General features: G+C 42.7%; 1 protein-coding gene across 1 annotated transcript; it reads right to left on the bottom strand.

Moving 5' to 3' along the window:
* Positions 1–47,601: 47,601 nt before the first annotated feature.
* Positions 47,602–112,770, bottom strand: FAM107B (family with sequence similarity 107 member B). Its single transcript, XM_009900275.2, has 4 exons — positions 112,650–112,770; positions 54,375–54,558; positions 50,227–50,380; positions 47,602–47,925 (listed from the first exon to the last, which is right to left on the bottom strand). Exons 2-4 carry the CDS (start codon positions 54,500–54,502, stop codon positions 47,809–47,811), a joined length of 399 nt encoding a protein of 132 aa, XP_009898577.1. The 5' UTR covers positions 54,503–54,558; positions 112,650–112,770; the 3' UTR covers positions 47,602–47,808.
* Between the last annotated feature and the right edge of the window lie 31,409 nt (positions 112,771–144,179).

The raw sequence follows: 144,179 nt of genomic DNA, 5'->3' as shown, positions 1-144,179 counted from the left end.
GGCTGGATGGAAGCAGTGAAACCAGCCAAGTGCCTTGGTGAGCATGTGGTGTTGCTACTCTGCTTCATTCCATCTCTCCAGGAATTGCTATCAGTTTGAAGGGAGACACTTTTGAAAACCACTGAGCAGAAAAGTCCCAACTCTGCATATATTTCCAGACTTCTTTGGTAGGTAATTCAGATGCAAAAAAATTCTTCTTCCAATCTTTCAGTCTACTAGCTTGTCATTTCTTGCTGGTTTCACACAATCTTTAAAGAATCAGCATATAAACAGCCAAACCAAATGGTTGTAACAGTGTTTGGCATTTCTCATGCTGATGCATACAGCAATGGAGATAGCATTATGAAAGCCAGCAGTAATAAAAGACAGTCACTGCTCCTTGCAGTCTACCTACTGTCACAAGGCAGGAACCATGATCCCTTTGAAATCTGCTTTTACAGCCCTGAGGAGTCTCAGGTCTGTGGTGGTTCTCCACAGACATGAGCTTGTCCCATACTCTGTCCTGCCCTTAGGTGATCACACACTTGTTGGAGATGGAAACTATGAGCTGTTAGATTTGCCTGTTTTGGAGCAGGGAACCTGCTTCACAGTTCAGCCCATGGCTTCATGAAATGCTGCAGACAGGGGAGTTGGACTGGAGTCATCATGTGCCAATAATTCTCATTTACAGCCTTTGTGGCATGTTTTAATCTTTTCTAAACAGCTCTCTATGGCTCCAAAGGGACGCATCTGAATGGCCCTAATAGGTTGTCATCATTTCACTAATGGAGGTTTAGTGCCTGAGTTAAGGACAGAGACCTAATTCTACTTCTCTTTGCTGCCCTGCAGAAAGAAGTCCTGCTTCACCTCTCCCCCTGCCTGTGTCCCTCTGCCAGTAGGTATGATTAATGTGAACATTAGGAAGGACTTCAGATGAATATCCCAACCTGCTTCCACAATTTAACTCAACAGAGGACGTTGGACATCTAAGCATTTTGTAGAGATGAGTGGGAGGAGAATTAAAATCTTTTAATGACCAGATCCATGCAGTATTTCTATTATTCACTTCAGTACTACTCCAGATGCATGTAGTAGTACATGCAATACCAGAGGGCACAAAGAGAGGAAAAAGGCCTGTGTTTAAAATACACTGAGTAGTTGGTACATGTAGAGGCTCCCAAGAGAGTGGACAAAGTTCTTGAGCATATCTCCCATAAATATTTTCTCCCTGTTCCCTGCAGGTCACAAATAGCTGGAAATCTTTCACCACCATCATATCTAGATACTGTTGCGCCTGTGTCTATGGTCTGAGAGCCTTCCATTGGAAGAGACACCAATATTTTCTGTCATTAGGAAACAAATATTTTCAGTCTGCAGCTGCCAAAACCTGCACCAGGAGAGACCATTTGCTGTAGGATGCCCTAGGGCTGTGTGGCTAACACTGCACCACTGAAGACCTTCATTTGTCTAGGACCACTTTGCTGCTACCTCTCAAACTCCTGCAGAAAAGGCATAGAATGTTTTAGAAAGGTGTTGGGAGATTGGGGCTCAGTTCTTCTTCCCAGTGGTGAGGATGTGGAAGAGACAGTCTGTTCTCAGGGCTGTACAATGAAAGGTGGACAAAAGTTACTGAACAAAAGATGAAACAAAGATACAAAGGGTCACTAGAACACAATTCTTCATGATAAGAATGGTTAAGCATTGGATGAGATGCCCAAATAGGCTCCATCCCTGGACAGAATTTGGTTGAACAAAAAGTCCCAAACAATATGACTGAATTCAGAAGTTGCACCTGCTTTGTACAAGAGAATGGACTATGGACTTCCTGAGATCCCTTCAGTGTATTGTTCAATGACCTTATGGGTCACTGGCCAACCAGTGTTAACACATTCAGAATTATCAAACATCTTGATATTAGCCTAGTCTTTTAAAATCACCATGCATTTCAGACAGATAAAGCTCATCATAAATCCAAACCTCACAATAAAGAAAACCAAAATCCTGATAAGGACTCACTTTCATTCCCTTAGGGAGTGATGCAAATCCCCCAGTGCAAACTTTTTTTATGCATGATAGTTCACACCAAGATGTGAATACACAGCAGCACTTAAACAAGGAATAACATTGTGCTTCTCATTGCTGACTCACATTGAAAGCAAGTCACAGTGATAATGAAGTAATTAGAGGTCGTATTGGGTTAGGTACAACTAAGGCCAGACTAGGCCTCAAACCTATCTTTTGATTACTACTTAATTTAGAGGATGTGACTTATCATTCAAGCAAAAGCTGGAACTACATTGCATTTCTAGTCCATAAAAGAGAGAAAAAGTGGAGATACTACAAACATTAGTAAGCAAAAAGGCTGAGGGTGTTAGTCACTGTTTAAATGGCAGCACACTGCTCAGCATGGACTAATTGACCTAGTTTTTCAGCATTATGTGACAAACTAAATTAGCCTAGAATGCGTGCCCTGACCTCACACCTTCTAGAAGGGAAGTCAAACACACATCCTGGCCTGAATTCACCAGACACTCTTGCAAGAGTACAAAACATATTAACATTAAAGAATGATAGTGCATATGTTAACCCAACAGTGGGCATCAGCTGTGGGATGTGGATCTAGAGCATCAGACATAATTATCAAGTCCAGCCTATGACACTGAACATTCCACCAGTAATTTAATCTCAAGTTTCCCAGCTACATCTTTTGCAGCAAAAAAATGTGGGAGGTTTCTACCCTGTGGAACAGGCTTGGACAAGCTGCAGTTATCATGCATCCACCATGTGAGCTTAAATTGGTTTTACCCCCTAGTTTCATGATCCTATAATTTTAGTTGGATGATGTCATGGTTTTCAGCTCTACATGCTGTGAAGTATTGTGGTTGGTTGCTAAGAAAGCACTTCCATTTTCTTTAATACCCCATACACATAACACATGTTTCAGTAAAGAATGCAATTTCACCTTAAAAATCTATGTGTTTCATTATATGCTCCATATGATCTATATATTCTATCATGAAATGTTGCCCTCTATTTGCTACTTTATGTTACATTTCTCATGAGGTTACCCTGACTTTCATGTGGCTTTTACAGTAGATTATTTTCTTTTTTTATGTTCACATAACCTTTTGAGATATACATGGGGTATTTTGTTACAGGTACAAAGAGTTAGGTTCACATATTGCAGCTTTTATTAGTGCTCACAAAGAGGTCTCATTACCCTGTAAGAAACAATAATACCTGCTCTAAGGCAAGACTTTATCTTTTCGATGGCCATATATGTTCCTATTGTCTGTAAGGCAATTTTTTTTCTTTTGGTACTAAACCAGGATATGTGTAGAGAAAAAAAACCCAGAGTGTTCTTTATTGACTTCACACAGCCTTTCTCAAATCATTGCAAGGAGTGTAAACCACTGCAAAGGCAGACTTTATATTGATAGTGGGAGCAGCGTTTCAGACAGACAGAAACCCTGAGACTTTGCTGCTAAAAAACAAAAAATACATTTAAAAAAAATAAATCAATTCTGGTCCATTGGAGTCAAGAGTGTGAGAGAAGTAGCTGACCTATTTTCTTTGTACAACTTTTCTAAGAAGGTCAATTAAGTGGCTCATGGACACCCTTTGAAATTGTAGCCCTTTGCTTCCCATCATGTGGACTCAGTTTTAGACTGTTAAAACAGGAGCAATGAAATGCTGAACCACTATCACCAAGTCTCCAACACAGGCTGGGATGTGATGGGAAAGAAGGGGCACAATTTCCTTGCCTTTGCATACAGGAGAGACCAAACTCAATTGCTGCAGCAGGCTGCTCTGTGTATCAAGTAATACCATACACTGGCTAATACACAAAATGCGTTATGACGGTGAGCAGCCCTTTTTTACCAGTTTACATTTAGCCCGTATTTGGGACTAAACTGTAGCGGTTGCTCTTATCACCTGATGACTCCTCCCTAGCAGATAAGCTGAATCAGGAAAAGGGCAAAAGATCCACAGGTAGAAATGAAAGTAGATTTAGTGCAATAGCCAAATTAATGTCAATGAGAGCCCATGATATGTAAAGCTATACTCTGCCCAACAAAAGTGTACCCATCACAATACCCAGAGAGGCAGTTCTTAAGAGCAGGGAGAAAGAAAAGGATGAGGAGGAGCCACAGCAAGAACTCCAAGCAGAAAGCTCTAGGAAAAAGCTCCACTCTACCTCATCAAACTTCAGCCTTTACAATGCATGGTCTGGGATACGCCTCTGAGCCAAATCCAGGCACCTGTCCTGGCTGACTCAGAACTGCTGATGGCCTGCAGCCCATGGCTGGCCTGTGATTCTGTCCCAGCAAAAACTGCACAGTAGCTCATACATGATCTTTGTCTGGCATGAGATTTTTGTGGGGCAAAACCATTCTGTCCAGAGTGGGACTGCAATGCAGGAAGACAGCAAGATGTTTGAACCCATGTTGCATAGACATTGTATACGTTATTTCTGTCCTGGTAGTTTTTAGAGCTCCTCTTCTTAGCTGAGACCCTTACCATGTTCTTTACTCACTTTGTAGTCACTGGACAGAGAGACATGTCTGCAGGGAAATCCAGATCTAAGGAAAGATTAATTTTTCTCCTGGAACTGTCTCAAGAGGCAGCAGAACCTCAAGGGCATTAAGTAAATGTCATTAATCAAGCAAGATGATTCTGAGCCACTTTCCTCAAAGTCAAACATGGAGCACAGGGCAGAAATAATGACTCAGAAAAGGAGCTTTCACTCTGTGCCTTGACAGTAAATGGTGGAATTCATTGCATCTTAGGTGCCACTGAGGTTATTCTTCTAAAGCAGGTGCCCATGTACAGTTGATGAAGGGAAACCAGGACCTCTAGAATCTTATAGAAGAAAATCCTGTTTGGCTTTTTGACCTCTGCTTCCCCTCTGCTTTAATATTCTTAACCCATGCAGGTTTTTACTTAGATGAACAGGATCAAACTGTGTGATGAACAGTCTGAACTCTGTTGTGCAGTGTCTAATGACTGAAGACAGATTTGTGAGGAAGACAAAGGATGTTTAATTCTAAGCTGTCCAATGCATTTATCATGCAACTTCCAGCAAGTCCTTTTGTTCCTTCTGTGCCTCAATTCCCTGCTAGTACAGTAGGAATGATTGGTGGTGAATGGAGTGAAATCCAGCTGATGACTGATCACTAGTTGTGTTCCCCAGGGCTCAGTATTGGGGCCTGATCTCTTTGATATCTTTATCAATGGTCTGGACTAGGGAATTGAGTGCACCCTCAGTAAGTTTGCAGATGACACTAACTTGAGTGGGAATGTTGATCTGCTTGAGGGTAGGCAGGCCCTGCAAAGGGATCTGGACAGCCTGGATCAATGGGCCAGGCTCAATTATATGAAATTTAATGAAGCCAAGTGCCAGGTCTTACACTTGAGCCACAACAATTACATGCACTGTTACAGGTTGGGAGCAGAGCGGCTGAAAAGTTGTCTGGCAGAAAGGGACTTGGAGGTGTTGGTCTATGGCCAGGTGAATGTGACCCATCAGTGTGTTCAGATGGACAAGAAGGCCAACAGCATCCTGGCCTGTATCAGAAACAGTGTGGCCAGCAGGACCAGGGAAGTGATTGTGCCCCTGCACTTGGCACTAGTGAAGTCACACCTTGAATACTGTCTTCAGTTTTGGGCCCCTTACTAAAAGAAAGATACTGAGTTTCTTGAATGTGTCCAGAGAAGAGCAACAAAGCTGGTGAAGGTTCTGGAGATCAGGTCTTATGAGGAGCAGATAAGGCAACTGGAGTTGTTTAGTCTGGAGAAGAGGAGGCTGAGGGGAGACCTCATTGTTCTCTACAGCTACCTGAAAGAGAAGGTTGTAGTGTGGTGGGGGTTGATGTCTTCTCTCTAGTATCAGGTGCCAGAACAAGATGAAATGGTCTTAAATTGTGCAGGGGAGCTTTAGATTGGATAGCAGAGAAAATGTCTTTACAGAAAGAGTGGTCAAACATTGGAATAGGTTGCCCAGGGAGGTGAGGGAGTCACTGTCCCCGGAGGTATTCAAGAAATGTGTGGACACGGCACTTCAAGACATGGTTTAATGGCCATAGTGGTGTTAGGTTGATGGTTGGACTTAATCTTAGAAGTCTTTTCCAACCAAAACAATTCTATGATCCTACGATATTTCTCAAACTCAGAGAAATGTTTAAAGATAGAAGTACTATTTGTGGGCTATTCAAACATCCTACAGAGAAGCTCCACAAAGGTTACACGGAAAGATGCCAGTTTTCAGTGCAGGAAAATCGTTCATTTTATTTTTAGCTCAGGCATAAATACACTGAATTTCTACACTGAATGAAGAAAATGTGTGGGGGAAAAATGCCAAACTGTTACACTGCACACTGAGAGCATATTTTTTTATAGATGGTAAGACTGCCAATGTGAAAAGGAGCAGAGTCAGGATTAAAGTTATCCTCATTTTGTCATTTATTAACCCATGAAATCAGTCTTAAGCTTATATGCCCTGATAAGGGGAAAAGTTTCACCAGAAATATTAGTAAGAAACAGAGTTTATTCTCTCTTTATTTGCTACAACTCCTCCTATTGGTGGAACTCAGTTAAGCAAATACAGGAAGGAAATGAGGAATAGGAAGGGGCAAAGACAAGGGAAAAGGAAGGGATTTTGGCGTTGAGATACTAACTTTCAATCACAAAATTAAAATGCTTAATTGTATTTAAACACTGCCCTTGGCACAAGCAGAGCCTGGTGCTCCTGATTTTCCCTGCCTTTCAGCTGGTGTACCCCTGGCACAGCCAAGGAAACATGACCATTCCCATAAGATATTTTATGCTCATTTCATAGGAGTCATGTACTAGAGAATATGGAGAGACAGAAGCAAAGCTCTTAGGATTAAGAATGAGATTCACCTCTTAAGGATGATGCTTCCTCTAAAGAAGAGTTCAGCACTGAAAAATATTCATAAGCAAAATACTGCAAGTGGTTTAAAGTTTATACTGCTGAAAATGCCCTTTGCATGAAATTCCTACAATGTATTTACAAAACCTCTGCTCCGGCTAGATAATAACAGATTACAAATTACAGATGAATGCAGCTGTATTTCATTATTAATTGTAACATGTTCCCAAGCTGTTAAGTCTCATGGTCTGCTGATCATGCCTGACCCACAAATGGAAGCATGCAGCACAATAAAATTTCACACACTCTTGGTGTCCTTTCCAATTAGTGAATGAGTCATGCCCTACATCTGCAGAGTGGAACTGACTTCCTTTTTCTAACAGCATCTATAGATCAGCATGCAGATATCGATTCAGACTGTGTTACACTCCATAATTTTGGAAGGATCAGCAGACTGGGAGCTAAGTTTTACACCAGAGCTGCAGACATCTCCAGGATGCTGTATATGGAGCTGGTTCCTTCAAAATCTAGTTTGGGATATGATTTTAATATTAAGTACATTTGGGAGAATCATAGAATACCAGGTTGGAAGGAACCACAAGGAATACCTGGCCCAAACTTTCTGGGGAAAAGCACTGTCTGGACAAGATGGTCAGCATCCTGCCCAGTTGAGTCTTCAGTGTCCAATGTTGAGGACTCCACCACTTCTCTTGGGAGATTATCCTTATTGTGAGAAATTTTCCTCTTGTGTCTAATGGAATCTCCCCAGCAGCAGCTTCTACCCATTATCCCTTGTCTTTCCCACGTGATTCCTTCTTTGTAATCACCCTTGAAATACTGGTAGGTTTGGGTGACCCTGTGCATTGACTAATTTTGTGCTTGTCTGTGTGACAATACAGTGTCCTTTTACTCTATGCCTTGACAGTAAATGGTGGAAGAGGATGCAGGGAGGCTATTTCTAAGAATACTGTCCAAACATCACCACATGGTGCACACAATTAGTTGTGATGTACAAATCTCCACTCCAGCTGAAGGGCTCTCTTCTGGCAGTGTGGCTTCTCTGCCACTGAAAGGACTCCTTGCCAAATAGTTCCACTGTTCAGGGAAAATAATAGGCCAGTTTAAATGAGGTCATTAAGTCACTTGGCCAAATTCCTACCCCAGGCATTTATCCTATGTGTTCTCCTTCAATCCCATAGAGTAACTGTTAATTGAAAGCTGTATTTTGCCTGAGAGTAATGTGAATTGTCACACCCCTCCAAGCTCTCTGAATCACCAGGGAACTTGTAAAGTCTCAAATGCCAGTGGAAGCCAAAGTAATCCTTTTCCCATACACTGAGGTATTGCCTAAATGCCCACAGCATAGACTTATCTCCTTGAACCACACAATGCAAAAGCAGTTAGGAACCTCCCATTAAGCTACTCCAGCAAAAGCCTGACTGCCTTCTAGCAAAGCCTTCCGGATGGGTTTCCCTGATACCTGGTCAGTTGACTGTTCTTCCCTCCTCTACAGCTGGCTGAATTGGTTCTTTCAGCCCACCAGGTGGATTAGAAGAGAGCAGTAAGGGCACAGCAGAAAGGGAAAATACCCCCAGGTAATGGATTTGCTCCAACATCATCTGCTGTACTGGACAACAGAAGCTAAATTTTCCAAGTTTGCACAAGAAAAGAACAATTCTTCAGAGTGACACCAGCAGAATACAAACACCAGCACTCCACTGGGAAACCCAGTGTTGCTGTTGGCCATTCCCTTGATATCTGAGCTCTGTGAGGGCACACAAACCTTTTTCTGAGCAGAGGTGTAGGACCACACTGCAGCTTTGTACTCTGTCCAGGTGGCTGACTTGTCCATTGCAAAATCTTCATGCACATTCAAAAAGCAAAGCAATTTTGCTCTGAAGATACTTGACTGTATTATCTCTATGTCACATTTCATAGTTTCCCATGACACAGGCTGAAATGCTTTACCAAGACACACAAGCAGTATGGCTAACTGTTCTCAGTCTCACACAACTACAATTTCCCTGACAGCAGCACAGGGGAAACAGCTGAACACCAAAGCCAGAGCTAGTTACACTGTAGTAGATCCAGGACTGCAGTGGTTTAGGTCTTCCAAATTAAAAGGACAGTTATCAAAAAATGTACCTGGAAATATCTCTTGACGCTTCCACCAGATAGAAAATAAAACAACCAACACCCCCTCCACTAACACCTCGCTCATAAACTGGGGACACTAGTTTCACAAAAGGAGCTCTGGAGGATAGATAATTCCCCACTAACAAGTACCAGTATTAAGAATTTCAAAAAGGGTGAGAAAATGCACAGAATTTAATATAAACTTGGAAGATCCTTTCACATAAATGCATTAATATTATGAAGTGGAATTCACTCCTCAAGGCCACAGGACAGAAGCACTAGTCCCAGACATCATCTAATAATTGTTAACCGCTAATGAAGACAGGTCCACTAATAAGTTAATTATTTCCCCCTCAGAATTTTTTCTCCAGCATCAAAGGCATGTAAAGATAGCTCAGGTGCCTCTCTCAGCCCTCTATGACCTACTCTCAATTCTGGGTGAAGGGGTGGTTTTGTGTAGGATAGGCTAGTGTAGAGTCACAGCTGAAGCTGCAATTAAATCAGACTCCAACTAAAGGCTAAAGGTGATCAAAATTAATTCCCCTTTTGTAAAGAGGTTGACACCAGTTCCTTATTTTCCTAATGAAATAACACTGCTATATCCCATCAGCAGCTATGAGGCATAATAAGCAGTTATCCTGGCAGCCAGAACCATCTGTGTGTGAGAAATAGGCATCATACCTAGCCCCTGAGAAACAGAGAGAGGCAAAAGCACAGGACAATTTAGATTGAAGGGACCTTGAAAGGTCTCTGGGTCCCCTGCACAAAGGTTCAATAGCTTCCTAATTAGAGCACACTGCCCAGGGCTGTGGCCAGTTCAGTTTTGAAAGTCTGTGAGACTTCCACCCAGCACGTGACAGTTGTCTCTCTGAGAAAAGTCTGGTTTTATCTTGTACGTACACCCCTCCAAGTATCAAAAAGCTGATGTTATACTCTTGTTTCTCTCTTCTAAGTTAACCAAGCTCACTTCCCTTTGCCCCTCCATATCATACGTTCTCTCCAGGTTACTGCAGAATGCTTAGTTTGGTACAGAAATCCAAGGTTTCTAGATCCACCCAAGACATCACAATTCAGAACAACTGTGTGCTCGAGAGGTACCTTAAGAGTGTTCAACACTTTCCAAATGTATTAGCTATATATGTCTCTATTTTAACATTTTTCAGTCAAGCAATTTAGACACCTGTCTTTACAGATGGTCAGGCAGTAAAAAATGTAAAAATATTCCTGGTACATCTGTTCAAATATTTGCAAAATAGTGTCTCCTTATAACTTAAAGCATATGCAGCCTATTGCTAATATTCTTAATTTATAATAGTTTCCAAAGGCATCACACAGCCAGCAGATGATGCTTTCTGAGTGCAGCACTTCCCTGCAGATGGAGATCAAGTTATCTCAAAGTGCTCAGCCCAAGGAGTTTGTAAACTAGGCTATAGAAATTGCAGAAGGGCATAGAGAGAGACAGAGAAGAGGGAAACAGAGTACCTTGTTCACAGAAATTGTCAACTGGAGAGCCAGAAATGAGACTCAAGTCTTCAAACTCTCTGATCACTCCTTTCTATGGCTCTTCTTTTCCTTTTGTCCACCTTCCAGGGTTTATTTGGACATCTGTTGAATGACACAGAAGACCTCTGTAGTTAGATTTTGCTTTTGCAAGAATTATGAAACATAAGGTGACCATTTCTGTCTTAAATCATTAAACTCTTTATATTCCATCTCTCCATCATAAATGCTTCTGCTGTGAATTCCTTCCTAGTACTGTGCTTGTGCAAGGGCTGATGCTGAACACCACAATGCTACCCTAAATTTGTGTATCTGGCAGTGGGTAGGGAAAGCATGTTCTTGGATTAGTTTTATACAAATAAAAGCAATATTGCTGACCTTCAAAATGAAACTATCCATGAGCCTGCTTTTGAGAATTCAGCAGGAAAGTATTGGCACCAAAAGCCTTCAAATAGGTATTTGGAGCTGCTTGTAGGAACACAGGACAACAGGGACTCCTTGACTCTCTAGCTGAGGACAGACATTGTTGTGATGGGCAATGGTGTCATATAGTCTGGTTCAAATGTTTGAATTTTGTCTTCCTTTGTCAGCTCTGTATTTGGCAACCAGCTTAGGTGGAGGAAAGAAGACTGCCAAAGTCAGAGCCTCAGGCAGGCTCACTGGATATGAATAACAGGACTCTGCAGCTTTCTTCTGTCCCTGCCTACATGATAAATCAGTTAGTTATCTCTTGACATATTCAAGGAGTCTGCTATTTATAGCACAGTAGTCCCCATATCCCATCTTCACATAATCTCTTCATCCTTGGAGAAAGTCTGACATGCTTTTCCACACAGAGGAGGGCTTCAAATGCAGATGGCTGCCTGGATGTACATCATTTGCTGGTGTTTCAGAAAGTTAATGATTTCTTGCATCTCCTGACATTCACTCTCCTTACATGAGTCCCACCCACTGCACTCACTGGACATCCTCTGAGGTCCTTGGTGGCTGTCCTGTCCCCACATATGCAGAGCTCAGTGGTAAATATAAAAGCAGATTTAAACAGTGGCAGCTCGTACAAGAAAGTGGCAGGCTGGAAGAGACCTGCTCGGAGTGTGGTGTATTTTAATAACTCTTTTTCCTACCCATGGTGCCTGCAATTGAAACACAACTAGTTTAATGGGAAGGAAATCCACGGGCAGAGTGAGTAGGGACAAAGAAACAAATCTATTTAATATATAAAATAAAGCTTTTTATATTGTGATGCCAAATGGATTATCCAGGAGAATATGCTGAAAGGAAACAAGCATCTCCCTGTTCAATATTTATATATCCCTAGATAACAGCCTTCATGGAGATGGATTTGTCAGAGTTACAGTGCTGAGCATCCTTTTATGGTTAGTTTCTCAATTTTATGCCTAACAATAAATGGCAGCGATGCTTTCTATTAGAAATCCTCAACAGCTGGATTTGGCATTAAGTTAAAAATCTGCTTCCAAAAATGGCAACAATTTATGAAGCTTTGACAAAAATACATAAATGCAGTAAGAAAATATTGATTCTTCTGACTTGGCTTCACAAATTTGACACGTGCACTTATGGCCCCATAGAAATGAATAACAGCAACAGTAATAATGATTCATTTCCTTCTTAGCTTTCAGACTTCACATCTGAAACTCTGCACAGCTTCTTCTTACCTCCACTACTGTTCAGATTCCCTCACGTTAATCTTTCTTTTAATACTATTTGTTATATTGTGGCATCTCCAGAGGTTGCAGGACTTTAAGGCTTCATTATAAAAAAATGGGACATATTGGTTCTCTGTTGCCAGCACATACAGTTTCCATACCAAAGAGTTTATGACTTCCTTATAGGTGAGACAGAAGCAATCAAACATATACAGCATGTGAACATTTCCCATTGTCTGTTGTAATGTGCCATAATCCTTTGTTTCTGTTTTATTCATCTTGTCATACCTCCCTTGGATAGGATGTCTTCTCATCATTGGTGTACACAATTTGCATTGGCTTAATTCAGACCTTAACTTAAAGTACAGTTCTTTGTGAAGCTCCTCATTGTCAACTCACCCAAGAATGGCTTCATGCAGACAGAGGAATCATGGTTAGGATCTTAAATTTGGATAGGATCTCAAATAGGACCTTAAATGCTCAGCATCAACCTAGGAACAGCTCATGAAGGTTGGTGTTGGTCTTGGCATCCTAACTTTACCTGGAAAAGAATTTGCTTGTGCCATAAATAAAATGTGAGATAATATGGAACAGAAGTGCTGATAAGAACCATTGTTCCTCATTCTACAGTTAACTTTGAATAAGTAAGTTACAGTCTGGGGTATATGCATTAATTTTTCAGTCAAATTTAAGACAGTTTGCCCTGAGTGGTAACTTGAGCTGATTAAAGAAAGAAGGAAAAGTTTCCATAGTTCTCCAGATCAAAGAGAAAAGCTCAGAGAAATGAGATAATGCATTGAAGCAAAACCCAGGAGATATAGTAAACAACGCCTGCCATTCTTTCTTATTTATTTATAGTTGAAAATCATCTTAATTCTTGGACTTTTTGGAATTTTTTGAAAGGGCATAGATCTGACAGCATGGAGGTTCAGATTCTTGGTCTGGGAATCAAAAACAACTTAAAAAAAACCCCTAATATTTGCCAAGACTTTTCTGGAGTTGGAGACTGCACAAAAAGAATGAATGACTGGATGTTCTTGATCAGTGCTGAAACCAGGGAAGTCCACAGACATCCCCAGAAGAATTAATTAAAAAGAATCCAATGAGCTTTTTCCAACCACAACTGAAGAGTTTAGAACAAAGTCTTGTCTTTTTAGCCAGAAATTATAGACTCTTAAAACTTGCATTTTATTAAAAAGACTTCAAAAGACTGGAAAACTGACATCAAAGAATAAGCAAATGAAATGCCTAAGAGGAGAGATGATTCTTAGCTTTTAAAAACTGTGCTGAAATCCAACATACTTAATGTAAATATTGCCACCAGGCTCAGGATTTCTGCCTTTTTTTTTTTTCTTCTTCTTTTATTTTTTGCTCTGTGTATCATTAACTGTCTTTCATACACCTGAGGACAGAATTGATCCAAAAAATGCTTTGGTAGACTTCTTATGTTGCTACTTTTTTAATAAAGGTTGAAAAATGTTTAGAATATGATTCAAAGATTGCTGAGTCACTCTCCAAAACCATGGAGCAGAAGTACTTCTTTAATTACTTAAGATAGCAAAAATAATGGGCATCTTATTGAGGACAAGCAAGACAAAATAGCTTCCAGATTTCTTTCTATGCATGGAGAGAAGCAAATCACAGGGGGGAAACCCCAATTACTTTGTTTGTGAGTTACCTTTAACTACAGCTGAATGTTACCACTGAGCTGTGACAACTGCCTCATGTCTTGTCCACTGTGCTGATTGTTACTGTTTTGTTACTGCTCTGCTGTTAAGAGAGACATTAGGAGACAGCAAGAGCTCAGCAGTAACAGCTTTGCAGCGAAATAGCTGGGTGCCTTTGGACTTCAATCCTAAATCATTCTCGTATGCTTCAGAGCAAGTCTATTGATTTCATACATTGCCAGGGGATCATTTGTAAGATGCTTTGAGCTCCACCAACTGAAACTACTGAAACTACTTCTGGAGTGCATAGTATGATTGGATTGCCTTTTGGGGGCAGATGACTACAAGACTCTATGTTTCAAACTATGATTTTAGAAAGGGAAAGAGATAAAGTGAAGAATCTGACAGCTATGTTAATCGTACAACTTGCACAACAGGTTTGGGAATATTTTCTTTAATACGTCAGGTCTTTGTGGATATTTCTGATGGATCAGGCTACTCGTTGGAGGGGCTCTACAAGAGTTCAACTCATATTTCTTCTGTCAACATAGTTTGCAGAAACTTCTTAGCATGTCTGACATATTATGAATACATGGTTGTGGAATCAGGACTGAAACAAACACGTCTGACACTTGACATACAAACTGAAGGCATTTTACTCTCAGAGGAATCCTAGTGTCCTTTCTAGAAATATCAGTCATGAGAAAAGAGAACACCATACATTTCTTAGCAGGTCTTTTCCATAGTGAAAATAGTACTTAAACACATATTTCATTTCCTCTCAATTCCACTATCTCATGTAATACTCCTTTTGATTAGAAAAAAAATGTGTTATTTTATTGTAGTGATGAGGTTTGCAGTGTTGCAAATATGAAAACAATAAAATCATCTGATTCCATTAAATTCTGTTTCCGTGCCACTGCTTTCTACAGAACTGGCCTCTTGGAAGACTGTGAAATTTCCTTCTACCCATTTTTTCTAGGTTTTAAAGCAAATTTGCTATCTGCTTTTCATGGAAATAAAAGGACCTTGTCTTACAACTGAGTCGACTGAAGATTTCCTACTGAAAAAATAATACTTTATCTATACCCCCTCACAGATTGGGGAAGCTGGGGATGCAGTGATGGAGGCTGGAGTTAAAGGTGATTGTCTGGGGAAGAAATAATGGATATCTTGGCTTCATAATGCAGCAGTATCTTCATAATGCCAAGGCATTTTAAAAATAGTCTTCCTTACCACAAGATCTGTTTTGGATCTTGTTGTTTAGTGATTACAGATTTTTATGCAGTTTACAGAAATGCCTATGGTTTACTAAGGGAAAATTGTCCTCAGTATCTCAGGCTCAGTTTGAGCAAAATTTCCTTGTGGTGCAGTCCTTGCTTTCTAGAGAAGGCTGTGGACTAAGCAAGTGTTTTGGACATGAGCTGGCTGGAAGAGGCTGCCTCTGATTCAGTTAGAGGGCTGATAATTTAGCAGCTCAGCTTAAACTGAAGGCTCAGGCTTCCACTTACAGTGGGCTTACCAAGTTCAGGGAGTTAATAATCACTAGCTTATATGTACCTGTGTCAACACCTCATTCCCCTGCCTGCATATCTGGGCTGGAGTCATTCCTTTACATGGTAAAAGCTTGGAGTTGATAATCACAGGTTTTAATGGGATGATCATCACAGCAACTATCTTAATGAGCTCCTGCAGCAGTGAAAGCTAAGATAATATTCTCTAATGTGATCTACTGAAATGGATGTAAGACATTTGAAGAGCCCTGGTAGTTTGGACCAAAGTTCAGCTAATGTGGTCTTTTTACAACAGCTAGTACTGTATATTAGGAGATAGGAAATTGTGTGATTCTTGTCTTTGGCACCTCCACAGAGCTTGTAACTACCAGTGGCACAGGCACTGCCAAATCTCACACTGCTGCTAGGTCATCATGTTTAAGAGTACAGCACAGATGGATTTGTCATGAATTTGTCCAACTTCTTTTCAAACACATTTTAACTTTTGATTCCCTGGTAACTTGTTTCTGCCATGTATTTGCTGATGTTTTGAGAATGCACATTACCATTGCTTATTTTAAATGTACTGCTCACACATTTTGAAGCCAACCCCTGAGCACTGTGCAATAAAAGCATAAGGATGGATAGACAGGTGAAGACCAAATAAGAGTCCAACCCACTCCTATCTTTAACAGTGACCAAGAGTTTCCCATGGAAGAGAGCACAAGGGTAAGACACTGAGAGAGTTATAAACCATCCCTGAATACTTTTCCTAGACACAAAAATCTGTGGCTTAGGGGCTTCCTAACTCAGATTCAGTGTCTTTGTACTTAAAAGTCTTTAATGGATTTTTCTTTCATGAACTTGCCTAATTTCTCTTTGAACCCTTGTACATTTTCATGATCATCATGTAGTGAGGAGTAACTTAACTAATTTACGTCTATGTTGTGTGGAAAAAAATAGCTTAGTCCCTGTAGTACACCCTTGCTGCTGTGAACTCTTACTGCATGGCTATTCACATGCCCTTTAGCTTGCCTTTCAGAAGCCTAGCACTTGCAGGTCTCTTTCATTGCAATCTCAACATTGAAAGAGAAAGCAACTGGACCTTAGGTACCTTGTGCTTTCCACCAAAACACTACAGCTTTGTTCAGTGCACCTCTTTTCCAGCTTAGACTGCTCAGTACTCTGTACCCTAAATACATCCTCTCTGAGACCCCTGAAGAGCTTTGGCACATCTGTGATGCATGATTTCTCTCTACAAAATTCTTGCCTATTCTCCTATGTTTATTCACATTTCCAACAATTATTTTATACTAGGGTTTCAGCTGATTTTCTGGTGTGGCAGTCAAATACACTCATCAGATGCATAAGTAAACAGGTATTGCACAGGTATAGCAAATAATTATTTCAGTCCAAGTAATAGTTCCCTGGACTCCCCAGAGTCCTTTCTAATGCAGAACTGATTTTTAGCAGGATTTCTCTGCTTGTGCAATTGATTGCAGTAATAGGCTACACAACACTGCAGATAGTTTAACAATTTCCTATCAGAGTTCCTCTAAACTGAAAACCTCCTTTGGCTCACTTCCATCCATATACCCTTCAGAAGGACTGTAAACCAAGAATTTGAAGAATAGGGTCTTTTTTCCCAACTGCTAAGTGTATAGTCCTCTCTCATCCTAGGCAGCTGCTGATAAGCATGGAAGAGTGTGCTTAGCAAAGACTTCTATCCCATTATCAGAAGCAATTCAGGCATTTAGGTCCTAACTAATATCCATTTTCACTTAAATCATTATCTTCACTGGCAAGTAATTCAGTGTGGTGGGATATCAGGAGATGGAAGCTGCCAGTGACGAAACCCCTGCAATTCTACTATGGGCAGTTTGGGGGGATTCAGTTTAGTCCTATGCTTGCACTGAAAGTCCCCGTCATACAAGGGTCTTCAGAGTATCTAGAGGGAAATCATTGGTATCACTGAAACCATATATCCCTATGAGGAGATGGAGAGTGTTAGCAGTGGTAGCAGAGCTTGTATGCTCTTCAGAAGAAATTCAACCCAGGCACACCAAACCAAATTTGAAAATCAGATTGGCAGAGTACTGATGGGAGATTCACCTCAAAATCTCACCAAGGCTCTTGAGAAAACAGCTAATGTGGCTACAGCTTTAGACCATACTCATTTTGAAGAAAAGTCTGTATTTTACCAAAGAAAGGCTTTGGTAAAGACCCCTTGCTGGGGTCTCTGCATGCTACTTTTGTACACACTACCATCTTGAAAATGTCAGTCTGTCCTTTGGGAGCAATGTACAAATCTAGTATTGCTTCTGTTTATGCCAGCTAAAATAGGAATAGTTCCATTTCCAGGGCCTAGAAAGGGTTATGCATCCCCACTTGTGTAGTTTACAAGATTTCTAAGAGGCTTGTAGAAACATTCCCACAACTCCCACCCTTATTAAACATGTTATTGCACAACAGTCCAGAGCACTGTGGGTCCACACGGTTCCTGTATTCACCCATGTCCTCCCTGCCTGAAAGTTGGTCCTGGTGTGTGGCCTCTCTTTTGTTGGTTGAAAGGTCAATGGTTGCCGCCTTGCGAGATGGCTTTGGAAAGGAAGCTGGAGAGAGAACAGGGCAAAGTCCTGTCTCTTTGAGCAGCAACACCACCCAGCCAACAGCACTAGGAGGAATCAAAACCTTCAGCTCCCTTCTCAGTTTTGTTCTTTGCCACCATCTGTGTTTCTGAAGCCAGCTGCAGGCATCTTGGGTGGCCCTGGGCTTCCTGCACTGTGGAGGGAGAGGTAGGCTGCCCATGGGGCAGGCTGAGTCCTCCAGAGTGGTAGATGTTAGGAGTTTCTTATGCCTCTCTGTTAACCAGGCAGGAGGCTTGAGGCAGCAGACTAGCTATCAGGCTCTGGAAACACAAACACAAATCTGAGCAGAGCTGGGCTGATTTGGGATCTTTCAACCCTTCAGATGGAGATGTCGGAGTTGTCCTAGGGAGACATGAGATATAGCTCTGCAGAGCTGTATTTGGTCCCTGTAATCACAGGATTAAACCCTATATGCTGTCCTTGCACTCAGCCACAGCTGCAACAAGCAAGGCAGGATACTATGAGCTACCGACCCAGCCTTTCTCATTGCTCTTCATGAAAATGATGGTAGATCACACATTGAAAGCATTGTATCAGTACACATGCCAAGGATGAGACTGAGTTACATTTACCCTACCATCTCCTAATATTAAAGGCCTAATTTCTTCCAAGTAATGTTTCAAAGCTATATTTCATACACTGTGTGCAGGAGCTAGGTATTTATGAACCCTTCCCTGTGTATCTGTGGCCAGCAGGAGTAGGGAAGTGATCGTGCCCTGTACTTGGCACTGGTGAGGCCACACCTTAAATACTGTGTTCAGTTTTGGGGCCCTCACTACAAGAAGGACATTGAGGTGCTAGAGAGTGTCCAAATAAGGGCAACAAAGCTGTTGGAGGGTCTGGAGAACAGGTCTTACGAGGAGTGGCTGAGAGAACTGGGATTGTTTAGTTTGAAGAAGAGCATGCTGAGGGGAGACCTCCTTGCTCTCTACAGCTTCCTGAAAGACGGCTGTAGGGTGAGTCTCTTCTCCCTAGTATCAAGTGATAGAACAAGAGTAAATGACCTGACATTGTGCCAGGAGAGGTTTAGATTGGATAATAGGAAAAAGATTTTACTGAAAGGGTGTTCAGGTATTGGAATAGATTGCTGAGGGATGTGGTGGAGTCACCATCCCTGGAAGTGTTAAAAAAAAGTGTAGATGAGGCACCTCAAGACATGTTTTAATGCCTATGGTGGTACTAGTTCAACGATTGGACTCAATGATCTTAGAGGTCTTTTCCAACTGAAACAATTCTATGATTCTATGATCTCCACCTAAAGAAAATACAATCTCTGTGTGCATTGGTTGCTCTGACCACTGTCCACAATCACAAGGCTTCAATACACTGAACCCTCCTCTCCTTTTGGAGAAATCTCCTAATCAATGGATGACTCCTGAATAGCACAAAAGGACAAAGCAGCTCTGCTGCCTCCTTCAGACCTGCCACCATGCCAGCATCCTCTTAAGAGTAAGATGTTCACAGATGACAAATAGGAGAGGGAAAAAGGAAGCACAATGGGGGAGGAGGCGTAGGGGGAAAAAGAAAGCAACAGTGCTCATTAGAAGCAAAGGGAAATGATGCCTTTCATACCTGCTTCACTCCCTTTTGCTCCTTCCATTCTTCAGACAAATGAGATACCCATGGCACACACTGCGTGCTAGCATGCTTCCTCAATTATTAATGGGAGATGCTTTGTTTTATTTAATGCCATGGTTTTGATTAGTTTATTCTCCTGGGGTAGGCTTTTTCCCTCTCCCCTACCTCATCTCTTTGTTTCCTCCTCCTTTCTCTGGTCTACCTTTAATCCATTTTTTTCCTTGCACTAATGATGCACCTACTGTTGCTGCTTCTGCCATCAAGTGCTTTGCTGATACAGGCCCTGGTGAGTCAAGCAGGCACCATGTTTCTCCAAAAGGCTGTATATAGCCAGAGCCCCTTCTTGGAAGAGGGTGAGGCTTGATACAAAATAATGAGAACTGACAGGTCTGATGATCCAAAGCTGAGAAACATATGCCTGGCCTGCCTCTTTCATCTCTGTAATTGGGTTTTTCCACTCCCGTCAATTAGGACTTTTCCCCCTCTTCCTTCTGCCTCAGCATGTCTCCTTTCACAGAACACAGTGTGAGTGTCTGAATGGTTGATCACAAGGGTGGCCCTGGGGTAACCAGCACCAAGGTGATGTGCAGAGGTTAAGTTTGCATGGAATCATGAAGCCAGCTGGAAAATCCTGCAGATACTTTGACATGAGAGGGAGGACTGCCTCTGCCAGAAAGAGATGACATCTCTGGTCACATGCAAGTAGAGGTCTTATTTTCTCTTTTTGTCTCCAGAACAGCCTGGATGCTACATGATGACATGTTTAAAGACAAGAATTTTCCTACTTCCACTTACCATAGAATCATATCATGTTTTGAGTTTGAATGGACACTCAAACATCATCTAGCACAACTGCCCAGCAGTAAGCGGGGATATCTTCAACCAGATCAGGTTGTTCAGAGCCCCATAAATCCTAACTTGGAATGTTTCCAGGCATGGGGTGTCTACCATCTCTCTGGGCAATCTGTGTCAGTGGTTTACCACCCTCGTTGCAAGGAAAAAAAAAAAAAAAAAAAAAAGTCTTTATATCTGCTCTAAATCTAGCCCCTTTTAGCTTAAAACCATCACCCTTTGCCATGTCACAATAGGCACCGCTAAAAAGATTGCTTCCATCTTTCTTATAGGCCCCCTTTAAGTATTTAAAGGCACCATTAAGGTCTCCTCAGAGCCTTCTCTTCTACAGGATGAGCAGAATCACAGATACACAGAATATTAGGGATTGGAAGGGACCTCCTGAGATCATCAAGTACAACCCCCCCAATGCAGGATCAGCTAGAGCAGGCCATACAGGAACAACTTAAACTTCCAGTCATGAAGTTTATTCCCAGAAATGTCCTCTTAGCTACAGCAAGTCCCTTACCCCTGCATCAGTGGCCAAGAGAGACTTAAAATAGGTAGCATCTCTTTTGGGAGAGCACTGTTTGCACAGAATGACTTCCTACCTCCCATAGACTTGACCTTGGCATGAGGGCCATGAGGCTGCTAGCAGCAGGTAAATCAGCCTGCCAGAGCTGAGGAAGCCTATGGGAATTTAGCTTGTGTGTAGGAACTATCCAGCCAGTAGCCCATAAAGACAAGCCAGGCAGAAAGTACATTTCTTGCCATTGTTTTTATTTCTCAAGCCTTTTTAAAAATCACTGATTTCTTTCCATGAATGTGTCTTCTAGTGGGAGAATGTCAACAGTTCAAGAACTGTTGGGAAAAGTGAGGGCTATGGTGTAAATTCTGAGCAGGACAAAAGCTCACTGCTTTATCTCTCACTGCAGTTAATTTCAAGGCCAAATTCGGGTCTGGGACTTCAGCTGCCAGGATGGAGGTGGTGACTCTGTGCTGGTTGCAGCAGTCACCACTCCAGTCACCAGCTCAGTTAGTAGTCTGCACACACTGTTACAACTCTGCTTGTACCTTTTGATCTAGTGCTCAGAAGTCTGATGAAAATGTCTGATAGTTTATGATTTGGGATGAATGTGAGCAGCCAGAGAGTGGCTGCTCAGGGATCTTTCTTTACCGTGCATCTGGTAGCTGAGTGTTTGCACTTGTGGATCCAGGTGGGTCCAAACCCTTCACAACTGTCCAAATGAAAGGATACTAATTTTTCAGAGATCTGGGCTATATTACAATTTTTGTGATATTGTAGCTAAAACTCTCCACTTTCTAACCAAATGCATTTGAGTCACAAATTAGACTTAGAAGATTGCTTTGTATGTTACAAGGGTGGGTGGTTGTGCGTGTCTGTGTCTGCAGCAAAGGAGGCAGCACACATGCTCCTTACACTTTATCAATTTTTCATCTGAATAGATGCTGAAATGACTAAATGCTGAAATGACTAGATACTGTTGTATGTCATACAATGCTCATCTTTGCACAAGTAAATAGGTTTATCTGAGTAGCTGTCAGCATCAGATGCCTGGGGGTAGTTATAGATCAGCCTGGATGATTAAAAAAATGTGTCCAAATTCAGGGAAGAAAAATTATTTCACAAGCTTCAACACCAATTAAATGTGTGTTTCATTTTCATATAATATATTGCAGGTGTCTGTAAAAAGAGTGAAGTGCATATTGCTGACTGTCTCCTTGTCTGCATAATAATTTAATTGATGAATAGGGGAGGTTGGGATAACTGCCCACCTTACTGTGGGCCACAAATGCAGGTTCATTTAGTGCACTTAGGAGAAAGGTTGAGGTGCTTACAAGAGATGTTTATCTCATTTACATGGAGATACGCACAGAGTAATGCTTCTGAGTTTGGGCACTCCCTCTGGAATATTCTTGGAAGTCAACTGTGCATCCAAAGGTGATTTTTCACTGCTCTCCAGGAGATCACAGACAGTTTGTGTGCATATTTTGACTCTTTCTGAACAGTAGATTTCAAGTTGTATTTTCCTACTGAGGCCTTGGGCAACTAAGTCTAGCTGAGAGGCATCCCTGCCCATGGCAGAGGGGTTGGAGTAGATGATCTCTAATGTCCCCTCCAACCTAAGCCATTCTATATGTGATTTCCCCCCAGCCTGATCTAATCCTCACCAGAAGCAGTAAACATGGGTTGCTCTCCAGAGCTTTGCTCTGAGCACACATGCAGACACATGCTGGTTTTCCAACTATTTATGGGTACCAATGATGAGGAAGCACCATTTGGAGAACATGAAAAAGGGACTTCCCAGAACTAAGCACTGGAGTAATTACTGTTTCTGAAGACTGAACTCCAAGGAGTCTGTGACTGAGAATAAAGACATGCTGAGATGTCTGTTTACCCAGGGCAGAGAAATTAAGAGATCCACAGAGTCTGTACAGACCAAATTCCACTTGAATGAGGTGACTGAAATTACCCCAGACTCTCTTGAACCTTGAGGAATTATTCTAATATTTTAAGGAAAAGTGCCCTACTTGCAGCTGACTGCTTCCTCTCCAAATCTCATGAGAGCAGGTGAAAATGAGAGAGAAAAACTGAATACTACAGCCGAGACCTTCTGCTGATACACAACAGTATAGCTAAGCTAGAATCTTGTGACCGTTTGGGGCACTCAACCCACCACAAATCTTTAAAGCAATGTCAAGGTAAAGCAGTTGTTTTTGCCAGATACTCTGCCCAAAGACCAGAAATGCAAAGAGCCACGAAACCAGGTTTTAACCTGAACCTCTACATCTGTCAGAAGATAGTGGCTTGAATAATAAGCTGTAGCTGGTGTCATGCTGCCAACCCAACATGATAATCTATATTTATTTTTTTTAACTGGCAACAAAATGGATTATATCAGTTGAAAATCTAACCCTGAATTTTTGTTGAGAAGAAATGAGGGCATATTATTAGCTGGAATTTTGCGTATTTGGCCTTTAGAGCATTGGCACTTTTTAAAATGCATGAAATAATTTTATAATGCTTTACATTTGCTGCCCCTCCCAAGTGTTCTCATTTATTTGCTCTTTTTCCATCATCTCAATTATCATAGAAAGTGGATATATGCCAGCAAAGACAGACACAGTTTATGACATCTCTAAATGCCCAAGAGGTGGGTAAGTCCCTGGGGAGCCAGGAGCCTTGAGTTCAATGCAAATTTCAAGCAAAGCACAAAAAGGACCAGCACCTGGCTCTTTCACACTCGAGAGAATGATCTAATTGCTTGCTGTTAGTCCTCTGTATGAGTCAAAAATCTGGCTGTGCCCAGTGCCTTTTCCTCCTACCAAATCTAAACTCAGGAACTAATCATTGGAAATGGGAATTAGAAGCCTCAGTTGTGCTGTGGATATGGCCATAAGCAATAAGTCAAGGGAGGAAATCTTACCCTGTTCCTCATCTTGTCTATCTCTTGCATACCTGAAGCACAATGATAGAATACATAGAATAAACCAGGTTGGAAGAGACCTTCAAGATCATCGCATCCAACCCATCAACCAATCAAACACCACCCAAACAACTAACCCACGGCACCAAGCACCCCATCAAGTCTTCTCCTGAAAACTTCCAGTGATGGCGACTCCACCACCTCCCCAGGCAGCCCATTCCAATGTGCAATCACTCTTTCTGTATAGAACTTTTTCCGAACATCTAGCCTGAACCTTCCCTGGCGCAGCCTGAGACTGTGTCCTCTTGTTCTGGTACTGGCTGCCTGGGAGAAGAGACCAACATCCGTCTGTCTACAACCTCCCTTCAGATAGTTGTAGAGAGTAATAAGGTCACCCCTGAGTCTCCTCTTCTCCAGCACATTTGGGCACAAAAGCCTCAGGATTTTCTGTCCCAGTTTTTAGGCACATTGAATTCAGCTTTGGTGATTAGAACCATTATCCAGAAGGGGCATTACTGGTTCTCCAGAGACTGCCAGTGTCAGAGTTCAATTCATAGAATGGTTTGGGTCACACCCCCAAACTGTGCTTTCCAATGTCATGATGTCTTTCTAACAAGTGCTCCCAAATGACTAGATCATATTACCTTCATTTCTTGCCATTCTCAAGTTGCTTCTTCTATCTCACTTGTCCAAGTGCTGACCCTAAACAAATTCTGAGCCCTAGGAACCAATTTCAATGAGACAGGAGATATCGAAATCACAGAGCATGGAGCTTTTGTAGAAACAAAGGACTCTTACATGTTCTTTACTCTTTACCAACACTTGCTGAAGAAGATTCACTGTGCAATAGCCACAAAAACAGTTGAGAAGTTAATTTCTCACCATTCCTCTGGTTTTATTTTCTTTCCAGCTTGCCTGAAATCCTCCGATCAGCTTCACTATGTCTTGACAGCTCCAACATCTTGGGCCCACTAAGAAATTACTGATACCTTCCTCATTGCAAACCCTGCCACTCAATTTGAACCACCCAAGTCTCTGCTGACTGCTGTTGAGTTCTGTCTGTGATGGATGGTGAACCTGTGCTTGGAACAGGCAGGAAGGATGATCACTGAGAAAAGCTAAGTGCTGAGAATTGCCTGGGACAGAAGGATGCAGCACATACTCCTGGCCAGGCTTTGATCTCTCAGCCCCCTTTCTCAGCAGCTGTGGTGGCCGTTGCAGTCCTTTGACGTGCGGTTTCTTTTTCCATCCAGAATAAACATGGGGAGGTCATGCTGTGCTAGTGGCAAGAAGTTAAATGAAACACTAGCATTTCATAACTGAGAAATGTGCAGCAGTCAAGGAATGGCTTTGAAGTTCAGCTAGTCAGTATGTCCCTCTGGGTGTTTTGGGTTGTTTTCTTATGCTCATTTTTTGCTTTTTAAATGCATGTATTTTAAATAGTTGTGTAAATAAACAGGGACCTAGGAAAAGATCTAGTGCTCTCAGCAGAAGGAGGACACAGACCTGATGGAGCAGGTCAAGAGGAGGGCCATGAGAATGATCAGGGGGCTGGAATGCTTCTGCTACAAGGCCAGGCTAAGGGAGCTGGGGTTGTTCAGCCTAGAGAAGAGAAGGCTCCAGGGAGACCTAATAGCAGCCTTCCAGTACCTGAAGGGGGCCTACAAGAAGGGTGTTTGCAAAGACCTGGACAGGACAGGACAAGGGGCAATGGTTTGAAATTAGAAAAGAGTAGATTGAGGTTGGCTGTTAGGAACAAGAGGGTATTGGAATAATGGAACAGGTTGCCCAGGGAGGTGGTTGAGACCCCGTCCTTAGAGATACTCAAGGTCAGGCTCGACAGAGCTCTGGACAACCTGATCTAATGGAGAATAGCTCTGTTTACTGCAGGGGGGTTGGACTAGATCACCTTTGGAGTTTTCTTCCAACCCAAACCATTCTACGATCTGCCACAGCACAGAAGAAAAGACATTTCTATGCACCAAAGAAATAAACCATGAGAGGATGTGGTACAGCCCCCTCTCAGTAGCAGTCATTCATAATACCAAGCTGGACATTCATACCTTTCTGTGGGGCACTTCACTGCACTTTGGTGTACTCTACTATTTGCAGCTCCTAACAGAAAATTTTCTTGTGCTCTACAGTCCCAAGGAATAAACATGAAGAAAGGAAAGTTCTACTCGCTACCAATCCAAAAGTCAGGGGGAAGCCACGCAAAACCCTTCCAAATCTTTCCAACAAGCTGTAGGGTGACATGTAAAGTGCTCCTCCAGGATCTGAAGCCCCAGTAATTAATAGATATTCTGCAATAATTTGGGATAAAGTAAAAGAAGTAGGGGGGGAAAGCAGTAGGTGGTAACAGATTCTTGCTCTGTTCCAGGAGATTGTGTTTGTTTCCTACCTGGGTTAAACATTAAAGCAGAATATATTCTCCTCAAATGTGAACAACATTTCACTGTCTTTCCATATCAGATTTTTTGGCATTTAATGAAATCAAATAAAGGAAGAAAAGAAAGTGTTAAAAAAACAAACCCAAAACAGAAGAAGCAGCTCATTAGGTAACAAAGGGTAATTCAACACTGCTGCTGCAGTACTGGAGCTTGATGCATTCTGTGAGAATTTAAGATCACCTTTGCTACACAGAAAAGGAAATTACTCCAGGAAATATTACACTTCATGCTTCTGCAGCTGGATTAAGTGTTTTATTACTTACCACTGAGGACATTTCTGTTTGACACAAATATATTTGTTAGAGTATTTTATTAAATTACAGCAAACATCTGAGTTCAGAGTGGGGCTATTGAGAAGCTAAACATAAGAAGAATTGACATTATGATGTCTCAGCAGCAGTAAAGCTATAATCAATTTTGACAGATCTTATTCATGTGCTTTATGCTCAATGAGAAGTTGTTCAGATACCACCACAGTGAAGCAGAAAGAGAAGATATATCAGGAGCTCCCTAGGAATGCAGCACTATGGAGAAAGTTGTTCCAGAGATGCTTTTCACTCTTTTTCACCAGCAGCATCACAAAAATGAGGGCTGCAGGTAAATAACTGGTAAAATACAATTTTATTTAGAAAGATTTGACATATTTGTTAATAGTCTTGACTCCTGACCTTATATGACTGCATGGACACCCTATCTATCATTTTGAATAAGTTTCTAGCCTCTACAGCTGTTGACAAATCGTAGGTAAAATGATCCCATTGAGTGTTTTACAAGCTATTTTTTATGGCTTGTTTTATGAGTTTTGTAATTCTCATTCAATTTTTTTGAATGCTTGGGACAAATAACTTTAGGTCCTTGATTTTGCTGCTTCTAGCAAAAGAACTAAGACAAGCTAGCTAGCTGCTGGTGCTTGCTGTACCTCAAAAGAGCCTGCAGCAGCCTAGAAGGAGCAAATCCCAGGTAAGGGCAGCTGAAGAGTGGAGCAGGTTCTTTTCTTCTTCCATGGACATGAGTTGGAGAGATACTAAAAAATCATTGACATCTCCCTATCAACAATGAGGGATCTTCAGTGGGATCCTCTGCTCAGATTTTAGTAATTTTTAATCCCAGGCTGGAAGGAAATCATATTCAGCCACAATAAGACTGGTCTTATGTAATGATGTGGGGTGCAATATGACCCCATTTATTGTCAACTCTCATGCGAGAACTACCATGCAGGGGACATTTTTCACATCTGCAGTCTGTAGAAAGCATTTTCCAAGGGTTAAAGGCTTGATTCTCACCACAGGACAATGTATTTCCCAGAGGAACATGCTCAGGCTCATCCCTTATTCCTTTCACTCTGCTTTACAGTGCTGGGAATCATGAGAGCACAGGTAGATCTCAAGACATTTTTAAAATACCATAGGAATTATACAGCTGAGATTATTTCCTCCCTCCTGCATGCAAATTGTTCCTTAAAGGGTCTTCTTGGAAAACTATTCCTTACTTTTCTTTTTTTTCTTCCCCCAAGGGTATATGCTCTTTAATTTGTCAGGGATCAAAATGCTTTTGATGATGAATGCAGAGCCATTTAAACCTAGAGTACTTTCAGGCAGCAGCTATTTCTCCTCTTCCCTTTGCTTTTTCTCATTTTTCTTACCCACTCATAAGACCTTCACTGAGCCCAAAACTCAGAAAAGAAATCCTTAAAGGGTTGTTCAGTATCTCTGCAAAATTCACTTAGGCACCAACTAATTACCTGCAAGTTCTTGTTGCGAACAAGGTTTTTCTTTGTAGACAACTTGGACCTTTATTTTCTCTGTTCAAAGCTTGTATGTAGTCAAGAGTATTTCTTGCAGTGAGCTTCATTCCAACTAGGCTCAGTGGTGCAGGGTTATTAGGAAGAAATTATTTACTGTCAAGGTGGTGGAACACTGGAACAAGTTGCCCAAAATTGTGGATGCCCCCTCCCTGGAAATGTTCAGGGCCAGACTGCACATGGCTTTGAGCAACATGGTCTAGTGGAAGTGTCCCTGCCCATGCCACGTGGGTTGGAATTAGGTGACGTTCAAGGTCCCTTCCAACACAAACCATTCCATGATTCTGTGATTATCCGCTGATGTCTGCTACATATCTGTTAAAGTGTCTTGACAATAAGCATGCCCTTTAAGTCCCATCCTGAAAAGAGTAGCAGGTGCCAGATGTATTGAACCTGGTACTACACATTTGCTTCTAATGAAAAATCCTCCTAAAGCATCCCAAACCCTTGTGTGGTCAACAGAAAGAGAATGGAAGATCTGGAAGATTTCTAGGGATCAAACCTAAGTGAAGACCCATACTTGATTCCATATCTTTGAAGAGTGATCTCTTCCAAGGTTGTCCTTCTAGATGGTGACATTAGATGCATGCTCCCATTCCAGTGATTTCAAGACAAAGTAAAGGCCCAGACCCAGATCACTCACAAATTGCATTTTGGCTGTGCACATCAGGACTGAGATTTAAATAATGCATCAAGAGCATTTCAAATTCTCTGATTGTTTCTGAATTCAGACAGACTGCCAGCTCTCTGGGTTGGGTTTTCTGCCCTTTGCCAAGCATGCCGGCTGTGCTAGCAGGGAAGGAGCTGCTCCATTGACTGACTCCACAGGGAGGCCTTCCTCCAGACTTTGTTTTTTTGCTTCACAAACATAAAACTATTACGGTTCAGGCAGGAGTTTTAATTCCTGGAAGCCTCTCTCAAAATAAAGCTGACTGATGATGTACTGCACTGTTTTTTCCTGGGTTTAGCCACCTCAAGTCAATGCCACTGGAAATGATAGCACCATGTAGATGAGTTCAAGGGTCTAATGCAACAAAGGACCTCCGTGTTCAGCTCTTTCTCTCCTTTACAGGAGCAATGTCTTATTCTTTTTTAGTTTCCTCACTGGAGAGAGTTTTATTTAAAATTCGGTTTATACTTTTTTTTCCCCTTCTCTAGTGCCTTTGGGCCTTGAGAAAGCTGGAAGCTCAAGAATTCAAACTTCAAGGAGGCTGTTTAAAAATCTTTAGTCTGCTACGGCATTTTGTAAACCCCAGATGCAGGCTGGTGCCTTTGATTTTTGATACCTGCCATTCTTTTTCTATTTCCACACAATTGGGTGAAAAATTCCCCATCCAGCAGCTGCCTTGTGAATCAGAAAATGTCAACGTTTCTGTCTGCTACAGTGCACCTCCACAAAGAAAAGGAAAGAGGGTCTGTGCCGGGAGGTCATAATGTTGCCAACCCCTCCTTTTCAGGTGGAGGATGCACCTATATCATGGTTTTATATAAACACTGTAGGTTAGTCTCAGCAGAGAATAAAGAGCTTGAATTTATGGCTTGCCTGACTGTGCTTGGTCTCTGGAGCTCATCTGAGTATTCATCATGTTCCACGCTGTCAGCCCTCCACACAGCTGAAGGTGTCACCAGTCAGAGGAGAAACACTTGGTCATGTTATAAATTTAACATACATAAAGTATCTGTTTTGTTATAATAATGACAGAAGAGATTTTTTGTATATTAAATCTCTGGAACTCCTTGTAAAGAGTTTTTGACATCCTGCTCAGGTTGTAGCTCAAGTCCTTACATGATATTCCTGTCATAAGAGACCAAAGCTTAAACTGGTTGAAAAGCCAAAATCAGTGTAACACCCTACTGCAACTCTGTTGGTGCACAGCATGACGGACTGGCATCTTCCTCCTCTTCACCCCATCCAAGCAGCATACATGTCAGTTCTTACTTGCTGAGCCCAAGCCCAGTGTTACCCACATGTCTCAAGCAGCACAGCTCATCAGCTAGGGGACAAGATTTCATCCTTGATGGGCACAGAGAACCTATGAAGCTGCAAGACCACAAAGACCTTGGGCTGACTGCAGACACAGAAGATGACATTTCCCTCTAACTCCACAGATATCCACCTGAGTGCTTGTCCATGATCTACTGACATCTGCCTTAAGCACCTGTCCAATGTCAACAGACCAGCATCCACTACCTGCAGATACTTTTGAGATGCTTTCTCCTTTGAAGATAGTGCCACCTTCTGCTGCTGTTGCTCCCCAGACCATGCCCCAGAGAAAGCCCCAGGGCATCCCAATGCCTCTTCTAGCGAGCCCAGCACACAATTCCACCACAGCAGTGTTGCTGCAGAAGGACAGCACTCCAAGGACGGTAGCAGTGCTGAGCACTATTGATGCTTCCCACAGGTGCAGCCCAACAGCACAGAGGTCTCCACCAGGAATATTTTATTATCCTTAGCTGCCATATAACATCAAGCTATCCCCAGCCCTAGCACCTGCGAGTGTGCCCCACTGACACTTAAAATGGTATTAGTATCACAGTATCACAAAGGTTGGAAGAGACCTTGAGGATCATCAAGTCCAACCTGTCACCACAGACCTCATGACTAGACCGTGGCACCAAGTGCCATGTCCAATCTCCCCTTGAACACCTCCAGGGACGGTGACTCCACCACCTCCCTGGGCAGCCCATTCCAATGACAAACGACTTGCTTGGTGAAGAACTTCCTCCTCACCTCAAGTCTAAACCTCCCCTGGCACAGCTTGAGACTGTGTCCCCTTGTTCTGGTGCTGGTTGCCTGGAAGAAGAGACCAACCTCTTCCTGGCTACATCCACCTTTCAGGTAGTTGTAGAGGGCAATGAGGTCACCCCTGAGCCTCCTCTTCTCCAGGCTAAACAATCCCAGCTCCCTCAGCCTCTCCTCATAGGGCTTGTGCTCAAGGCCTCTCCCCAGCCTTGTTGCCCTTCTCTGGACACATTCAAGTGTCTTGATGTCCTTCTTGAACTGAGGGGCCCAGAACTGGACACAATACTCAAGGTGGATACCAATGTTTAGGCAACTCAAATCAGCCAATGCCCTTACCTATACAAGTCCAGAACAGGAATCCTGAAAAGCAAGAAAGGTACCAAACTGAAGGGTGAAGCACTGGAGCAGGCTGCTCTAAGAGGTTTTGAAATTTCCATTACTGGAGATACTAAACACTCAGCTGGAAGATGCGAGAGACCTCCCCTAAACTGATCCTGCTTTTAAGTCTCATCAGAAACACTCAGAAATCCCTGCCAACCTGAATAGTGCTCTGAGATGTGATAAGTCAAGATGAGGCCTACAGGAAACACCATGAGATTGGGGTTGCTGATGGTAGACCTTATTCTGGCCCCTCCAAAAGACAGAGGGGGAATGATACACGTTTCCCAGTGTCATATTATGGATTGATTATGCAGAGAGAAACCACAGCTTAAGAACAAGAGTACTTGGTTTTCTCTAGCTAGGTACAAAAATAACTCACATCACTTGAATTTTCTCTTGCTTTTCAGCTTTACAGATTTTTCTCAGAAAGCTTCTGAAATTTAGAAATATTCCCAGGCAACCTTCCAAAACTCAGAAAGTAGAGAATATTGAACACTGTTTTCCTTCCTCATCAACTTTAGTCATCAGGGAATATATTTTAAAAGGGCACTCAGAATCAGACAAATCACATTACAAAGCAAGGGGATTTCCACCCCTAAACCCCCATGACCAGCTTTAAATCATACCTGAAGGCAGCTCATTTTACTGTCCGGGAAAAGAAGAAGGCAAAAGGAAATTGCTTGAGTGCAGGCACAAGTCTCAAGCTTTCTTAGCTTAGTCACCATTCCTGAAGGTGTTCAAGAAATGTGTGGACATGGCACCTCAGGACATGGTTTAGTGGCTGTGGTGATCTTAGGTTGAAGGTTGGACTCGATGATCTTAGAGCTCTTGTCCAACTGAAACTATTCTGTGATTCTGTGCACATGACTACAAAGGACCCCAGGAGCTACTGGGACCTATGTCACAGAATCACAGAATGGTAGGGATTGGAAGGGACCCCTGGAGGTACTCTAGTCCAACCCCCCTGACAAAGCAGGTTTGCCTAGGGCAGGCTGCATGGGAATGCATCCTGCAGGACCTCTGTGTAACCTGGTTGTTGGTACCCACACCCTGTAGCACCCAGTCCACAGACCATCAGAGGTTTTCTGGTGTTTGAACACAGGGTAAAAGAACAGATGTTAACTCAGCAGTCCATGCCTCTATTAAAAAAATAATAAAATCCATCAGCCAAACTGGCATCTATCTTATTAGTGCTGCAGACAAGATAGTACTTAACTGGCATTCTGAACTTGCCTTCTCACACTGCATTTTTGTTTCAATTGCACCTCACTGATTTTTGCCTTCTTAATCATTACAAATGGCAATGAGAAACCCAGATGAAAAGTATATTAACCTTCAGCTTTCGTGCACATTCATATTTTTTTCATCCTGGATACATGATATACCCAACATATTGACACCAGAACACTCGTTACCAGAAGATTAAGACTGAAACACAAAAGCATTCAGTCTATTGACTTCCCATTGAACTCAGTGGGCTGTTCAGAGTCTCAATAGAAGCAAAGAGCTGCAATGGTTGGCTGAATCAGAGCCTTGAGGAGGAGGCCAGGACCACACAGTGAGTTAGAAAGAGTGCCAAGAATAAACCCCAGGAGCTTCTTGGCTCTTTGTTCCCCACTCGGCAGATGGGATCAGGCTTCCTCTCTCCACCAACTTCATGTAAGAGCAATAAAAGATGACACTAGGAGGCTATAAACATGATTTGGGGACCTGTCCATCTTTGCAGTGAGTGATGCTCCCAGTAACCAACAGAGAAATTATTTGAGGGGAGGGATATAACCAAATCTGAACACAGTTACTGGAGGAAAATAAAACAGAGATCACAAAGAATTAGGTTGAAAACTAAGATCTCAATTAATAGAATCCATAGATTGCAATATTATTTGGTACAGAAATATGTGATTAAAACAATATCACAAAATCATAGAATGGCTTAGGCCTGAAGGGAGATCATCTTCTCCAACCTCCCCACCATGGGCAGGGATGCCTCACAACTGGACTAGAGGCCTTGAGCAGCTGAGTCTAGTTGAGAGGTGTCCCTGCCCATGGCAGGAAGGTTGGAGTAGATGATCTCCAATGTCCCTTCCAACCTAGGCCATTCTATGACAGATACACACATAGATTCTTAGAATGGTTTAGGTTGGACGAGACCTTAAAGGCCAACCTCCCTGCCATGGCCAAGGACACTTTCCATTAGTCCAGGTTCCTCAAGGCCTCATCCAACCTAGCCTTGAACACCCCCAGGGAGAAGGCATACACAAGCTCCCTGGGCCACCTGTTCCAGAGACTCACTACCCTCGTACTGAATAACTTCTTCCGAAGATCCAGTCTAAACCTAGTTTCCCTCAGCCTCAAACTATTCCCCCTTGCTCTATTGCTAAATACTCTTATGAAAAGTCCCTCTCTAGCCTTCCTCTAGGATCCCTTCAGATACTGGAAGGCAGCTGAGAGGTACCCCCCAGAGTCTTCTCGAGGCTGAACAACCCCAGCTTCTTCAGCCTGCTTTCACATCATAGGTGTTCCAGCCCTTGGATCATCTTTGTGGCCCTCCTCTGGACTCACTCCAACAGCTCTCTGTCCTTCTTATGATGGGGACACCGGAACTGGAGGCAATATTTTAGGTGGGGTCTTGCAAGAGCAGAGTAAAGGAGCAGAATCACCTCTCTTACCATGCTGGTCACACTCCTCTTGATGCAGCCTAGGATATGATTTGCCTTCTGGTCTGCATGAGGCCACTGCCAGCTCCTGTTGAGCTTCTCATCAGTGAACACCCCCTAATCTCTTTCTTCAGAGCTACTCTCAAGCCCCTCTGCACCCAGCCTTCCAGCCTGTATTTGTACCTGGGGCTGACCCGACGCAGTTGAATAGACTTTGGAGAATGTGACATTGGTAGATTTGCAGGACCATGTCTCCTCAATCATCCTTATGAAATGGAAATGGTGACATACATAAAAAGGAACACTTAATTTTTAACAGAAGAAACTGTTAAAGTTGCTGCCCATGACACAAAGCCACTCATTAAAGCAGTTTTTTTTAGCACAAAGGAAGAGAACTAACTATGCTTAGGAGATGATCCAAAGAATGACCTCTGCTTTGTTTCTCTTAATGAATGTTTCCCTGGCACACACACAAACCTCATTCTGCATGAGCTGTGCTCGTACTGCTGTGGACTCAAGCCACATTTAAACACAATGGGGAGTGCTGCAGATACATGTGCAGGGAACACCATCTGCAAACATCTCCAGCCCCACTCCTAGCAACTTCTGAAAAACACTGATGTTCACAGTGCTTGCAATGCAAATCTTTCTGAACTTCAATCACAGGTGAAACAGTTCTTATTTGAACTCAGTGCTCTTTCCCTGCACTAACCCCTGCCTCAAAAGAGGTGAAACAAGGGAACATGAATGTCTTCTAGTCCTGTCCTTACTACCTTTGTGATAATCATACCATTTTCAAGACAATGAGTGATTTTTGGAAGTTCCTTGACTGAATACTGGCCTTTACAAAGACAGCTGCTTTGAAGGAGTTGCATGTACAAAATGCCTTTACTGAATAGCATCACTTAACTATGCAGGCATTTTCCTTAGATGCTTTCCCCTTATTTGGAAGCTTAGACATTCCAAGTATCTTCAATTTTAAATTACAGAATTCTAGGAGTTGGAAGGGACCTCCAGCAATAATCAAGTCCAAGCCCCCTGCCAAAGCCAGATCACCTAGGGCAGGCCCCACAGGAACTCATCCAGGTGGGTTTTGAATGTCTCCAGAGGAGGAGACTACACAGCCTCTCTGGGCAGCCTGTTCCAGGGCTCCATCACCCTCACTGTAAAGAATTGTCTCCTCATATTGAGGTGGAGCCTCCTGTGTCATAGCTTGTAGCCACTGCTCCTTGTCCTATCACTGGGCACCATGGAAAAGAACCTGGAACCTTCATCTTGACACCCACCCCTCAGATATTTACAGACATTAATAAGATCCTCTCTCAGCCTTCTCTTCTCAAAAGTAAACAGCCCCTGGTCTCTCAGTCTTTCTTCATGGAAGAGATATTCAAGTCCCTTCATCATCCTTGTAACTCTCTGTTGGACTTTCTCCAGCAGATCCCTGTCTCTCTTGAATTGAGGAGCCCAAAACTGGACATAATATTCCAGGTGTGGTTTCACCAGGGCAGAGCAGAGGGGGAGGAGAACCTCCCTAGACCTGCTGGACACACTTTTCTTAATGCACCCCAGGATACCACTGGCCCTCTTGGTCACAAGGGCATATTGGATAACTTGCTGTCCACCAGGACTCCATGGTCTTTCTCCATGGAGCTGCTTTCCAACAGGACAACCTCTAGTTTGTACTGGTGCCTGCTGTTATTCCTTCCCAGATGCAGGGCTGCACTTGTCCTTATTGAACCTCATGAGGTTCACCTTCACCCAGATCTCCAGGCTGTCCAGATCTTGTCCAGGTTTCTGCACAGCCTCCCAGTGAAACACTTCTTAGGTCTGAAACTTGCAGTGAGAGGATCAAAAAGGCACAGGAGCTATTGGGGCTTAACCTCCTTCTCACTTTCTTAATAGTAGTAACCATACAGATCATGATGAGTTAAGAACTAGAACAACTTCATGCAGCCTGCTGCTATCAGAAGGGTCCTTGGTTTGTGATTTGAGGGATTACATTCATTTGGGCATTTGCTGGCTCAAGGAATGTTCTGTCCAATTCTTTATTAAAAACAAAACAACCCAAAACCCACTCCAAATTTGAAGGTATGATAATATCCAAATTGCAAACCACTGAACTGCAGTGTCTTCAGAATCATTATGGGAATTGGTGCACAGGACCAAGTGGGTCAAAATACTTCATCTATATGACCAGGTGACTCTCAGATGCTTTGTTGTGAGATCAGATGGGCAGTCCTTAAACTAGAGAGGAATGAAGAGCTATGGCTATGGGAAAGCAAGGATGCTTTCCAGAAATGTGACTTTTTTCTCCAAACACCCTTGAAATGGCAGGTGGAAAGTTAGGATCCATTGAACATACTTGTTTGAATGGTTTCAAAAAAAGAATGATGCTTTCTCCCAAGAAAATGGGTCATGCAGGACCACTGATGTCAAGGCAATCTTATTGGGATTTCTTTTACTTCACTGGGTAAGTCAACCTGGGTCATAGGATATTTTCTGTGTAGCAGACCATGTCACTCCCTGGCTGGCTGCTCTTGCCCCAGTCTCCAGGAGGGCAGGATCCCAATACTGGGGAGGGCAGGTCAGCATAACTGGAGCTAGAGATTTGACTGAGAAGAAGTAGGTTGGTTGATTGACCAAAGTATTGACAAGAACATCTGGGCTGCCTCTACTGTGCAAGTATAGCCTGGACCTGCCACAGCTCCTAGCTGAGCCTGCTTAGGGGCATCGAGCACATCTCTAAGCCTGCAGCAAAATGCAGGTCTTCACTTAAGGAATTAAACCTCAGCCTGGCAAAAGAATACAAAGCACTTACCAGCTTCATGAAAGATCCCCTCGGTTCTTCTTTGGAGGATGGAAAACTCAGCACAAAGGGGCACCATCCCCCATGGTCACAGGAGGAATATATGCTTCCTACTGATATGAGAGTGGCAGTAGCCACCTAGAATTTGTCTCAAGCCTTTTCTCAATAATCAAAACCAGGCTGTGTGTGAAAAGCCCATCTACACTGTGAGACAAAAGTATTTTGCACCCAAAAGTCATTTTAGAAAAAGGAAAGATCAGTAGCTTTGGACTGAGAGAGCTCTTGAAGCCAGCAATCCAAAATGAATACAAAGAGCTGTTCTTTAACCCAAAACTACGTATATAAAGAAGTAAATTTATATTGTAGCTGAGACCACAAACCCACCAAAAATATCCATAGCTGACATGGAATTCAGCTGCAGGCAAGACTGCAAAACCATCTCACTGCTATGAGGAACAGAAATTGCCCCGAGTATTCTGGCTTGCTTTTTAATTTGCTGGTTTTGAAGTGATTTCACTTCAGTTAGTGAGGATCAGATACAAATGTCAAGGGGCTGGAAAGTTTGAATATTCACACAAGAATACTTTTGGGGAACAAGCTCCCAGCAGGTCTCTTTGGATGCATGTAGGCACCTCGTTTGTCATACAGACACGGACAGCACTGGAAGAGAGCAGCTCCTGAGGCTTGCCAACATTGCCACCAGAGGAAATTTAATGATTTTAATGTTTGGTTTGTGGCACCCTCAAGTTTCCTCTGACCTGGAGCCTGGCATGGAAAATGCTCCAAGTAAAATGTCAGCTGGAGCACTTCCATGTCCAGATGAGATTGCAGAACACATGCTGTGGTGTCCTGTCAGTCTGGTATTAGCCCAGGAGGCTGTCCTAGATCTTCTTCAGCATGGTGGTCAGAAGGCTTTGTGATGAGCCCCGGGAACAGCAGCCTGCTCAAGGCAAGAGCAGCAGAGCTGGAGCTCAGCACAGATGAGGATCTTTGTGCCACTTTCCCTGATGGAGACAAACTGGCCGTTTCCCACCTGCATCTTCCAGCCTACCGCTGTCAACCCCCTAAAAAGCATGGGGAAAGGACTTTTAAGTAGAGGTCACAACCTAGGGCAGAAAAGCCACCATAACTACCTAGTTACTGCTGGGCTTAGCAAGGTCCAGAGAAGCTCAAGGGTGGCAGAGCTGGCTTTAGCACTCTAGCAGCAAGAGGCACTGCCTGCAGCACCCTCTATCTACCTTGCAGTGACAGAGAGGCTTTACCCAGCACGGGCAGACGTTCCATGAAGGTCAGACCACAGGACAGAAGCAGCCAGGAGCCTTGCCTTACAATTATTTTTTTCCCCTGCACTTTTTTTTTTTTTTTTTTTTTTGCCTTTCAGCTTTCAGACTAGACCCAGATACAGCCACGGACACATCTTTTTCACCATATTTCAAGCAATCCTCCTATTTTCATGTATTCAGAACTTTATCTGCATGGGTTTTACAAGCTAAACAGTAAACATGGCCCATATGATGTGTGCAGACCCACCTAGCGGGCTGCAAAGTATGCATGGAGGGGGACAAAGACACACGGGGGGGGTGCAGAGGGCCAGCAGCCCCTCAAAGGGAGAAATCTCCCCCTTGTTGGCAGATGGTGAAGGATCAAGGAGGAAGAAAGTGTGTTCACACATAGGGAGGTGATTTGGATGCAGGCAGGGAGGTGTGGCAGGGTCTGGCCGATTTGGCCAGGCTGTTGCTCGTTGTTATAGCAACAGGAGGAGTCTGCTGTCAGCCTAGAGAATGGAGCTGAAGATGGGGAAGTGGCACACTTTCAGAAAGCAAAGGAGGGAGTTCGAATGGTTGAAGAGAGGCAGAAACTGAAGGTTGGGAGACCAGCATGGAAACTGCAGAAGGATGAATGGGATGTGTGGGAATGGAGGATTCTCCCCACCTGCGTTCAGATGGTGTCACATTGAACCCTTCCTAGGGACAGAGTGAGGGTCTGACCCGGGTCTTTGTTTTGCTGGGAACGGATGTCAGGCCGTGAAGAGCATAACAATGCTCTCCACAGTGGCAGCAGAACAAACACTGTTTCTTGTGGGGTAGCCAGTGGGAAGGAGGCAGAGGGGCAGCTGCACAGAGATGTTGTGTTTGTTGCTGGAATTGCAGTGGTAACTAAATCATCTTCAAGGATCCCAGACTGGTTGGAGCTGTGGCTTGGGATAAAGGAGCAGCCACCAGAGAAGGCTGTCCCAGACACAACCCTGGCAAATTTGGGCTTATTACACCTCCAAAATCTCCACAGTGATCTGGCAATGTAAAACTTCCCTGGAGACTGTAACAGAAACAAAGACATCACAAAATGGTTTGTGAATTAAGCTCCTAAGATCTTGAAACACACTCAAGGCTTTCTAGCATGATGTCTCACTGCAACGGAACCGTTAATGACATTTGCATAACAACAATCACTAAATAATCTTTCATTTCCCCAATAAAGCACCAGCTGACAAGGCAGCAAGTCTCAAGAGCTCAGCACTAGTGTGTTTTTGGAGGAAAACGTTGGAGAGAGAAGGAGGGCAACCCTCTGCAGGGGCATCCTGCAGGGTAAAAATCATCCAAAGTGCTTGGTAGAGGATGGATCTGATGATCTCAAGGGTCTTTTCCAACTTGAATGATTCCATGATAATGATTCTAACAGTTCAGTGATAGCAGTTTGTTTCCCTGTACAAATCTGTTTGAGTTTATAATATAGACAAGACTCTCAGGCTGCTAGTGGCCTTTTTGTTTCTCTATAGAGTTTCCCTGTTGCCTTCTTACAACACATTTCATAGGCTTATTTTTAATACAGCACTGCATTACCTTAAAGGCTCTTCAGAAAACTCTGATTTGTTTCTTTGTACACAACCCCATGCAGTGCCCCAGGCTTGGGGGAGAGTGATTGGAAAGCTGCCCAGAAGGGAAAGACCTGGGCATGTTGATGGACAGATGGCTGAATATGAGCAAGCAGTGTTCTCAGGTGGCCAAGAAGGCTAACAGCATCCTGGCCTTTATCAAGAATAGTGTGGCCAGCAAGACTAGGGGAGGGATCATGTGGCACTGATGAGGCCACACCTTGAGTGCTGTGTTCAGTTTTGGGGTCCTTACCACAAGAAGGACATTGAATTGCTGGAGCAAGTGCAGAGAAGGTCAATGAAGTTGGTGAAGGGTCTGGAGAACAGGTATTCTAAGGAGGCTGATGGGAGACAATCACTCTCTACAACCACCTTAAAGGAGGTTATATCAAGGTGAGTGTTGGTCTCTTCTCCCTAGTAACAAGTGATAGGACCAGAGTTGCCTCAATTAGGTCCAGAGCTGCCAGAATTACCTCAAGGTGCACCAGGGTTTAGACTGAATATTAGAAGAAACTTCTTCAATAAAAGGATTTTCAACAGGCTCCCCAGGGAGATGGTTGAATCTCCATCTCTGGGGGTGTTTAAAAGACACAGAAAAGTGGTTAAGGGGCATAGTTTGGCATCAGATAACGGTTAGCCTCGATGGTCTTTGAGATGTTTTCCACCCAAAACGACTGCGTAACTGTATTGTCTGACACCCCGCTCCGCACAGCCTTGCCCAGGAGGTGGCAGCAGCGTTTGACAGTTCAGAGCTGGCGCTGGGACTCAGCCCGGACCCGGCACCGCCCCGCAGCGTTCATCCTTTCCCCACAGCTCAGTGGCTTCCCCTGGTGAAGGGGGGGGGTAAATAACCCCCACCGTAAAGCATCCAAAGAGGCTTTTTATTGTGCCAGAGGAGGATTAGGTTGGACATTAGAAAAAATTTCTGCACTAAAAAGGTTGTTAAACCCTGGAAAGGGCTGCCCAGGGAAGTGGTGGAGTCACCATCCCTGGAGGTTTTCAAGAAATGTGTGGAGATGCAGTCAGGGATGTGGTTGAATGGCCACGGTGGTCTTAGGTTGATGCTTGGACTCAAAGATCTTACAGGTTTTTTCCAACCAAAACAATTGTATGATTCTATGATTTTGTCCAGGGATTGCTTCTATCACTTTTAGGTTGCTAATCACACAACATACTTCTTCCATTCTCCTTTCCACCCCTTTTTGGAGGCTTTTACCATCATGGCCTTTCTTTTGAAGTGGACCTGTGAGACTGAAACTTTGCTGCAATCATATCAGTTGCTCATTGCTGCTTTCTCAAATGTACATACAGGAATTTTTATTCCTAACAGCTCTGTCCCCCTGCACTCAGTATTTCTTCTCATTTCCACTCCCCACATACCAAGGGCTCCAGCTGGGTTTCCCTTCACTCTGCATGGCAGTGCTGTCATCAGCCTCAAACACCCATTTTAGGATCTATCCAAGGATTGCTCACTAATTAAAAGCTTTTCTTTACAAACCATCCCTGGGAAATAATCCAAAGGCAGGGAGGCCTGAACAGGCAGCAAGAACACGGCATGAAACAACAGGGATCAAAAACACAAGGAGGCTTCGAAGTTGGGGCGGGGAGGGAGAGTGTGTAAAACATACATGAATCAGAACGCAGGAACACAATGCTGCACACAGGCTGTGAATCATCCTCAGACTTCCTATTTAACCTTGGGTACAAGAGGCAAACCTCCATTGGTCAGACACTCACCTTCCACTGTTTACTCTTCTTTCTTAGCATATTTTTCTCCTTCCCAGCCAGCAATCCCTGCTCTTCAGCCATCAAGATGGAGCAGATATGCCCACAAAGGGCCTTTCTAAGGCTGCTTAAGTAGTTTGCGGTTCTCCTTGGGTCTGGCTATCAGCACCTGAAATGCAGGAAACAGTTCTTCACCTCAACACAAGGAGAAATTTCTTTATGATGAGGGTGCTGGAGCGCTGGAATAGGCTGCCCAGAGAGGTTGTGGAGTCTCCTTCTCTGGAGACTTTCAAAACCCATTTGGATTTGCTCAAGTGCGGCCTGGCCTGCCCCAGGCGATCTCTGGAGGCCCCTTCCAACCCCTAGCATTCTGTGACTGTTGGAGCAAAACAAAAGCAAGTTCCTTGCAACAATGACCAAAAATGCACAATCTGTGTTTTAAAGACAGTTTACTGCTTGGTATCAAATGAGTTAATTCAATTTGTATTAGAAAAGAGGAAACCTCCTCTCCCAAACCAGTGGGTGCGAAGTACTGAGCTCACCATGCTTAGCAAATTCCCCAAAGCCACCTTTTTGCTGAGCTCAGCTCATGAAGTTGGTACCCTGAAATTGTAGAGAGAGCTGGATGAAGCTAAGTGCTGAAAATACACATCAGGGAAAATCACTCACTGTGGCCCACGACTGAAGCAGCGAGAGGCCTTCCAGGTTTGACAGTGTACGTTCGAAGGGCCTCTCTCTCTTCCTGATGAAAACAAGTTCTTGATCAGCTTTTCATTGGGGAATCTTTCAGGTTTCACTGACCAAAGGAGAGTTCAAGGCCAGGTATCCCGTTGGACATAAACCCTTTCTCAGGGACACTATTTTGGATGGGCCGGGCTGCTGTTCCTCGACTGCAGGTGGGATTCAGTGCTCCGCAGGCCGCTTCCTCTGCCTTCCCATACAGAGCAATACTTCACATGAACCCTGCTGAGGGGCTTAGGCTCGCTTGCTGGGTGCCCTTTCATTTTCAAGCACAATGAAGCGACTTGGTATTTCAACTGCATTATGAAAGATTCGTTTCTGAACAGCTGAAGAGAGAGAAAGAAGTACATTTCTTCCCACCTAATCAGGCTGAAGTTTCTCAGTGCCAGCCTCAATCTGTGGTTAAATTGCTTATGCCATCCAGAGAGATTAGATTTGGGTACATAATAGAAGTTAATTCCAAAAATGATTACTCAGATAAGTACTACAGCTATAGTGGGAGATTCTGGCTCTTGAACCTCCCTCTCAGGGGCTTTGTCCTCCTCCTTAGCCGAGATACTACCTTCCCTACCACTGGCTGGTGTTTGGCCTTGGGCAGGTCCCTTTTCCCCAGCCCCCTGCAGAGTCTTCATGTTCCCCTCCAGTATCTCAGTGGTTCAACTGAGGACTCCACGGCACCAAGCAACACATTTGACAAGCACAGTGGAGAGACATCAACTTTTCATCAGCTTATGAACCACAAAGAGATTAAGGGCCAAATTTACTAATGGTATTCAGGTGCCTCCTCTTTCCTGGGGAGCAAAACCCCAGGTACGGGTGGTATTTGAATTACACATCTTCAAAGTCCTTGGAAAGCAGATGTTGTTCCCTCTGAGCCAGGCATTGCAAGCTTCCATGCAATCGAGGAAGGGAGCTCTGCTCCACAGGGCTGATTTCTCTACACTGATACCAATGAAAAGCAGATGATTAGCTCAAATACATCTGCCTGAGGTTCAGCAAAATGGACTCCCCAGTTAAAGAAGCAGAGAAAGAGTCTCCATTTAACCTTGAAGTGGCAATGAAGCAGCATAATAGATTCAGTGCAGTCTTTACCTAGGTCTAAAGCAATGCCAAAAAATGGTCTATGAAAACAAGAACCGGATGTCTATCCTCTGTTACCATCACTAAATGCTTCATCTGGCCATGGTTTCCACCACCTCCATGGAGGACAGTCATCCTTAATACTGACAAGGGCATCACAAACCTTTACTCCAACAGATAAAAGATGTCAAGTAGAAGACAGTTAACACAGTGGGGTGAGGTCTCGCAGGTCTCACTAAGTGTTGATGATCTTTGTGTGTCTTAGGAGCCAAACTTAACCTCCTGCTTTCACCTTAAAGATGTCAGTTCTGATTGTACAGAAATTGCATCACTGAGGCTGTTCTGTCTTCAGCTGTCTTGCTCATTTTAATTGCAACTGGTCACCTAGAAGTGCCATCAGCCATTGGAGGCTATGAATGCCATCCACAGACTCTGTCACAGCAGCTAAGAGACCTCAAGGTACTTCATCCCACATAGCTATGGCATGAGACAACCCATCTGCATATGGCCACAGAAGCACAAGCAAAGCCCCCAGCAGATCAGGGCTTGCAAAGCCACATGACAAAATGTATTAGCTCAAAACAACCCAAGAGAGCATACACAAGGAAGATCTTTTCTGCTGGACATGCTACAAAAGCAGATCACATGCCCTCACTGTTTTCTTTCTTGAGCTGGAGCGAAATATCAAAGAATAATTAAAAAATACACTTGGATATATTTGAGGTAGGAGAGCACAGGACAGTCTCTCCACCAGGTCAAAGAAACCCAACCCTTATTAACTCTCTGTTCCTTCTTACCTCCTTCATATCTGACAGCTCCTGGAGAAGGTCCAGCACCATTGTGAGCAACACCACCAGGAGGCACTCCACATGCTGAGCAGTTTCTGAAGGAAAAAGCATTTCCTGACATTTGTTCTGAATTCACTACTCCTCTTCTCCTCCCCCATTTTGTTTTACCCCTGCTCCTCTTCAGTTCTCCCTTCCTCACCACCTGCCCTCAGCTAATCCTGGATAACAAGTAAGAGCTGAGGATCCTTGTGGAGAATTGATGACCCACACCTGTTCCAGCCTGTTCCTCTCCCTGCTAATTTTCACGGTCTGCTGTTGATGCAGGATTTTGCTTTTAGAAATGGCACAGATAATCTGACCCTAACCCAGCAAATAATTTTCACATGTCCAAGTTTTTCCTTCTAGAACCACAAACTTGAGCACTGGATAAATTAAAAGGACTTTTGCAGGATTGAACTCAGCACCAGTCTCATTACCCTTTCCTCAATTACGTTTAGTAATTCAGTTCCAAGACTGAATTTTGCCTGGTGCACTGTGATGAAGTTTGCCGGATGGAGAACCATTTCTGACGGGAATCAAGTAATTGTGCAAGTTTCTCCTCGTGAACCACCTCACCCTGACTTAGCTGAACAGCTCCACAGTCTTTGAAGATTTTTCTGCTTCAAAAATACTCAAAAGAAAGACAAAGAGACACAAGAAGTTGTTGGGTGGTTTTTTCCCCTGACATGTAATTTGCCAGTAACTTCATATACAAACAAGGATGCAGTTTGAAGGAACCAAAAGTCACCATGATCTTGATACCTCCCCTCTGCATTGCAGAATTCTAAATAACCTGGATCATCTCAGCACAGTCCGAAGGTTTTGGGTTTTGGCAGGGCGTAACAGACACCACCACATAGACCAAGCATGTAGCAGATTTTATTAAGCATAACTTTGGTTCTAAGTAATCCACCCTCATTCTTGTAATACCTTTAGTTAAAAACAATTATACAAGAGCAAATACAAAAAATATTAAATATGAAAACAAATCCATTAAGGCTCCCTTTTTATATTTATATATATTTATATATGTACACTCAAACAAGTGCAGATATTAACAGAAGGTTAAAGCCACCAAAAAAATGCGAACATTTTTACTACTACACTATCAAAAGCAAGAGTCTTAAAAAAGTACAAAGTGGTAAGTTAGTAATTTTCAAAATCACCAAAGTATTTGCTGGATTGCTTCAAACCCCACATAGCTAAAGGGCAGACCAGGAATTCCTTATGCTCACTGGCAAAGCAGTTTCCTACTTGAATAGCCACACAGAACACTGTGGTATGACCGCCCATTTGAGGGTTGCCCACTCTAGCCCAATTCTGACTTTAAGGGCAAGCTTTTGCCTGTTGAATTGACATGAAGGTGGCTGGGGTTCCTAGACTAAAGGGTCAGCAGAATTCAAAGATGTTCAAACACACACATCAACGTTCTGTTCACACAGAGAACTAATTCCAACTGAAAACAAAAACCTACTTCACGCTCTATGTACAAGGAAGTTTCTGGCCTCCTGTGTTCAGAGTCTATTCTGAATCACAAGCTAAAATGGAGAGAGAGCAGAATGACTTCAGTCTTGAAGGGCCTGATCCAACAAAGTCACTAACGCCAGAGAGTTTCATGTCCTCCACTGACTCCAGTGCCATTTGGATTACAGCAACTTCATTTCACTGTGCATACATGGTAGGATTGCCACGTTCACCAAGTGGAAAAGGCTGAAAAGGCCTGCTCAAGTCAGAGGAGGGTTCCCTCACAAATTCTAGGCATTCCCATATTGAGCAGAAGTGGAAACCAGGAGGCATGAAGTTTGGTAGGGTGGGAACAGCTAAGATAAAAAAAAAAGCATGACATGGAAGGCTCGTGTCTAGTGTTGTCTGAACAACACAAAACAAACTCCATCAGTGCAAGTATTTGAATAATGTGCTGCCCGAGAGGAAGAGCCTCTCCTTCCAGAAGAAGGAGAGGAGAGGAAAGAACCTGCAACACTCAGGGTGTTCCTTTGTTGAGAAAATACATGGAAGAACCTTACATTTGGCCTTTTGTATATCCATAATCTGAACAGTCTGGTGGATCATCTTCACATTTAATCTTCTAGACATGAGTCACACTGCAAGTCTAAATCAATGGCAATACACTTATCACAATTCAATTAACTCTCAATCTGATTATGTGCTCATAAAAAATGCGTGGATCTTGACATACTGAAATCTGTATCTAGGAAACATTTCTAATAGTGAGCATTTTGTCCCAAGTGCTATGCTGAAATTGTATTTAAAACATCCAACACAGGAAAGGCAAAAGGAACTAAAAACCAAACCAACAAAACCTCCCCCGTCACCTTTCACAATACAAACACACCACTGCTGATATTAGTAAAAAAGTGTTGTCAAACAGTTATGTCAAATGTAATTACAAAGTAGAAATTGTTTTGTTTAGCATCCTAAGGCAAAGAGTAGGGTTAGATCCTCAGCTGATACAGATGAACATGGCTTCAGTGAGAACTAAGGCTGTGCTGACCTAAGAAGATGAGGATTTCTCCCCAGCTTCTGAAGCGAAGATATCTGCACCCATTCACACCAGGTTAAGAATTCAATTCTATAATCCTACATAAGTAATCTGCTCCCCCTGTTCCACTCTCCTCATCTCAGGCTCTCCTGGATAACTAGTAGTCATAAGCATGGAGGATCAGATTCTGCCATCCCTGCACAAGCTGAGCAATGTTTTGTTTAATGGCAAGTCACAGGGCAACTTGTGGAAAGGCAGAAGGCAACAGAATTGGGCTCTAAGACTCAGTGGTAACACAGTTCCCTTCTTCCTTGAGGCTAAAGGAAGGATGGGATAAAATGAACCCCATTTTATGCCTCACATTAGGGGAAAAAAAAATCCATTTCAGTAGATTACAATGATTGGTTTGGTCTGGCTTAAATGCTGCTCTGTGCAGGAACTGCAATGAGTTCCTGCAAATGAAGAGCAGGAACTGATGGCAGATCAGATTCCTGACTTCAGCCCCAGCAAATGAGTTTAAACACTACCAAGTAATGTGTTAGCACTGTACTCAGATCAGCATGTTTTTGCAGGAGAAAGGCCACAAGAGCAAAGTAGGACTTCAGTACAAAAAACTAGAATACAGGTCATTTTGCACTGAGAGGTAAATTCACAGGTAGCACTGTACAGGCCTGTACACAATGGTGTGAGTTTAGAGACAGAGATCAATCAGCTTCTGGATTCTCCCTGGTGAGAGGATCATTAGATTTCTGCTCTTTCATAGCCCAAATTCTACATGCCAAACAGAGAGAAATAGGCTTTAAGGCTGCTTAGCTTTTCACTGCTGGTGAATTTCAAGCATTCTTATCTTGCTCACACCTAGTAGGGACGGGCAGCAGTGATCAACATATCTCACATCCTCCCAGGTGATTAAAATCTCAATAAAACACAAATCATTGTGGGATACACACAGGCTGTAGGTCTAGATGGAGGAAATGCACAGCGAAGCTTCGTAAGATACCACAGGAGGATTTTTGTTCTGTTTTAAAGCAAAATATAATCTGTGTATCTCCACTACACTAGGATCACAAGAGATAAAGCAGTGCAATACTGAAGGAGTTTCTCTAGTATCCCTGGTTAAAATCTCTGAGTAAGCACATCAGACTGGTGCATGACACTGAACCAGACACTAAACAGACTCCTGATCCATCCATCCTGGAACTGCATTTGGCAAGTCGATCTGTTTCTGGTACTGTCTTTTACTCCACATGTCCCAGGAATTAGAAATCTCTTCTTCAGTAAGTGTCAGCTGGATGCTGCTGTTTTCCCTCTTGAGGGGCAAACCAGAGACAACTTGCAAAAGCCTCTCTCTGCAGGGAAGCTGGAAGCCTTAGCAGGTGCTGGCTCTAGGAGTCTGGTGCTTCTGCTGTCTCCTGGACCGTCCTCCTCAAGTTGCCCTTGACTTTGACAAATTCAGGTGCATTTTCCTGCTCTTCCTGTATCTTCTGTTGCTCCAGTTCAAGCTTCAAAGGGAATCACATAGGGGAAAAACAAACAAAAGATTGAAAAAAAGAAAGATGTAAACCTGATCATTGAAATACAAGACAAAAAATTAAAGGCCATGCAAAATTCTCATGGAAAAGAGGAGGTTCCCTTTCTTTGGGAGTATCTGCTCTCATAAATTATAAATCTTTGCAAATCCTTGGCTCTAACTTGTTCCAGGTGTCCACTTTTGCCAGGTGCATAAGAATTCTGGAAGCCCAGTACAAGAACTTCAAACCAGAGAAGAGTAGATTTAGATTGGATGTTAGGAACATGAAGGTAGTGGAATGCTGGAACAGGTTGCCCCAGGAAGGTAGCTGAGGCCCCTTCCCTGGAGATGTGAGGCTCAACTGGGCTCTGGGCTGCCTGATCTAGTGGAGAATGAGATGACCTGTGGAGTCCCTTCCAACCCAAACCATTCCATGATTCTATAAGAACAAGATCAAGCATTTTGGAAGTCTTGGGTATCTTCATTAAAGAAACAACAAAATTTCCTTTCTCTCACTTTTACAACAGTGCAAGGACAAATGTGCCTTGTGGAAGAACACAAGCAAGCATCTACTACTGAGCACACTTGTAGAATTTATTTCTGAGTGTCTGGGTATGAAATTCTGTATCTAACTTGAGCCTCTTTTGGTGTACCTGTTTTGTCTATCACAAAGAGCAACCAAAAAATCACTGTAAAAACTCGTCTTGGCCCTCAGTTGTTCATTTTTGAGAAGTCATTCACTGACATTTTTAACACAGTTGGAGCTCCTGCCCATGCAGCTATTCCAAATTACTATTTGAGGTAAGATGCTCTGCTCTATGGGGCAAGGCTACGCAGTGCCCATACAGAACACGGTTAGCCCATCATAGAATAAAGATTGCTTAGCAATCACAGAATCACAAAATAAATCAGTTGTAACAGACCTCAAAGATCTTCCAGTCCAACCCTTGACCCAGAACTGAAGAGTCAACAATAAACCATGTCCCTAAGTGCCAGGTCTACATGCTGCTTGAACAGCGCCAGGGACGGTGACTCCACTCCACTTCAGTGAAGCAATAGTTCCTAATATCCAGCCTGGACCTCCCCTGGCACAGCTTGTAACCATTTCCTCTAGTCCTGTCCTCAGTGAAGGCAGAGTAAGTTGGCAGAAAGGAAGAAATGACCCTTTAGAAAACTAATGAAAGTTGCTCAAAGGACTGAAAGGAGCTTCTTGATGTTTTGTTGTTTTTTTTTAACAGACCAAGGTCTCCCTGGTTAATGGGGACCACTTACAGCTCACCTAAATAATCTCTCCTTTGTTTCTGTTTCACTAGCAATGGACATGCCTTGTTACCATAAATCATGGCAACCTCCCTCCATCAGCTGTGTTGTCAATTAATGCCATTGCTATGATCACAAAGTCACATCACTGTTTGCAAATGCCAGGCTTTTCCTCTTCTAACAGAATTTTCTATTCTACATATGTCCTTGGACAGCTCAGTTTCAAATCAAATCTTTCCACAAGTTGAACCACATGAAGCTGGGCCCTTAAGAGCAGGAAGGAAAACTGACAGGATAATACACTTCAACATACAACAGCTTTCTCCAGCTTTCTAAGTCCCCTTAAAAAAAAGTACCCCAAACCCAAAACAATGATTGGATTACACCTCACTTTCAACAGTCATTTTTTTGGCTGAATTGATTTCCATTGAGAAAGAAACAGAAGATACTGTTTTAAAGCACTGCAAAGAGATTTCTTTGCCTTAAGAGGCACAGAGACGTTTGACTGTCCCTGCGCCTAGCAGCAGCTTCACCACAATGAAGTCAATGAACTCCAGCTCCGTATCACCTCCACACTCAGGTCTGAGAATCTTTTCCATCATTTTAAACACCAGTGGGCTCATATGTTTGAAGGCTAGAACAGATCTTTTTAAAGTCACCTTGCTTCTCACATAACCCATAAGTCATTAAGCATCTAGTGGTGATGCAGTGCAGTCTAACAGCTCTTCTTAGTGGATCCTCTCTTACTAGTTAGCCTAAAAAAGTTGACTAATTCACCACTGTCTCAATGGTTAAATAAGGTCAGTTGTTCACAAACTCCTGTTGTCTGCAGCAGGATTCATTTGACCAAGGCAGACACCATATGCAGTTCCTATACATTAAGTGACAACAAATAGGTCATTGTAGAGTGTGAGCAGACTGCTGCTCAAAAAGATGCCTGTGTTTGATCAGAGGAAGTGTGCCAAAAAGCAGCTGCTCCTTCCTTCCTGTCTAGGAATGCAGATGTGTGAGATTGTGTTATTCCCCATCTTACCTGTTCCAGTTTCTGCTGCCTTTTCAGTAGCTCTATTTCCAGGTCTGATTTCTTCTTTTGTGCTTCTTCTTCTTTTTGTTGTTTAATAACTTGATCTCGTTTCCTTTTCTCCATCACCTTCTGTAGTTCTGGTTTGTTCTGAGGTGCAAGACCCCTTCAAATTCAATGTGAAGAGTGGTGGTGGTAAAACAGTGAAGAAAGAGATCAATTTTAATTAGAAGAAATTCACACAGAATTGTAGACAGATTTTTCTAATGTCAAGGTAAAAGGAATATAAATAATTAAAAGGAAAACCCACACAGACATTTGTCTGGTTTCTAAGCAGAACTCTAAATGAGAATTTAAGCCATATCATTACAGAGGATACTTCCCTTTAACATGCTTCAGTATTATCCAGAATGATCCAGTATTTCTCCTGGATAAATCAATGTTTTGACTTTCGTTTTTAGTTTTTCCTCTCTTTTTTTAATTCCAGACTAAAAGATGAATAAAACCATCACAAATCAAGACTCTAGCAGAGCTAGAAACAAATTGTGGATAAAAAACTGGGTGATAACTCAGAGGACTGTGTTCAGACATCCCATGTAGGGTATTATACCCAAAGAAATTTGCATAGACACAACTAAAAAGTGGAGTCTCCCTCTGTATTTTGCCACATTGCTCCTGGAAATGGTGGATTCTGTCCTTCCTTGAAAATGTGAGAGCTTTACCCATGCCTGTCTGTGAAGCTATTTCCAGTGAGAGCTCCCACTCAAAATCACAAAGAAGCTACAACAAGAAAAATCCAGAATAAAAAAAGTTGCAATCACCTTGGAGACTAGACAAAGAAGATTCTCCCTGTCGCATGACTCCAGCTACTACATCAACTAAATGATTCAAGTGTGTTCAGCACAAATTGCTTTCCATGTCAACTACTCTAAAATGGAAAAGCTTGCTTTTTGGGAAGATGCATGACTTTATTTATACAGACACACAGAGAGATGCACAACTAGTCCTCCTTATTTTTGTGATTTCAGATGTTTCTTTTACATCTCTTACGCTATGATGTTTTCAAAATCGTGTATGGTAAGACTCAAAGCCCTCTCTGCTTTCAGGTATTAGCATCACCTAAATCAGAGCAGAAAGATCTCAAATTTGCCTTTGTTATGATCGGTTCAACTTTTAAAACAATAAGCTTTCAGACAGTGTATTTTTTTACCCTTTTCTACTTGCCATATAGCTGTGCTTGCCTAATTCTTGCATTATATGCATATCTGACAGCATGTCCAATAATACACTGAATTGCCATTTTGGTGACAGCTATGAATTACTCCATTTATTATGCAAACCTCTATCCCTGTACATACTCTGACAGCAAAATCAAATATTTAGCAACACCAAATGCTGTTCTCTATTTCTTATAACAGATCTTATGGCCCGAGTGCAACAGAATCTAGAATATTGTGGCTGTATTTTATGCTTCATGTTATTTTAACTACGTTTTAACACATGAGTCAGGCAGAGAAGAGCTGGAGTGATTTCTTTATTATTACTACTGGATCAGTTTGAGCTGAATCAAGAGAAACTTCCATGTTGACAATCAGCAATCAAGACAGCCAGGGGCATGCTGCTACGTAGTTATTATTTTCAGTAAGGTTGCACCCTAACAAAGCAGAGGCACAGGTCTGGTTTAGATGTGCTGTAGCCACAACAGAGGGGACCGGCAGAAGATTGCAGTAAATACAACACCTCAGTCTAATCAGGTGGAGGTGGTAGGCAGATCTTGTAACATCAATCCTGTTTCCACTCTCCCATGTAAAATGGAAAAGCAACAAACAGGCAGCTACTGGATTAACTCAAGAGTCTTGTATCACCTCCTAGTGGTTAAATAAAAAGTCCTAAAGCTTTGATACAGAGTGAGTCAAGTGTGCTACAACACAAGGTGGAGCTGATAGGGTTAAAACCTCTGGAAGTGACAGGATCAGTGCTCTGCAGAGCAAACAAAGGTTAAGGTAAGTGACTAGTGCCTTGAGGTACCACTACTGGGATCTTTGTTTGCCCAAAACAACTATAATTTCTGCAAGTAAATAGCTACATTGGCTCAAGACACCAACAGACACTGCTCACTGTAGGCATGGAGAATGATGAGACCAGCACTGGCTGATACGTCCTAAAGATTCAGAAATGGCTGTTCAGTGCTGATTGGTCCAAAAAGTTAAACTGCTGGTTTTCACAAACCAGTAAGGTGCATGTTAAGCCAGATTTCTCTAAGAGCACTAGAAGTTCAGCAGACATATGACAGTGTGTAATAACAAAACAGAACACAAGTCCAGTATTTACACTGTCAAAAAGCCTCATATCAGAGCTCTGATATGAGCACAGAAGCACAGAAGACTAACCCCCTGCTCAAAAATACCAGATTTTCTGCTGGTGAAGATCCTAAAAATATTTCATTTCAGCACCAATAAATAGGAGTCTAAAATTAAGAGCTGCAGCTAATCAAAACCATAGTGAGAGCAGAGCAGGTACTGGGGGCTACACAACTTCTCTGTGAAATAGGATATTCTCCCAGAAGAGAAGAACTCCATACTATTTTAAAGTGCCTTGTGCTTTCATAAAGTTACAAGAAAAGAAAAATTAGTCTTGATTTACTGCAGCCTTCACATTCCTTAGAATAAGAGCACAAGCCAGGAGTCTTCAGCTATCTTTCTTTCTTGGTGCTGGGAGCTGACTCTGATGTTTAATCCCATTAACAAAAAATGGGACAAACACCTATTTAGGCCAGTTTCTTCCAACTCAGTCAGCATTCTGTAAAACATTTCTAATTCTTCATTACTAAGTAATTTGTATTGTACATGCAATTCATTTAGAATTAAGTACCTAAGCCTAGCATTTGTGAGGATTGCATGTAGAAATGACTGCTTCTCCCCTCAAAATACTACGCTACAGAGGAGAAAAACACCAAACAAAGAGAAATTTTCATAATGTGACACTTCCTGTTAAATAGGCAAACCCAGCCGTCCTGGAGTAGCCAAAGCAGCAGCTTCCTCCTTTATCAAGACCCTGGATCTCAAAAAAGCCTGAATGGCTGTTTCCAGCAACTGTTCTCAAATACACTCTCAAATACTGTTCTTCCAATTCTGTTCTGTGGATCTCCACACTCTTACCCTTTGCAAGGTCCATTTTGCACTTTTTTTGATGCACCAAATCCCTAACTGATGTAACAGTTTCTGTTTGTTTAAATGAAGGAACATGAAAAGGCTCAGTGGCTTTTCCTCCATTGTGTGGTCTGGTCACTATTTTCTTGTTTTTAATAAATGAGTTCTCATTAAAGACATTTAATACCAAAATTTCAGCTATTTCTAGCACAAAACCCTGACTCTAAGGTTGCTGAAATCAAGTTCCAGTTATTTACATCTTTAAAAGCAATATATAGTGCAACAGCTGTGCATCCTATCCCAGAATGAAAGAAACGGCATTTGCTTAACATACAAAGAAACGTTTTGTGAAGCAGCAGAGCAGACACCAGACTATCACACTGCATTGCAAGAAAGACCAAGTAACTAGAGAAGTTTCATAGGAAATAAAATATATGATTCACAACCTCAGTGTGCTGGGAACCATGAAAACCCACAAACTGTATCATCCTCCTGGTAAGAGCAAAATTTTGTCAAATACTTGATAAGGAGTTCAAGAAAAATTATAGTGCCCAGGTAGTGAATATGAAATATGACTGGGGACACAGAACTGCTTCCTCTTGAGACTGACCCTTTGTATGTAGTCATCAAAATAAAAAGGAGAAGTCTTTTGCAGCAGGCTTTTGCAGAGCAACTGCAATTCAAACAGAAATAAATGCCACAGTTAGGAACCATGGGATCACAGAATATAGCTAGTTGAAAAAGACCTCGACTATCATCCAGTCCAACCTTCGACCCAGCACTGAAGGGTCAACACTAAACCATGTCCCTAAGCACCAGGTCCACACACCACTTGAACACCTCCAGGGATGGTGACTCCACCACTGCTCTGGTGGAGTCTTTTCATCTTCAAGACCTGAATCAACCAAAAGCCTCTCCTGAGTTGTGAAGAAAATGTCATTTTGATGAAATTAAAGCTCAAGCTGTGTGTTTGGGGTGGGAAGCTGATACAAGTGAGTTTTAGCCTCTTACCTTTTCTGATTCATAAGCAGCTCTCTATGGAGATCTTGATGATTCCGGGATGACTTCACAGGATTAATTAATTTCTGAGGTCTAATTAACTCAGGATTGTCATCATCTATGTAGTCTGGCTCAGCCATAATCTTTCTTGGAATGGGGTATGGATCTTTGGGTTCAGTGTCCTTGTTCACAGTATCTGTAAAACAGGAGGAAAATGCAGTAAATCTACACTGAAAGGCCTTTTAAAAATGTATTAGAACATAAAGGCAGCACTGGTAAGAGTTATGCTTTTGTTAGATTAATTTTGTCTGTAGTACACAAAGGCTCTCAGAGCAAACAGCAGCAGCATCTTTTGAAATAGACATTAATTTCAAGATGACATCATCTCCAAGAGCCTATATTCATTGACTTGGAGACACAGATTCCCCTCTTTTTAAGAGCTACACAGATAATTTAAGCACTTGAAGAGCCTTACCGGTTTTAATAAGCCTATTGAGATGAAGCACTTTTAGATGAGCAATACCAAGACCCTAAAGACATTTAAAATACAATTAAATACTCTGAATGAGTACCAAAACCATGCAGAGTCTCATTTTCTGCCATCAATATCATGCCAGCTATAGGGAAATCTCCTTCTGTAGATAAAGCCTGAACTACACCAAGCAAAAGCTTCCACATGGAATCTGCCATATCTGCAACTGTTGGAGTCAGAGACAGACTTCTGAGTGGAAAGTTAGGGGAGAAGAAGTTGGGTGAGCTTGTTTCTTAAAAGCTTCATTTCACCTGGTGAAAAATCCACAGAGATTCACAGATCTGAAGGCAGAGAAGTCTTGGTGATTTATATCATCTGGAAATGTGGCATTTTCCTATAGAAAACCTATCTGTACACCAAATCATAACTCTTCTAAACAACAGCTGACAAGCAAACTATGGTGTTCAAATGATTGGTATGTGATCGTTCCCATCCCCTTCCTTTGAAAAGCCTCAGCCACAAAAAGTTCCCCATCTAAAACAAAACACATTCAGAGTGCTTTTGCCTCCGCTCACTGTTCTAGAAACACATCCCACATGCAGAATCTGCAGTTATCTGTTTGATGGAACATTGGCCCCTCAAAAAGACCCCAAAAAACAATCCCACAGCATGTGGGTTTACAGAGATGAATCAATGGGACATGAAAGAAAAGGCGTGAGACCTCCCCACGAGCCTGACTGGCAGAACAGCTGAATGCCCTGCACAGTACAGGGCTATGACACAAATCAGAGACTCACTGGGATTTACTGCACATGTGCTTTAATACAGAGTCCAGTTACCAGCCCTTCTCTCCCTCCCTCTCTTACTTCATGGGCTGTGAAACCTAAGTTTAACCTCAGTTTAATCCCTAAACTATTTTCTTTCATTAGGAATCTCATATTATTGCTCAGGTCTGATTCAAAATACACTTGATGCAGTGGAAAGATTTCCACTCATACTTCAGTTCATTAATACTGACCAGGGCCACCATCACCCCATTTGGGCTGCATGTACACTTAGAGATGAAGAAGCAAAAGAACAGGACCAAGTTTTCAACAGGTGCAGGCAACACATTCTGGATGCAAATGTGTCCAGTGGACCCAACATAACCCTTTCAGCTCCTTTGTCTGAGTGGATGATGTGAATTACGTGCTTTATTGGTGCTACATCTCACACACAAAGTTTCTACAGAGCAAATTTGATGAGAAACAGCATACCAATATACACCACACTCAGGGCGGCCCCTGCATCAGTTTTTTCAAGGCAAGTTTATATATAATGGTTTTTAACTCAGTGGGGGTGTTACTGCTCACAGCGACCTCCAAAACTATTATAAAACTTGCCCACAAGTTCAAACCTGTGTAAGTATATTGATGGACATGACATAAACCTCTTACTAATTCAACCTCTTGCTGAGAGGAGGAACAGCTATCAGATCAGACCAAGCTGCTCAGGACTACCTGGTAAGATCCTGAAGTCCTCCAAGGCTGCCTAGCTTCTGTTGTCAACCCTGCTCACCTGTCTTCACAGGGAACTTTTTCCTCATCTCTTGTTTCAACTCATGCCCATTGCCTCCCGCTCTCCAGCCATGACAACACTAAAAGGTCCTTCCAGGATTGGAGCACTGTTATTAGGTCCCCACAACCCTGCCTCTGTTCCTGGCTGACCCAGCCCAGGACCCCTGCCTTGAACACAACACTTGCCCCTTGGTGCCTCTGCCCACCCTAGTGACCCTTTCCTGAACTCACACATTACATCTCTCACTGTTTAATTTCATGCCATATTAAAAAAGACCCAAACATCAGTAAAAGCCCCAAACCACAGCATACCTCTCAACATGTACCACTACACCACTAATACAAAGTGTGTGGAAGTCTGTTTACCATAGACAATGAATAAAGTAGCTGCAGTACCTTTCTTTTTTAAAATAAGGACCAATCAATTCACAGAATCACAGAATCACAGTATCACAGTATCACAGTAACTAAGGTTGGAAGAGACCCCAAGGATCATCAAGTCCAACCTGTTCCAACAGACCTCACAACTAGACCATGGCACCAAGCGCCACGTCCAATCTCCCCTTGAACACCTCCAGGGACGGCGACTCCACCACCTCCCTGGGCAGCCCATTCCAATGACGAATGACTCGCTCAGTGAAGAACTTTTTCCTCACCTCGAGTCTAAACCTCCCCTGACACAACTTGAGACTGTGTCCCCTTGTTCTGGTGCTGGTTGCCTGGGAGAAGAGACCAACCCCCACCTGGCTACAACCACCCTTCAGGCAGTTGTAGAGGGCAATGAGGTCGCCTCTGATCCTTCTCTTCTCCAGGCTAAACAATCCCAGCTCCCTCAGCCTCTCCTCATAGGGCTTGTGCTCAAGGCCTCTCACCAGCCTTGTTGCCCTTCTCTGGACACGTTCAAGTGTCTCGATGTCCTTCCTAAACTGAGGGGCCCAGAACTGGACACAGTACTCAAGGTGTGGCCTAACCAATGCAGAGTACAGGGGCACAATGACCTCCCTGCTCCTGCTGGCCACACTATTCCTAATACAGGCCAGGATGCCATTGGCCTTCTTGGCCACCTGGGCACACTGCTGGCTCATGTTTAGGCGGGTGTCAATCAGCACCCCCAGGTCCCTCTCCGTTTGGCAGCTCTCCAGCCACTCTGACCCCAGCCTGTAGCTCTGCATGGGGTTGCCGTGGCCAAAGTGCAGCACCCGGCACTTAGACTTATTAAATGCCATCCCATTGGACTCTGCCCATCTGTCCAGTCGGTCAAGGTCCCTCTGCAGAGCCTTTCTACCCTCTAACTGACTAACATCTGTTCCCAACTTGGTGTCATCTGCAAACTTGCTGATGACTGACTCAACCCCCTCATCCAGATCATCAATGAAGATGTTAAAGAGGATGGGGCCCAGCACTGATCCCTGGGGGACGCCACTGGTGACTGGCCGCCAGCCGGATGTGGCACCATTCACCACCACTCTCTGGGCTCGGCCCTCCAGCCAGTTCCTAACCCAGCACAGAGTGTTGTGGTCCAAACCACGAGCTGACAGCTTAGCCAGCAGTTTACTGTGGGGGACGGTGTCAAAGGCCTTGCTGAAGTCCAGATAGACTACATCCACAGGCCTCCCCACATCCACCAGACGGGTCACCTGATCATAGAAGGAGATCAGGTTGGAGAGGCAGGACCTGCCCTTCCTAAATCCATGTTGGCTGGACCTGAGCCCTTGGCCATCCTTCAGGTGCGCAGTTATTGCCGCCAGGATAATCTGTTCCATCACTTTCCCTGGCACTGAGGTCAGGCTGACTGGTCTGTAGTTTCCAGGTTCCTCCATCCGTCCCTTCTTGTGGATGGGGACCACATTGGCCAGTTTCCAGTCACCTGGGACCTCCCCAGTGAGCCAGGACTGGAGGAAAATGATGGAGAGCGGCTTGGCCAGCTCATCTGCCAGCTCTCTCAGCACCCTAGGATGGATCCCATCCGGTCCCATGGACTTATGGGTGTCCAAGTGGCTCAGCAGGTCCCGGACTAATTCCTCATGGATTTCTGGGGCATTACACTGCTCCCCGACCCTATTACCCAGCTCAGGAGGCCACTCATCCTGGACTCCTACCTTGCTGTTAAACATTGAGGCAAAGAAGGCGTTCAGGACCTCAGCCTTTTCCTCGTCTTTGGTCACCATGTTCCCCTCCAGGTCCAGTAAGGAGTGGAGGTTCTTCTTGCCCTTCTTTTTAGCATTGATATATTTGTAAAATTGCTTTTTATTATCTTTCACAGAGGTGGCCAGCTTCAGTTCCAACTGGGCCTTTGCCTCTCTAATTTTATTCCTACATAATCTAACCACTATGTTAGGGGTTGGAAGGGAACCCAAAATATTACCCAGTCAAACCCTCCCTGCCAGAGCACGATCACCTAGGGCAGGTCACACAGGAATACATCTCCATAGAGGGAGACTCCACAGCCTCTCTGTGCAGCCTATTCCTGTGTTTTGCCATCCTCACAGTGAAAAAGATTTTTGTTATGTTCACCTGGAACCTCCTATGCTCCAGCTCGCACTCATTGTCCCTTGTCCTATCACTGGACATCACTGGGAAGAGACTGGCTTTGTCCTCCCAACACTCACGCTTCACATATTTACAAACATGAATGAAGTCACCCCTCAGTCTCCCTCAGCCTTTCCACAGAAGGGAGATGTTCCACTCCTGTCATCATCTTTGGAGCTCTGTGATGGATTCTTTTAAGCAGTTCCCTGAGGTCCTTCTTGAACTGAGGGGCTCAGATGTGGACATAATATTCCAGATTGATACTTCCCCAGTGTTCACATCAGACTTGCCACACCTAAACCAACTCAAATGTTACAAACCCAAACAATTCTACAATTCTATATCCAACCTTCACCCAACAAACCTGCTCTGCAAATACTCATTTTTCTGTACTCCTTTATCAGTTCTGGGGCATGAGATGGGGCTGCAAGTTTTCTAGAAGGCATTTATCATTGCCAGCTCTCATCTGAAAATAATCTGCTGCTTCTCCAAGGCAAGTCTTCTGTTTGCTCAGGCCAAGATGAAAACCACAGAATTCCCCTAAAACTGTCTATCTTAAACAGTGTATTAGTTTTTAACATGAGCCCCTGAAAAACAATTTGATCCCATTCTTTCTCAGAAAGTCTCATATAATATTTTGCAGCACATATGTTTGCTTATGTCAAGCCCATAAAAAGAAGTCTATTTGTTCTTCTTTCTTCTGTCCCATCTCTGTTTAAAAAAGAACACATCTTCAGCTCAGAGGTCAGGAATTGTGGTTTCCTAATGTAACATGAACTCTATGGGCAGCAAACTGAATGAATAAAACTCCCTTGGGAACAGAAGACGCTTTCCGTGTGTGATTAAGCTGCAAATTACTTCAGCTAGGATTTCCAAACAGAGGCATTGAAATAGGGCACCTAGCTCCCACTCAGTGAGTCCTCTCACACCCTCTGTAACCCTCACTTTGGCAGAAGGCCACTCACCCAGTCCTGCAGAGCCTCTGCGTAATGTTATATGCAAACAACACAATTAAGATAGCAAACATTTATAAAAAAACCAGGCAGTTTCAAATGAAAAGGAGAGTAAGGCACCAAGGGTTCCCCACAACAGTGACAGGCAGGAACAGGGTAGCCCCAGAGTTTCATTCTGAGATTCAGGCTCACACCAATAAACCAGTCAAGCGTGGTGACAGAATCTCTTGGAAGTCCTTACACAAAGTACAATCAATGTGCAAGCAAGAACAATTTAAAAAGTATTAATTCCACGAGTCTCTAGTGCTCATCACCACCAAAGTCACAACTCACAAAGCTGCTTTCATATCATCACTAGGTGCAGCAGTGGGATATTAATAATCCAGATAATCACTTAGCAGGAAAATGTTGTCTTAAGAGCATCCGAGAGGCTCCTTTCAACCATCTGCTTTCACAGGATCAATTAAGAAGGCACAATCTATTTCTGTGGTTCCTTCTTACCTTGTTCCAAAACAAAGGAAAGAGATTTGGATTCAGGTGATGTTTTAGCTTGGCTCCAGTTCAATGCACCCACTAATTTGGCAGGTGCTTCCCCAGGGGATTTGCTGAATTAGCTGTTGCTGCACAAGAGGCACAAAAGCATTTACCTACCCTATCTTGTCCTGCCGAAGTAGCTCTCACAGACTTTGTCCATGGCTTCTTAAGTACACATGGATTTTCCTGGAGAAAGAACTCCTCAAATAGAGCAGCAAAGCAATTTCAGTATCCCACTAGACAAAGAAAATGCCTCTGTATAAAAATAACTTTAAGTATCCTCCCAGAGAGAAGTTTAATGTTTTCAGACACAATGATGCTCTTAAAGCAATCAAGAAGTACCATACTTGTACCTCAGTCTTGGAAAACCAAAGCCAAATGATCACATACTTGCAATATTCTCGTTTATATTCTTTGGAACACAAGTAAATTCAGAGAGAACAGAAGGAACCTTCAAGTTGAACATACTGAATAGATACAATCAAAGCAAGGTGTGTCAGAAGCATGCTAGTTCCTCAGGGGGAACATATCTCAGTACACGTGTTTTCAGAGTGCATTCCCCTGGAGCTGTGTAAATGTTGTTCCTCAGCCACCAGTCCTGGGCTCGGTCTGCTCTGCTCTCAGTGTAGCTAGGGAAGAGATCCTTGGTTTAATTCCCTCTTAGCATTCTTCTGGTCATGGTGTAAGAGCAGCTGAGATGGTACAAGATGATCTGCTGCATTATTTAGCTTTTGTTTTAAGCCTCTGTTTATTGTGGTGACATGAGGCAGACTCGAGGCGAGTGTGATGTTCCTTCTGTGCCCAGGGAAGTATCTGTGTAAGGACTAGGGTTCATCAGCATGGCTTAGACCCCACTACAACTTGTTTTTGGAGCCACTGAAGGCTGAAATTCGTTTCTCAAAACCCAGGAGGCTCTGTGGGGAGGTCTGGTATAGGCATCTGTGCTACAGTATCACTACCACCTCCTTCTCATCCTGGGAAAGGGCTCTCTGGGGCAGAGTGGGAGGTAGAAACCAACAAGGCAGAAAGACTCTTAAGTGTTAGTGTTTTGAGATCGTGGTTCTTTCCAGAGGGACTTCTAATCAGTTTCCAGTGGGCTTTGAAGGTTGGACTGGATGATCTTCGAGGTCTCTTCCAACCAGATATATTCAGTGATTCTGTTATTTATTTTTTCAATCTCTGTAAAGAGGTTTTGTTCCAGCAAAAGTGTCTTAATGGTAGTAAAACTGGAAACACACATACAAAGGTTTACAGAGAGCCACTAGCGCTTTTAACAGATTCAAAGTAGATCTTAACAATGCCTGGTTAAGGATTCAGCAGCTGGCAGAGTTTCTGCTGCAATAGGGCTCCCATGGCTTCTGCAAAAAACCCCTTGTGTTTATATGGCCTCCAGGGAATTCTTCAGACCAGAAATCACCCTCCACATATGGAATGTGAATATAAAAATTCTTGAGACACCATATATTTATAGTATTGCACACATAGATGGCATTTTCACCCTTCAAATGATTCCCACAACTATTTCCAGCTGTGAAAGCAAAGGTAGAGCTGAGGCCTCTTAAAAAGCATATAAACAAATGCCTAAAAATACTGATGAACATCAAAATAATAGGCTAGCCCAGGAGCCACTAAGGATAAACTCAGGTGATTTCCTCTTTGCCATAATCAATTTCTGCATTAGTATCTTCCACAGAAGCATTAGCTCAGACATTGAATACCTCCTGAAGATTTTATTCTCATGAAAAGCTTCACCATCTGCTCCGAGCTGTGCTATAAATCATCAAATGCTATTTTTTTAAGACTTAACATTTTTAGCTGTTTAAACTACTACTGCGTAGCCTTGTGGTTTGTGACAAGTAACCCAAAGGCATTCTTTGAGAAGAAAGATGGTTTTACTCTCCCCCTTCTGATTTCCAGAGGAACTGGAATATAAAAATCTTTATCACATCTCTGCTCCCATGTTACAAAACCAGCACTGTCCCACACTGGCCAGCTTGGGTGGAAAGCAGAGCTACTTAAATGCAGAGTGGGCTTTCCAGGCATCATCTCAGCACTGTGTGTGAAAGCTCACCACTGCTATCTTTTTTATCTATATGCTCTTGGTGCAGTAAAAGGCATGTGACTAGAGAGATTAACTTGATTAATCCTTGATTATAGATATCATTAATACCTTCCCACAGTTCAACCTTTAATTCAAAGTAAGAGTTCCTCAATGAGAAAGCAAAATACTCTTTCGAGACAAGATGCTCAAGCCAGCCATCATCCAATGGGTCTGTCTCCTACTTGCACCATTCTTCATGGCTGAAAGGGATGACAGGGTTTGGATCATGGCAAAGCAGAGCCAGATTTCCTGCAGAGGGAAGGAAAACTCCTCCCAGCTCCTCATAGTTTGTTCAAAAAGGCTGCCTCTTCCCAGCTACAAGAATTTTGCTTCTCAATCAGGTGAGTGTCTTCACCTGCCTCAAAATCAAACATGTTAAGGGCAGCATGTACCTACTGTGTCACAGGCATCACTCATCAAATATCAACCTGTTACCAGATTACTTATTACATTATTAGTCTTCAAACAAAATGAAAAACATCAGACTTTTAAACCCTTTGGCAGGCACCTGGCTTTTGTTCATGCATCCAATGGCCTTACTGATCTTAGGTAGGTTATTTCATGCCTATGTGTCCCAGCTCACACAGACAAGAGAATAGCATCTTAGAGACCACCACAAGCTTCATCAAGGCCAATCTCACTGCTTTTTGTCACGCACTTCAAAACTTGGAGACCCCAACAGACAAAACAAAGTAGCAAGAGTGAAAAACTTCTGCCCATACTATTCCAGAACTCAGAGCACCTTCCTTACACTGGGTATATTAAGAAACAGCTTCACTGCCAATAAGAATGGTAGAAAACACAGACTTCTCTTGAGAACAAGGGTGTTCCTCTTGTTCAGAGCAGCCCAAGGCAATCTCAGTGATGCCAATGATATGGAGAGAAGCAGGGTCTTCTGGCTACTGAAACTGTTCCTGTTGTCACTTCAGAGGATAAAATGAACTAATCCACTCAAGATCTCAAGGAAATCCAGTTAATGCTCATTTTCATTCCTTAAGTGCTGCTGAGAGTACAATGTCAACAAAGTACATCCACTAGATGAGAAAACAGAAGAACAAGGGTCATTGTAAAGATGTTTGCATTGGCACTGACACCTAAAGGGAGACAGAGTGAAAGATTTGGGGCAGTGCTCCACACTGTTAGAAGCCACTCAAACGCAAAGAGATTCTTATGGCTCTCATTCAATTTAAACACCACCAGGCAGCCTCTGTTCCTGTACTTTGAAGTTCAGTCAAGTCTTGAGTGTTAAGGGAAGAGCCTAGATGCTCCCAGAGGTTGAGTGGTAAAGTGCAATGCTGATGAGAACAGAACAGCAGGGTCCTCTTGGTCTCTAGTCTACTTGGAAGAGATGCAAAAAGGCACAGCTTTAAGAACAGCCTCACCTTCTACTGAAATCACTATACCAAATGAGCTGAAATTTGTATTAATCCAAAAGAATTTTCCCTCAGGCTGCAATCTCCTTGCCACTAGCTCTGAAACCTGTTGAAAAGACCAGCTCTGAATAGCTCATTTCTTTCTTCTCTTGCTCAGTTAAAGTGCTGGAGAGGTATCAATACAGTTGTATAATTAGAGGTGGAAGATGAGAGAATGGAAGTGCCTCTCCTTTCTTACTGTAACAGGAGGTCTCTATGCAAGGTAGGCTGTAAGAGCACTGGTAGAGAAGAAGACGGAGACTTTTGTTCACCGCCACCATCAGAGACTAGATCCCATTTTTGCCAGATGCTGGCAAAACTTGGATATAGGCTTTTCCTGCAACAAGCTATCAAAGTTTTAAGACAGGCAATGGACAAGACAGAAAGAGAGGATGAAGCCTAGCACACTGTGTACAGCACCCATTTTCCCTAAATCCTGGTCAGTGCTCAATCCACTGCAACACCATGGTTCCAACCTGAGACTCATGGAAGATAAAATAGACTATGCACCTACATCACTGATTTCCACAAAAGGTCCCGAATGTTTATTAAGGACTATAAATTCTCCATGTTAATTTTGTTCAGAACCTTGAATTGTGATTGCTGAATTCTCTAGACAGGGCTGGGGACGTGGAAAGCCATTCTGATGGCAAGGAGAAGACTCCGTGTTTTGCACACCTCTCATATCAAAAAGGCTTTTAGTAACTGTACTGCTTTCTTCCTGCAGAACAACAGCAGGTTGTGCACATCCCCTCTCACCTCCATCTCATATAATGTCATTTATTTGAAAAGAATAAATTATGACTACTCTGCTAAGACCTCAGTTGGAGTACTGTGTCCACCTCTGGTGCCCTGAACACAGGAATAACGTGGACCTGATGGAGTGTGTCCAGAGGAGGGCCACAAGAATGATCAGGAGGCTGGAACACCTCTGCTACAATAAGACAGGCTGAGGGAGCTGGGATTGACCAGCCTGAAAAGAGAAGGCTCCAGGAAGACCTCATAGTGTCCTTCCAGTGCCTGAAGGGAGCCTGCAAGAAGGCCGCAGAGGAACTGTTTACAAAGGCCTGGAGTGATAGGATGAGGGGCAATGGTTTGAAATGAGAGAAGAGTAGATTTACACTGCATGTCAGGAACAAGTTCTCTAGCATGAGGGTGGTGGAACACTGGAACAGGCTGCCCACGGAGGCAGCTAAGGCCCCATCCCTGGAGATACCTGTGAGATACTCAAGGTCAGGCTTGACAGGTCTCTTAGCAACCTGTTCTAGTGGAGGATGTCCTTGCTGACCACAGGAGGGTTGGACTAGGTGACCTTTGGAGGTCCCTTGCAACCCAAACCATTTTATCATTCTATGACTATTATGCAACAGAATAACTATCTGGCTTTCAACAATACACTACAGAGGTAATTACTATGCTGCAGTAAACACAACTGTCAGGAGAAGATCACTGAAATTATACCTCCTAGGAAACACTCCACAGCACAGTTTGCAACTAGATTAATCCTAAAAGGTAACTAGTAATTAATTTATACATGGGTCAACAGTGATCCATATGTGATTCTGAAATGATACATTTTAAGATTAGAAAAGCAAATAAAATCACTTTATAATCCCTGTAGCTACAGTGCACCAGCAATGTGCTGGACCAGTCCATTTGGAAAACTGAATTAAAAATCAGGGCAGGCTTGGCTGAATCAAATTTAACTACATTAAATTATGGGATTTCCTATGAAAACTGAGCCTGGATTCAAAATCAGAAGTCCAAAAAGAGTCAGAGGACAGTTTCATCAGGGCTTTGCCATTGTAAATGTTAAGAACTATCAAACAGTGTCACCCAGTGGTAAAGGACTTCCTGCAAGCAGGAACAGAGTAGAAAAAGTGAGCAGGGACAAGGGGAAAGACTGACCCAAACCAAGTTTATCACACAATGTTAGAGGTTGGAAGGGACCTCAAAAGATCATCCAGTCCAACTCCCCTGCCAGAGCAGGACCACCTAGAGTAGGAACACAGGCAGGAACACAATGTCTCCAGTGAATGAGACTCCACAAACTGACTGGGCAGCCTGTGCCAGGGCTCTGTCACCCTCACAGTGAAAAAACTTTTCCTTATGTTCACCTGGAACCTCCTATGCTCCATCTTGCACCCACTGCCCCTTGTCCTGTCCCTGGACATCACTGAAAAAGGCCTGGTTCTCTCCTCTTGACATCACCCTTCACATATTTGTAAACATTAATGAGGTCACCCCTCAGTCTCCTCCAAGCTAAAGAGCTCCAGCACCCTCAGCCTTTCTTCATAAGGGAGAAGTTCCCTTAAAACCCCACTAAACTTAAAGAGCAAAGAGACTAAATCCCACATCGGTTTTGCAGAAAGTCTTGCTTCTAAGTCATGCTATTTCTGCAAACAGTATTAGAGGACAGCTACTTTTCAATTATGAAATGTTTAACACTAAAGAGGTGTATTTCTGAGGAACAAGGGGAAATACAGGGCAGTCAGTAGCCCCTTATTAATTGCAAGAGTGGTAACACTTTAAACATCTAACTGGAGATGCTTAAAAGCAGATTGATGAATGTTCTTGTGGTGGGTTAACGCCCTTTTCTGAAAACAAAAAAAACAAAGCAGGGTGGAGGGCTTGTGAGTACTTTACCCTCCCTGCAGGGCGTTTTCCCCTGGGGAGCTGAGTGTGTTCCACTCCCCCCTCCCTGCCCAGCTAGGTTATAAAAAAGCAGGACATCGTAGCTGTTGGGTCTCCTTTTGGCTCCTGCCTCTGCTGGATGAGAGCTGCTGCATCTGCCCTCCTGCTCCTCTGCCACGTGGTCAGACCTGATCCTTCTCCCTCCTGCCTCCACGCCTCCTCAGAGAAAGACTGGTTTTGTATTATTCTTTTTTTGTGTGTCCCACTCCCATCCATCCTTGTTCCTTGCCCTTATGAACCTTTCCTGTTGTTTATATATTTGTTTAAAGACAACTCTTTACCTCTCTACTTCCAAGCTGACTCCAAGTTATTGTTTGGTGGATTTGCTCCTTCCTTTTTTCCCCTCTCTGTTGGGAGGGAGGAGGGGGGAGTGGGGGAGAGATTCTCAGCTTTGCCCCCATCTGAGCTCTTAACTCTCAGTTAAGGCTCAAACCACCACAGTTCTTAAAATGTAGTTCACAGGCCTTCAGCAAGACTCTTCCAGGGAAGAAATAAACAGGTTGATAGTGACTGTTTCTGCACTTGTTCTGTATTTTCTTCACCAGGTAAGCAACATGTCCCAGCAAGGCCAAGCAAAGTCCAGGAACAAAAGAGTGTAGGTCATACTCGTGAAACAGAAATCTTCTTTGGATGTTATCATGAAGAGCCCTAGTAATTATTCAGCTGGGCAGAAGTGATGAAATTTTGGAGCAAGAGAAAAGGCAGGTACTTGGCATCCATGTAAATATAATTGGCACAGCAAACAGTTTTCTTATTTATGAAAAAAACAGGAAGTTAAAAAGCAAACGGAGCAGTAACAACTACAAACTGGAGAGCTGCATATTGAGGCTGTCTTAAGAGCTCTCTGCTCATCTGATTTTTAAAAGGTTGAGATTAAGAACAGCCTAATCATCCTCTAAGCAACAAGTGTGACAATGATTTGAGAAATTTTGCTGACTGGGAATTTGGGCTAGAAAACAAATTCCTAAAATAAGGTGCACACTTTTAAAGTGAGTGGAATAAAACTCCAGATGTAGTAAAAGATTTATGTTCAACTGGATGGAGAGACCAAATTACAGGATCCTAATTATCCCTTCTAGTTTTACAAATTTATAAGCCTATGAATGCAATTAACAAGCATTTGCAAGGAGGGGCAGAAGATTGAAATCTCTGCATTAATCAGGTAGTTATGCATTCGGTAGCTGCAACTGCAAAAACGAGACCAAGCAAGCCAAGTACTTCACATGCTGCCTAAATTCCACCAGTACTGCAAATCCCCAAGTCTCGCCAGGGCTGGTGAACCTCTAGATTTTGGGTTGTGCCACGTGCTGTTCCTCACGGCACACCAGCATCCTGCTTGAAGTTAGAACACAGCACAATCTGCTGAGCTGTCACGCCTTCCCTTTGGATGTTTCTGGATGGCAACTTAAAAGGAATACCACCCATAAAAGAAGCCCATTTTCAATCAACTTAAAAAATCTGATGTAATGAACACCACAGAGGCCACTGCAACTTGCCAGCTTCCTAAATATACTCATAGGTAGTTATGTAAAAGTTAAGTATTTCTTCAGATTGGGCAGATATGTATCAAATCCCTGCCAACTCAAGTTCCCTTCATTTTCTAGGAAGAAATCCCTCTCCCAGGAACTAAAGAGAAAAAGACCTTCCCTCCCTCTCCACCCCCCACCCCACACACCCCTCCCAAAAAGAAAAAAAAAAAAAAAAATCTGCACTAGTAAAGATTGCTGCTTGCTTTTCTTCTTCTTTCTTTGGTGAAAAACAGCTCAGAACAACCTCTGTTTTGACTTCTTAACACAAGAAGTATCTGTTCTTGGAAACAGAAAAGGAAATGAAAAGAAATTGCATTCTTAAATCTATTGCTACTCTAAGCTAACACACTCCCAGCTTACAGGAAAGAAATAAAACCTTCACCTCAAGGAGTTAGTCTTGGCTCAGGCAACTAACTACATCCACATTCCTGCCTGCACTGTGTCCACAAAAAGACACCCTTCCCTGCCCAGACCTGTTTTATCCACTCTCAGCTGGCAGAGATGTATTTTAGGTATGTGGCTCCTCATTTTAACTCAGTCAAAATGAGCACAACTACAAAGGCAGGGAAGAAAGACCTGAAGGAAAAGGCAAAAAGAAGATGATCTCATCTTCCAAAGGTGAGGCAGAGCAAGAAATCAAAGAGAAGGCTGTTCCACAACATACTCATGACCTTAACCAAAAGCATGGGTCCCTAATGGCTTTAAAAGGAATGAGGAGGGGTAAGAATGTATGTCAGCAAAGAACAAGCCTCCTGGAAACCCACGCTACAGGAGGCAGAGCATACACCATATATAGTTCAGGACAGACAAACCTAGTATGGATGAAGCTATTACACTGCAACAGTGTAACAACAGGAGCCCTGCAAAAGAATAAGGGTATGCCACAGGCCATTGAGCAGAAGAACATCATCTTCTCACTGTTTGATGGAAAAAATGAGAGTTCTGAAAACTAAGAATTTATAGAAAAGAACTGCAGAAAATGTTGACACTGGGTCACGTCTGTCAAAGCTGGTGACTTTTTACATGCTCTTTATGAGCATCTACAATGAGCCACTTCTACTGCAACTTCATAAATCAGGAAGCTCTGACACCAGGGCAGGGCTGAGTATCAGTCAGCACACTGCACATAAAAGGGCAGCAGAGCCTGCCGTGCTTCTCAGGCAGAAGGGCGTTGGTTTTAAAGAAACACTGCCTCCATCTGAACGGTGTGTTGATTGACGTGTGGCCTTTTAGCCTCCCTGGAATGAACAACCCAGAACGTCAACACCTAAACCAGAAGCACTCACACAAGCTTAGCATGTACACAAGGTACTTTTTAGTTTATACTCTGGCAGAAGAAATTAAGTCATGTATGGTGACATAAGACTGTTCCTAGAATGTTTTCTACATTATTTTCCTTTTCTGTTTTTCTTAGAAAGGCTTGGAACTTCTTGAAGAGGTTCAGGAAGGGAGAAACTGACCACCGCTCCCTAATCCCTGCAGAGAAGAACTCAGCAATTTCAAGTTGCTAACAAACACAAGTAAGAAAGCAGAGAGATGACCCCAGTTTCTCAACAAAGGGATTGTTTGTTGAGCTTGTGATCTGGTGGCCGGAAAGGAATTTCCTACAATTGTTACCTATCTGCCTGACAGACCACCTGGAGGAAAGTCTCAGCTTGTCCTTCCTCAGCAGCACTCATGAAGGGAGTCAGCCATTCCACCAGAGTTGCTAGGACTGCTCTTCTACTCAGGTCCTTCTGCAAGGCTTTTGAAAGAGCTTTTGCTTCATGCACCACAGAAGTGGAACTGAACTGGACTTAAACTTGAGCTGGATGAACTGTTAAGTACACAAGTTGAACTTGCAAGAAACCTCTCAGTAGTTCTAAAAGGCAATGCAGGGATCTCCAGTAAACTGTTAAATCAAACCACCTGCACCCCAAAACACAGAATAGCTTTAGGTTAGAAAGAACCTTAGAGATCATCTACTTCAGTCTCCCAGCCATGGGCAGGGATGCTCAAGGCCCCATCCAGCCTAGCCTTGAACAACCTCAGGGAGGAGGCATCCATAACCTCCCTGGGCAACCTATTCCAGAGTCCTATGACCCTCATACCGAGGTCTCATAAAGGGGCACAAAAAGTGCATATTCTCAACTCTTCACACTCAGAAATAAAGAAAAACCTTTTAAAAATCCACAAACCAAAGGGCAGCAAAACAAGACAGAGAACCAAGAAAGGGGACCAAAGTCTTTGTCACAAGAGAAAAAGAACAAACACAGAAAAATCATAACTAAAATTCCAACCAGCCTAGATGACACCATGTTTTCTACAAAGCACACCTCTTGCAGTCAGAAGACACTTAAACAAATGGTCATGGGTGAATGCTTGGCACTCCAGAACACAACACTGCCATGTCACATAGAAGCATAAAATGGGTTGAGTTGGAAAGGACCTGAAAAGGTCATCTAGTCCAACTTTCCTGCAGTCAGCAGGGATATCCTCCATTAGATCAAGTTGCTCAGAGCTTATCAAGCCTGACCTTGAAGATCTCCAAGGATGGGGCTTCAACTACCTCTCTGGGCAACCCTCATGCTAAAGAACTTGTTCCTAACATCCAATCTCAATCTCCTCTTTGCTAATTTCAAACCATTGCACCTCATCCCTATCACTGCAGGCCTTCACAAACAGTCCCTCTATAGCCTTCTTGTAGGCCCCCTTCATGTACTGGAAGGCTGCTATTAGGTTTCACGGGAGCCTTCTCTTCAGGCTGAACAACTCCAGGTCCCTTCAGTCTGTCCTCCTAGCAGAGGTGCTCCAGCCCCCTGATCATTTTCATAGCCAGGCACTTCTGTGTTGAGGGCTCTAGAGCTGGACACAGTACTCCAGGTAAGACCTTACCAGAACAAAGTGGCAGAATCACCCCTGGCCATGCTTCTTTTGATGCAGCCTAGGATGCAACTGGCCTTCTGGGCTGCAAGTGCACACTGTTGGCTCATGTGGCATCCCAGTGACCACTGCCTTTTATGTTTCCTATTGTTAAATTACTGGTTTTGTCCATGACTGTGTAACCTACAAAGATGCTATGGACTTACCAAAAGGAGAGGAATTGTCTTTGTAATCAAGGGTGAAAAGGGAACTGGTATTTATGTAGGCACCCCACACATTCTGGATTCCTATGGTTGTACCTCAAATACAGGAGAGGTGGTCTGCAAATGTGAGCAGTGTTTCTAAAAAATAAAAGGAGGTGGAAACTTCTTTCCTTTACTGTAAATTCTTGACCTGATACCAGTCCTATAAATCTGAGTAAAACAAACCAGCCTTCCACAACACCTTCAAACATTTTAACCCAAGTTGCCCAAGTTCCTACAAACATCACAGCTTGTCCATTGTCTTACAACACAATCACTTTCTCAAGCTGCTTGCTTAACAAGTAGTGGAGAATTCCAGATTGCCCAAGTAGAAAATTAACATCTGCTTCTGTTTCTTTTTTAATTAGACAATCATGTTTTGCTGCGATTCACTGAGGAACTACATTTTAAAACTCAAAAAAGGCTACTGAGCAAGCGGAATTCATCACAATATAAAGTGGGACCTGTTAATTAGAATGGGCTTGGTCACAGCAGAAGCTCGCTCACTCAGCAGGAAAGCTGCCCTGCAATTACAGCAACGGATTGAGTCGCGACAGAAGAGAGAGGCTCTATTCTCAGCTTTACCAAAAATTGGGTTTGTGGTGCTGAGCAAGTCACTGAGGCCTAAACTAATCTGGAACAGGTTGTGGTTGTCATCACAAGCCAACATGTTGGATACCAAATGCTGAGAGAGCAAGACAGGATTTTTTGGATGAGCAGATCAGTGAGAAGCATGGTAAATGATGACAACGCTGGGCTTTGTTCTATTATAGGCAGCATTTCATCAACAGTTTTGGAACCATTTCACGTTAAGCACTCTTTTTTTAGGACTGAAAAAAAGCTTATTATAGACTCAAGAGGCAAAATTCAAGTAGGTAATTTGCTGAATGAAGTTTAGAGAGTGAAATTGCTGATGTTTAAAATAAACTGCAAAGTTATGGATTAACAGATAGACAGAAGAAAATGTAGAAAATATGTTAGAGGCTGTGAACTTCCTGGTGCTGCAAAAGAAATGTCAGGGATTTATGAGTTTTATGCCTGAAGGCCCGATGCCATTTCCACCTCAAGCCTGTTTGTATGAATTTCTTCCTTTCCAAGTTATTACCCAAGTCCCTGGTGTTTTCTTTTTTTTTTATTTGTCTACGGATTTATCATCTCAACAACAACAAAAGACACATTAAACACATGCTTTTGTAAGCTGCACTAGCTAATAAATTCTCAGAAACGATTCCAGGATGAAGATCCACATTGAAAAGCCAGAATGAGAGCTGGAAGCCTGAGGGCTTTCCTATCCTATTGGTGAATACAGCATGTTCTTCTTAGGCATGTTAGTAGTAAGACAGAGACCTATTTATCAAAACCTTTCCTCTTTAAACCAGCCATGTGCTCCTCAACAGACTCAGTACTCAGCAGGATGTAAATACTGCATCTTCTTGTAGCCACTGTATCAATATGAGCTTCCCATGTACACCTGTGTTTAAGGTTACCACAAATGTTTGCTACAGTTAAATCTCTCTTCATAATGAGAGTGTTAACAGTCATCCTTTAGTACAAATGTTAATGAGTCAGTCAAAGCTTTTTTTCACATCATTGAGATACAGGATTCCTATCCATGGCATTGAACCAAGCAGCCTGCCTGCACAGAGGATGTCCCACCTGCTTTACCATTGATCTCAACAAAGGAGCAGAGAAACACAAAAAAGGCAGCATTCTTACTGCCAGACACTAACAGGATACACTTCCAGTTTAGAAATGCACTTGGTTATGAAAGCAAACAGGCTTTCCAAAGTAATCCAGGAGCCTTCCCCTGCACATATTTGTCACAGATACTTGTTCTGTCACCTATAGGTTTTGCCAGCACTGCTGAGAGCAGCAACAGCACAGGTACCAATGTCACCAAACTATGACTGGAAAATGTTTACACATGGTGAAGGTGGCTTTAGCACGGTGTTCACTCAACCAGATGTGCATCTAAAGGATCTTTCCAGCAGATGACAGCTTGCTCCAGCCAGTCCCAAATCAGCTACTGTATAGCAACAATCCTATGCTGTACTCACATGAGCAAGCAGGCCCTGCAAGGAAGCAAAACCCCCAGAAGAGACATGCAGAATCAGCTGGGATCATGCAACTTCTGACAGTGTAATGCCCTAGTGAAAATCAGCACCCCTGTCTATGTAACAGTATCACATAAAGTCATTCTGAACTGGGAACAGCTGTGCCAGCACAAACACCATCAGCTATATGCACCACTCCAGCCCTACAGACGAAGCAGCACAACCTGTGGGAAAAGGTTAGACCCTCAGTAACATTTAAGATCGGACTAAAATGTGTATGTAGAAAAGTGAAATATCTCTGTTAAGACCAGCTCCTTCATCTTTCATGATATATGCAGCAATGACAAGGAATTACAAAGCCTGGAATGACAGGATTCCAATATGCATTAAAGAGAGTTTAATTAGAGCTCATGTTATACATTTATTTTACAAATATCAATTAGAACAACCTAATTGTCCACACACACTTGAACTTCTTGAGTCACCATGCTCCACAAGCTTGCAGACTACACAGAGGGCTGAATCATTGCCACATTTTCTATCTGATCTCTTCCTGGAAGCCATTGGCCTTTGAGGATTAGAAAATAATAGAACATTTAGAAACTTTACCTTTGCCCTCAGTCAGTGTTGCATCTCTCCAGAGAGACACAACCTTCAGCTTGTCTTCTGCACAACAGTAACATCCTGCTCACATTTGAAGTAACTCTTCAGTTTAGGTTTTCCACACAAAAAAGACACCAGTTGTCACCTTTGTCCCTAAATATCCCTTGCTAGTACTGATAACCTGTTTGCTGCCATGTTGGGCTGTATGAGATGCACCATTAAGTGTCTTTGGAACAAGGTGACAATCACCTCCATGATTTATCAACATGGCATCCCCTTGTGCATAGCTACTAAGCTAACAACTACATAGTGTCAAGTTAAACACACTCTCTTCAGAGCCATTTCCATTCACAAACACACCTAATTAGACATCCACCCCAGGGCTTGGTGGAACAAACAAGAAGTCTTTGTAGTTGTACAGGGACACAGATTTTGATTCAGGAAGTGTATGTCTGCAAATGAATTTTGATCTGCATCCTGCTGTGCTCGGTGTTTTCCTATGGCTTCTACTCAATATAAACATTTACTGCCATTGAAAACTCAGCTCTTCCAGGAAAACAATGTTGAGTCAAATTCACATAGTGATTAAAAAAAATGTAAGACCATTAGAAGTTTGAAGTGAATGGATGAACTTTGCAGTGGGTTTACTAGAGTGCATGTCAACCAATGTGCCTGTCCTCCAGCAGAAGTACCAGTAGGGAGATTAACAAATTAGTCAGTCGTTTCCAGTAGAGTCAAAAGGGGAAAGTCTGTAGAGGGTAGAGCATGGGCTCTATCAGGGGGATAAAAAGAGATTTATGCACCATTTCAGAGTTCTTTAATCTCCCCTGGCAACCATTTCCATTGCTAGAGGATGCTAACATCCATTTTAGAGCAAATCTCTGAATGTGTCTTTTAAGTATCCCATCTCAAAATAATTCCTGTGGGAGAGCTGAATTGTTCCAACCTGTGCCTTTAAAGCCAGGAGGAGACAGCATGTTAAATGAGTAAGGCAAACAGACAGACACACAAGGCAACAAGCATGTCATCCAAATTCTCACATCTTATTCTCCCATCTTTACATCAGATAAATCAATACTGTTCAGATGCAAACACTTCCTATTAATCCCACCCAAGACTTCAACTACAAACTGAAGACATCAACCACTTGTCTCCATCTCACTTAAGACCTTTTACATATCCCACTCTAACCCTTGCTTGTACCATTACGATTATTACCTAATTATAAACAATAACTTCATTAAAACATACATATTTATAGAAGGAATTGTGCCACCTACCTTTAGGCCTTTAACTGCTGTAGCTAAAATGGGAAAGCAAGCTCCTTATAGCATTAGCATGGCTATACAGAGGGCAAATCAAAGCAGCTATGTTGAGCACTAATGTCCAATATCATCGCTCTCAAGCAGCTTCCAGAGACACTTGCTTTCTTCTGCTGAGGTTATGAGAAGTCCAGGGAGCCTAGACTCCCAAATTGCTTTTAATAGCAGTGTGAAGAAACCACCTCTTCAAAAATCAATATAGTTCAAAATGCCATCTCAAATATCACAAATTGCAGGGACACTGAACGAATCAAGCCTTCCACTGCTTTCTCCAGTATCTCCAGGATGCCAGTTGCTTCCAAACTTTGCATACTGCATAATATAAAACCATGGCAAACACTCAGTTTCATCATTTCCTGTATTATTCACTGCATTGTTTGCAATACCTTGTGGATTAGTTACCTAGATAACAAAATGACTGCAAGTGCCATTAATGATGTTGGTCAAAAGTTCTCATCTCAAGAACCAGAGCAACATGCTCCTGCAATCTTAAGCGTGAGGGAAGCTGTGATGAAGAATTTGCCCTGCTACACAAAGGTGAAAAAACCTCACCCTTCCTCCCTGTGCTGGGAGGTGACTGAAACACTTTGCAAATGTGGAAAGTCCCATGATTGGGAAAAATAAAGAGATGAAAGAGCTTTTGTATCTGGAAGACAAACTATTGAATAGAATGGAGAACAGGGTCACAAAGTCTAACAGATCTAAATTATCTGCATCTGAAATCCACTGAGGAGCCAGAACTTCCTACCAATCACTATATGAACTTAATATGCAGTAAATGCTATACCATGAAAATTATTTCTTAGTCCTGTATGTCAAAGTGCCATGCCATCGACGGTTGAACTCATGGCAGAGCCCAGTGGATCCTCAGTACTGATCGCTCAGAGGATGCACATACCCCATCTTCTCCTCAGGCACCCAAACATTGCCAGAAATATTCATCTCCTGGCATAGAAGTGGCTAGATAAACACCCAGAGCAGAGCGTGGCTGGAACAAAACCACAGTCACTAAGTGGGATGACAGACTTTACCTAACAGTAATATCTAAAAGATATGTACCCAGGCTAAGCTGGTCCAAGTCAATTTAGAGAAATTATGTGCAGAAGGGGGTCCAGAAGAGAACCATGATAATGATCAGAGGGATAGAAAACCTCTGCTGTGAGGAAAGGTTGAGAGAGCTGGGGTTGTTCAGCCTGGAGAAGGCTCCAGAGAGATTGTATGTATATATTTAATATATAAAGGGGGCTTATAAGAAAGATGGAGAAAGAGTTTTTACCAGGGTCTGTAGTGACAGGACAAGGGACAACAGTTTCAAACTTAAAGACAGGAGGTTTAGACCGGACATCTGGAAGACATTTTTTATGATGAGGATGTTCAAACACTGAAATAGGTTTCCCAGAGAAGCTCTGGATAGCCCATCATTGGAAGTGTTGAAAGTCAGGTTGAATAGGGATTTGAGCAACATGATCTAGTATAAGTTGTCCCTGCCCTGCAGGGAAGTTGGACTAGATAAAATTTAAAGGTCCCTTCCAACACAAACTCTTCTGTGATTCTATGACTGACCACTTTTATACAAGGATGTGATAAATATGCTTTTGAAGGTGCTTGTACTGATTGACAAAAGCAGTCCAATGTTGAAAGATGTACCACATCCAAAGTGACAGAGCCCTCTTGGACACAGGACACTCACAAGTGAAGCAGAATTACTGTTCACCCTAACCACATATATGGCCATGTGTACCATCACCAGCCTGCACAGCTGGAAACATCTAATTTCTGTGCATCCCAGTTAAGCAAAAAGTTTCTGTTTGAAGGATGTATGAACTGCACCACTGGAAACAGCAGTGGAAATATTTATGTTATTTCCAGGCCACCAAACACTCTGGATTCCAATTTGAGAAATGCCTTTAATGGAAGCATACCAAATGCCACTAAACACAAACATGCCTAAGCTTTGTCTCCAAGAGAGCTCTGTTTTTAAATTAACTTTGAGCATGTTCCAGCCTAAAAAGGGAGATGGAAACAGAAGAAAAAGAAAAGAGGAAGAAGGTCTCTTTTGTGGCACTTTTTTCTGTGAACACAGGAAGAAATAAGTGTTGGTACAAGCAGAAAGGAAGACAGATTTGCATCTCCCAGTTTCGAAACAAAGTGCTACCAGCAAAAGTATTAGATTATTGATGCAGAGAGAAAGGAAGTTGCAAAGCTGCTTAACATTTCAAGAAGCTGTGAGGCTTTTCACTCAGTGCTGTAGCTGGGGAAAATAAAAATATTCTTTGAGCAAGAGTTAGTAACTCAATAATAAAAGTCAAATAGATTAAATGCTGCATCTGATGTTATAATTAAATTACAAAGTACTGATGGAATCATGAATGTTTTCCCCTTGTGTACCATACCCTGGGCAAAGATGTGCTGTAGCTGTACACATTTCCTGTGTTATGAAATAAAAGAAAAGCCAAAATCACCTTTCCTGCAATGCCATCAAAAATCAAGGAAAACTACTGCAGGGATAAATCTGTCCCAGAGACATTTTTTCAACAAAAATAAGTTTCAGAATAAATGTTACCAAAATAGGTCTGTGTTTTCATTCATGTTCCTGAAGCACCTCTTAACAAACATATTGGAACAGAGAGTTGACAGTATTAAAACAGGTAGACACTTAGAAGAGAGTGGTTTAGAATACTCTGTTTCCAGGTGATCAATCTGACATTCTTACAGCAGTCTGCATTTGTGAGGGGCAGTTTTGGTAGTGCTGTTTCCTCCCCACCCCCCATCTTTCTTTTTTTTTGGTGGGGGTGGGAAGGGATTATGGGATTTTTTTATTTGGGTTATGTCTGGTTTGTTGTTGGGTTTTTTTAATACCTCAGCATCTGCATTCTTAAAAAAAGGCTACTTTATGTGCAGCTCAAACTGGATACTAAAAATTGAGTAGCTCAGAAATTACAGGTGTACTAAGAGAATCAGACCCATGCATTCATGAGGTGTCAAGTTTTTAGAACGAGATTACACAATCAGATGAAGTTTACTATAAATATCATCAGGTTAGACTCTCAGCTGGCATGAACTGGAGCCAGGCTACTAAAATCAATTAATCTTCCTTAGCTTATCTGACTCACTCAGGGAATGTGGACAATATTAATATTAGAGTTCTCCACAGAATCGTCTCTGCAGAAGTGCTGACAAGGGCAGTGGCCTCAGTCAACCTTCACACACAGCAGCATGACACCGGAGACCTGCATGAATGCACCCGTAACACTTCTTCCACAAAAGAGTGCATCAACTAAAATGATTAAAGAAGCCATAAAACACACACATGTTGCTGAAAGCAATTTATCTACAGTAATTTGCACAGGGAGCAACCATTCTAATCACATTTTTGCAGAATCAGACCTCCAGGAGGCCTTTCATCCCTTGTTTGTGCTGTAGCACACCTACACATCCCTGCATTTTCTCCTTCCTCAAACATTTTGGAGTCAAAATCTTTCATTATTGATCTCAGTCCAAAACAAGATGATATTTAAACCCAGTTCTTCATCTAATTTTAAGCTCCAGATGTTGGCCTTTAATGCAAATAAATATATATTATGGAATCATAGAACAGCTTAGGCTAGAGGGGACCTTGAAGATCACCTACTCAAACCACGGGCGGGGATGAGACTTGGCTGCTCAAGGCATCATCAAGCCTAGCGTTAAACAGCCTCAGGGAGGAGGCATCCACAGCCACCCTAAGCAGCCTATTCCAGCCTCTCACTGAAGAACTTCTCCCTAAGATCCAGTGTAAACCTATGCTTCCTCAATTTAAAGCTATTCCCCCTTGTCCTACCGCTAGACACCCTTATGTAAAGTTCATCTCCAGCCTTCCTCTAGGAGCCCTTCAGGTATTGGAAGGCAGCTGTAAGGTTCCTCTGAAGTCTTCTCTCAACTGAACAACCCCAGCTCCCTCAGCCTATGCTCACTGCAGAGGTGTCCCAGCACCTGGATCACCCTCCTCTGCACTCACTCCAACAGCGCTGTGTCCTTTTTACAAGAGAGACACCAGAACTGGATGCAGTTTTCAAGGTAGGGTCTCACATGAGCAAGGTAAGGGGGCAGAATCACCTCTCTTGACCTGCCTGTCACACTCCTCTTGATGCAGCCCAGGACACCATTTGCCTTCTGGGCTGCATGAGTGCACTGCCAGCTCATGGTGAGCTTCTCATCTCAATGCACCCAAGTCTCTTTCTTCAGAGCTACATCCAACTGTCTGGCTAGCTCCTATATGACTACAGAGCTGAGTTTTTGCTAACATGGGCACAGCAAAAGATATAAACAGGTAGGATTAATGATTATTTTAGAGAATCTGTTCAACAGATCCTCATTGCAAGAGATATTTTTAGCACATTTGGAAGAGACCTCAGAGGTCATGAGAAAATCTGCAGTACTGTCATCAAAGCCATCCCCTCCATGAGAGGCACTGGGAGGCAGTAGGTGCACATACCCTCCTGCTGCCATACAGAAAAGGCCACTGTGTTCCCAGACAGGACTATTCTCTCCCGTGTTGCTTTGACCAAGCCTGTTTTCCATCCTCCAGCTTTTACAATCTCGTGTGACGTCCCCTTGTAATGGCCCAGGAACACATACTTCTCCACCCCTCTGTTTTCCCACCAGCAAGTCACAAGCTCAGAAAAAAGTCCCATGGAGCAGACAGCTTCCAGCTCCCCTGTCTCTCAAACCTCCTGAGGAACAAATCCTGACATGGGAGTCTGTGAAAGGAGGAAAGGGAGAGGATGGCAGGAAAAGGCACTAAATGTGCCATTTAGCAAGAAGAGTACTTGGACGGTTCTCATCATCACTGTGTCCAGCTCTGGAGCCCTCAACACAAGAAGGACATGGACCTCATGGAGCTGGTCCAGAAGAGGGCCAGGAGAATCATCAATGGGCTGGAACACTTCTGCTACAAGGCCAGGCTGCTCAGCCTGGAGAAGAGAAGGCTCCAGGAAGACCTAATAGCATCCTTCTAGTACCAGAAGTGAGCCTACAAGGAGGCTGCAGAGGGACTGTTTACAAAGGCCTGAAGTGATAGAATGAGGGGCAATGGTTTGAAATTAGAGGAGATTTAGACTGTATGTTAAGAACAAGTTCTTTAGGATAAGGGTGGTGGAACACTGAAACAGGTTGCCCAGGGAGGTAGTTGAAGCCCCATCCCTAGAGGACTTCAAGGTCAGACTTGACAGGGCTCTGGGCAACCTGATCTAGTAGAGGATATCCCTGCTCACTGCAGGGGGGTTGGACTAGATGACTTTTGCAGGTCCCTTCCAACCCAAACTGTTCTATGATTCTGTGATCACAGAACAATGCAGGACTAAGTACTAGTGATGGTGCTTAAGTGGTATGTTAAAGGAAGAAGGGTCTGGACATGAGATCCTAGTCTTAGGAAAAGGTTTTAGTTATTAAAGCAAAGTGTCTACTCTTGTACTAAGGCACTATAATTTATTTCAGGAATTTTTCCTTCTACATCTTCCAGGCATGGCATCACTAGGATTGGTTTGGAAATGTTTCTATTGCTTCTGCCACAGACCTGAAAAGAGATTGCAAAGAGGTGTAACCCAGTCTCCTCATTGAGATTCCAAACCAGAAGACAGATTTTTTTTTCCCCCCATGTATTTCTTTGCATGCAATTACTCAGATAAATCATACTCCTCAATCTCCCAGGACAGAGTTTATTCCAACAACTGAGAGGGCTTTTATTTTTCCCCTGACGTTCTGTTTTTCAGGGCAAGGTTACTTTTTGTGTCTAGGATCCATTTTCAATTATGCAAAAGCCAAGGCAATATTTTAATAAAAAATGCAACAGCTCTATTGCTTATTTTTGTGGTCTGACATTTTCATTTCATGTCATAATGAGTCTAATCAATCTATCCTGCACTATACACATATCACATTCCTAACCAGTAGCAATTACCAATAGATATCCGATTTCTTTCTTCCAGAATTGTATAAAAATGAATGCCACTTGTCACAAAAAGAGTTCAGACTACAAAGAGCAGCATACAAAACACTAAGTATTTTAATTTGACACCATTCTTCACACAGTTCTCAAATCAAAAGCAACAATGTTAAATTCTATTATTAGTCCTGCTTAGATCATCACTGAATAAAGGCATTAATGAGAAGGAGGCCTGCAAAGCACTGTCTTAGAAGCCATCAAACATAAAATTAAAACTGAACAATTTGGTCATCATGATGAAAAAAAAAGCGCTCAGTAAATCACATAATCACCAAGAAAAGGCCAAAGTACTGAACAAGAAGCATCTGTAGAGGTTCTGTTCTACTCTGTAGAAGCGACAGGTGGGATACCTCTTGGGTGACAAATGCACAAGTCTTCCCATGACCCATGTTAGTGATGTTGTACCCCTGTGCTCAGGAAGCTGCACTGGCAGCTTTCCATCCCACGGCTCAAATTCTCACAGCTGCCCACGCATGGGACTTTCCTGCTCTCTTCCGACACACTTGCCCTTAGTTTCTGAAGAGGCAACAAACACAGTTGGCCCAGTTAAGCAGGAGGGGTCCTACCCTCAAGCCCTCCTGAAGACCCAAATGGTCTCACATTGGCAGCTGCAATAAAAACAACTGCTCCGCTTCAGCAAGGATCGGGCAGTTGCTGCAACAGTCAGCTCTGCCCTAGCTGATGGAAGTGGAAATGGAAATAGTAACATTTCTTTATACTGGTTACAGAAGTCTTGTCTTTAATTTCACTTAGAAACTTATCCCCGATGATGAGGTTTGCTCACTTGGTGTGCCAGCCAAAAACAAAAATCCAAGAGGGAAAAAAGGCTGTAGAAGCTGGAATACCACTGAGATGTTCTGCAACTATGGCTTTTGTATCTGTATCACTAGAAGTGGCCATATCCCCCCTGAAGTATGTTGGTTCACAATCTCCCAAGTCAGAGCACCAGCCCAATTTCAATTCCCAGCTCTGCCCATCACTCAAATCACATGCCAACTACGAAATAGCTGGGCACAGACCAAAAACTCAAGTGACTCTGCCTCAGCTCTCAACCACCTACTCAGATGTCACATCCATTTCAGAAAAACATCCACCTGTTCAGCATCTGTGTTAATGGGGAGAAAAAAGCTGAGTCTTGCAGATGTGCAAAGCTCAGACAACAATAAAACAGTCACTGCTCAGATAAACTCTCAGGACATATTCTCGGTGAAAGATGGCATGAACTTTGCTTCCTCACAAGGCACTAAGACAGGCAGATAGTAATGCCTACTGCAAAATTGCCTCACAAAAAGCAAGTGACACAATGAGGCATCCAGGATATTTGGACATAGACTGGTTTAAGCTGAATCCCATGTACCATATACGGGAGTGGAGGTGCAAGAACTGCACATTACCTCAAGTCTTGGACAAAATGCCTGCAGCCAGACATCCCAGGGATTTCCAGGGCTGACTTAGGAAAGTCTAACAACTCACCAACTGCTACTGAAACCTATGTTGAATAAGAAGTTAGAAAACCACCAGGTAATCTCATATTAGGTCCCAACTCACCATTAAGCAAAGTAACACAATAGGGAGGATCCAAGGAGTCTCCTCTATTCAAGCAATCCCTTGAGACCCAGTCCCTACAAGAGGGACAACAATTAAAAAGCACTCAGTAGCAAACCATTAACTTGCATTTGCAAAACCCCTTAAGTTTAATTTAGTACATGAATTTCTTGTCATTCCCACCTAAGTCCTTCATAAAATCTGTGTATCAGCAAGTGCAGATTACTGGGTTTATTTCCATATAGTAAACTAAATATAATCTAAATAGTAACCAAATGTAATAAAATACAAACCAAGTATAATTATAAACTGAATATGATTGAAATAATGAAACTATTGCAGACTGCATACTGATAGTTATTCCTTTTTATATGTGTCTTACAAATACTGAGTAAATCACAACTCAAGAGAGAAATGCACACTGTGGGCCAGATCTGTCAGCAGGTATAAGTCAGCATGGTCTGACTGACACTTCATACATAATTACACTGCCAAATATTTGATGAAAAGAATTGAGTAGATGTCAACATATGCTTCATGTAAAACAGACAAGAATTAAATTAAGACTCAAGAACCGTATCATATGGTTTAAAAGGAAACCACGCTACAAACACATGTGCAGGCCTGAAAAGAGGGGTATAAAACACAAGGAGCAGCTGCGGTCTGCTCCTTAGAAGGAAGATTAAACAGTAAGGGATACCATCATTCATTGCATCCAGAGAACTGGTTTTACACAGCTAGAAGGCTCGTTGCTCCAAAGCAGCAGCTTGAATATTCAGCTTGAAAGGCAGAGTATTCCTTGTGTTTATTTTCGTTTGTCTTTTAGCTGTACTACTCAACCACTTGTGTTTCAAAAGGGACTGCAGTGCCTGTAGGCTGAGTGGGTGCCTGGTAAAAGCTACACGTGGTTTATCTGGCACATCGACGGTGAGACCACAGCACAGCACCAATGCCAGAGGTGCCTGGTAGCTGTCACACAGTTTTTGAGGGCATGGCTCGGTATGTTTGCATCAGCAGAGTGGTTGCACAGGAGCCATTTTCAGTGCTGGCTACTTTGTTCTAGAGACAAAGAAGGAAGCAGTTTTGCAAGAGACGGAACCTGGTACAGTTAGGAGAGCAGCAGATGACTCACATACTGCATAGATACACACAAGACTAGTCCATGCTAGTCAGAGCTGAGTATTACAGATAATAACTCCAACAGCCTGCACTAGATAGATACCAGGTTTGCAGCCTACACATCTGCCAGTTTTCTTGCTAGATACTGAAAACCAGCATACATCTAATCACTCATCAGCAATGATTCCCTTTCCTGCTTCAATCTTCTTATGCAGTTTCATCTGACTCAAAAAATAATAATTACCAATATCTGATCTTTTTGCTGGAACAGTGGAACTAAATAACTGATACACTGAAACTTAAAAAAAACAAGAGAGAGAATGCAAAAAATATTGAAGTTCAACTGAAAAGAATTTCTAAAGCAATGATTCAGCTTAGGGTGTGGTTTTAAACACACAAACACACACACAGATTTTCCACATACTGAACTAATGCTACCTTGAACAAAAGATGTGCTCAGCTTCCCTTTGCAAAGCCCATCACACAAGCATCTAGTAAATACACAACTGTAGTCTGATAAAATATGGCAATTCTAATATAAAACAAAAGCTTGCCAGTGGAACACAAAACCTTCCTGGCACCCAGGCTGAAGCAAAGTGAGAACTCAATCAGAAAACCTGTGGAGCTGTCCAAGTGTGACCAGCCTGTTAAAGGCAGAATCACATTTCCACATGGAAAATTTAAACATTATTATTACTAAATATGATATCTCAGATTCTTTTCCCTTATTTAATTTACAGTAATACAGATACAGTCATCTCTGCTTGTTCCATTATATAACAACAGGTAGCAGAGTCAAAGCCATGTTTAGAATAATCTGGATCACTTGAACTTCAGTATTGGAATTACCTGTAAGTATTCGGTGCCTTCTGGTGTCTAAATAGTAAACATCCAGTTAAGTAATAACTAAAAGAGCAAGAGTCCATAGAAGCTACTCTTAAAAATGCTAACAGCAATAAAGACTAAGACGTAGGAGGCCTACATAAAGGATGAGGAGAGACTGATAACAAAGGCCTGTAGTGACAGGAATAGGGGCAATGGTTTGACATTAAAGAGTAGATTTAGATTGGATATTAGGAACAAGTTCTCTAGCATGAGGGTGGTGGAATAGGTTGCCCAGGGAGACAGTTGAGGCTCCATCCCTGGGGATCTTCAAGGTCAAGCTTGACAAGACTCTGAGCAACCTGATCTAGTAGATGTCCCTGCTCACTACAGGGGGGTTGGACAAGAGCAACCTTTGGAGATCCCTTCCAACACAAGCCATTCTATGATTCTATGACTATGATTCTAGTTCAAAATTGCTTGGGATTTGAGCATTCCCTCCCAGGTTCCCCAGAGGACCACAAGGAAACAGGCAGGCATGCACAGGGAAGAGCACAACAGGAAATACCTGCATGCACTTCTCAGATTCATCTTTATCACAGGTCTTGTCTGCAAGGTAGCCAAAATTCCCATACACATCAGAATTGGGGAGGGAGGAAGGAAACACTCAACTCTTGGGATGATCCAGCTCAAAAGTGTCATTAAGAATTATAATTATGAGCTTATTTACATTGGGGGAGGGGACAAAAAAAAATCAAGCAAAGAACATCTGTTTGATATGGTTCCTAGATGGCAGGGGAGAGAAGCATTTATTCTGCCCCACTGATAGACTGTATAATCAGAGCCGTGGCCACTGTAGTAAATATAGTGAAGGAAAGCATTGCTGCTTCTTCCTTCTATCATTCTCTGCTATGGCACCCTCTGCCATCCAAAATTCCCACTCCTACTCACACCTTTACAAACTGTCAGTGCAGTGACTTTCTAGGAATTTGGGCCAAGTTCAAGAATCCCCATCTGCGCCAGTTGGAGGGGAATGAGATCAGACTGTAAATGCGTGGCAGGTTCCTAGCAAAGAGACAAGCGAGCACAGTTCGGATGCCTACAAAAGTCAGTCCCAGCTTTCTTCATTCCAATTACAAACTGTAGGCTCACCTTTGTCTCGCTGTAATAAAGCATTCATATATTCAGTTCATCATCTATTTAGATTAAGTGCATGTATAGGCAAGCACTCTCAAGACACTTCATTAATCTACATTTACCTTAAAGATCTTTAGAATTGTAGACGTGCATGCACAAGATGAGTTTTTCAAGACTTCAAAGCAATTAGGTCTTGAGAAAAGTGGCTTTGGTAGCAGAGTTATTTAAATAAATTCAAATCAAACATGTTTAAATCAGCACAAGACTTCTCATTAGGCAAGAGTGGTTTTTTTCCCACTTTTAAGAGTTTTTTTTTAATTGCTTTGCTCTGTATCTAGGAGCATGCAGGTAGTCAGCTCCTTGACAAACATCATAAGGACATAGAGCTGCTGGAGCAAGGCCAGAGAAGGATCACAAAGATTAGCCAAGGGCTAGAACATCTCTGCTATGAGGATAGGCTACAGAAGCTGGGGTTGTTCAACCTAGTGAAGAGAAGACTTCAGGGTAATCTTATAGCTGCCTTCCAGTACCTGAAGGGATCCTAGAGGAAGGCAGGAGAGGGACTTTTCATAAGGGTGTCTAGCAATAGGACAAGGGGGAATGGCTTTAAATTGAGGGAGAGTAGGTTTACACTGGATCTTAGGAAGAAGCTCTTCAGTACAAGGATGGTGAGGCTCTGGAATAGATTTCCCAGAGAGGTTGTGGATGCCTCCTCCCTGGAGGTGTTCAAGGTCAGGTTGGATGAGGCCAAGGGAACCCTCCATTAGACCAGGTTGCTCAAGGCTTCATCCAACCTGGCCTTGAACTTACAATCCTTTGTATAATAATAGTTAGATAAGGTAGTTGGTGGTATTTTGGAAATACATACACAAAGATGTGGTTCATACCAAAACATCAGTCTTTCAAATACCTTGCAGACACAAACAGCAGAAACAGAAACTGAACAGTACAGCAGCACACCCCCTTGAATCACATGCTGGAGCAAACCTAGGTCAGTGATTCCCTGACCGCTTGGAAGGAAGCAGCCAGACTAGACAAAGGCCACTTATGTCACTAAGAGTGCGTAAGTCACCTTCTGGAGGTGTTTCTCCCCACTAGCTATCATGGTAGTCCAGGGCTAAAGCCAGGCACAGAACCCTGTAGTTGTCTACTGAACACTTCAAACTTTCTTCTTTGGCAAACCGATGAACATTAAAAAACAAATTACAACAACAACAACAAACAAACAAAAAAACACCAAAAACACACAAAAAAAAAGGAAGGAAAAAACCACCATACAAAACCAAACAAACAACCCCACAAACCCAAACCAAACCCAAAAACCACCCAAACCCCACACAACCAGAAATCAAGCTTTTGCTCAAAGCTATATGAAAACTTTGGTAGAATGGAAACTGAAGGCACATCACGCTAGTCCCAGATGAGTCCTGGAAGATGAGCCCTTCTGCATTTGACCATCTACCTCACTTCCATATGTGCAGGACTGTCAAATCATGCCTTCTTAAACTTGAACCAAAGACCTGAATTTTTCCATCACTGCAAAAAAAGACGACCCTAACTCTGGCAGAGAATATTAGATATCCTTATAATCCATTTGTGGACTTAAAAGGAGATTAAAAAGTCCATTTCTAGGCCAAGTCCATTTCTTGGGCACAAATGTGGCCAAGAAAAACAAGTGTGATTACATTCTGCATGCAGTTGAAAGGCCTAAAGCCTGCTGTTTTAAAACATACACATAAACATACAGATCTACATGTACACATATATATAGCCTTTGTTAATAATCAGAACAGATCTTGATAAATCACTTCTATCTGATTGCATTTTACAGCGATTCTTGTAAAAAGCAGTTCCCAAATGTGCAATCTATTAAGAAAATATGTGAAAAAACGGTCTGATTGGCAGACTAAAGATGTAGGCTGAATGAGACATGAGCCTCTTTAGCACTAATGCCAGAAGATTCCCTCTCAACATCTGACATACCATTTATTAGCTCTAAATCAACTATTAATTTAATTTACATTAAAAATAGGACATTAGAAATTAATACAAGTGATTTAGAACTGAAGTCATGCAAAGACAGCAATTTTTTAATAGACTTTCAGTTTGGAAGTGAACATTCCTGCCTGCTGCTGAACTGTTACAACAGTCCACAAGGACAGCACTAGATGTCTGTTGATATAATCATTAAAACTTCATTTACTAGTTATTACAGAGTTGATTAACTTAAGCTTCCTTTTCCACTAACTGAATAGCACAAACTGCTTCCAACTATTATGAGTTTAGATCCAAGTATATGAGCAAGGAACAAGTCACTCATGCACTATCTAGAATTACAGCTTCACAGATGAAGGAAAATTTTTCAAATGGGGAAAGAAAAAGAAAAACTTAATACTTCACCCCAATCAGAAACTCACTTCACCTCAGATTAATTTAGAATTCATGAACCTTGAGTCAAGAAACTGAAAATATGAAGTCTGACCCTTAAAAGGCTTTTGGGAAGCACGTGGTCCAAGGTCACAGAAATGTCAATTACAAGTCACAAATATGCCACCAGTAGAGATCCAAGAGTTTCCCTTCCAAGCTGAAGACAGTAACCCAACAAAAGAGAAGACACCATTCCAGCACCAAGCTGAATCAAGTCAGCCAGAGGCCTTTATCAGCAATCACACTGATTAGTAATGACAACAGAGGAACAGCTCTGCAGCCAGAGCCTGGGGCTGGCACAGCTCCCAGTGGGCCATTAACTCCAGCAGAACATTACAGTCACTTACACCCCATACTCACTGCAGGAGCCTTGCTAACATTTGTGTTTACTACTCCAGGTCAACACCAATAACATGACAGTCCTTACCTACTGAAAAGTGCTACTCTACTCTTCCTTTAACCTTGCCCATGTTCTTGCAGCATTAAGGACATGCCTCTTATTCCCAACACCCTAAACTCCATCTAAGTCTACTTTAATCCAGAACATTGAGGCTTTCTCGCCTTCCAATATTTTTAGTGAATGTAACATTGGAAGAGTCAGAAATTTTTTCTTTTCTTTACCTTGACAAAACCTTTTTCCTCTAAGTATTTTGTAACAGGGCTGCTTCACAGAACCATTATTGGAAATGAGGGGTTTATGATGGAAATGGTGATGTAACCTTAAATACAGCACCAAGCTGCATAAAATCCTGTCATGCTTCTGGAAAGAAAAATGCATTTAAGATCTGAAAGTCTCCATCTTCATCATGAAGTGCATAGACTTCTGCCATATGCTTTCAAAAAGTTTTACTAGATGTGTCTGAGCACAGTGGCAATGAGGTGCAGTCTCCCTAAATTTGTTCAGTAGGCTCATAACTACCAGCAGAAGTGACCATCCTCATGCTAACAAGAGAAAGCTAAAATCAGCACTAAATTAGAAACTTAGTTTTATGATCAGAAAAAGAATAAGGGAATAAAACTGATGTGAACAGAAGCCAGAGCCAGAGTGTTGCTCTCACTACCTGTCCATTGTACACTTAGTTATTCTTTGCCCAGCAAACAAACCAGTGACTGTCATTATTATCTTCACTGCTTTGTTGTTAGCAAACTAGTTGTCCTCTATGGAAAATTATCAGCTTCAATGAATAGTGCCCACTGTACTTCACACAAACTTTGGAAATTTTCAAATTGAGACAGTAAATCACCACTAGTCTCTGCACGTAAGGGACGAGGCCAAGTGCAACCAAGATATAATGATGCTATTCTACTAAATTGGTAAAAGAACACTGAAGAGAAGTGAGTAAGGTTTGGCCCTAGCGAACATCTGAAAGTTAATAACCCAGATGAATGCTGCTATTACAAAGGAATTTAACAGAGTAGGTTTTTGAAATAAAACTGCTTACAACTAAAGTGCTCTGGATTATTTAAGATCTACACAAGCAAGAGGCAGAAGACCTCAGCTGATCAGGAAGATGCTATAATAACGTAACAGAGGCTGTCAATTTTTTCTGTGTTCACAGAGTATGGAATGTGCCATAAAATGAAATAATACATGGCAGTTAAGGCTAAGTGCCTCCTATTGCTGCCACACAAGCTACACCTCCAGTGGCACGAGTGTCCAGCCCAGGGGGTGGACACAGGAAATAGCATATTTCATACCTATAATGTCCTGCGCCCTATAAATCTATCAGCAAGGTCTCTCACTTCCTCTTTCTTCTCTCCCTACTCCCATGAGAGATGCTCCCTATCTGGTAATGGTGGGGGAGCATTTCAAGGCCTTTTAGGCCTGATTAGGTCTAATGCCAGGAGGAGAAAAGGGAGGGGTAGTCTCAGACCTGGCCAGCCTGAGACTAGCCTAGCAGCAGAGCAGGGTGGGGGGAAGAGCCCTGGAGGTTTTGGGTGTACCCTCAGGTAGGGAGAAAGGGAAATGCTGGGAGGCTTCTGGGTATGCTGTAAGGGACTCTGTGCTTTGGGTTTGTCACAATGCTTGTAGCTTCTGTAAAACACTTAACTGCTTTTCCATTTAAATTTTCCCATCACTTCTGCAATCCATTTGTGTGAGTCTTATTTTTCTGCCCTGGTGGGAAGCAAGAGAGGATCTGCTTGGCCTCTTAACTATGGACATAATAAAAAGAGATAAAAGGAAAGAGGCTGATATGGCAAAAAAAAACCAAGCAGATGAGAGGGAAGAATGTTTTAAAGACAAAATACCTGAATGTGCAGTTCTGAAATGATAACTCCCAAATTCCCCTCTCACATTACTGTGTATGCTGCAGACGAAACAAAGCAGTGGAGAATAACAGGGCCATTTGAAAGGAAAACTCCACCACCATGGAACAGTAATAAAGAGAATAAAAGCAACAGGCAAGACTAAGAGAGCAGAGAATGAAATGTATTGGTATGGATTGAAGCAGTTTATTTTCTATTCATGAATATTCTTTCCAAAGGGTATCATAGAAGCATTTTATGCTTAATAGATGCCATCACTGTGCAAATGTTATCTAAAATAAAGACTGATTTATTCTCAAGTACCAAAAAAATAAAACTCTACCAAGACATTAAGTGGCTTCATTTTCCAATCTAAAGCCTGCACAAAAGGACATATGTGAGGAACAGCAGAAAGGGCAACAAAGGCGGTGAAGGGTCTGGAGAACAAATCTTATGTGGAGTAGCTGAGGGAACTGGGGTTGTTTCATATGGAGAAGACAAGACTGAGGGGAGACCATATAATTCTCTATGACTACCTGAAAGGAGGTTGTAGTGAGGTGGGTGTTGGTCTCTTCTCCCTAGTATCAACTGATAAAACGAGAGGAAATGGCCTGAAGGTGCACCAGGGGAAGTTTAGATTGGATATTAGAAAATTTTCTTTACAGAAACAGCAGTCAGGAACCAGAACAGGACGCCCAGGGAGGTAGTGGAGTCACTGTCCCTGGAGGCATTAAGAAAACATGTAGAGATGGCAACCTTAATGACGCCACAATTCTACAAAATACACACAAGTCCTTTACAATAGTGTCATATAAGACAGCTATATGCAGAATTCAAGGAGCAAAATGAAGTGTGGACCATGTGAAAGCCCTTTGATGTCAAAACGATTTAATAGAAGGTGAGTGCTACCAATGCTGAAGTATCATTTTAAATTGCAAAGCAACTACTAAAGTTATGTTTTGATAACCTTGGTTAATTTGCTGGTGACCCTTGACTTCTCAGAGAAGGCATGTGTATTATTAACTACCCTTCAAAAGGCTTCAAGGGAAAAACCTCAGCTGGATACACAAATCCTAGTGTCAGAGCCTTATAGAAAGAGAGACCAATCGATTCCTCCTTCTCTCCCTTCTTCCTGCTTCTGGTTTATATGCTTGCAATATTTATGTTTTGAATATTTCTCCCCAAATCAGTCTAGTCTACAGATAACAATTCATAGAATGTTTTGGCCTTGGAGGGACCTTAAAGATCATCTAGTTCCACACCCCCTGCCATGGGCAGAGACACATTCCACTAGATTAGATCACTCAAGGCCTCAGGCAACCTGACCTTGAATACCTCCAGGGAGGGGCCATCCACAACCATGACTTTCCTGGGCAACCTGTTCCAGTGTCTTATCACCCTCGTTGTAAAGAATTTCTTCATAATATCAGTCTAAATCTTCCCTCCTCAAGCTTCAATCCATTCCCCTTTGTCCTATCACTATAAGCCCTTATCAGATGTCCCTTCCTAGCTTTCTTGGAAGCCCCCTTCAGATACTGAAAGGCTGCTCCAAGGTCTCCCTGGAGCTTTCTTTTCTCCAGGCTGAATAGCCCCAACTCTCAGAGCCTGTCTCCATAGGCGAGGTTCTCCAGCCCTCTAATCATCTTCATGGCCTCCTTTGGTTCTGCTCAAGCAGTTCAATGTCCTTCTTATAATAAGGGCACCAGAACTGGATGCAGCACTCCAGGTAGGGATCATGAGACAGGGGGGGGGGGGTGGGGGGTGGGGGGTGGAGAATGACCTCCCTCATCCTGTTGGCCACACTTCTTTTGATGCAGCCCAGGATATATTAACTATAAAACCCTAATTAGGCCAGACTAAGTCTCATTATTTAAAATGCAAATTTTAATCCATAATTAATATGCCAACCAAGTCCTCTTTTGATTCCTTTTGCATAAATGACTCTCCCCCTTCTCCGGTCTCCATGACAGAGAATGTGGTTTGTTGGCACTTTACTTCATGTCACTAGCAGTCTCTTTTACCTGCCACCAGGAGCTAGGTGGTGTATTTAGATAGAAATGTCTTCAGATGCTGCTTAGCAAAAATCACAGCAATCATATCCAGTTGGAACTGAAAATGCTATTTAATCTACTTCAGATTAATAATAAGGATGATGGTGGGGAAATTGTTCCAGCTTTGGAAGGATGTAATGTACTTGAGACTTATTTCCTTTATTTACTGAGCAAACATGCAAAGAACCATGTGTTTCCCTCTAGCAAGCCAAAAAAGTCACAAGAGAGTCATAATGACTGAGAGAGGTGACTGTGAAGGAATAGGTCCCTTTCCTGCCCATGTGTCTTGTGTGTACCCACATTTCTGCTGAAGGATGCTGGCCAAGCACAAACAGAAGGATGGTTGAGAGTAACTCTGAAGAAAAAGACTTGGGGGTGTTGATGGTTGAGAAGTTCAGCATTAAACAGGGAGCATGCTCATGCAGACCAGAAGGCAAATCGTATCCTGGGCTGCATCACAAGTGTGGCCAGCAGGTCAAGCGAGGTGATTCTGCCCCTTTACACTGCTCTCATGAGACCCCCTCTCAAATACTGCATCTAGTTGTGGAGTTCCAATCATAAGAAGGACACAGAGCTGTTGACATGAGTCCAGAGGAAGGACACAAAGATGGTCCAAGTGCTGGAACACATCTGCTATGAGGACAGGCTGAGGGAGCTGGGGTTGTTCAGCCAAGAGAAGACTCCAGGGGAACCTTACAGCTGCCTTCCAATACCTGAAGGGGTCCTAGAGGAAGGCTGGAGAGGGACTTTTCATATGGGTGTCTAGCAATAGGACAAGGGGGAATGGTTTTAAGCTTCAGTACAAGGGTGGGGAGACTCTGGAATAGGTTGCCCAGGAAGGTTGTGGATGTCTCCTCCCTGGGGTGCTTAAGGCCAGGCTGGATGAGGCCTGGAGCAACCAAGTCTATTTGTGAGGCATCCCTGCCCATGGTAGGTAGGTTGGAGGAGATGATCTTTAAGGTCCCTTCCAGCCTCTGCCATTCTGCTTCCCTTAGAGGTACCATCCTTTATACAAACTTTTTCAATGGATGAATATCAGATGGTTAGTTTTCTGTGCCAAAGGGACCCAAGGAAGCAGACTGTTAATGAAGCCTTTTAAATGGTACTCCACAAGCCCACAGGGTACTGGAAAGAGGCAGTGGGATAGGATCAGCAATCTTCTTTCCAAAAATAGAGCCTCACTGGTACAGCTGATCTATATTCTCCAGCTCTGTGTTGAAGGACTAGCATAAATAATGGATCCATATCAACTGAATCCACAGGCATCCCACGCTGGCAAGAAGTCATCTCCTCTCCTGTACTACTCCGTCACCAGCCACAGATGCTAAATATGATCCCAAATCACATCTGCTTTAACTTCCATAAGGCTTTTTTCAGACCAGACTGCATCTTGCCAGAACCTCATTTTAGATTGCCATTTATTGGTTAGGGCGGTGAGGAGAAATCCAAGGTTTTAAATGACCAACACAACCCTCACCTTTGAAATCTCATTCAAAACAGCTTTAAGACTTCCTTCTTATGACTAATTCCCTTTATCCAGGCATCTATTAGATTTAAAATATTTAAAAAAAAAATCATAGCAAGCCTCAATTTTCAAACTTGTTTTTAACCAAGGTAGTAGTTGTTGGAAAACCCACAAGGGTTCTTCGTGATTTGCACATCTAAATATCTTCTTACACAGCTAGAGGCAACTTCTGCATATTCAAAGCTTGCAGTCTGTGGATTTCAGTGTTTCATATCAAGAGCAAAGTACATGCAGGTTTGAAATAATCCTATGCCTCCATTTTCCACTTCAGCTAAAAAGCCCAAGACACATCAAAAGAGAACACCCTGGTGTTGATCTGCATCCTAGAAATGAACAGATGCTAAAAATGAAAACTATTAAGCAGAAATCTTGATTCTTAAATATTTGTATCATTTGCTGTTTCATTTATTCTCCGCAGAAGGGTTGCTGTAACATGAGCCTTTTGTTTGCTGAAGAAACAGATGACACCACTAATTGGCTGCACAGAACAAACACTTATTCAGATTCTTTATTACACATGGAAAATGACTCAGCTCTGATGTTCTCAGGGAGCACGTTTCCAGCTGTTATTCCTGTCAAGGTTGCACTAGACACAGGTGAGGGGAAAGTAAGGTCACAAAGCCATCAAAGCAAAACTGATTTTATTTACTCAGATAAAATCACTTGCAGCAAGCTGGGCACAAAGTGGAACAGACATTTTGTTTATAACACCACCACAACCAAATTTGCAAATTTGTAATTAACCCAAGTTTGGAATTTGATTATTTTTGGTCCCAATTCCAAGATTTCAAAACTAGTAGAGTTACCCTTTTCTGTCTCAGTCGCATTCCTGACCCTTCCTCTCTTTCTCAGCTTTGGAATAACTACTTATTGAAGTGAAATACCCAATTACTAAATCAATTTTTTTTTTTTAAGTCAAAGTTAAAGAAAAAAATAAAAGTTAAGAAAACATCTCTGAATTTAACAGGAAAAATTGTCAAATTTTTATTGTTTCTTATAGAAATAAATAAAACTTCAAAAATGGTGCCAACCTCTTTACCAGTACATTTTAACACAAATATGTGAGGCAGGGGAAACCTTAAGGTGCTTAGACCAGAGAGGTTAAGTTAGACTGAGTATTTTATTATAGCTAAACTACTAACTTATTTCAAACTTATTTACAAGTAATATTTCCCCCATTACTTTTATGTGTTTCTATTCCAGTTTAAATTAATATTTTGATCTACACAATCCTAAAGACTTATCCCCACATATACCTTCAACAAAATACTCAAAGATCTCTAAATGGACCAACCAAAATCACAAGGTTTTTCATCCTGAGTCAGGTCTTTGCTATCTTGAATTTAGTTAGTGTTTACATCTTATATCCACAACAGAGAAGATAAAATACACTCTTCTGACTTCTACTTGGACAAGGCTCACTCCTGTATCACGACACTGGTAGGATGGATGCTAATACCACAAAACAAAGGCACAAACGTGGTGGATGTTTCCATATGTCATTGAGCTACTGGTTAACAGCAGAGCGGTGAAGACCACAGCAGTGCACCCAGAGCAGGCTCAGATTCATGTCAGACTTACATGCAACAGAAAGTCCTCAGGCTATGCACACCTACTCTTCCCTGGAGAAACAGAAAATGATTCTTCAAGAGGCACACTGTCCCAAGAGCTGAAGTCCTCTTTTTCTTCCTATTACAGCCCAGCTACCTGCACTCAGCTTCTGCAGGCCCTTCTTTCCTGCCTCCCTTTTAGCTGCGCCTTCACCAGCAATAACGGAAACCACCTGGCTCTCTAGATCAGATAGCAGAAGCTGTCCTCATCACCCTGAAACAGCTGTCACCCTTTTCCCTGCTCCCCCCTCTTTTCCCACCACCCCATATCAGCCCTGCTCTGAGGGGCTAGCACACAAATCAGTAATTACATGGGTGGGGGGGGCCACACAGCTGCAGCCTGGAAGGTTCTAGTGTCTGAAGCAGTCCTGCACAGAGAGGTGGAACCACCTTGTAACCTCAACCCATGTTGGCTAAAAAATACAAAGCAAACATTGGATTACATGCCTCTGTGTACACACCAGGAGGCAAAAGATGGTCAAAAAGATATGGCTGTGTTAAGTGACTGTAGGATGTTTGGGTGGAAATGAACAAGTGCCAGGGGGACAGGCCAGAGGCTTGTGAAGCACAGCAGATGGACAGTCAAGATGGGGTAACAGCACTGTAACAGAGAAACCTGAACTGGTTTAATTGGTTCCTTCTTATAAAATAGTTATAAAAAGAAATGTGAGATTACAGGACCAGGTGAAACCATCATGCTAATAAAACACAGGAAACTACTGATCTCAGTAAGAGCCATTTACTGAATGCATACAGAGAACTGAGTGTACAGGACTAAAACATCACTTTTTTTTTAAACATGCACAGTTTCATGTAAAAGCCAAACACAGGAATTGGAGAGAACCCATACCCAAATGATTCAGCGGCAATCGTGAATTCACCAACGTTCCAAAGGCAGAAGGCACCAAAGCTTTTCCTGCTTGAATACAAGGCTGATCATTTTAAAAAGCTCTTCATGGCCTGACAAAGTAACTTAGACATCACACCATCTCTAAGAACAGGTAGAACATAAGGAGTTCAGAGAGAAAAAGGGGGGGGGAGGAAGAAAAAAAGTGAAGACATATACAATTATTGTTTTTTCTTCCCATGCATGACTGCACAACTGAGGTCCCTTTACATTTGAGCATCATTAAGAGATGGCCAGCAGCACAGAAAGCAAAAAAGCAAAACAAGAATACAAAAGGAGAAACAGAGTTTACTTCACAAGGTCTGCAATGGATCCTGGCACATCTCTCCCTCAGGAAAAAATAAAACATAACATTTTTAAAAGGCACTTACCACAGGATTTTGTAACTATGGGATGATGCTCTCATGCCACTGAGCATTACGTGTGGTTACAAAAACTCAGATCAGATGCACACACCCTAAGTTAGAAATTTAAGCAGGATTTTGCCAGAACCAGCCAAACATTTTCCTTTATTTCCACAGCTGCTGAAAGGTATTATCAGATCCACACTCTACCATGTCCAAGTTTTCCTGGCTTTTGAAGTGATCCACACTTCCTGCTTAAGGCTTAAACTGGAATAGATGTTTAACTCATTTCAGAGAGTCCAGTTAGACATCTCCCTTTATGAAAAGTTTAAATTGTTCAGCTAGGAAGCAGTGTCTTTTTACCCCAGATGCTATTCCAGTAGTGGTTATGTAAATAGCATGAACTAAAAACAGGGAAAGGAACCAAAGTGTTTTGTAACTAACACAGAAGGTGGTTTCGGGTTGTTTTCATAAAGTTTAAACTGGAGAAGTTTTATGATTTAAGTCAAACGAATGCAAAAGAGTTTGCATAAGGAAGGTTTCCATTAAACAGATCTGAACTGGTTGAACAGTAATTTGAGCTCTGTATGAGCTCACTTTTTGCTGTGGCAGTCAGCAGTGAAGCAAAAACTTCACAAAACACAGGAGGAACTGATGACAGATGAGAGAGCAAGAGGCAATGCAGAGGCCATCTCTGAGATAATTACCTAGCACTGTATCACAGCCTGCCATGACAGAGCCTTGCCCATATTTCAAAAGCAAGAAACACAAACAGCACTTAAAAGGATATTTCACTTGAGTATCAAACCAGGAAATAAAAGAAATGAGCTGAAAGTATATGATGGATTTTCCTGTGCCTCAAGGAGCAGCCCTGGGAAGGGGTTCTCAACATGATCTTCATGATCACAAGGGCTCTCCATCTGTACAGAGTGGGATGAAGTTTCCTTTCCCCCACCCTTTGTTGGCTGTCATCTGGGCTGCTATCAGCTGTGGCAATCCCCTCCCCACCCGCCAAGGCTATAGTGAAACTGTAAGGCAGCTCAGAACAGCTAACATCCAGCAAGCCTCAACTGCTTTAGGGTGTGAGAGAGATACCCTGGCTTAGAGTCATCATCCACCTGCACTTCTTATAAGTCAGTTCTGATTCACAGCAAAGTAATTTTCTTGGTAGTGAACAGCACCTACTAAATAAGCAAACTTGCCAACAAAAACCCAAGCCAGGAGATGCTGTGACAGTATCTTCAGTTTATGGGAAATGAGCAATCAAGGAGAAGGCTTGGGCCAGGCTCAGCAGTGGGTAATGATGCTTGGAGTTCACACCTGGCTGCCAGCACCCACATGGCACAAGGTTCATGAGATGATGCAGGTGATCTCTTTGGAGAGAGGGCCCCACAATCCCACAGGAAGATGACCTGGGGAGAGTTATACCAAACCTGCAGTAGATAGGAGTTCTAGCTCACACCCAGCTCACACTCAGGGCTGCACTAAAAGCAGTGCAGATACTGCCCCTGCATTCTCCCCTCAAAGAGGTATGGGACAGTCTCTGGGAAAGACACCACTTCATCTCAGGCAGCGTGGCAAGTCTCCCTTCTGACAGCTTGCCATCTCACCTGCAGATTGTGCATGTAATCAGCTCAGTGTCAGACCTGCAGTTAAACCTCACTGTGTGAGCATGGAGATTAGAGTGAAAAAAAAATGGAGATTCAGGAACAAAAAGTAAAGCAAGGCAGCTGGAGCTATTGTTTCTCCTCCTCCTTATTCATCACTGTAACTAGTCACATCATTTGCAGGCAGCACTGGTAACAGTTCAATCCCTTCTGGAGAGGTAAACAGGGGGTTACCACTCTTCACGAAAAGTTAAGTAGTGCCAAAAACCTTCCACAGGTTTGGAGCAAGGAGGTTTATTCCTCTTGGGGATTTTCTTCTCCAAGGAATTCTGCAGGTGGCATCCTGCATATTGTAGTGGGCAGACTTTACAAGCAAAGTCATCAGGAGTCCTGCTGCAGGATCCATACCTTTTGTAAAGAGGTGATTTTAAATACAGGTTGGCTAGATAAAGATGACTCTTTAGAACACTAGTGCAAACATGCAAATATAACCTGAATAACCCTCAACAGCGTAACCTTTTCTTTACGTGCAGTAACATCCTAAACGGTCACACACTCATTAGGCATTTTTACATCCAACTGGATGGAAATGTAAATGGAAGTGTAAGCATTTTTGATAAGACATAATAATGACTTAGAAGGTCTTTGATTTCTATTTATTACATGGGCAAGAGGCCAGAGAGAGCATTTAGTTAATTGAAGTTTTATGGATAGTAGAAAGTTGCCCATTACAAACACCCTTCTCCCTTCCCCACCTCCCATGTGGTTCTTAACCTTCCCTTTCTGTACAAATAAAAAGGTAACTATGTAACTGCCTGCAAGATCCAAATACAATAACCTACTGCTAAAACAAATAAAATAAACCCCAAATTCCTCATTCAATGTAGCCATCCTCATAGAAATACTAACACATAGATGAAATGGGAAAGAACCTTGCCTAGACTGTTGAGGGGAAATGCTGTGTTGAAAAGGTAAGGTAATAAGTAAAATAAATAAAAAGCAATAAATAAATAAAGAAAACACACAACCAAATAATGACAACAAAACCCAAAACAAAACCAGTTAAAAAAAAAAGGCAGGAAGTAGGAAAAAATAATGAGATCCTTATACCCTGTAAGTTGGCCAAATGGATCAACTCCTGTTCTATGTTTTTCTATGTTACTCACTAGGCATGCTGGTGCACTGGGAAGAACACCAGATAAAACATGTGGTTATTGGCCAGCAGAGACAATGCAGTTAGAACACAAGCTCAGGTCTGCAACCACTTTCCCTAATAACTATGTCCTATCTAAGCAAAGACTGATTTTACCTGATGTGACAGGCCATTAACACAAAGAAATTGCTTTACAATGATGTCTGACTGTAAAAAAAACAAACCACAGCCAATGTATATTCACCCTGGGCCTACTGATTTCATATGAGTGTGTCTAAGTTTCCACTTCATGTAAAGGTGATCTTTATCTTTCAGTGACACAACCCAGCAGTATGTTGAATTCAGTGGTTAGTCTTTCAGCTCAAAGGCCTGAAGCTGGGTTACAAAATAGCTAAGTTTCCTATCCCTTCCAGTTTTCAAGAGTTTGTGATGCACATGTCATTGAATTACAGGAGTAGCTCATCCAGTTACAAAAACCTTCCAAGTGGAAGTGATAAATACAGAATTAACCAGGTTGGAAAAGACCTTCGAGATGATCAAGTCCAACCTATCAACCGACACCATCTAATCAACTAAACCATGGCACTAAGTGCCTCATCCAGTCACTTTTTAAACACTTCCAGTGATGGTGACTCTACCACCTCCCTGGGCAGCCCATTCCAATGCCCAATCACTCTTTCTGTGAAGAATTTCTTCCTAATATCCAGCCTAAACCTCCCCTGGTGCAGATTGAGACTGTGTCCTCTTGTTTTGTTGGTGGTTGACCAACAGAGACCAACCCCCACCTGGCTACAACCTCCCTTCAGGTAGTTGTAGAGACAGTAACCTCCTCTTCTCCAGGCTAAGCAACCCCAGCTCCCTCAGCCTCTCCTCATAGGGCTTGTGTTCCAAACCCCTCCCCAGCTTTGTTGACCTTCTCTGGACATCTTCCAGCAACTCAACATCTTTCCTAAACTGAGGGGCCCAGAACTGGACACAGGACTCAAGGTGTGGCCTAACCAGTGCTGAGTACAGGGGCAGAATGACCTCCCTGCTCCTGTTGGCCACACTATTCCTGATATAGGCCAGGATGCCATTGGCCTTCTTGGCCACCTGGGCACACTGCTGGCTCATGGTCAGCCTATCAACCAGTACCCCCAGGTCCCTCTCTGCCTGGCTGCTCTCCAGCCACTCTGACCCCAGCCTGTAGCACTGCCTGGGGTTGTTGTGGCCAATGTGTAGAACCCGGCACTTGGTTGTGTTAAATCTCGTGCCCTTGGATTCTGCCCATCTGTCCAGCCTGTCAAGGTCCCTCTGCAGAGCTCTCCCACCCTCTGACAGATCAATACCTGCCCCTAGCTTGGTGTCATCTGCAAACTTACTGATGGACTCAATCCCCTCATCCAGATCATCAATACAGATACTGAACAGGATGGGGCCCAGCACTGATCCCTGGGGCACACCACTAGTGCCTGGCTGCCAGCTGGATGTGGCACCATTCACCACCACTCTCTGGGCTTGGCCCTCCAGCCAGTTCCTAACCCAGCACAGAGTACACCTGTCCAAGCCACAGGCTGACAGCTTGGCCAGGAGTTTGCTATGAGGCATGGTGTCAAAGGCCTTGCTGAAGTCCAGGTAGAGCACTACAGCTTCAGACTTGTAACAGATGAGGGGACTGAAATACACAGGGGTTCTTCCTGCCCAACTTCAACTTTACAAAATGTTACTCAGAAATTTGACTAGTGTGAAAGCTTATCTACTCTGCTACTCCTCAGCTCAGCTACCCAACAAATGACAGTTAGAGCTGAAGGAAATGGGTGTGGTTGCACGACAGGCTTTCAAAAGAGGTAGCAAACGTTGTAAAGCTTTTAGACACAAAGCAGAAATAATCTAGGGCACTACTCTGACTACCACATCTCAGTTAAATTAGCAAAAACAGACTGCAAAACTGGGCTACTACAACCAAAACCAAACTCAGAGAATTTGAAACAGCAGGAAATGAGTTGTGAGGAAAACAAAACCAAGATTTATGGAAGGCAAAACTGGAGGACCCGAATTGACTACGTGTGAACAGGATGACATTGGGGACTTAATTATGCAGCACAGAAGAATTCAAGCTTGAGATGCTGGTATGAAAGATTTGTGCAAACCCTTATCTTGTGCAGATCAATTTTGGTTTGCAGCAGAAATATATATAGTACACACACATATACTGTTGGTTTGGCTTGATTTAGGTGTTTTTAATATTTCTGCTGTTATCTCATTTCATTTTCTTTCCAGTCTAATATTACAGCCTGACCCATTTTCTTACCCACTTGACAAATCAGGCCAGATTTTATCAAATGTTACAAAGGTTAAAAGGCCAACTCTAACCTACCCACCTGTCTGCATTTCTTCTGAAAAAAAGAGGCTTGTGATATCTCTGGCTTCTGTGGCACATTTAAGTGAAATAAAATAATAAAATAAAATAAAATTTACATTTAAAATAAAATAAAAAGCCCAAATTGTTCCACCTTTAAGTACAAGGATCTCTTCTATTAGGAAAACCACACCTTTATTGTGATGAACATGATTAACATTTCAGGTTCTTGCAAGAATCATTTTCAGGCAATTTACAAACTTCCTGTTGTTTGCCATTTCAGTAACTGACACCTGTCATCTAAAGCATCTTTTACTTAGAAAAAAAGAAAAATAAACTAATAACCTTTAACAAATTGCCTTATATAGGTTAACACAACAAGGTCTAACCCTCCTGCAATGAGAATAAATCTAGTTTAATCCTAGGCCAGTCATTCGGTTGAGTTCAAATCATACTGCCTACCTTCACTCTTGCTTATTTTGTTCATGCTTAGAATCAGGCATGGAGCCAGCTGAACATCTGGCTCCAGAAGATACCTGCATGCTTCTACTGAGCCACACAGCTTCACCCTGTGCTTTTTCCCCAAGACCTCTAAAAAGCAACCCTTGGAGTCCAGAACAGAGCTGGGAAGAGAAAAAGGCTGGTGCCAGCACAAGTAACAGCTGCAGGGCAGCTCACTGTTATTTAGTGCAAATGTGTGTACACCTTAGCCAGATGACAGCAGAGGGCATTTAACTTGTGTAGCTAAGTTTTCAGCTTCAAAACAGCTGGTTCTGGATTTAAAAAAAAAATAAAAATCATTCTTAAACACTACTCAGGCAAAGGGGAGAGGAACTGCACTGTAAATTTAAGCCTCCCATAAAGAAATGTGGAAAATAAGCAAATCAGAAGAAAACAATTCTCAATAAAGGCTATATTGTTAGAGAGTTGAGAGGAAGACAACAGAAAGAATCTGATCATGTAAGCTGACCACCCTACATCTGAATAGTAGGTTGATACTCACGCCAGTGCCAGTACTTCATATACTTCAGACCCTAGATTCAATTATTAACCCTAGATAAAGAAAATCTTTTTTAAAAAGCTCTTCCACTCCCCTTTTATCAAGGACTCCAAAGTAGTAACACTTGAATCACAGAATGTTAGGGGTTGGAATGAACCTTTATAATTATCCAGTCCCACCGTGCTGCCAGAGCAGGATCACTTAAAGTAGGTCACAGAGGAATGCATCCAGGCCGGTTTTGAATGTCTCCAGAGGAAGAGACTCCACATCCTCTCTGCGCAGCCGTTCCAGTGCTCTGCCACCATCACAGTGAAAAAGTTTTTCCTTATGTTCACCTGGAACCTCCTATGCTCCAGCTTGCACCCACTGTCCCTTGTCCCGTCACTGGAGATCACTGAGAAGAGTCTGGCTATGTCATCGTAACACTCACCCTTCAGATATTTATAAGCATAGCCTAGTCTAGGCTGTAGATGTCCCAAACTTTAATGCCTCAAGCTTTTAAACTTCAATTCATCCACTTCTCATTCAACAACTGGTTTATGGAAAGATTTTAGATTGTTTTGAAGAGCACCATGGCTGACTGTAAGCCTTTTTGATTCTCTAGCATGCACTATCACTTATTTACATTAGGTTTTCCATTAGTCAGGTGCTGGCTAGCTCACATCCAACTGAATCATGAGCACCAGAGCAAACAAGAGCAAAGGAATCCAATACAAACAGCAACCAGTACACAAGACATTTAGAAGTCCAGAAAAGTTTGCTTTGCTTTATAACTTACCATGTTTCAAAACAAGAGATTATCATTAGGAATGCCTGAAAATCACTTACTCAAATGCCACTAAAAACTCTTAATCTCTTAATTGTCATCAGTGGCACAAGGGCATTGACTGAAAGCACTAAGTGTTGATGCTAATTCCAATTATTTCTAAAAGCATTCCCAGAAAACAGGGAACTGGAGAGAACCCCAAACCGTTACAGGACCACACTGTTCTCCCCAAAACACACAAAGACTAAACTTGTGCAGTAACAGGGAAAGTGCTACTACTCCTCTAAAAGGCAACTCAGAGAAGCAAGAGAGTGTTGTGCTGCAGGATGCCTTGTCCTTTTCACCACGGGGGGAAAAAAAAAGGCCATGGTCTTTGTCACCCAGAGAACTGAACAATAGCAAAAAAAATAAAGTACAAATAAAATGTTTGTTCTATACTAAGCCAAATTTTTAATGAAAATTAATATTTGCTCAGGACAGAGGGAAAACTGCAATTTAATGAAACTGCAGTTAGTGACAGCCCATAAAATTATGCCAATCACTTGTCATTGAGTCAGCCTCATTTCCACATTTAGTGCAACTGCTTTGGGTGACTCACCCCAATAATCTATCTGGGAGATAAGTAAAGCAAATCTGTAGCATGATTTTGTTGCAGCTTTTCAAGATGAAGTTTAATTTGGCTAGTACTCCTCATTTTAACTTCTGTCATCTGAAAATTTCATTTGAAGTCCAATTTGTCTTTAGGAACTTTCTCAGAAGCAGCAAGCTTAATGGGGGTAATGCAAGATGCACAACATTGGCATCACAGTCTAAGCAGATCCTGTTTTCAGTACGAAGCAGCTTTTTAGGCTGCCTCCTTGCCTAAAGGCCTTTAGGAAAAGATGATTTCTGTATTGTGGTAGCAAGTTTATGCTTGAAACACAATGTTTATATTATATATTCATCTTGTTTGCTTTTCTCTTGATTCAAAGTCCCAAGTTCAAATTCTATCCTTGCACTAATTGGTTATAGCTGTAGGCAAGTCAATTCAGCCTTTATCAATCTGAAAAAAAAAAAAAGAAGAAAGAAAATAATAAAAATTTGTTTACTTTAAATAAGATATTGGAAGGATTTGTTTACCCTGACACAGTTTGGTTTTCAAATGCACAAATATACAGTGGCTCCATGAAATTCTATGCAGAAACTACCTAGTTAAACAAAATTAACAGGAATAACTGTAATTTTTATGAGGCTTTACTGCTGTCATAGTCTTCCCTTCCTCAGGGATACCATCTCCTACAATAGGCTTCCAAGCCTCCTGTTTAGCAAACTGTAATACTGCAATCTGAGTTCACAGCATCTCAACTATGGGGGGGGGGGGGGGGGAAGGGGGCAAAAAACCAAACCAAAATAACCCCAAAGAATCAGAATGTCTGTATTTTAAAGTACAGAATTTTTTTCCAGTCTTCTTCCTGGAGGAAAATACCCACTGGGAATGGGAGTTCCTTATTTCACTGCTTTTATAGCATGAGTTATCTCTGATATTCTGTAACATTCTGTGTAACCTGATGCTTTCTAAATCCAACCTTTGCCTAACTTTGTAGCACTCTAAACATCTGCACTTCAAAAGTAAATTAACTACATCTGTGCCTGTTTCAGCAGTCAATTAATCAGCTTCCTATTAGAAAATAAAAACACCCTAAACCAAAGTGTGATTCTGGAGATAAAATACAGATGAATCTCCAGCCTTATGAACCATCAAACCTGAACAGGAAATCAGCCAAGGCTTCCTTTTATCTTAAAGATGGAGGGGGGGAAAAAAAGGGAATGAATTAACTCATCACCATCTCAAACATGAATACTGAATTCAAGCAGTCCTGATGTTACTTGTAATAAAGAGATTAAGATCCAAAACGGGAGAAAGGGGTTTAAATGATCCCTTAGAGCAGTCATGTAATGAAGCACCATTTTATCACTGCATGGTATGCCTAATTTGATAAAATTCTTCATTAAGTTCTATTTCAGTCAATGTTGGAAGTGGTAAGCCCTTTGAAAGCACACACTTCTCTATTCTTATGTTCATTCTAAACTGCCTTTCAGCACAATGAACAGACATGACAAAAGAGAGCTTTCCTCCTATATGTTAGCAGATGACAGTCAAAAGAATCACGGACTAAAACAAAGCCTTCTACCAATACAGAGAGAACCATAGGAAAGTATTGTGCTTCAGCACCTGAAGAGTCCTTTTTTCTTCAAGAATTCTGACAAAGAAAAAATAGGCTCTTTAAAAAAAAAACCAGCACCACCACAACATATTACTGGAAGTCATCACGGGGGTGCTTCAGCAATCAAGAATTTTGTATGTCAGACACCAAGACTTAAATTAGCATAGCGTTATAAAGGGCATACATCTGGCTGCAAAGCTGAGTACATCATGGATTGAACTGACCAAAACCTCAGCATCACGGAAATGAGAGCCTCTCCTTGACAGATGCTGGCTGTAGTCATCTCATGCTACCAATACCCCAACACCTTTGAGGAAAGGATGAGCTACTTAGGAATTCATAGCAGTGTTTTAGGAAAAGACCAAGGAGATACTCAAATTATAATTTGAGCAGAAAACTCAATTACTTAGGTCCCCATATGGCCCACAACTATAGCACCCAGGAATTCACTCTCCCTTCTTCTGAAGTCCTTCAGCCAGTTCCTTTAAAAAGCCATACCAGCACCACTGACCAGATTCTGCATTTCAAACTATACTCCGTATTCAGAAGTGACATCAGTTAAAGACATTTTCTAGCAAAAAGCACTTGTCTTTTTTTAAGTCCCATTTTCTTTGAAAATATTCACTATATAGAGCTGTGTTTCTCCTCTCTGTAATATTTTTGGCTGAAGCTAGCAAATGGATTACATTTAGCTAAAAGAACATGTTATCTTGGATCTGCTAATCCTGTTAGTTACCTGGAAATCGGTAACAAGGTTGAGGAGATGCCTTTTAAGTGCTTTTTCAGAGAAAAAGTAGGCCTTAAGAAGCTGTAAAGTGTACAGATCCCTATAGGGCAGCTTACAGTGTTAAAATTTGTGCCTGTAATGCAATAAACACGAGTGAAGAAGCACCTTTACATACATAAAGCTACAACTACAATGGAATTTAAAAAACTGACTCTTCATCAAAACAGATGCATTCAGTGCAGAACTGACCTCTGATGCAAGAAAAAAAAGCATACACTTCCAAGTTTGCAAAACTACTAAGCTGTTGCCACTAAAAAAAGAACAAAAAGACCCACCAAACCAAAAAACCATACTTGCCCTTTTTATGTCTCCAGTGTCCATTCACTCACTCTCTCTTCCATATTTAACCTGTAAATTCCTCAGGGCATAAACTGTCTTTAGGACAGTGCTATGCAGGAAGGCCTCTCAGGCAACTGGAAAACAAAACGATAGTTGGCAAGCTCCTTTCCCAACTTGATGTACTAACTTGCCCTCACATCCTCGAGCATGGAAACTTATCTTATTCTGCTTACATTCTACAAAAGAAAAAAACAAAAACAAACAAGTCACTGCACATACAGTATATTCTGGGGTTTAGAGAGGAAACTTTGAATCCACAGCACTTTTGCAAGATTAGAAAAAGGATGTAGCATATAACATGGCCAGTTGATGCCTCTTACCTCTCCACTTATTTGCTCAGCTTCATTATTCACTAACTACAGAGAGTCAGGCCCAAGAACCCAGATTTTAGGTCCCCCAAAAGAATGAGTGTCTTGATACAATGGCATCTTTAACACACTTCAGATTGTTAAATTATATCCTCCATCTAAGACTAACTGCCATGGACATTCACAAACTACAGTCTTCAGAACAAGCTCCAAGGCTGGCTTTCTATTGCTGGAAGTTCAGAAAGTATTTCTCTAAGTCTTTGGAATGAGATACAACTTCACTCCAAGAAATAAGCACTTTCTGGTTTTTTCATACATTGAATTTCTTGAAATCTGAAGCCAGCTTTTATGGTGTTTTCTGAAAAGGAAAGAACATGTTCGCGCACACTCTGCATTAGAAGTTTACATCTTGCTCAGCTTTATTGCACTTGAAAGGAAGAACAGGTAAATGAAGAGTAACAGGCACACTTTGGTTGTCTTCAGAGAGTCACCCTGCTCCCCACAGTCACTATCTGTGATAACAAACAGCACACACAGCCAGGGCTTCTTTCTAGAATACACAAGACTCCCTGCATCAGAGCATTTCTGAGCAGTTCGTGCGTCACCGCACAGCTCACCATTATGAAGGACACAGGAGAAAGGTGGGAGAGCAGCAAGACAAGCCACGCTCACTGCTCACCCTAGCAGCCACCTTTGGAAGGCCATCTCTTCACTTTGCAAAACCTACTGCCAGCACAACTACGAAGCCAGTCACAGGCCACAGTGCTCCAGTTTGATTCTGCATATTACATAGAAGAACAGCCTCAAAGGTATTTCTAAGGCTTGGAAGAAAAATTAGTTTACTTTTAGAAATACCAAAAAAATGCCTCCCACTCAGGGAAAATCCCAAATGCACCATAACTTTTCCCTCATCTTTTCCTGCATTCTCTTAAGACACCTAAACCTGGCTATATATTTCTGCCAGACTGTGATGTGCCAGGTATTAGGAAAGCAAAAACAAGCATATTACAGCTTACATTATATGACATAGCTCATCTTCAAGGACAAGCTACCTTGAAAAGTTCTAGGATGGGAAACAATAAATAAATCATAATATAATGCCAAGACTAGCATAACACAATCAAGCTTCTCCGTATTCTCTCCAAAAATAAACCCCCATCTTCAGATGAGAATTGGCTTTCTTTTTCTACCAACAGCCAAACCTCAAACTGCATCTCAGGGTGAGCCCAGGAATCAACTCTTCCTTGAAGGGCACCAAGGAGCTGAACTACCGTGGCAAGCCTGAAAGACACAGCAGCAAGGCAGTGGGATACTTGGCAAGTCTTATTTATGTTATTGACACTGAAGAGGGAACTCTAGCAGAGATATATTTCAGTTGAGATAGCAGAGCAGTGCACATATTTGAGGAGCTGCTCAGCAACTCATCCTGTCAGGAAGACAAAAATTTCCTCTGCATCTAACTAAACTGTTTGCTCCTCAGAGGTTCTGAAACAGTAAAGCTTTTACTCTCTGGTTACATTAGCATGAAAAGCAACTCAAGACCATCCATGAGATCCCCCTTCTTAAGTGCTCTGCTCAGCAAGGGGTGCACTTCACCCACCCAACAACATAAACTCCAGCTCCCCTGAAATGTTTTCAGCTTGTTTAGAATCATCCAGCCCAGGCAGTGGCCTAGATTAGGAGTGCAGTTATGCACACATGAGTGGTCTTGACCCACTTCTCGCCACATCATCTTGACTACTCCAAGCTGTGAACTCTGTTTTATTATTAGCATCAGAACAAAAGCCTGTGTATATACATGAGTTCTTATGAATGCTTATTCACTGTACAGGCCAGGAATGAAAAGAATTGTTCTATTATTTCCCATCATCCTCCTCTCACCAACCCACTGAAAGACCCATTGAATGCCATCACTATTGAAATACCTGGAACTGGCCATGTTTGGTTCCCATTCAGAGCAGATGCCACTGGATCTGGTGAGTAAGCTGGCACCAGTGGGCGTGAATATGATGAACTGAATGTCCTCCCAAGGCATAAAGGAGAATTCTTAACATACAAGCAAGTAAAAGCACCTTGAAGTGGGTTTTCCCTCTACACAATGGCAAACCGTTTCAAGACAGTTTCCTCTCCCTAAAACACACTGTACTAAAAAGCAGAGGGACTGCTTCAACTGCAATCAAACATGAGGGCAGTTTGTTTCTCCTTCAGAAGCATTTGTGAGGTTTAGCTAGCTCTCCAGCTTACAGGAAAGGTGACTAATTTCTGGGTTGAAAGTTAAAATGTAAGACTCATCCCATGACAACAAGCAGCAAGGTTGCTGTCCAGAACATTTAAGCACCCCTTACAGAAAGAGCATGTTTCATGCTTTCTCTTCCTAAAGACAGTTCTCTACAGGATTCTAATGCAGCTCATACAAGAGGAGGAGTAAATGTAGGAGGCTGAGATTTGCTAAAGGACAGACCCCTGTGTCCTGCAGACACATACATTGCCTGCTATTGCAGTATAAATGTAAAAATATAGAAATCTATTTCATCTGAAAGAATGTGTCCCACTCTTCCTCCAGTACAGTTTTGAAGAACATGTATTTGCACAAAAGGCAACTTCAGGCCTTCTCTTGCCAGAGAAATTTTAAATATACAAGCAAATGCAGGAGTTTTGCTTCTAGGATAAATAAAGCTAACTAAGGCAAAGGTTATTATATTTGTGCTCCCTCCTCTCATCATGAAACCAGGATCCTTGCCCCATCTAAGCAAACTGATGACCTCCTGAAGACTCCAAACAGGACCAGAGATATACTCAAAATGAAACTGCACCAAGCCAGCACAAACCCTGACCTTTCAGCCATCAATACAGGCTAAAAACATCAGTAAAGTACTGAATTCAAGTGTAATTTTAACTGTGATACAGACCAGTGGACAGAGGCTTATTCTTTTATACACACACTTGGAAGCGCTGCTTTCCCACCTGTGAGTTTCCTACTCTTCACTGCACAAAACCCGCAGTGTTGGCCTAAAGACAAGTAGTAAGCTGTCACAGAATCACAGAATGGTAGGGGCTGGAAGGGACCTCCAGAGATCACCTAGTCCAACCTCCTTGAAACAAATAAAAACAATGACAGACCTTGCAATACAACAGTCAACCAGCAAACACTGTGCTGTATGGAAACAGTTTACTTCAAACTTCAGTGTCATGGAGGTAGCAGGTATCCTTTGGTGTTTTGAGTTACATAGAAAGGGGAAGAAAAGATCACATCTTTCCTTTTGTTGCAGATGTCAGTGTCCCCTACTCATATAAACCCTGCCAGATTTCTGGCACTAGAGAACTGCCACACACAGCTCCCTGCTGTCACACAGCCCTTCACACCACCATTGTGAAGAGGAAGAGCAGCTGAGTAAGAGCCACAGCTACACAAGTGTCTGTGCACAGTAAATCTAAGAGGAGACACTCCTCCAGAAAATACCATTTTAAAAAAATAAAAATTAAAAAAAAAAAAAAAGAAGCAAGCACAAATCTGGTCTTTCAGGGTGCAGATCTGCACCCAGATCATCTTACCCAGCTGCTGGGGTCACAGAAAAGCAGTCCTGCTCTTGCCGTGACACTCATAGCTCTGCAAAGCTTTCTCTTCCCTTTTGCAGACACCTGCTGACATGCAACTGTACAATCAGCTATAAAAAAAGTATCTCTCCAGAGATCCACCCAGAGATCCATCTGTAAAAACAAGCAGGTGTAGGAAGAAGAAAAATGTTGTGTCCCTTACTGTGTTTTTTTTTTTCACCCTCCTGTGTATGATGAATGTCTTTATTTAAGCACTTATCGTTACACAGCCATCCTGTTTTTTGTAGTCTAACAAAGACCAACACACATGTTGGTGGTGGAAAGACAGTCAACCACTAACTGCATCACAGCCCGGTAACCACAATGATTTTCATAACATGCCTTTTGCCTTTCTACCTGTTCATAAAGGGGGAAGCAACAATGGTTCCAAGCTCTTGCACCACTACACAGCTCCCGTGTAGTCACAAATGACCCACTTACTTTCATGTGCTTTTACTTCCCATCTGCAAAGGGAAGGCGTCTTCCCCACATCTTCCCACTTCAGCGTGGTTTTGAGAGGATTAATGTAAGTGAAGCTCACAGAGGTAAGCCTGACAAGAACAGGCAAGATAAAGAAAGAGGAAGTATCCCTGAGAAATACAGTTCTAGCCAGATCACTCATTCTTCTTAAAAAAATGTTGTTTTTTTTCTTACAAAATTTGCAGCTCTGTGTTCAGGTTAGCATGTGATCAGTTCCCTTTCTACAGCTGCATCTTTCCATTTCCTTATGTTAGAATTAACACCAAAACACAACTTACATGGTCTTCAAGCAAACACAGACGAGTTGCAGGATCTTTGCAACATCATGTTAAGCTGCAAACCACACTTCTGCTGGTACTCAGAACATGCCGGGTCTGGCCAAACCAGAATAAACTTTAGACTAATAACTGAATTGACGTATTAAGCACATTTTTTCCCTTCCAAAGTTAAATAGTGTGTGGATCTTGCTCTTTGATGCTTGCATTTTCCAAAAATGTCAGAACAGCATCAGCTGTGAGTTGTCTGACATGCTCTTTCTGTGTACATATGAGATGCAAACAGATCCAAAGTTGTACAGCAGAAAGATGTCAGATACAAAAACAGCTCAGGAGAGACGCTGCAAAGCTGAACACTGAAACTTGTTCTGCTTAAAATTACCAGTGCCAGAAAAGCCTTGGAGTTGGCCACGTGTATAGAATACTGTTAACTACATACAAAGATAACATCGTTTTACTCAATAAAATCTGTGTTTTTGAAACCTTGATAAAGCAAATTACTGGTTAAACAGTTCTATTCTTCTTCCCATCACTAGTAAACAAGTCTATTTCCTTCTATCTTCCCCATTTTTCCTTCTGCTCCAACTTGTAGATGTTTTTCCTGTCCTTACTGATGTTATGAAGGGGTGCTCTCAAAATCAGTGGATTCTCAATGTCCCAAGTACAGCATAATGTAAGAATGGAGGGGCTCCCCCACTCCATGCCAGTCTGCTGGCTGCTCCACTGTGTGACTGTCAAACAATCTGCCACTTCAGCAAATGCTCTGACCATAGCCACCACATAGAACAGTTTGTAAAGAGGAGGCATGTGCGAGAAAGATCTCCCAACTGCAGCTGCCACACATCTCCTCACTTACCTTCCCAGTCGTGCAGGGATGGTGTAGGGTTCAATACAGTCAGTCTCAAGACTTTTACGGGCTCAGAGGTGAACTGGAGTTTAGAGAAACTTCTTAATTGTGAAGAGAGAAAAAAGATGCTAAGACTGAAAAAGAAGAAAGAAAGTAAATTAAGGGATATAAGATCAGAAGCAGAAAGAAGAAAGCAAGTGGGGAAGTGTTTTGAGGACCTGACGAGGCGACTTTCTCATCTCTGCCTCTTACTTTGGGAACCATCAGCATACCATTTCAATTAACAATATTTAAGTGTTGGAAGCAAAATAACAGCATCACTCTTGAGCATCTTGGACTCTGAAAAACAGCAGTGACACGTCACCTGCCAAAATCATCTCTGGCAAAACTCCACCGATACCAGTGGAACTACAACAAGCATGAAACTGGTCCACTGTTGCTTTAATACAATAAAGGCTTTGTTTTATGAGATAGGGGCATTTGTGTTTTTTTTATAATAAAGCCCGGCAAACAACTGTTTATTGTCCCTATGCAAATATTGCTGACAATAAGCAAGCAGCTTTCACATTCATAGGACATGTTGTCTGTCCATATATCACCAGGAAAACAAACATCAAAAAAGCAAGGGAGTCTCAATGTCCTGTTCATATCACACAGAAACTAAAGCCAGTTTAAATGTCTTGTCAAATTGCCTACAAGATCCACAAGCAATTATTCCAGTTTTTAACAGAGTTCTTTAACAGAGTTCTTCCACACTCCCATTTCTCTGCCAAGCCAATCAAAGTAAAATATCCTCACCAGTGCTACAGGACTTACATGTGTGCACTAAGTACCACAGCACAGAAAAGCACTGCTCCCAAAGAGCGATTCAACAATACTCCCACCACAAACTATACACAGCGGCCACATTATGCTCACACAGAAGCATCTTTTCCTCATTTTGTTGCATTTTTGTCTGACTATGCAAACTTTCAACAAATCCCAGAAAGTTCGTTCCAGTCTCTCTTTCAAGTTTGCTACAAACACTGCCCTGGACTTGAAGGACCAGACTTTGTACACTGCGCTTGGACTATTATCAGTATACGCCAGAACTCATCAAGCTATGAAAAACGCCAATCCACGAAGAAGCAAACAAGTAGTTAAGTCCCACAGAGGTGCTGTATTGCACCCTTTTGTCTTGGGAACCCCCAAAACACACTTATCCATGCAGTTATCCTGGCCAGCCGTTCAACCCAATGCACCGGTAAACGTGGACATTTGGACTCTCAGGGCCGTTGGAAACTGACAGAACCAGGATGGACGGATGGAGACACAGAAACGGCAGAAGTCCTCCAAGCTTGTCGTGCTCCCAGCTTTTACTTGTTTTTAAAAGATTTGTAAGGGAACATCCATTGTCCACACCAAAAGTTCAGCTGCTCTGAATTCTTATTTTACAGGGTAGGATGTACAGGAGATAAAATATGTACATGTTGTATTCGCTTTTCCACCTCTTCTTCCCATCCAACACCACGTGCCCCATGTCCCACCAGGCTGCACCCCACGGACCCTACCGTGCTGTGGGGGTGCCCCCACCTCAGCAGAAATCACTAGAGAATAGCAGCTGCGCCATGGACATGCCGAAACGCCCACTGGCCTTACAGTCCCAGCAAGCCCGGGGGGGAACCTGCGAAGCAGCTCCTGGCTCAGCCGCGGGGGTCGCCGGGCGCCCGGCTGGCGGGACCGGCAGCATCCCCTCGGCTCCACACACACCCCCCCGGGCACACGTCTACTTCGCGCCCGCCCAGTTTTCTTCTTGCACAGCCACGACTAACCTCCCAGGTTTCCCTTCATGAATGAAGGGGAGTGTGGGCTCTCCGGCCAGAGCCCCACGGGCCGGTAGTGCCGCCGGTGGTGCCGCCGCTTCTGCCGCCTCCTGCCACGCACAACCCTCCCACTATGGGCACCCCGATAGCTCGGGGAGAGGGTACGCTAACGGGACACCCCCGCTTTACAGAGCGGACCCTCTCAGGGAGCCGCCTTTCTACAGCCACCCCCGACTGTCCCATCCCACCCCTCCAGCGCCGCGCCTTTGTGTGAGGAAACACAAAACGTACCTCGCCGGGGTGGCTTTCCCCGCTTGGCAGCGCGGGAGAACGAGGGCAGGGAGAACGAGGGCAGGGAGACCCCGAGGCGCCCAGCAAGACGAGGGACGGAAAGAGCCCAGCAGCCGCCCGCACGCCGCCCGCCTGCCGGACTAACTGCCCGGCGGCGCGGCCCCGCCACACGCGCGGAGCCGGCCCGGCCTCGCCTCAGGGGAGCGGCGGGGCGGGCCGGGGGCGGGCCCGCCGCTGAGTCACCGCCGAGGCTGCCCGGCCGCCTCCTTTGTTGTCAGGCGGGGAAAAATCTGGGGTGAGAGGAAGGTGGCTGGGTAGAAATCCCGAGAGAAACGGGGAGAAAAGGGGGGGATATGGAGGCGGAGATGAGTGCTGTGGAGCGGGAGGGCGGCCGGGGGCTGCAGCCCGGCCCAGGGAAGGACAACATGTGTGGGGCCCCCACGGCCGGTTTGCAAACGCCTGCCGCGGCTGTGGGTCCTTTTGAGTGGCCCCAGTCACCTGCAGCAGCCACCCCTCTTCATGGAAGAACAATCTCCCAGCTGTGCCCTCGCTTAACTTTCCCCACGTGGTTCCTTTCCCTCTCCGTGATCCAGAGCTCCGTCCTCCGTGGAATATTTCCACCCGTCAGTCTGTAGAAATTAAAGTCCCCACTCAGCAAGCAGACCCATCCAAGCGAGCGGTCAAGAAATCACGGGCAGCCAGTCAAAGTGTGCCTCAGTGTACCAAAATGTGCTTCCTAGTGAGTCGTACACGATGGAGGCACCGCAGAGACAAAGACACAACATAGCAGGAACGGACTGTGGGAGTGAACCCTAAAATGGAATGTGTGTTCATACACTTAGATTGAATTACTAGGATTATTTTTGTGTTTCTTCAGAGCAGATGACTTGAATCATAGTAGACGGACAGAAGCAACTTGACTCATCCCAGGGATGGAAAGCTTCAGACTGGTTTGGGGAGCTCGGTAACTTGAGAGGCTGAACATTCAGCATCACATGGGCTGTGGCGACAGACGCTTCACCTCCCAAAACCCCGACCCAAGAAGTCCCCGCAGGAAGGGTATTGGATGCTCAGTAGACGGCGCTATTTCAAATGTGTCCTAAATAACCCGCTCCCCCAGCGTGGTAAAGGGGAACAAGTGGGTGGACAGGGAAAAGTATCTTTTCTGTGGGGCGGACAGGGAAAAGTATCTTTTCTGTGGGGCAGGGCTGAAATCTTGGGTGCTGGTATGTTCACGTCTTTATGTGCAGTTCTTCTTTCACTAGGATAAAAAAAAAGCCAGCCTAAGTGAAACCTAACAAGTTGATGAAATCCAGAGCATGGATGGTCTATCAGTTCTAGTTCAATTTGAGCTTGTTGCCAGGCACCAACATCGACAATCAGAGCTATGCTATGAACAAATCAAATGTTATAACATACTGGCATGCTTCTCAAAAAGTCACTTGTGGCAATGACAAGTTGGACATGCATCTGTGTTGTCAGTGTCCACAGTGTCATCTGTGGTTATGGGCAAACTCATTCCCCAAACCCTTTCTTTCACAGGACTGTTCTGAGGTACAGTGGTTCTGTATGTGGAACCCATCAATACTGTATGGAGAAAAACCTCATAAAAATTGATTTTTTTTTTTATTAAATGCAGTACAATGATGTGCCTAGATGAATGAGGGAGTATAAATATTGAATAGTTCTCTGTTCTGTGAGCAACCCTCCATCTGAAGTATGGAAAGGGAGAATGGTATATGACCAGAGAATTACAAAAAGCAAAGAAATAAAAGGAACTGTAAGGCCAGCTGTAATGCAGGATTTCCCTATCTTTTACATTCCTGGCTTTATACACCTCTCCACATTTCTGTATGTATGCATTAACCATTTGTATTCCAAACCCACTTTGTAGTCCTGACCAAGTTATCTCTATTATCTTAGAAACTGATGCTTTGCATCAATGTTTCCCAACACTATCGCAGCTCAGACAGCTATTTTACTGTGATGTGCTCCATCTCCCCAGCAGATCCTGCACAGCCATACCTTTAAATGGAATGTGACACTGAAGCTACCAACAATTTCTGGATACCTTTCCAGGCCTGTCAAAGGAGCACAGGCATTTTTCACAGCTACTTTGTTCAAGTGTTACATGCATTTTAAGTGTGTGGGTGTGTGACGTAGTTGACCATACCAGTTGCAGATGCAAGAATGTCCTTCCCCACACAATCACCTTGTGCTCTGTGAAACAACTGCAATGCCTTGCAACCCATAATCTGTATCCAGACTTAAAAACTATTGCTGGACACAAGAGAGAAAGAAGAGTTGGCAGAGGCAGAAAGTTAAAGGGACTCACTAAGAACACATCTGAGGACCAGTAATAGCTGACATCAACCTCTTACCCTAGTGTCTTAATTCCTCTCAAAGTGCCTCATGGAAGATAGTAGTCAGATGATAGCTTTGAGTCAAACATCTCACAAGTAAGTTAAGGGAAGGCTTGTGTCATCAGGTTGCCTGGTTCTGCTGCAAGAGCTGCTAGGTATCCCAAACCCCTGTTTGGGGAGAGAGTAAGTCATTCTAGCACAGCTCTGGACCGTAAGTGAGGAACAGGAACACATGAGGAATCAGTATTGCCTCCCATCTGTGAGACACTCAGGTTCCTGGCATTCCCCTTCATTCTTTATGGCACAATGTATGCGCCACATGCCTCTTGACCACAGGAAAATTACAGTGCGTGCTTCATGCGATAAAGAAATTTGGCCACAACAGCGTTTTACTCATGACAGATCATCTTCCTCCAGCACAGTGGGTACTAAAACTCCAGAAAGCACTTGAGAAAGCCTCAGGGATCTTCCTCAATGAAAAGCCACTATAATTTTATTTTAAGTTAAAAACAGTGTGTTGGAATCCAAAAAAATAATATACCGGCTGCACCTTAGAACAACTCTCAGACAGAATGATGCACTGGAAATACTTAACAAGATAAATTCCTTTTTTATTAACACCATAGCCAAAAGTATATAGTCTTTCTGTTGTATGAGGGACATATGTAGTACATAGTTTGGCATTTTGGTATTTTCTGAGTCAAGTAGTATGTACTTTAATTGCATGCTTGTGTTTGCATGTCCTTTTAGTCAAACTGCAGAATTAAAAGCAATGCCATCCTTTATTTACTTGAGTTGTCCTCTTTCTGGGGTAAAGAGTTGCATTTTACTTATGTCTGGACCATACCTGGCCTTTAAGTGCTATAATAATAATAATAATAATAATAATAATAATAATAATAATAATAATAATAATAATAATAATAATAATAATAATAATAATAATTTTACTGTGTGAGAAACACAGTCAGCTGCTGTGGGCTTCCCCTTGTTCAATTTTAGCTGTCTGAAAGCAGCTCTCTCATCTAAGCAGGTCAAGTAGGTGTGGGGAGAGATGAGTACTTCTAGAGGGAGATTCATGCCTCCTACCTGAGTGTCTGTGTTAAAATTGTATTGCTTCTGAAAGTCCTTGTGCTGGCTATACAAGGCAGTGGCCTGACAAGATTCAGCAAGACACCTTCCTCAGAAGTTCTTTAGCTTTATCCGAAGTGCTGAAGTTCCTCCCCATTACCTGCTCCCATTTGTAAACAAGAGACTGGTGCTGCCTGTATACCACTTTTACTGCTTATGACATGGAGAAGCACTGACTTACACCATAGAAGAAAGCGGGGATTTTATTCTAGTGTAGCCACTTGAAATGTTTGGGATTTTTTTCTAGGTTTTTACCTTAATCAAAGTAAATCAACTGGAATACAAGCTGCTATGAAGGCTTTTCCATACCATAATTATGCAGAAACAGGAGTCAAGTATCTGAAGAAACATCTGCTCTGCACATCAATGTATAAATATATATATATAGGAGCAGAACAATATGACTTTTGAATTCATAGGGTTTTCTTTACACAAAGCCATGGGCATAAAAGGGATTTCCTCCAAGTTTTCCTGTGTATTAATAATGAAGATCAGGATGCCACCTTTGTTTCCTCCCCTTCTGAGCATACAGTGAAAGGAAATGGTTCTGGATCAAGTCACAAAGAGCAGTGGAAAAAAACAGCCTACACTCCATGCTGGCATTCAGAAGTTTAGTTATCCAGTGTACTGCATCTTTGTGGAAGAAAGAGACAGATAAATCCTACATGTTAATAGTTGGCCCCCTGTGGCTGACCTTTTGCTCAAATATTCCATATTGTGAGTAATGTTGCACAGTTGGGTCCAAAACATGCTCTTTCCTGTGCTGCAGAAAAAGGGGGATTTAATTTACCTTCCAATAGCAGAATTTCATTTGATCATTATTTTGGAGACCGATTTCACCCCTGCCTGTAGGCTGGGACCTGCATTTCTTCAGCTAAAGATCCATCTTCTTGTACAGCCTCCATTACTGGCTTGCTGGACAGCCTGAAATAAGCCATCTTGCCTCAGTTGCTGGTCTAGCAGAACAGTGAAAATAATCATGACTTGCTTGTTGACACAGTTTGAAATTTGAAGTCACCAAACAAGGGTCATTGTCAGACAAAATTAGATTCTGACATCTAGAATCTAGATGTCTCACAAGATCTACAACTACCTGAAGGGGGGTTGTAGTGAGGCAGAGGTTGGTCTCTTCTCCCAGGCAACCAGTACCAGAACAAGAGGGCACAGTCTCAGGCTGCGTCAGGGGAGGTTTAGGCTAGAGGTTAGGAGGAAGTTTTACACAGAGAGAGTGATTGCCCATTGGAATGGGCTGCCTGAGGAGGTGGTGGGGTCGCCGTCGCTGGGGGTGTTCAGGGCAAGGCTTGACAGGATGCTTGGTTGCATGGTTTAGTTGATTGGGTAGTGTTGGATGATAGGTTGGCCACCTTCTCCCCTTCCTTATCTTGCAGTTCTTATATGCCATAGATTGTGTTTGCCTTCTCATGTCATCGTAGTAAACTTACACCATTCATATACCATAAACTGTACCACTGGCCCAAGCACAGAGAAACAGGCACCAAGATTTCTGATAATATGGCTTAATTTGATCTTGAAAGACACAGGATCGGTGGACACAGTGCACATCCCATATATTACAAATACACAATGCAAAGCACTCAGTGGCACTTTTCTGGAGAAATCAGATCCTCAATTAGTATTATGTTGGCTCAGAATTGAAATGCAGAAAATTTTAACAGATTCAAATGGTATGTCACTGCTATACCTCGAGGTGCTGCAGTTAATAATATCAGAATTCCTCCCCATTTGACTTTTCTAGATCAAGTCTGACACAGTATCTAATAAAAGCCACTGCTAAAATTGCCAGAATCTTCAGTTGAGTTTCTACTAACCTCTCATTTCTGCCTTCCTCCTAGATGAGATGAAGCAGCAAAGCCTGATGAAGGCTTGGAAACTACTTCTGCTCCTGTGGAGATCACAAGGAATTTTTCTTGAACTGGGTCTATGAGGATGTGCTCATCTGTCTTCTAAGAGATGACACAGAAAAGTCTATAAAAATACAGCTGTAATAGCTGGAGACACACAAAAAAAACCTGTGAGACAAGGCCTCTGAGGAGATCTGTCCATATCTCCAGCCAGGATACATCTGGACTGTTACGCAGCCTGGGCAAATTTTTCCACTTCCAAGCTGGTTTATTTACCAAAGATGACAGGCTGTTAGCAGACTGCACTCAGGATGGCCTCACATCAATTGAAACAGACAATCTTGTATCATTTCCCACTGAAGCAAATAACCAAGTGCTTTTTCCCCCATGAAAGGAAGGACAGGCAGATATTCTCTGTGCTCTGAACCAGAGAGTACATGCAAATTGCAAGCGGCAAGTAGTTTTTTCGTGTATCAAGATTACACATCAAAGATTTTCTGTGGGCCACATACAGGCTTGTAGAGGAACATGCACATGGATCAAGAGTCTACAGCATCTTCCATTACAGGATCTCAAAGTGCTGGTTAAACCTAACAACTGTAAGAAATCAATAACCATGCCATTTCCACCATGTCTACCACCAGAATGTCTAATTTAGAGATGGAAAACTAGATTTTCATTTTCCAACAACTGCCAATCCTAGCTGAAGTTAATGGGAACCTTAGAGATCATCACAACTGAAAACAAAGTGGGAAAAAAACACCCAACCGTATCATATCAGATGACATTTGGCATCTAAAACCAGAAAGTTTAACCTCAAGGAGTTGAGTTCCCTGTATTTCTATGCAGGATTTTCTATGCAGATATCCATAAACATGGACCATGATGTGCAGAGTCTTGTGTAAGCTTAAAATCTTAGAGCTTTTGTCTAAATTCTGCAGAATCAATGGGCACATGCACAGCATGTCAAAATAGTTTTGAGTGTGTACAAGTCCCCTTGCATGAACAGACTATCCTTGCTTCTCATACTACAACTGAGATTATCCTTGCAACTTGTACTACAACTAGGCTGAGCCCCTAGAAATCCTTATTAGCCAAATTGCTCTGATTTTCCAAAAGTTCCTAGAAAACCAGAAGAATCCACAGGACAACAGATGACGTAGAGAAGTGATAGATTGAACAGAGCCTTTGGAGTCAAAATACTAGGCTACTAGCAATTCTGGGAACAGGAGTCGGAGCTTCTGGTTCTAGCTAACCCAGTAACAGGTACACTGGAGCTGGTTCAGGTCTATGGTGTGCTTGTGACATGTCTGACTCACTCAGGCACATCTTTGCTAGTCACACCATGAAGTTCTGCCTGCACTCTCTCTGACCCTGCATGCTACCAGAACTTCTGGGGTCATTCTTCCCAGGGAAGTTGTGAGAAAATAAGTTTTAAATCTCTCTGATTCTTTCTCAGTGAGTCATTCAACGTGGAAGTGCTTGTCTTGGTGTTCTGAACACATTGGAAAAATGGGGGACGAAACTGTAGAGACAAAGTGAGTGAGTTAGCATCCCAGGGAAAAGAAGAACCATGGCCTGCACATCCAACCATGGCTTCAAAACTGGGTGAGAGCATACTGTAAATGATCAGGAAAGAAAATATGGGGAACACTGTATATGAGCCTTCAACAGCGGATAGTGAAGGCACAGTGTGAACACAGTAGATCCATTTCAGCCTAATCAGACTCTCAGCTGAGTCTCTAGTCACCAATTCAAATACAAATAATAATGAAGTGTAATGACAGCAAAACAAGCAACTAACAGAAAAAGGGTTTCAACTTTTTACCTGATTTCCCACTTGAAATAAATCATTATTTGGTCCAGAACTCTTCATTTTTATTGTCTACCCCCTGTGGTTTGGTAACCAGTTGGCATTCTTTATAAAGAAATCAGCAGGTTGATGGAGGCTGTGGCTACCCTGAAGTCCTTGGAGGCTTTCTTATTGACTGACCGTATCTTACATAAGGTTCCTGGTAAATTATAGCTCTGCTTATGAGTATTTGCCTCAGGGCTGCTCTTCCCTCATTATAAAACCTGATCTAATCCTGCATGTCTTTTCAATTATTGGAGAGTACAATTCAAGAAGTGGCTTTCCCATGAAATGAGATAAACTGTTCCTAAGTAGGGTAAATATGAATCCTAAAGAGTGAAGCTAAGCATTTCTAGGCCAGCCTTCTTGTGATTGCCATGTGGTTTCCAAATGAACGACATCTCACCATCCCTGTTAATATTGACTGCTGTTTCACCACAAAAATTCATTACAATGTGGATGTCCATAAACCTGCCAGGAGAATTACTTGCATTTCTGTCTGCAAGAACCAAGTGTGTGACAATTCAGGTGACAACTCTAGGAAAGGTATTGAATAAGTCACTTGCTGTAGACTTTCCTGTCTGACAAAGAAAGCCTTCAGAGATGCTTCATCTCCATGCCAAGATACAGGAAAGACACTTCATTGATGAGATCAATGAATGTCAGGTAACAAGTGGAAAAAGAACAAGCTTATGATAACATTTTTATGTGTTAGGGAGATAAATTATGTCCTGAATTGCAACATGAGTTCAACACATCAATGCTGATGGAGATGAGTTAGTTCAGCTTCCAGTTCCATGAATGAAAATATCTCACATTGTGAAAGTATCCTATGGTACCTAATAAAAGTACCTGCTTCAAATTCCAGTAACTGAGACAAATGCCGTCACTTTCTGTGGCCTTCTACATAACCACAACATCAATGTCCAGCTTTTCCTTGAACCGCACCTTTTGTAAGTAACCTTTCACTGAAGACAGCATTAGGTGGTCTTTATTCACACCTAAAAGAGTATGTTTGTCCACTAGTAGGTAAATTACTTTTATTTACAGCTTTGTATTTTCATCTGGGTAAGTAGGAAGAAGAAAAAGGACTGAACTCATACAGGGGCAAATGTGCATCTAGCAAGTAAATTAAGCTGTAAAACCATGCCAAGGTTCTATGGCAGTTTGACTCAATGTAACATTAATTACTTATTCTAATTGGGCATTAAATCCCCAGATTATGTTAATTCTACAGCATTTCTTTCTGTCTAAGGTAAGATTATTACTCATTCTGCTCCAAATACAAAGCGAATTTTGCCATTTCTGGTGGGAAATGAACAATCTGTCTCAATGCTGGTATCATCTATGTATACTGTTCATTAGATCATTAATTTGTGCTAAGGAGGGCAAGCTAGACTGGGATGTCAGATGATAGAAGGAGGGGAACAGACCTGAGGATATAGTGGGACTACACACTTATCCATCCTCAGCCTCAACATATATCGCCAGCCCAAGGAAACACTCTCTGTCCTATGGACAGACCTCATAGGATCCTCCTGGAAGCATCTTTTATTGCACTTCCTTCTGATCACTCATAGTATAGAGACATAAAAAGACTGTGAGAGTGCCTGCAGTATTTACGTTTCAAATCTGTCTAGATTCATCTCCAGCAGCAAACAAAAGTAAATGCCCAGGGAACACTACAAGAAAAGGGCAAACATACAACATGCCCCAGTCATAGCCTCCAGCTACCCACAGCTTCCTGAGCTGGGTGTAGATTTCTACTAATTTCTACAAATAGGCACAGATTTCTATAAATAACTCTCAATAGGTCTTTTTGCCTTGGGCATCCCCAGCAGGGTGTTGGAATAGATGATTTTCAGAGACCCCTTCCAACCCCCAACATTCTGTCTGTGATTCTGTGAAACTGCAAACCTCAGCAGTCTTATGGGAGGGCATGAGAAGACTTTTCATGGCAGGGCATATTTCTTACCACTGTTTAGAAATATGGTTTGTAAATGTTGATCACTATCACCTAGTACAGTTTTTCTTGTAGGAAATGTGTTCCTACAGTCAACAGAGGCAAACATATACAGACTTCTCTAGTGCTGGATCTCAGCAGTATTGTTTAACCCAAGCCTCCTCAAAATCAGCAAAAGATTCTTAATTTTAATTAGGTCCAAGATTCCTGGGTACCAGAAAAATAAAATATTCCAAGTAATGACTTAGTCAAAGTGAGGTTTAACCTCTCCTAAGTAACCAGTACCCTTTAATGCAGTTCAGGCATTGTAATGTGGCTTGGGTTTCTAGCAGGATTCTTCAAAACATTGATTTCACTTCAAAAAAAGGTACAGACTATTTCCTAAGAAAAGATGAAAGGATGCATGGTGAGTGTGGCTGCCTCACTACCAATTAGAGAAACAAACAGGTCCAATAAAAAGCTTTGCTCTCATTTACATAGCTACAGCACTCATCCAGCCAAACTGTGGCCCCTTTTATCAAAGGATTTAAATCCAGATGATCTCTTTGTAATTCCCTCAAATTTATACTCTTTGTATTCTGCATTTGATCAGTGAATTTTCTACTCTGCTATTAACTAAGGTACCCTGTAAATACAGTATGCTTCAGTGGAGTCCCTTATTTATGTATAGATAACTCCAATATTTCCTCAAACTAGACGTGCCACCATGACCCACATAGTCCATATGTATTGCATTTACATTCTTGTATAATTCAAGTCAGTTGTAGAGCTACATACAAATAGACCTCAGGGGGCCCTGGCATCCCAGCTGTATTAAATAAATCCCCTTAGCATAAAAAAGGAAAGAAAAGGAAACAAAGAGCATAAAAAAGGGAAGAAAAGGAAACAAAGAGCTTCCTGCTAGCTTTTCCTGGAAGCACAGAAGTGAAATAATTCACTTTAGTGTCCTGAGGAAATAAAGAGTATTTGGAAAACATCACAAAAGAAGATTTTTAAAACTGCAGTCCTAGAAGTGAAATAGTAAATGTGCCTGTAGAGAGGAGTGGAGTTTTCCCAGTGCATTCACTCACCATCACAGCCCTGCAGAAAGCACTTAAATCTTTCCTCAGACTAAATGTCCTTGTACTGTGGATATCACAAGGGAAAAGTCTATGCCTTGGATGGATATAGTTATGGGATAGGTTTTTGGCAGTAGTTTGTATAAACTGCTCTGCTGTCTTTTACTGAGTTGCAAATTTGTGTCTTTATTGGTACACACGCACAAGCTGACTCTGATCTGATAAAAGGAGCTGTTTAGACATAATTTCTGGTTTTCTTGCAAGGCATTTGAATGAAAACTTGAAAATAATTTATTTTCAGTTTAAAAGTAAACCTTTTTTTGTCCCCATTATTTGTTTATGTATTAACCAAACCCCACATGCTTTCTAAAGCTTTTGACAAATATTTCTTTTTAGCCTAAGAGCCCTTTTCTGGAAAAAAAATAAATCTTCTTTTGGAGATACCAGTCCTACAAAATCTGATTTTACACTTATGGTCATCCTAGGCAGCCTCTGTAATGTGGGAAATTCTCAGTTCGTTCTTCCTTGTGGGCATCTTATGGGGCCCTACTATGCATTAAGTCCTGGACAAATGGCATATCCATTCCCTTTAACACCAAGTCTTCCCATGTGTATTTCATTGTGTTCCCTGGCTTTAATGGCAGTGGAGGGATAGTTCATTAATCTCCTATGATGAGTGGTGTTTTTCCATATGTTTCTTCCCAGAAAGACACAGAATGGAAAATCAGTAGGAGATTTTGTTTGTGTATATGTTACAGGATGGATTTTGGAGAGGGAAGTTCAGTGGTGTTTTGTCACCCTTTGGTTTTTACCACGGATTTTATTGTCCTGGTCTTACAGTATCCAGAGTTGAGACACTCATTTTGTTAGTAATTAAGTGAATGGAAAAAGGCTGGCAAAAGTTTAGTCCATGACACGTTTCATTAACAGACCGTTGGGATCAAGGGATCAGAGATAGCAAGCAGAAGCTTACCATGTGTCACCAGCTCTCCTAGGACCTGCCATGTCTTGCATGATTTTACCAATCCGAGCACCAGATCTGAAGCCCTGTTTGTGTATGACAACACATGCCAGATGAGTTTTGTTTTGCAAAAGCCAAAGTGGGAATGACTGGGATGTAATCAAAAATCCCTGACTGGGAAGTACTAGATAAATGGTTCTGGTTTCAATCCATCTTCATTGTTAATCTTATTAATCAGTGACTGCTTAGAGCTACCCCATGCTCATTTAACTAAACACATAACCCAATTAAAACAATCCTAAGCTATTTATAGCTACAGAAGCAGGCAAAATTTCAGTGCTTCTGACATTGCATAGTTCAGATCTCCAGAGCAAGAATATCTATATCATCAGTTTATCTTCTTTCATCTCAACTGTGATTAATAAATTGCACATATGTGTTAGGAGGTTCTCATGCTTTGTGTATGATGCAATAGTTCCAGCCAAATTCCTTAATAAACCAGCACCTAAAGAAATGACTGCATAGCAAATTCCCCCTGGTATGGCTCTGTGTCCAACTACAGGATACAGAACTTGGGTCTGCAAAACCACTTGGGTGCCTGGGATCATGGGAACATACTGAAGTGATGGCAAGACAGGATGGAGGAAAAGGGTGGTATTGGAAAGGTCTGGTCCATTATCATGACTTTCCTAGCAGAGATGGAGCATTACCAAAGGCTTGATGACTCTCTTTGCTAATTAGATAGTTCATCATGGAAGGAAACAAGTAGAAGAAGCTAGTGAGACTGAAATAACAAAATTAGTTTCTCATTAGTTGTACTTAAACCCAGCTGCAAGTTGATCTATTTGCTAGGAACGGGCAAGAAAGGTACTTTCACTGAATTCTTACAGGGTTGCAGTTAAAAGGAAAGAATGTTCAAGATATTAAAATGAGAACCTAAGCAAGGGCAAGAAACTCATGGCAAACACAGAGCTCAGCAAATAGCTCCAAGCACAGAATTTCTTCCATGGTTTGTGTACCATTTCAGTTCACAAACTGTTCATGAACAGATTGTAAAATTAAAACAAGCAAACAAATGGGAAAACATTTATTCATTATTGGAATAATTGCTATGCAATATGTTACGAGTTAGAGAGAACTCTTGATCTCCCAATTGTATCAGCTAGGATTGTGTGACTGTCATAATCTGAACAGTGTAACTTTGTCACTCAAGTCAGATAGCTCCTGCAGGACTTGGAACCAGCACAGTTCATCTCAGAGGAGAACAGCTTTGATGTGTCAAAGACAGAGGAGGACCTAGCAGAGCTAGACAGAGAAAGGCAACTGAAATCAAGGGCATGGAGCAACTGCCTTACAAGGAGACATGGGAAAGATATGGACTCTTGAGTCTGGAGAAAAGGCAGCCGAGAAGTGATACGACTGAGGTCTATCAACTCACAGGTGGTGGGTAAAGTCAAATTACAAAGTTATCCCTTATAATGAGTACTTATCCCTGTAATGAGTACAGCACCCCAAGAGCACCAGCTTCTTCTTGGGGGGATCCACTGATCTGATGTACTGCTATCAAGGGTATTCCGTCCAGAGATGTGACAAGACCAAGGAAGGCAAGCAGCAGCTGTGGACAGAAGATGGTGGAGGCAGCTGGACCACTGGTGTGAGCATTCAGGCATTTCTTGTGTCCTCATTCCGTTTAGTGTGGCATGTCCTTCACACAGGATAACTGACTTGTAAAAAAATAATTAGTTCAACTTGTATAAACTTGCACAGGTGTGACACAATGTCTGAATGACACCATGATACATTTTTCCCACCTTGATTTTTGGTTTGAACAGTTCAGGTCAGGTCACACATCCCTGCTCATGTTCTTAGACTAGTAAGTGGGTTCCGTCCTAGTCACGGAGGAGTTGGGCCTCTCAACATAAGAAATGCTATGAATTAAAAGTGATTGAATGAGTATACTTTCACTACTTTCATTAGAAGAATGAAAGAAACTCAAAAAGACAGTAAATACAATTTAAAGGCTCAGCTCTGGGATATTCTTGTGCGCATCTCTTTGGTTAATAGCAGACACAAAGAACAAGGAGTTCATTAATCCACATGCAGCCCTCCACACTGTTTTCTCTCAGTTTGCTTTCCTGCTTTCCCAACATGGCTCTAAATTACACATCATACTGATGAAGGTACTTCTTTTTCGCACCCCTGCCTTCTCCTTTCACTCCCTGCGCTCTTTCATGCTCCTTGAACCTGGCAGACACAGGTCCCTGCTCTGCAATGGGACCTTGATTTTTCTTAATTTCCTTTTTTTACTTTTTCTTCTTTTGCACCTGCAGATGACTGTGTGTGAGTTTTTCTGCCATGAGCTGTACAAGGAGTATAATTTGTGCGTCTCAGAGGGCTTAGGAAAACCAGAGGCGCTGCTTCACTTGTGCCCAGTTCTGGAAAACAAAATGCACCAGCACTTAGATACCCATGGATGCAAATTGTAAGAATAATGCTTAGACAAGACTGGAAATTTTCCAGTGAGGTGGCTGCTGGGGAAATAAAGAAAACAAAAGTGACCTACCTGAGCTGAGAGGGTTCTGTGGGAATGCTCACAGAATTTTCAATGATGGTATTTCTGGGAACAAGCACACAAAACGATGGGCAGCTTTCCCCACCTCAGAGTAGCAAGAACTCAGAATTTAGAGCATTTCCTTAAAATGTGGGGCCCAGTGTCAAATCTCATTTTGCTTAGTTAGTTCTGAGGTCACACATCTCCTGTCCATGCCCTGCCTGCAAGGCTACCAAAGATTCCTTCCCAGTGTCTTTGAAATTGTTTCATCTAAAACATTAAGTCAGCTCTAGGAAGTCTGGATGAATGCCTCAGTGCTCACAGCAGTTAAGATTGAGGGTCACGGCTGGGTCTTCATTTATAGAGGGTGAAGTCCCAGATGGTGCACACCCAAACCTTTCTGGCTAACAGTAGATGACAGAGTTGAGGTTCCAGGTGATTGCCTCCCTCCAAGTGCTAACTTAGAGCTCTGGAGGTGCTCATCCTGAGCAAAGAAGCTCCCAGTAGGTCTCTACACCTTTGCGCAGTTACTTAAAGACATATTACTTTCAGGCAAAGTCCAGAGACCTGACTTAAGAAACCCTTCAGTCTGAAAGTGGGATAAAACTACCAAAACACTGAACACATTATGCATCACTCCATGCATCCCACCTTCCTGAGGCAGAACAAAAGAAAGCTTTGCTGGGGTTGATTTCTTAAACTATCTGTTACGACCCATTTCCTTCTTCTGACAAGACTGTAATCACCTAAGAAAAAAACAGCTGGTCTGGTGTCCAAAAAATAGCTCTGGCCAGCTGTAGTTGAAGGAAACCTGGTAGGGAAGCCATATGAAGAGGTGTTTGTGGCCATACACCTGGCTCCTGCTTCATTGTCCATGCTGCAGCACAGCTGAGTTGTGGGGATGAGGCCAAGGCAAGGAGTGGGTTTTTACTGATGTAGGTCCTTCATCATGGGTGTCTCAGATTCAAGTGTGCTACTCTACAACCAGGACCACATAAAAGTACTTTCCCAAACTGAAGCTGCAGACTAGTCCTGACCTAGTTGTAAATATGGTCTTGAAAAGCTTTAGTGCAAAGAATGATGAGTTTGGAAGGATTTTTTTTTATGGTAAGAGCCTCTTACTTCCTTTAGAAAAACAGGATGAATCTTAACTTGGCCACTTCTGAATCCTCCGAGCTTTATAGCTCAGTGATAGATGACATTTCTCCCCCAGCCTTGTCAAAAAAAGAACAGCACTAAATGGAAGTTCTGCCTCATCCTGCTTCATTAGAACATAATGAGGCAAAATTACAGGGTCTGTTGGCACTGCTCAGCAATTCAACACCATGATCCTCCTCGAAGCCAGCAAAGTAAGAGAGCTACCAGCCCCTCCTGCAGCACCTGGCATTGGCTTGGGGTCAGGGCAGAAGATCCAGTAAGGCTTTTCTACGGGGCCTGCCATCATGCCATCATCTGACCTACTAGCCAAATGATAAACAGTCCTAAAGGGACCGGGGCCCAATGCTGTAAACATAGCAGCTGAAACACACTGGAGTGGAGCTGCTCCAGCACTGCCATTCCTAAGGGCTGCAAGGGGTGTTAATGGGCCCCATGTGCTACAGGAATGTAAAGCTCTGCAAGGTCTGGGAAATTTACGCTCTTGACATTGGAGAAACTTCCTGACTAAAAGCCAATTTGTTCGGACTGTGAGTGTCTCTGCTCCAAATTACTGTAACTATATTGAACAGCAAACCTAAGAGAGCAGCAGGCTCTTCTCCTGTGTAAGATGCCAGTGATATAACTTCCCATTTCTGAGCATGTGGAAAATGCAGTATTACTTTTTCTTAAATGAAGTTCATATTCTGTTATCATTTATTACAAAAAGATGACTAATCTCATTATGGTTGTTTTCTAAGTTTGTCTTCAACAAGGGCCAGCAGTGAAGGTATGTGGAAGAACATAAGAGCAGAGCGAACCTGTGGTGCTTTCCTAGTCCTCAAGAAGCACTTGTCTTTGTTAGTAACCTTCAATTATTTCAGTCATTTATATTAATTTGACCATTCCTGAACTTCTGTAAACTGCTGGCAGCCCAAACATCCCACAGTTTAACCGACTGTTATGTAAGAAAACATCTCCTTCTCTTTGTTTTGTACCAGCTGTTTTTCAATCCCTGCACGTCCTCCATGGCATTTTGGTGGTTGTGCAGGCTGTAGTACAGTTTAATTGACAGAATGATGTACTTGAGACCAGACTCAGAGATCTAGCTGTCTCATTTTTTGTTCATCTCTGTCTGACCAACAAACCTGAAGTTGAGCTCCTTCTGTGGAAAGAAACGATGTGAAGGATCTGCTTGAGGTGAGACCACCTGAAGACATGGATAGTCAGTCATAAGCTCAATGGTCTAAGAACTTTGCTTTTATATATGTAACCCTTTGAGGCACTCAACAAATGTTTGGATGCTCAAACATTGAGAAGAAACGTGAAAGAAGGTAAAGAGACATACTGCAAAAGGTGCGGAAAACAGCTCTGTGAGAGACAAAAGGAATGACCGAAAAGATCTGGAGAAGGCACATGCACAGAGTATCAACAGAGATATCAGTGGGATGGAGGGAGAAAGAAGAACCATGATGTTCAGTGATTTAGGCTGGTCTGTGCTCAGTTTGCAGTAGTTTGATTTGAATGTGTACCCCAAAATTACAAAACCTGAGGAAAACAATGTCCTTTTTGACAGGATTCTTCCATTACCACCACAGGGTTAACAGAACCTTTATTCCCCATCTCCATATTCACTCAGAATTGTCAGGCTCCACTGTGAATGTTGAATACTTCTAATTCATTCCTGTGGTTCCCTGAACATCCAAATGAGACAGGAATTTAATGAGTGAACTTATTTAGGAAGGCCTTCTCCACTTTCCTGCTCACATTGCAGCATATTGCTGGCATTGTTGAAAGTATTACTGGCAAATAATATTGCTTTGTGCATTGTAAGTAGAAGTCAGGCAGCAAACGAAATTAAATGTGGGCTGAAAGGCACAAATTCCTGAGCAGAACAGTCCATGTGTCTGACAGGAAATAGACAAAATGTTAAGTGTGGCCATGACCAGCCTAATTTCATCTTGGATTTTTATGTTGTGGGGTTTGTTTGTTTGTTTTGATGTTTGGAGGTTTTTTGAGGTTTTGTTTGTTTGTTTTAAATATAGTATGACATGTCTACAAAATGTAACACCTTCTTCAAACTGAAAATGAAACCACCAATATAAGGTCTATGCCAAATTATTTTAAACTGAACTCATTTGACTTCCACTTTTCCAATGTTCTTGTGCAGCACATACCAGTAAACAGCAGATTTTAAATACACAGCATTAGTATTACAAGGGCAAAAAAATAACAGAAGACATCTGTGAAAGACAGGTTAACAATAAATCCCTGCTTTGGTTAGAAATGCCTTTCATCCATAAGACAGGACATTTCATCCATGACAGGACATTCTTTGATGACTGTAGCCTGTTAGGAAGGCCTGAGATCCACCTGTCTAGATGACTCAAGGGCATCTTTGGCAGCAGGCTGGCCAACTTGGTTAGGTTGGCTTTAAGCAGAAGGACTTAGGTGATAAGGCCCCAAGTGGCAATGATCAGCCATTGCAACCAACTGCGGAGCCAGTCCAATCAGAGCAGTGATAAATGTTCCTTAGTTGCCTGGGGAGGTGTGAAGCAGAAGACCAGGAACCTCAAGAGCATGTATTCCAGTGAATGTTATGAGAGACATGTCTCACTTCCTGCTTTGGCCTTATCTCCACAACACACCTGTGCTGTGGCATGGAACGGGAAGCAGGAGCCCAACACACACCACGGACGCTTCTTCATATGCCTTCATTACTAGGTTTCCTTCAACTACAGCTGGCCAGAGCTATTTGTTGGAAGCTAGATCAGATGGTTTCTAAGAAGAGGGAAAATGGTTTCTAAGAAGAGGGAAAATGGTTGTAAAATTTTGCACTATTTTCTCACATGGATGTATGTGTGTACACTTTCAAGATTCAACTGGACAGGGTGCTGGGCCATCTTATCTAGACTATGCTTTTCCCATAAAATGCTGGACTAGATGATCCTTGAGGTCCCTTCCAACCTGGTATTCTATGATTCCATCACATTCCAATTCCTTAAACTGCATAAAACATTAACTATGCTGCAATCCAAGATGCCCTGCAGTTTGCTGGTGGGGAATCATACTCACCTTTCAGGATTTTCACTTGTCATCAGGTTCTGTACTACTCAGGTATCTTCCACATAAAATATGAAGCAGATGTAAAAGTCCTCACTGAACTTCTCAGAATCTTTAGTTTATATTTGTATCTGTTGATTCAAAAGTTCTCACTGAACTTCTCAGAGTCTTCAGCTTATTTTTGTATCTGCTAATTCATTGTGGATTATTTTTAGTTTTGCTTCCAGCTCTAGCTTTCTAACAAGAATATTGTCGACATTTTTGGTGGCAATTAGAGCAAAGAATGTCAAGTTTCTAGCAGTGTCTAGCATTTTCTGCTGGGAAAGTGAAGCCTTTTGGAAGATTAATCTTCTGTGCTTCCTGGCTCCTAAAGATAGCATCCGGGCTCCCCCATAACTGTACTTCAAGTTCATTTCATAGCTAAAAGCTCTCTGTTATCAACAATCCATTCTTCCCCCCCGCCTTGCTTCTTCCTCAGCTTGCTTCCTCCTTGGCATTTTAGAGAAAGACCTAGCCACCCCAACAGTTTCCATACACAGGATGAGTTGCATGAATCAAGTCTGGTAATTGCTGACTGGATGTTTCCTCTATGAGTATCTTCAGGGCTTTTTGTAAGCCCAAGGAATGAAAAAATGTTGAGTTAGAATCAGATAATTTTCAGTCTTATATTGCAAAACATAAAACGTTTTTTGTGTGTTTTTTTCCTGTGAGAGTCACGTCATTAGTTTCTTGGAAAGTGTATTTCCTCCAGAAACGTTTGGGTTTTGAAGAAATCTAGGTTTTCTCTCCAGTTCTTCTGTAAAAGCAGCAGAAACTAATGTCAGCTTTGCTTTGCTGAAAAAAGCTATTTCACTCTGCTAGGGAAGGAAGGGCTGCATGTATCCCCAAGACACAAGAAGTACATAGATATTTGAGCTCTTGTTTAACTTGGCTGGACATGAACCTCTCCTGATCTGAAAGCCAAGTGGTTGAGCATTCCCAAACTCCTTGTCTTTGAAAACCAAGTGCTCCTATTTTTCCATTTTGTGTAGCAAAGGAAGAGGCATCAAATGCAGACAACCAGCGAAAGTGGAGCACTGAGGCACAGAAATCACAAACCAAGGACTGAATCATACATAATTATGGCTGTGCTGATGTCAAAGAGGTTCCTGTGCAGATCCAGAGATCTGGAGCTTATTTCATTGTTGCAGTCCAGATCAGTGTAGGTGATCCTACATGTCTGGCAATGCTATCATTGATACTCATTATATAGGGTGAGGACAGGAAAGAGCTGGGACTGAGCACATGAGAGAGCTTTACAAATATTTTAATTGCAACTCCTTGCTTTACAAATGTACCCATGATCTACAGCAGTAATTTGTACTGCAGATTTGTAGTAAAAGTATTTCCCAGTTGGTGTGATACTGCAAATGGGAGTCTAATAATTGCTAATTACTTCTGAAATGTTGTCTTGTAAAAAAGACAGAAATAAGAGATAATCGAGGGTGAAGGGATTACTGCTGTTCATTTAAAAGCTTGCTGCAGCAGATTCGAAGTCCCAAAGGTAGAGCATTTGTTTCAGCAAATAAAACCACGAAGAACAGACTGGTTCAAACAACTGGCAGGCAAGTAGCAATAAATCATGGGGGGGAAAAAATTCCTAAAATTTTCCTTTTAATAAATTAGGTGTTGTTTGTAAAATAACTTGGGAGAACATGTTAATAGAGAACTGCTAGCTAGATGATGAGCCAAATCATCTCTGCATCTTGACTGAGTTGCACCAGGGATGATTTTGGCTCTGTTGCTCTGTAAACATGGATCAAGCTGTTTGCATTTTGTCATTTCACTATCCCTGACCCAAAAGGATACATGTCCTTGGCAACAACGTTTAAGAGCCTGATAAAACCACTACATATTATCTGCAAGATTTTTTTTCCTCCTTAACAAAAGCTGCATTTTGCCACCCCTGCCCCTCCTGAAGTAAGGAAGATAAGAGGCCCATCTAGTTTCCTGAGAAATTTAAGATAATCTTTCCACTGCTTTTCATAGCTACAGCAGAGCTCACTGCATTTTGTAGTTGTGCATTGGATTGATAGGCTAAGACAGGCAGCAGTCCCAGCTCTGTTGGCTCTGGTACTTGCATTGGCATACAAAATTACTCTGGTCCATGGCAAGAAGAGGAAGCTGGCTGGGAGCCCTCTGGGCTTCTAGGTATTTGGAGGAGGTGGCAGCAGCTAACAGGGATTTCTTTGGTAAATTCACCAAATGTAAGAGCTACACAAGTATTCTGTGATCACATCATATTTAACCAAGTGACAATATGCTTCAAGGCTTTGCTGCAATGAAAATTTTGGTGAAATTGAGCCTGCTCTGGTGAGACCTCACCTGGAGCACTGTGTACAGGTCTGGAGCCCTCAGTGTAGGAAGGACATGGACCTGACGGATCATGTCCAGAAGAAGGCCATGACAATGATCAAGGGGTTGGAGCACCTCTGCCACAAAGACAGGCTGAAGGAGCTGGGGTTGTTCAGCCTGGGGAAGAGGAGGCTCCAGGGAGACCTAATAGCAGCCTTCCAGTAATTGAAGGGAGCTTATAGGAAGGTTGGGGAGAGAGTGTTTACAAAGGCCTGCAGTGACAGGGCAATGGCTTGAAGCTGGAGAAGATTTAGATCAAATGTTAAGAACAGATTCTTTACTATGAGGGTAGTGGAACACTGGAACAGGTTGCCCAGGGAGGTGGTTAAGGCCCCTTCCCTGGAGATATTCAAGGAGAGGATCGATGAGGTCCCAGGCAGCCTTGTCTAGTTGGGGATGTCCCTGCTGGCTGCATGGAGGCTGGAGAGGTCACTTCCAGCCCAGACCATTCTATGATTCAGTGATTCTATGATCTGTGCCTCAGAGCTTGGATCCTGGCTAGCTCTTTAGAAACAGCTGTAATCTTCTCCATTACCCTTCTAATGTGACAACTACAGAAGAAAATCAGTATATATCTTTTTTTTTCTCTCTCTTTTTTAAAAATTATTCTCTCTGAAATATTTTTATTAATGTAAACCTGCTCCCAAACCTTTAGGGGGCTTCTCTTCCTGATCCAATACAAATCAAGACTATAAGTCTATAGCTAATAAATGCGGGTATTTCCATCATGGCTTTTCCCAGCAAGATATTACACATTAGGATGAGAGGAGCAGTATGTATATCAGTTACAAGATACTACCTGTTGAGCGTCAGCAAACCTCTGCTCATAGCTGTACAGAATGCAGTCCCTGTCTTTAAGGAATTTTACATGGAAAGAAAGATTGCAGTGAGCTGAGTTGTCGGCAGTGCAAAGTGACTGTAATAAATGCTCACCTCTGCTTCTGCTCACTTCAGACAGCTGAACCTAACTCATATTCTCTTAGCTGTCATTGCAAGGAAGCAGGTAACAGTCATTCACATCCAGCCACTGCAGTCAGTGAAACAATCTCTAGTGACTGCATCTGAGAAACCCACTGAGGCACCCTGTGAAGATTTTTACCTGATGCTATGCCAGAAAAAAAGCAAGAGAATAAAACAAAATCTCTTATCCTCCTCTCTTGCTTATTTGTGTGGCAACATGGTAACCCCACTATCAGGATCAGCAGCCCTTTTCCATTAGAAAAACTAAACAGTCATTACCACCACACTGTAAAAGAGAGCAAATATGCTTGTTGGTGCTTTTGAGCAGTATGCTGGGAGGGATTTTCCACATCTGTTTCCTCCATTCACCTCTTGTTCACTGCCACAGGGCAGGAAACACATCACTCCATGCACCAGCTGCTGACCCCACTGGGAGCCAGATTGCAAACAGAGCTGGAAGTCCTTCACACTTCATCTCATGGAGCTTTGAAAACACGGATTGCTATTAAACCCAGTCCAACTTGCTGTGTCAGAGGAGGAGTGTGAAAGGAGAGTGTGTTTACTTTGGGTATTGTAAAGAAAAAATGAGGAAAAAAAAAACTTAGTGAAGGGAAGGGGAAAAAAACCAAAAGATTACCAGGAATATCTCAATAGCTGTGCATGTCAGTGTGAGCTGGCTCTCTTGTGGCTATGCCCTGGATGTCCTGTCACACTGTGCTACTAATCAGTGCTGCCAAGAGTACTCTTACTGCCTGCCTCTGTCTGCCTCATAAATCTGCTACAGACAGGTCCCTAAAGATCTGTCACCTGGATGGAATACCTCCAGTGCCTTCCCTGTCACATTGCAAAAAGCCCAGCCCAGAGACAAGGTCAGCCCCTCTCTGCCCTTGCACCCTGACTACCATGAAGGTCCCCCTCAACCTTTACTTTGGAGGCTTTGGGGTGCCACCAGACAAGTGTTCTCCTCCAGCATGATCTGCCAAGAATCACTCCCCCTTGCTCCCATGCTTCCTTGTGTGTCTGTCTGTTGTGTCTTGCAAGTGTGTCTGCCATAAGGAGGATGCCTCTCTCTCTCTAAGGCTGCTAAGCACAGAATCTGCTTCCAGTTCTTCCCCACCATCTCCTCATGACAAAGAATGTTTATGGTCAATGAAAGATAAATATCTGTCATTCAAAACCTCTTTTCCCAGTAACCTCTAGGCATCTGGGCCCTGTCTCTTACTGCAAGGCCAGATAAGTTTCCTTCCTGACTTCATCCAGCTCGTTTTCACCCCTTCCAAAACTTGAAACTTGCACCATGATGAGCCAGTGAGACTGATTAAAAATAACCTGTGTTAAGCAAAAACACCAGCCAGGTCTTCACCAGGCAACAGCCTGTCCCAGAATCTCACTCAGCACCTTACCAGCATGACATATGGAGACCTACGCTGAAGGCTGACTCTCCTCATCAGCAAAGGATAGGAGACAAAAGAGGGAAAAGGTTGTAATTGTAAGAGATTTCAAGGTCATACAGCAGAAAATGAGAAGGCAATACCAAAGCATTCAATGGCTTCCTTTGTGAGCCAGGCAGAGTGTGCAGAGACACCACTGAGGTCTTCCTAGCGTTACTGTGCCCTCCTACAGACTGTGGAGTGTGCACAGATGCCTGCTTCTGGGTAGCAGAGGAGAGTCTGCAAGGTAAGCAGGAGAGCAAGACATGCAAAAAGTAGTAGCAGAGCAAGGCCACAACAAGGTACTCTGAGATAATATTGTGACACCTTTCAGCATTTGTCACTTCATAAGCAAAAATCAGTGTTGCATATCACACACTGGAAAGGATGTGCTTTCATCTTCACCTCAGCCCAACCATTTCATCCCCAACATTCTCCTTATCAACATGTGGTCTGAATGCTCAGCAAGTGAATACCTGGTGTGCACAGAACTGCAGGGTTCAGGGTGGGGTGTTCACTGTAGCTCTAGGGTTATATACAGTTGGTCTGTCTAGACCACATTTAGAGGGAACGTGAACAGAGTGGGGCTTACTAGCTGGGAAATGAAATATTCAGTGAGAGGGTAGGGAACTAGGATGGGATAGGGGAGGAGGCCAAGTGGAAATAGAAGTAAGCACCAGATTAAATGCCACTGGGATGGATTTTATCAGCTTCCTTGCATTAGCTATGTCCTGTGATCCTACAGCAACATCTGAGCTCTTTGCAGTCTTGCATGTTTTTAGCGCCACATCTATGTCAGCAAGAAAAATGATGTCTTCTATTAACACTGAGTCAGCCAGTAAGACACGAATTGGGTGGTGATGATCAGCTATGCTGAGCTTCACCTCCCATCTGCTTTCTCTATGTGGAGAGCAGCCAGGCAGAAAGGGACCTAGGGGTACTGGTGGACAGTTGGCTGAACAGGAGCCAGCAGTATGCCCAGGTGCTCAAGAAGGCCAATGGCATCCTTTCCTGTATCAGGAACAGTGTGGCCAGCAGGAGCAGGGAGGTCATTCTGCCCCTGGACTCAGCACTGGTTAGGCCACACCTTGAGTCCTGTGTCCAGTTCTGGGCCCCTCAGTTTAGGAAAGATGTTGAGTTGCTGGAACGTGTCCAGAGAAGAGCAACAAAGCTGGTGAGGGGTTTGGAGCACAAGCCCTATGAGGGGAGGCTGAGGGAGCTGGGGTTGCTTAGCCTGGAGAAGGGGAGGCTCAGGGAAGACCTTATTGCTCTCTACAACTACCTGAAGGGAGGTTGTAGCCAGGCGGGGTCTGGTCTCTTCTCCCAGGCAGCCAGCACCAGAACAAGAGGACACAGTCTCAATCTGCACCAGGGGAGGTTTAGGCTGGATGTTAGGAGGCAGTTCTTCATAGAAAGAGTGACTGACCATTGCAATGGGCTGCCCAGGGAGGTGGTGGAGTCACCATCACTGGAGGTGTTTAGGAAGAGACTGGATGGGGTGTTTGGTGCCATGGTTTAATTGATTAGATAGTGTTGTAAGATAGGTTGGACTCGGTGATCTCCAAGGTCTCTTCCAGCCTGGTTAATTCTATTCTATTCTATTCTGCTGCTTTGGAGACATCAAGCTTGGATGTCTCTTGGACATAAAAGCACATGGTCTTCTACACATGCCCATTTTGTCCTCTTGGTTCAAACAGAGGGTCTGTAGCAGACCAAAACCTAAACTGCAGCTCCCAGGCTGTTCTTATAATCCATGCTTCTACCCTTTTTCTTCCAATGGCCTGGGATGTCCACCTTATTGCCAGGTGTAGGAGTATTCCTGAAGAAATCAGTACAGTCTCATGATCTATTTAATATGCCACAGTGAGTACTTCTTACACTGAAAACAGAAAAATGTCCTGGTTTGTTCCACTTGACATTCCCTGCAGGTGACTGAGCCCAAATCTATCCCTGCACCAGTGCTGAATATCAGAGACATGCACTAAGGAGATGATTTTTGCTTTCTCAGCCTGAGAGTCATGGCATAAAGATTGTTTTTCCTGGGGCAATTCGTAACAGTATTTAGTTTATTGCATCTTGAGTTATAATACCCCAGGGTTACCCAGCATGACATCAGCTCTCCTTCTATTCTGCCTCCCTGGGGTATTCTCCAGGAAAGTAGGTGGAGACATACTTTGTGAACACTTTGCATGGGCTCTGCTGGAACATGGTGGCCATAGACCAGCCTTGGTGGATCACTCCTCATCTTGCTCCATTGTGTTGGACCATGCTTTGCCTGGTGCCGATGTTTTGGAGCCAGATGGTCATGCAGCTTGTTGCTTCTTGCAGTTGGGCTCTGCCAGCCTGAGCAGACGGATTGGAAGGACCTCAGCAGGAGCAGGAAATGTTTTTGCTGAAGCATAGGAACTATTTTAAACACATCAGCAAAGTCTAGTGTGGAGAAGACCCTGCTGCCTCAGAAGCATATTTAGGCAATCTGATACTGAAACCTGACCATATTTTACAGAGCATATAATTTACCCTGCTCCAGACAAGACCTGGGGTTGGGAGGCTTCACGCAGTTCCAGCCATTAGCAAGGAAAGCCCTGTCTCAATCAAGCCATTGAGGAAAAACATGGTTTTCACTACATGAGCTGGAAAACCAAACACCTAAGCTCACCTGGTTCTTTATTCAGTTCTCCACCAGTGTTGTTGGCTGACCAGTATCTCTTGGCATCACTCTTGTCCTTTCCTACTCTCCTCCATGAAATGGGACAGAAGTTTTGGGGGAAAAATAAAAACTTTTGCAAACCTCTTTAACTTGTCCATGCTGACCCCTGTGGGCAGCATCCCTGCATCAGGGGTCCTGCCTGCTCTGACCGTGGGGCACCAGGGGCCTCCATCCCTGCCTGGGCTAACTAACTGGTCCTATGCTTAGGGCATGCCTTGGTGCTAGGGAGTGTGAGTGCTTCTATACTGTCTGTAACAGAAAGTACAGAAACCCATTTCTCTCTCTCTCCTCAGTTCTTTCACATTGCTCATATTACCCAGTCTCCAGTTTTTGTGGTTTCCAGAATGACTTCTTGACTCTGTGTAACATCTCGGTGATTGTCTCCTTTTGGCCCTAAGAAGAGATTTGTTGCACTGCTCTGACCTCCTGCTTTCTGCAGGGTGGATGCAGGAAATACTTGACTAATCTTTTTTGGCACTAAGGAGGCACTTTCCAGTCCTAACAAACCTAAAGAGACTTGGGAGTTTATTCTCGCTGCATGACAAGCAGCAGGCACCATAGGTGTGGGGTGTTTGAGATGTATCCCACCACACCACAGCTGGCAAAACAAATCCTTCCTCAAAGTTTTCACCCCCTGCCCAGCTTCCTCCCTGAAGGAAATGCATCCTCCCCCACTCCTGGAGATGATAGTCACAGCTTTGTTCACAGCTGAACTTTCACAAATAAAACCAGCACCGAGCAGTAAACACAGTGCTACCAAATATGCAAAGCAATATTCAAATCTTGGAAATAAAATACTTTCATTTTATAGACTTGAGTAAGTCTGCCAGATTCTTTGAACTGCTTGCAAATAGCTCCTCATTACTGCAATTGGCTTTCCAACAGCATCCTAAAGCCCCAGCTAGAACTGAAGCTTTGCTATGGGAGCAATGACTTTGACCAAGCCTCACTCATCAAGAAGAGTTTAGCTGCAGAAGGTGTAGTATGCAGGTGGAAAAAGAGAACATGAGGATCACTGTATTTGATCTGATCTGAAGCCCAGTCAGCTCAGTAACCAGTCTCCAAGCAAGGATGAAACCAGTGGCCTCAAGGGCATGTAAGCATGTGCCTTCATCCATGAGGATTATATTTCTCATCCAGAAGTGCTGATAACTTAAAAATCCTTAATTTGCTCTTTTTACAGATCTCTGCCTTATCTGGCCCCACACAAGCCCTGTATCTCTCAATTAAAAAAAAAATACTCAAGACTGAAGTAATTGAGAAATTTTAACATAACATGAACCTCAATTTATCACCTCAATATATAGTATTGTCCTGAGTTAAAAGAATAAAGACTATATGATAAAAAAATAAAAGACTGATATCAGATATTGGTAGGCCTTTAAAGGAACGAGCAAAGAATGTTCACTGTGATGGGGCCATCACAGACAGACACACACAAGTAGAGAAGAGTAGATTTAGACTGGATATTAGGAGGAAGTTCTTTACCATGAGGGCAGTGAAACTCTTGAACAGGTTGCCCAAGGAGGTAGCTGAGGCCCCATCCCTGGAGATATTCAAGGTGAGGCTCAACAGGGCTCTGGGCAACCTGATCTAGGTGAGAATGCCCCTGCTTACTGCAGACAGGGTTGGACTAGGTGACCTTTGGAGGTCCCTTCCAACACAGACCATTATATGATTCCATGAATATCCCCACAGTCCCATTCTTCAGAAAGACAGGAGGAACATCCCTCCTTACACAGGCAGGCTCAGGGAAGAAAAGTTCATCTGGATCCTTGCAGACAGATGTTCCTGAAGTATATCATGGTATGCAGTGTTTTAAATATAAAAACACAGGATTGGTTGGTTGGTTTTTTTTCTTGTGAAGTCTTTTTTCTAAGAACTCTGTTAGCTTGGAGCTGTTGGGGAATCCAAAGTGAGAGGCTGATACCTGAACCAAGCCTGTAGTGGAAAAGTGTCTGATCTTCTCACTGAGTGCAGGGGAAGACTTACTTCTGGAGATGAAAATAGTGTGGCATACAAATAGGCTGAAGGAAAACTCTCTGGAGGAGCTTCCAGAAGAGAATTTTTTAGTTTAGTAGGTCTGACAAAGGTTCTGTGCTACTTGAAGGCCAACAGATAGTTCCCCTGGAATTTGCCTCGAGAAACGACTTTTATGATTGAAAGCAAAAGTCACAAGTTTTACTGACTCTGTTGCAGGGATACTGCTGTTTTAACTGAGAACATTAGGTTCTCCAGCAAGACTTTCTTGATGGCTAGGAATCTGTGGCAGTCCAAAAGGAATTTAAAAGGAAGTGATTTACATTTTCTGTAAAAAAAAAAAGCAGGAGTGAGGAAGGTTTCACTGAGCACAACAAAAGAGCTCTGGATTTATATGGAATAAAATAATAACTAGGCTGAACTGCCAAACCCCTTAATGACCATGTTCCCTTTCCAGAGATGGAAAAAAGAAGGTCCAGCACCTTTTTTTGGTTGGTGTTGGGTTTTTTGTTTGTTTTTTGGTGGTGGTGGGGTTTTGTTTGTGTTGATTGTTTTTTTTAACCTCACATCTCCAGGAATCTCTATGCTTTGTTTTTCATATCAGGATTAGAAGAGGTAGGGTTAAGACATTGAGATAATGTCATCCTCAAGTGTACTTAGCCTGACTGGAAGAAGGAAATACCAGAAATCCTTCCAGATACCCAGGCTCCATTTAGTTATTTCAAGAAACACAGATAAATTACCCAATATGTGCTTGCTTACCAGCCCCACCAAAGTGAAACTACAAACTATTTGCTCCTGCATCACCTGGTGCTCCATGCCAGCTACCAAGGGTAGGGGAAGGGACCCTTCAAAGGGACATTCACAACTCCTTGGCATGACTTGCATCTGATGGAGCTGCCAAGGAAATCCCTGCCTCTGCCTGTTCACCTTCATATGAGCTATCATGAAGGCTTCTGTTCTCAGGATGGCCAGTCAGGGGATAGCTCCCTTGAAAATAACATGAAAGGATCTGATTTCTGAGCCCTGAGGTGTTACATGGTGTTTGGAGTTTTGGATCACGTCATGTGTGCCATGGGTTGTTATTTTTAAGTTCATTCAAGGTGTGTGATGTGGATTTGCATCCTGCACTTCAGGAAGGGATGTTTTTTAAGTTCTATTTTTATCTCAATGTAAATAAATGGCCCATAGTCTGGAAGGGTGTCCGTGATGCTGAGGATGCTTTGAGGGAAAAAAAAATATATTTTTATTCCTGGAGATTATGATAGCTTGAGGGAGTCCTTATAGTAACACTCACAAAGCTCCTGCTCCCTCTTTCCCTTTAATTCTAGCATTCCCTGGGATTTTTCTTTTCATCTTTACATTTGTACATAGCACTGCAGAGAGAAACACACATACCCTAAGATGTGGGTGCTATGTGAAAGGGATGGAAATAGAATCCAGATCTTCCTGCCCACAGCCTCATGCTCATGTTGCAAGGTCACAACTGGCTCTAGCATGAATCACACACATGAGGAGAACTGTATACATGCTTGAGGAAAAAGGAAGGCAGGTAAATCTTTAATGTAGGATATTGTCTAGTTTGCAGAACCCAAATCCATCTCTAGTTGAACTCCACTTGGCTGTAGCATTCCATTTCCTGTTCCTTTAACCTGATGCTCCGCTTCTGCTCAAGCATCCTTTTGGCCAAGGATATAAACATCCTGGCTAGTTTAGGCTTGTCTCTTGTTAGCTGCTATCTTAACAAAGGACAAAGTTGCAGATGACAAAATGTTTCATTCTCTAGTAGCTGGAGAAGGAAGTTGTGGCTTATGGAGAAGTCCTGCCAACAGCAGAAAGCTGTGAGAACAGACCTGCTGAACCAGGCAAACCATGACCTTTTTGTGGCTGAGCAACAATGCAGTTGCTTCAGCATTGGTTAAAAATACCTGTGGCCTGACCCTACTGCAATCAAAGGAAGTCTGGCCTGGCTTAAGAAAGGCATTGGAAAAAAAGTCATTTTGCAACCATGCAGATGCTTGCTGTAGTGCCACC

This window comes from Dryobates pubescens, chromosome Z (genome assembly GCF_014839835.1).
Source record: "Dryobates pubescens isolate bDryPub1 chromosome Z, bDryPub1.pri, whole genome shotgun sequence".
In the NCBI taxonomy this organism is placed as follows: Eukaryota; Metazoa; Chordata; class Aves; order Piciformes; family Picidae; genus Dryobates; species Dryobates pubescens.
Note: the sequence above shows the minus strand (reverse complement) of the source record. Positions and strands in the feature narration are given on the sequence as shown.

Coding starts and splice junctions, on each gene's coding strand:
- FAM107B (XM_009900275.2), bottom strand. CDS start 54,502: ATGGCTGAGCCAGACTACATAGATGATGACAATCCTGAGTTAATTAGA. Junction 50,381..54,374: donor CTGCTTATGAATCAGAAAAG/GTAAGAGGCTAA, acceptor TTGAATTTGAAG/GGGTCTTGCACCTCAGAACA. Junction 47,926..50,226: donor GGCAGCAGAAACTGGAACAG/GTAAGATGGGGA, acceptor TTCCCTTTGAAG/CTTGAACTGGAGCAACAGAA.